General features: G+C 38.2%; 1 protein-coding gene across 4 annotated transcripts; it reads right to left on the reverse strand.

Annotated features, from left to right (window-relative positions):
• Nucleotides 1-7959: 7959 nt before the first annotated feature.
• clmn.L (calmin (calponin-like, transmembrane) L homeolog) lies at nt 7960-77347 on the reverse strand. 4 transcript variants are annotated; one of them, XM_018230464.2, is made up of 13 exons: nt 76909-77347; nt 34267-34328; nt 20542-20637; nt 19585-19668; nt 17362-17454; nt 16749-16939; nt 15767-15960; nt 13621-13703; nt 10862-12184; nt 10055-10152; nt 9511-9571; nt 9326-9387; nt 7960-8633 (listed from the first exon to the last, which is right to left on the reverse strand). In XM_018230464.2, exons 1-13 carry the CDS (start codon nt 76988-76990, stop codon nt 8450-8452), a joined length of 2613 nt encoding a protein of 870 aa, XP_018085953.1. In that variant the 5' UTR covers nt 76991-77347; the 3' UTR covers nt 7960-8449. The 4 variants fall into 4 exon arrangements, with proteins under 4 accessions (XP_018085953.1, XP_018085952.1, XP_041428958.1 ...); XM_018230463.2 differs by having other exon boundaries at nt 10055-10215; nt 76909-77346; XM_041573024.1 differs by lacking the exon at nt 76909-77347 and adding an exon at nt 57720-57798 and having other exon boundaries at nt 10055-10215.
• Between the last annotated feature and the right edge of the window lie 35822 nt (nt 77348-113169).

The following is a 113169-nucleotide window of genomic DNA, read 5'->3' on the forward strand; positions in this document are numbered from 1 at the left end:
CCGTTATTAAATCTGATGGTGTCTGACCAACTTTGTTTTCCCATTGAAATACATTGACTGTTTGATGTAGATTCATGAACAAAGTACACCATCCAACTTTATCTGCAGGCCTGGATTTGTGGAAAGGCCACCAGGATTTTAGGGGGCGGCATGCTGCCCAACCACACCCACATTAGTTCAAAAACACTGGGGATACAATCATTTTTTTTAAATTTCCCATTGCTTCAGTCCCGTTGATGAAAATTTGCATGAATAAAAAGGAGGGTACAGGGGTGATGAACGGCAGTGGGCCTAGGGGTGCCTGGTATGTAAATCCGGCCTTGTTTATCTGACTTTACATTCTATCTATAGGGGGATCAGATTTCATAGGATCCTACAAATCTTGTGGTGTTGCATGCAGTTGTATGGCAAGATCAGATAAAATCTGACTCCCAAAATCTCATCTAAATATATGCCTATACAGGTAGTTTTACCCTATTAGGCATATGAGTAGAAGCAACTGCTGTACTACACATGCCCATAGTAGGGTTCCCGCTACCCCCTAGCTCCCCTGCTGGACTTGTTCAGCAAGTATCTGGCATCAGAGAGGAAGATTTTTTTTCCCCTACAAAATATTTATCATATGGGCACCAAAGGAGTGGTCCTAAATCTGCAACTTTAGGCACATGCCCTGCATTAACTGCATTGTAAATACAGCTCTGGGTTACTTGTGTTATTGTAGAGTTCCTGTTAGTTAATATTTTAATAGCAAGTGCATAATGAACGCTTATTTCTATTTGTGATACAGAGGGCTTCTTAATGGACTGGTTTTTGTTTCAAAGGACCAATAGTAGAATGTGACTTTACTTTCAGTTACAGATTTTGCCCTGTTTAGTACAGGAATGAACAAATATCTATATACATATTAAGGATGCACTAGATCCACTATTTTGGGATTTGGACAAATGCAAACCTTTATTTACATATGCATAAGCTACATTAAATTAACTTATGTTGAAAAAGTTGGTATAATGCCCCAAGCACAGGTCATACCCTTTAAAAGTGGCTAAAATACAATTAAAAAACAGAAAAATTAAACGTTAATTTATAGAGTCAAACTTAGAAACACTAAAACTAAAAGTGGCAATGCAGAACAGTATGCACCACCAGGAATGTGCATATGTGTGGAAATAGATCTACTCATGTATAGATCATGGACCTGTGTCACCCTGGTACAGCACCCATCTACAAGTGCAATTAGCCAAAGCTACAGTGCCTGCCTCATCAGAAGCATTTAAGTGGGCCACGATTACTTAGCACAAGCTAAACTGGTTTGGACCTCTTTGTATGTAAAACCAAGATCATAACTCTTGCCAATGATCCTAAAAGGAACAGTACCACTTAAAAAAAGAAAGCGTTTTAAAGTGATTACAATATAATTTACTGTTGTGCTGCCATGATAAAACTGGTGTGTTTGCTTCAGAAACTCTACAATACTTATATAAACAAGCTGCTGTGTAGCCATGGGGGCAGCCATTCAAAGTTGAAAAAGTAGAAAAGGTATAGGATACATAGCACATAACGGATAAGCTTTGTAGTATACAGTGGGGATTTTCTGTTATCTACTGTGTATCCTGTGCCTAAATGGCTGCCCCCATGGCTACACAGTAGCTTGTTTATATAAAAAATTGTATAGCTTCTGAAGCAAACATACAGTACGAGTTTTACCAGTGCAGTGCACCAGTACATTATATTGTCATTCCTTTAATGCACTCTAATTTTTTGGTGTTACTGTTCCTTTAAAGACATTTATTCACGTGTTATGGACGAGATTTAATTTGAGATGCAATTCAATTCATAAAAAAATTATGTCACGGTTTATCACGTGAAAACTCTATTTAAGTCTATGGGAAAAAACTGGTAGTGTAGGAGAAATGTTTTTTCTCCTCGAATTTAATCTCGTCCATGAGTTTCTACAAGATAAACCATGATATAACTGTCTCTCATTGGATGAAATCTGGCCCATTGTATCAAAGTAGTATTCATATTCACATTTCTCAGATAACACAGTTTATGTTTTTTAATGTGACACTGACACTAAAAAACTACTTCTTAAAATATGAATGTACATTAAAAGTTACTTATAGGTCATGTTGATAGTTTTTTGCAGAGAGGTTTGTTTTTGTAAGGAATTGTTAGTTGAAGTTTCTAAACCTGTCCAATGCTAACGGACTCCTGCTGCACAAATATGGCAGCCCCCTCATACAGGAACATGGGGCATCAGACAGGTAATGTCAAAGCTTTGTGCAAATACTTTATGGCAAATAAGTAGCTTTCAAAGGCAATATGATGATAGATGTAAAAAAAGAGTTTAATTTCTGTTATCAGTATCTCTTTAAAGCAGAGATGTCCTCCTCTTGTTTCTTTGTTTCTTTAATGCTTAGCATTTAAATAACATGTACAATGTAGTTTCTGTAAAAAAAAAACAAGCATTTTCAATATACAGTATCTACCTGGGCAGAGAAGGCTAAATGGATCTTTAGTTTCTTGCTTTCTGCATTAGCCAGGGGATTGCAGACCCCTTGTTGTGTAAGTGGAATGACATAGACAGCATGGGGGAAGGGCAAGCATACCTCCCAACATTTTGGAAATAGAAAAAGAGACAAAGAATTGCAGAGCTGTGACATATTCTGGCCATATCCATTTTACAAAATTTGGCAGGTTATGGAACATTTGAAAACATTTCTGGAGGTTTTAGGGTCAGGTATTATGTGTTATTACAGTTTTGCTAATGAAAGTGAAATGTCCTTTAAGCTGCAAGTCTCAGTTCCCCAAGAGACCTGTTTATCTTAAATAGGTACAATTGTTTCTTTACTTATCTTAAATTGTTACAAATGTATCTATGTGCACCTGCCATTATTCTGGGCTCTCTGTCAAAAGCCAATTAAGTTTTAGAAACATTGTATCTTTTTGTGGCTGTTCAGTGCATGAAATTAAAGAGGAAGTCGGGACATTTCAGTAACAATGGACTGCGGTTGAGCTGTCAAAATCAGGACTGTCCCACAAAAAACAGTTGGGAGATATGGAGCAAGCACCGACTACATGGGAGATTTTGATCAGAATTTGTGGTTCAGACTGTGTAATACAACACACAATTTGGGTATGTGCCTTAAGGTGGCCATACACGGATAGATCCGCTCGTTTGGCGATGTCGCCAAACGAGCGGATCTCCCTCCGATATGCCCACCTTGAGGTGGGCAATATCGGGCTGATCCGATCGTGGGCCCTAGGGCCCAACGATCGGATCCTTCACGTTCGCAAACGGCCGGTCGGATCGCGGGACCGCATCAACGAACAGATGCGGCCGCGATCCGACGGGATTTTTAACCCCATCCGATCGAGAACTGGCCGACTTTCGGCCAGATCTCGATCGGGGAAGCCCGTCGGGGGCCCCCATACACGGGCCAATAAGCTGCCGACTCGGTCTGTTGGCAGCTTTTATCGGCCCGTGTATGGCTACCTTTAGACAGAATATTGCATTATTTTATTTGTAGATTACTCCAGAACAGGAGTTGCTATTTTACAGTATTATCCCCAGCATTCTTAGGTTCTTTCTGGCTAAGCAACTGTTAATCCTATATGAAAAATTATGGAGCAGTGTTTTTTTTAAAAAATCACGAGTCAAAGTCATACTGTTATTTATTAAAATAATCAAGTGAATTAGCTTTTATTTTTAATAACAAGATATACCAATGATTTATATTTACAAAGGATTTCATACGTCATCTCATTGTTAGTGCATTGCTTGATTCTGCGATCATTGTGGAAAAATAACATTTACGTAGAGTGCAAATACAGCTAGTCATTTTGGAAGTCCATCATCCATTAGAATCCATTAGTATATTCATCCTTCTTGAATATACTGAGCACCAGTCTGGTTCTTAAATAGGCAAACCTTAAAATTACAAAAGGCAGTCACAAAAATACAAGTTTCTATGAAAAATTACACTTTTTCTCTATTGTGCTGTTCTTGTGTGGCAGGGGCTGATAGACTTAGCAAGAAACAAATAAGGGATCCTATACCTGTATTTCTTTTTTGTTTTTTAAAAACCAGTACAAATATAGGTCATCATTTTATTTATACTGAGCCAAGAGAGAGACGGAGTACTTTTATACAGTTCTAGACGCTCTGGCACAATATGATTTAACAGATGTTACTGAACAAAGGACACCAATCTTCTATTTAAGTACAAAAAAACGGCACTGTACACAGCTCTCATGGATTACCTAACCCCTAAAAATGTTTTAATAAATATATTTTGCACAAATATTCTAAAATTAAGTTCTCTTTACATAAGCAGTAAGTACCGTCAGCTATGTGCTTTTCAACCATGCGAGATCACGCTAAATCCATAAAATTGTTATACACCTAATAAGCTCAAAGATACACATTTTCACAATCCTTGTGTTCTTAGATGAAGCACATTTTATACATTATAGCAGTGGTCCCCAACCAGTAGCTCGCGAGCAACATGTTGCTCTCCAACCCCTTGGATGTTGCTCCCAGTGGCCTCAAAGCTGGAGCTTATTTTTGAATTCCAGGCTTGGAGGCAAGTTTTGGTTGAATAAAAACCAGGTATACAGCCAAACAGAGCTTCCTGTAGGCTACCAGTTCACATAGGGGCTACCAAACAGCCAATCACAGCCCTTATTTGACATCCCCATGGACTTTCTCATGCTTGTGTTGCTCTCCAACTCTTTTTACATTTAAATGTGGCTCACGAGTAAAAAAGGTTGGGGACCCCTGCATTATAGACAGGCCACCCCTGAGGGAGAAAATTAAGAAAATTCTGCAATGCATTCATACTTGTTAGATCCACATCAGCTCGCAAATAAGTTTCTGTTATTGTCAAGCTTTTTATAAATATTTAAAACATTTGCAGAGAAAAGTACCATGGCTGTAAACAGACCTATTATTTAGGATTATCATTAGAGGGACAATAAAACATGAAAGTGTTTAATTAATATGCATTTCAATATTATACAGTGTTGTTGTGCCACTGTAAAAACAGTTTGCTTTAGAAATTTTACTTTTTATATAAATAAGCTCCTAAGTAACCCTAAAGGTATCCATTGAGTGTCCTGTATGACTTTAATACCAATGTCAGCTCAACCCAACAATGTAGAATACAATAGTTTTAATACATAAATGTGTTAAATAATAATAATAATGAAAACACATGTGAATCATGGCTCTGTGCACATTAAAGGAGCCAAACATGGCTAGATATCGGAAGTTTGGCTGTATTTGGCCCAAGTATGTAGCATTATGGTATTTTAGTAGCTGGTTTGACTAACTATCCTGCAATCTCATTGAATTGCAGTTGGTCTGCCCTAATTTTTTTCAATGCAAAAGAATTGCAACAGATAAAATCCTAAAAATGTATATAGAGTATTTTAAACGTTTGAGGTTACTGGTCCCCAGAACATTGACCTCCTTCTGTCTTTACTATACATCTGGTGTGCAAAAAGGAAATAGTGTTTTACAGCAAAAATTTTAGCGTGCTGGGACTAATAAATTTTAAATTCCTAGAGCTCTAAAAATAAGAACTTTCACAGTTTGGTTTGGCTTTTGAAAATGGTGCAGGCATAAGCACCTGCATGAGCTGCAGCAACTTAGAGCGGCATTGTTGAACTTTTTCCACAACGTGGACAGTGTCAAACTTGGCTGTCAGGACAGCCCCCCCGACCCAAACCCAATCCCAACCAGCAATATTGTTGCTTCCCCTGCTGCCCACCCTCTCCAGATTGCAGTAAAGTAAGTTTAAGGTGTATGTCCCTGGGGGGCTGGCAGTGGGTGGGTAAGAAACAATGCGAGTGGCAGGGGACAGATGGGGTGTGAGGGCCCCTGGAGTAGTAGCCCTGGTGGGCCTCTAGTACTATTGGTGTATTTGTTGTCTTACAAAAATAAAAGAAGTGGACATAAAAAAAATCTTTTAAGGGATGCATTCCAAAATCAGCAGCAATGCCCCTTCTTTTGCTCATGCCTTCACTTTTAAGTCCCAAACATGCCTTGTCACTGAGCGGTAGAATGTAAACACTTATTTAGTACCAGATCTACAAGTTATTTGATTCTAGTACCCTGCAGTTTGAATATTGCTTTAATGGTTGTGGTCAGTGGTAAGTAGCAGTGGATAAAACGTTCATGCTTAACATGCACTAACTTGAGAGTAGCCACATGTACTCCACGGGAACATGTGCTTTTTGTATTTAAACACAATTTTAGAGAAGCTCCTGGAGGGCACATGATTATTGTGATAGATGTGGAAGAAAGTGCCCCAAAGCCAGCCACTTAAAGGAGAACTACAGCCTAACTAAAGAAATAGGCTAGAAATGTTGTACATTATATTTTGGGTTTCTGTACCAGCCCCAGGCAACCACAGCCCTTTAGCAGTAAAGATCTGTGTCTCCAAAGATGCTCCAGTAACTCCCCATCTTCTTTTCTGCTGAGAACTACAGCCTAACTAAAGAAATAGGCTAGAAATGTTGTACATTATATTTTGGGTTTCTGTACGAGCCCCAGGCAACCACAGCACTTTAGTGGTAAAGATCTGTGTCTCCAAAGATGCTCCAGTAACTCCCCATCTTCTTTTCTGCTGATTCACTTGACATGCTCTGTGCTGCTGTCAGTTATTGATCTTAGGGATCAACTCAAAATATACAGCACACATAGAATAGAAATGTTGCAATACAAGGCTGATTAGTAATCAATACATAGATAATTACTACATGGCAGCACAGAAACCAGTGCAACTAGCATCGGATATTAATAATCTGCCATGTAGCATCATCTTATATTACAGGCAAAACCTCATTTTCTGCTTGATAATTTGCGGCAACCCCTAAGCTTAACTTCTCAACAGCTGCTCAGAGCCCACTGAGCATGTGAGTGTCACAGACACTTTCCAAGATGGTCCCTGTGACAGTTTAGAAATCCTGGATCATTGCTGCTATTGACAAGCTGAAACTTTAGGAAGGTGCGATAAGGTCATTATATAAAATATGGCATTTTTAGCCATATTAATTTTTAGGGGTTAGTTCTCCTTTAACAAGACTACACAGGGCCCATGCACAAAAAATCTTCAGAGGGGCCCGGCGTCCTGCACACATAGTAAATCTGGCACTCACAGGAAGGACCCCTTCCCTGCATGTGTGCATGCCCGCTGCGAAAAAGCATGATTTTACAGGGAGCAATACCGACTTTAGAGGAAGCAGATATGGTGGTCCGGGCCCCCCTCGATCACAAGGTCTGCTTCCTCTATAATTACGCCACTGCCCAAAGCAGATGTAACTACCACATATATCTACTTAATTAAACATAGAACAAGAAAAATGCAACTGTGGGATTTGAATCTTGCAGTTTTATCAGCCAAAGAAAACAGTTACAGGTAGACTGCAGGCACATGTGCAGTTAAAGCGGCTTCTGTAACTAGCCCCAACTGCACATGCACCTGCAGGCTCTGTGTCGGTGTGTACAGACCCGAAGAGGATACTAATGGACAGAGGATGGTGCACTCAGGATTCCCAACTGGAGCGCTAATATAGGTACTACACTGTAAGGGGAGGGAGAGGTAAAGGGGCGGATCAAGGGGGCTGTTATATCCCGGGGGAGGTTAGTTCTTCTTTAAGAGGCTTTAGGAAAGTAAGGGCTATGTGCAAGACTCCCTGTCACATGGGTGCTGAATGAGCCCATGGCTATTTGGGAATCTATGTTCCATTTGACTCCATTTTATGAGCTTTCTTTTTTGTTGTTTTATTTATCATTACTATTGGTACTGAATTATTCGCCTGTGTTTTGTCTACAGAAATGTGACCCCCCCACCCTCATATTTTGAGATTCATTACATATGTGGTCTATCAATTTGTGTATGCAGTAGTATAGTATGGTGTCATCATTTTTATACTATTTGTAAGACAAACAAGTAAATACTGCTATCAGAGTTCAGAACAGATTGATTACTGTTGGTGGATATAACAATTTCTATTAAGTGAGCCAGTATGAGACATGCCATATGTTTGCTAGCTTGATTATAGTAACATTATGATGTGTGTGAAGCATTTACTTCTAAGGTTATTGTCTGTATTCAGACAACCCTGCACTGAAAAAGCAAGCTGACCATATGTTAATAACTCCAAAAAGTTACAGGTAATTATGGCAGATATAGCCATGAGTCATGGTTTAAATGGCGGTTTTAATATAAAATCAACTTAGGTTTTGTAACTGTATGTAACCCAGTAGTTTGTGTACATAAAGGCACAAACTAACATAAACATTCATTTTGTAATATCTCCCTACTGAGAATTGCGTATCCACATGAAAACCAGCACATTTAATTTATTGCTAGAGAAAAGTCTGCAGCTATATTTGTCACATATGCAACTGCTGGAGATCTTAAACCACTGAACAGTCTTACTTATTGTTTGCAAAAAATGTAACTTTTCTCATGTCCAGTTCAGGAAGAATCAGTATGCAGTACAAAAACAGCCAGAGCAGAATGGTAGTGTAGATGTTCAGAAATGGTTTAGACGAAGGCGCATCTGCAGACCGAGCTGAGGCTTTTTCAGCCAGACATGTGTCTGCAATTTTCTTGCAACTAAAAGGAAAGAAAAAAAGTATGGTAAAGCTCCCCTACTGGAGTTATAAGCAGTACAGTTCATTGTAGTACCCAATCTATTCTTATCGTGCAATAAAAACATCAGCATCTTCCAACAATGACGACACCTATCGCTTACTAGGATTCCCTAAAGGTGGCCATAGACGCACAGATAATATCGTACGAAACGAATTTTCGTCCGATATTCGTTGTGTGTATGGTGGAAAAAGAGCCGACCGATATCGGCAGAAGACTTGGATATCGGTCGGCTTGTCGATCGGACTGGACGGAAAATTTTGATCGGGTGCCTTTGAAGGGACCCAAACATCGGCCATTGTTAGTGCTGAATCGTCAGATACAGGTAGAATTCTATTGTTTATTCCCGTATATCTACCTGTATATCTGACGATTCAGCTCTACACGTGTGTATTGAAACGAACGATCTTTCTTGGAAAGATCTTTTCCAAGAAAGATCGTAATTGTTACGTCTATGGCCACCTTTAGTGTCTCTAGCCTCAAACACTTTTTGCTCAGTACATGTACATAAGAGTACATTGATCCTTTTTATCTAATGATCTAATTCGTCTGAAGAATTCCTACAGTCACACAGTCTAATATGTGTGTGTTCGAGAAAGAATTTTCGAAGGAAATTTGAATTACTTTTCCGCATTTGGCTATCATGATAAACTCACCTTATATTTTCCTGTTGTTCTTTATTCTTCTTGGGGGTTGGATCCAGCAAGGTTCCTAAATTCTAACATAAGTAAAAGGTAATGTTTAATCATTTTGGGTTGAAGTGGTCCTTATATAAATTTGCTTCAAGTAGCCTCATCTACCATATTTTTTCTGCAATACTTAAAATAATCACAGTACTAACCTTCTCACCCGAAACACAATCTTTTCGTCTATGACATACAGATGTATCATTCTCAATTTCTCTGCAAGAATCAGGGAAAATTGTATTGAAGGTATTGAATTTATGGAACAAAGTTTTTAAATTGACTCTAACACACATTCTGTGAATGTAAGGAATGTAGTTTATGTCATCATAGAATAGAAGACTATATAAAACATTAGCATTATTTTTATACAAGTACATTGTTCTTTACAAAAACATCCTTTTTTTAATATTATGTGCAATTGGGTAATTCTAAATAGTAAATTGCCATTTTAAAAAAGGGCTGCCTCATCATATAATTCACGGTGCACACAAACAAAGCCGTGGGTTAAGTATTCATTTTTGGGGTATAGTTTTTCTTTAATGCTTTCTATTTAATAAAAAAAAACTCAGCATTATAAAACACATGTTTCAAATACTGTAAACTACATAGTTAGAAAGTACTTTTCTGTGTTTCCATATAAATAAATGGCATATAAGAAATCAGTTGGTGTATGCAGCTGCCCAGAATTCTATACTTTACCTAGGAGGGCCAATTACTTTGTGGTTTTCTTCCTTTAGCTTAAGCTTTGTGGCATCCAGTTTATCCTCTATTTGCAGAAAATCTTCTTCAAGCTCTGCCTTTTGGGAAGAAAGCTTCATGAAACTTTTCACGTCTTTCTCTGCTGCTTCTTTTTGTCCTCCCTGAAGTTAGCCAATGACATCATTACATAAATTTACATGAATTGGGAAGTTACAGTCTACCAAAGAACAGAGCATTTTATATGTTGTATAAACACAGAGACCAGGCCTAACCTTTCCTTGCCTTGTCAAACACCTCCCCTAAATTAACAAGCTTGAACAGTCCAGAAGGTTCATATACACTTAAAATATTCACACGATAGTAATGTTCATCATTACCATAGACAAAAAAAAATCACAAAATACACTTGCTCCACTGTAGTAACTTACAAAAAAATAAAGCATGTTTTTGCTTCCTCCATTAACAAAGAATAGTCACTCAATCTTTTCTTCCCAGCACCATAGTACTTGCCCAACCCTGGTACATTAGATGCCTCTTCCTCCAACTCTGTTCCTTACTTTTAGTATATTGCAGTCTACTCCTTTCTTCTACCAACAGCTGCTTTGGTACATTCCTGACAATTGATTAATGCATTCCTCCCCACTTAGGTGCTTATCAGCCCTGTGCTTCTCCCACCTAAGGTTAATACTACATCTCCGATTATATCTTCCTCCTAGCACTTCAAGCACAGGAGCAAATGACAAGCAATAGAACCTACTATGTAGCCCTAACCACTTTAAATCTTTTCCTTTTACAAAATAGTCATACCCCTCTGCTTTGAGTGTCCTCTGTGTGACTTGGTTCCATTGCAGAATTTCTGGTCTGTATTTGTGATGGTTTTTGGGCAGAAGACTCATTTGATGCTCTTAAATTTGTGATTTTCGACAGTTCTGAGGTGATATGTGAGTGACTAAGATCATGTGCTCCATCCACAAACCCTGAATTAAACTCGTTGTTACATGTCTGCATGTAGTCCTGATTATAAGATTCTATTACATCATGATCATTTTCCTGGGGAAAACTAGATGTTATAGTGCTACTTATGGGTGCCCCAGGTGAGTTTTCAGCAAAGGCATGCAAAACCTCTACAATAGGGACACTGTAATGAGGATAATAAAAAAGATTATGAGGAATAACTGAAATCATAGATGAATCTGCTTTGTCAATAGTGTCTGGTTCTTCTTGTTTTTCTGTTGGAAGACTTTGTTCATTTGTGTCTGCAATTGAATCTACCGAGTGTCCTTCATTTATGGATTTGCCTTTTCCTTTGTCAGCAACTGCACTATATGATTTGAAAACTGTCATCTGCTTGGAATAGTTACTTCTTGTGGCATTTTTTGGATGAGCTAGATAATGTGGAACATATTTACATGCATCTTCTACATTATTGTTGTGCTCAGGGGATAAAACATTGCCATTAGTGGATACTTCTGATGTACCTTCTACAGGAGCCTTCCCCTGATATGTTTCTGTATCTGAATATGTATTTTTTGATTCTTTGGACAATGAAGTGGGTTCCTTATCAGTAGCTGTACAAACATCTATAGAAGAAAATGGGTCTAAGTCAATGTTATTGACTATTTTAAAGCTATTATTCGTAATAGTTTTGTATAGTTTATCTGAGGCAAAAACAGGGCAATTCTCATTTGAAGAAGAAAGATTTTTAGCATGGCTTCCATTTAAGACCAAAGATGGTTGAATAAAATTGTCTTCAGTGGTTACATCAATGCCACTAAATTCTTCTGAAGGACTTTCCATGGAGGAATCTGAATGATCTGAGGGATTCACTTCCTGTCCCAAAATACTGTAGCTTTCTCTTGTACTGACTCCCTTTGAGCTCGGGTTATGCTCACTCATTGACTGAGACCAATCATTTATTTTCCTTTGAGAATCAGAATGAAAATATTCAGCAATTAACTCTTCAGGATAATGATATCTCTCTGGATGAGTAACCGGTGAATGGATTTCACTCTGAATGTCAGATTCTTCATTCAGAGTGATAATCTTGCTTTCCTCCTCTGCTGGCCCATCTTTATAGTGTACAAATGTAGATTCCACCGGAAGAGAATCCAGACGGTCACAGAAATCTTCCTGAAATATATGCAACATTTATTAGTGATTGATTGCAAACAAATATCGAAATACTGACTAAAAAATATCTACAGTTGGGTCTATCGTTGTTGGGTTTAATGTTTAAACGATTTTAAACATGGACTGGAAGCTTAGCCTTAGGTTGTAGGTAGAATGGCTAATACTAAGCAAATTTTTAATAGGCCTTCATTTTTTCTTTTTATAGTTTTTGAATGATTTGCCTTCTTCTTCTGACTTTCCAGCTTTCAAATGGTGGTCACTGACCCCATCTAAAAATAAATGCTCTGTAAGGCTAAATTTTTCTACTACTCATCTTTCTATGCAGGCCATCTCCTATTCATTTTCTCCACTTCAATGGGGTATATTGACGTGGAGACAATGGGGTATAGCGAGTACCACTAAGAGGCAGGACACAACACTTAAGAAAACTTGGCTCCTCCTCCTCCACTGGTTATACCCCCAGCAGGCGGAGCCTAACTCAGTTTTAGTTGTGTCCTCAGGAGGTTAGGTCATAGGTTTTTTGTCTGGTCAGTTATCTGATTCCATGGGGATGTTTGGGACTTTTACATTGAGTAAAGGATCTTTACTCCCTACATCATGGGATTCTGTCTCTGGGGTCTCATGTGTTTAACCTGACCATCCAGCCATATTCATATCTTCCTTTCCTATACAGGAGGAAGTTGGGCTGGCTGGGAGACAAGAAGAGAGCCCCTGTTTCCCGTGCAGGTAAGTCTTCTACTGGGGGTGTGGGCCTCTCTCTCTCCCTTTTGCCCTAAGGCTACAAGGCTAAGCTGGCATCTGCAGAACAGCTGTGCAAAGCAGCTACATGGACTTCTGTCCACTCATTTTCCAAATTTTACCACTTCGATAACTTTGCGGCTTCTGACACTCATTTCGGCAGAAAGGTGCTTCAAGCCCTGGTGGTGCCTTCCACATAGTCCTCATTCCATAGCTGTCCCCCGGGATTCTAGGGGACAGCTATGGTACGTCCCCATTGTCCGTGTCCCCCAAGATGACGTGGAGAAAAGGAGATTTTGTGTACTCACCGTTAAATCTCTTTCTCTTCAGTCACTTGGGGGAGACAGGGCTTCCCCTGCTGGGGGTATAACCAGTGGAGGAGGAGCCAAGTTTTCTTTAGTGTTGTGTCCTGCCTCCTAGTGGTACTCGCTATACCCCATTGTCCCTGTGTCCCCCAAGTGACTGAAGAGAAAGAGATTTAACGGTGAGTACACAAAATCTCCTTTTCCAGTCTATCATTCAAATTAATGCATGGTATCTAGGGTAATATGAACCCTAGCAACCAGATTGCTGAAATTGCAAATTGGAGAGCTGCTGATTAAAACGCTAAATAACTCAAAAGTTTGGAATCTATCTACAGTTCTCCAATATAACTTATGGTAATTCTATACATATAATAAAGGAAATAAGATACTTACTGCATCAAGTTCTGGAAAGTGCTCCAGAAACTGGGTGACATATGTCATAATAGATTGCTCATCAGGTGAATCAACCATTACATCTGCAGCAGAAAACACAGGCTATAGCGAATGTAACTGAAAGTCTTTCAGAAAGTTTCTATATATGCTGACATTTATATTGCATTCATTGCAGCATTAATGCAGGAAAACCAGAACAAACATGACTCAACTGATAAAAACCAAAAGCACTTATAGACAAATTTGGCTGTTATTCTTCTCCGAGTCATTAATAAGCCCTCTCAAATCCACATTCTGACATTCAAATTATACTGGCATTTAGGGCAATGGCACACAAGGGACATATTTTTAAAGCTGTGTAAAATATTTTAAGCCAAAAAAGGGTGTAACATTTGTTGTAAAATAAACGGCATAAAGCTCAGTTGTCCCTACTCATAAATTAACACCATGGGGCCTATTTATTAAACTTGAAGTTTTTTCTGGTCATGTTTTTAAAGGGAAAACTCAAAATTTTAGATATTTTTTATACCCCAAAGCTTCTAAAAATCCAAATCCGAAATCCAGCTAAAACCTGTCGAGGTCATTCAGAAGTCAATGACAGATGTCCCTGAAGATGTTTCTTGACATCACTAGTTTTTGTACAATAATACGCAAAATGACGACAACTCAAAAAAATCAAGCGATTTGTGCGTCAAATTATTGCATGATTTAGTCGAGACTTTTTCCACACCAACTTTTTTGAGCTGATTTTTTGATAAATTTGTGGGAGTTAAGGTGGCCATACATGGGCCGATAAAAGCTGCCGACAGACCGAGTCGGCAGCTTATTGGTCCGTGTATGGGGCACCCCGACGGGCTTCCCCGATCAAGATCTGCCTAACTCGGATGGGACTAAAAATCCCGTCTGTTCGTTGATGAGGTCCCGTGATCCGACCGCCCGTTACCATTTGTTAGGATCCGATCGTTGAGCCCTAGGGATCACGATTGGATCAGCCCGATATTGCCCACCTCAAGGTGGGCATATCGGGGAGAGATCCGCTCATTTGGCGACATCACCAAACAAGCGGATCTCCCCGTGTATGGCCACTTTTAGGTCGACTTTGTTTTAATAAAAAATCAGACAAATTTGAGTTATAGTAAATACTCCTCAGTTGTAATCACTGAAACAATCCACTACAAAGAGGATTTTACACTTGACTAATTCTTTAAATGACTACAATTATTTTACGCCATTCTTAACCTGGCACAATCCATTGAATTTGATGGAGAAAATTCAGGATAGAAATTTCTGGCATGAGAAAAAGGTTTAAAACTCGGTAAAAATTGGCAGCACTGAACACTAGTTTTTATGTGGGTTTTCCCAAGCTAACATTTCTTTTTAGTCCATAATTTAACACTCAAGTGCGCATTCATGTAGCATAATTACACAGCTTTAATACAAGCAATCTTACAGAGCATAGCATGGCATTAAAGTGGCTGTGTATGGTGCTTTTGAATGCTTTTTTTAAACACCTTTATGAATATGCCCAAAGTGTTTTATAACAATAAAGAACTGGCTATGGAAATTTCTAAATTCCATTCATCATGCAAGATTTTAGCAGGATCTTAAGTCATTCTTACATTCTGTGCAATGTCTTTCATGACTTTTTATTTTGCCAACTTACTTGCATTTCATACCCTCTTCTCCATTAGATTGGAAGCTCTAATAAGCAGGTCCTGCTTTACTTGTATCTGAGAGTTTTTCTATTTTCTTTCTTTTCATCTGTTTGTTTGGACTATGCATCCTTATGTTGACAGCACTCCATAATATGTGGTTTTTTACACATGCTTGTTAATAATAATGTTAATAAAAAACCTTGTAAATTAGATCTCTGTGTATTTTATTTTCTTGTGGGGCCTCCCTGACTTTCTATGGGACCTTATAGCAGCCCCTCTGGCATTTGCCAGAACCCACAGATTGCCAGTCTGGGCCTGGTGCCAAGAGAGGGTTACATTTATTATTTAATATTTTCATAGGTCCAGAAACAATGGATCTATGGGACATGGCCTACCCATAATTCAGAGCTTTCTGGATAATGTATTTCTGGATATCATATACCTGTACCCATATTCTAGAAATGTTAAATTATATTTGCATTAGAACGTACCCTCTGGTTCCAAAAGTCTTGGGACACTGAGCTGTTCTTGGGCAATTCTAAAGGCATCTTCCAAGTTCTCCCTTGCCGATTTATCAAGGGCTTGCTTTATGTCCACAAGCCTGGAGTCTATTGCTTTAATTAGTGCCAAAAAAGCAAGGCCACTTTTCCAGCTGCTAGCAAAATCCTGCACTGCAACGCCATACCTTTTAACAGGGAGGAAGAGAAAAGGAGATGCAGCAGTCACACAGATTAGTAAAAAATCTACAATTGCAGGTTGTCTTACACTAGTTACAAGGCAGTAGTTTAAATCACAGATTAGAAGATTAATATACAATAATATAGATACACATTACAAAATAATTGTAGTACACATCTAAACTGCGGATTTATCCACTTTCAAGTTTGGACCACCAACACCAGAAAGTCTATAACTTTCACACTAAAGAGAGGCAAATTGTTTAACCCTTAAGTGTCTTAGATCATAAAATCTGTATAATTCATAATATTTACCATAGTGCCAGCACCACAGATTTAATGCTTCTTGGTCTATGCTGCTCTATGTGTTTGATGGCAAACTTGCACAGCAAGATCAAAGTCCATTGGCATTCGTTTCAGAGTATCATTTTATACTATTTATTTGCTAAAATGGCAACACGTGCATATGTTCATTTTTAAGTGCTTAAGATATCTTTATTCTTCTCTGTTTACTTATTTGCAATTCATGTTTTAGCTGCTTTAGTTGCCTTAATCTGTTGTGTATACCAGAAGGTTTTAATCGTTTCCCCCCTCATTCAGGCTGCACATATTTAGGTCTTAGTCTCTGCAGTTAGGTTTATGGAGCCAATATTGAAGAGAAAATCAAACAACACTATTTATGCCTTCATAAGAAATTGAACAGAATGACAAAACCTGTAAAATCATGTGGTAAATGTTTGGCCTTGATTGTGAAGACCATGTTGAGATGAAAGCAGACATAGTGCTGTGGTCTTACTTTCTTGTCCTTTGCTGAACCCAGTTCAGAAGAGCTTTGATGGCTTTACGCTGGTCCTTAATTGAAACAGACAAGCTTTTCTCTGTACTGGGAGTGCTGGAGTGAGACGAGTCAGAATCAAGCCCGCTGGGCAGCGAGGACAAGCTGGACGACGATGACATTCTGTTGAGATTGCCTGTGAGTTCTTTAATCTGCAAAGAGGAAATGAAGACATTATGTCAGGCTATTTTACTGAAATTGGAAAGTCCTAATGTTGTACTGTAGTGACAGCTCCATTCATTCAAAGACAGATATTTCTTTAAAAAAAAATCTATGCTTAATCTGAATATGTTTATTTTACTTCTACCTCAGTAGATCTCAATAGATGTCTAAGACACTCCTGTTATTCTTTTTAATGCACCAATGTATGCTTCTCTTTGTGCATTTCATTTCTCCTTTCTAAGACCTTTGCTTGCATTTTGCATTGCATTTGCATTACTAGCTACTATTACCTTTTGTCTCGTGAAATCCTGCAAGTACTTTATAATGCTGTCTGACATTTTCCTTTTGTGAAATATGCTTATTATTATTACTGCTGCTATCTTAACACGGATGTTTATTAATACATGTTTACCTGCAAGAACAAGATTATGTTCCAAATTAGACCAAGGACCAAAGAGGGATTTCCATCAGCTATCTCTGCAGCATCAATGCTAACCAGTTTTACCTGAAATATTTAAAGAAATGGTATTATGTGCTCCTTAAAGGCATTCAGGCTGAACTAAAATTAAAGGACTTTAATATTCAAGCAAAACAAATCATCAGTTTGTCTTTAAAAGGATACTGTCTTGGGAAAACATGTTTTTCTCAAAATGCACAAGTTAATAGTCCTGCTCCAGCAAACTTCTGCACTGAAATCCATTTTTATTATATTTAATTTTTAAATCTGACATGGGGCTACATATATTGTCAGTTTCCCAGGAGCCCTAATCATGTGACTTGTGCTCTGATAAACTTCAGTCACTCTTTACTGCTGTACTGCAAATTTGAGTGATATCACCCCTCCCTCCCCCCAACAGCCTAATAACAGAACTATGGGAAGGTAACCGAAAGAAGCTCCCTAACCCACGATATCAGCTCCCTGGTAGATATAAGAACAGCACTCAATAGTTAAAATCCGGGTCCCATTAAGACATCTTCAGTTACATTGAGTAGGAGAAACAATAGCCTGACAGAAAGCAGTTACATTTTTGCCTGGCAAAATGACCCGAGATAGCTGCCTACACACAAATATTACAACTAAAAAAAATACACTTATTGGTTCAAAAATGACATTATATATGGTAGAGTGAATTATTTGCAGTGTATAGTCCAAATTTGATTCGAATTTGAAAAAAATTTGCAAATTCGAATATTGAAATTTATCATGTGCTGTCTCTTTAAAAATTTGACTTCGACCATTCGCCATCTAAAACCTGCCGAATTGCTGTTTTAGCCTATGGGGGACCTCCTAGAATCTATTTGGAGTCAATTGGTGGACTTTGAAAAATCAAAGTTTTTTTGGGGAAAAACTTTGATTCGAATTCGATCTAATGTACTATTCCTTCGATTCATACAATTCAAATTCGGCCGAATACGGACATATTCGATTGAAAACTGACCTTTTCGACCAAAAAAAACTTTCGGTTAGTCTTCTTGAATTCGAATTTCAAAGTTTTTTCAATTGGAAATTTTACCCTTGATAAATATGCCCCAAACTATCAACTATGCAGTTAGTACTATGTTTCCAGTGCACAGTAGCTTGTTGACCAAATATTTTTCCCAAATTTTACCCAACATGGCCTAAAACGACCGATTTTAGCGAAGTCCGACCAATCCTTCGAAATTATCGTGCGGTTAGTGGGATTCGAACGATCGAACATCTTACGATTTTTCGGCCGACATCTGTCAGGAAATTGACCATTCGCCATCTAAAACCTGCCGAATTGCTGTTTTAGCCTATGGGGGACCTCCTAGAATCTATTTGGAGTCAATTGGTGGACTTTGAAAAATCAAAGTTTTTTTGGGGAAAAACTTTGATTCGAATTCGATCTAATGTACTATTCCTTCGATTCATACAATTCAAATTCGGCCGAATACGGACATATTCGATTGAAAACTGACCTTTTCGACCAAAAAAAACTTTCGGTTAGTCTTCTTGAATTCGAATTGCAAAGTTTTTTCAATTGGAAATTTTACCCTTGATAAATATGCCCCAAACTATCAACTATGCAGTTAGTACTATGTTTCCAGTGCACAGTAGCTTGTTGACCAAATATTTTTCCCAAATTTTACCCAACATGGCCTAAAACGACCGATTTTAGCGAAGTCCGACCAATCCTTCGAAATTATCGTGCGGTTAGTGGGATTCGAACGATCGAACATCTTACGATTTTTCGGCCGACATCTGTCAGGAAATTGAACGACCAGGTTAAAAAATCTTTGTCGGTCCCAGTGCAATCTATCTATGTTTGCAGGGCCAAGCAGGCAGCTACCCTCTTTTTTCCTGGCAAATTGGTCTTTTTAGTTGATGGACAATTCGTACTGTTCCGAGATAATTGTGGTCTCACGATGACGATTGGATCTTTTAAAAATCTCAACATCTATGGCCATCTTAAAAGCCCCTAATCTGTAAAGCTGATGATCAGATAGCAGAGAAGCAAGGAATATTGCATCACGTATACTTTATCTCACTCTGTACATCCAACTTGTACAATAAAACTGCTTATGGCTCTTAACGTACCTGAAATCTGTCAGCCATGACAGAGAATGCAATATAATTGTCTTGCTAGTGTATAAAAGCACTTAAGATACTTACATTGCTGTCTTCCAAAAACTTTAATGCTTTCGCAATGTTATTCAGTCGGAAAATGCGATGAGAAGATGGCTTGTGTACCTGGAGCTGAAACAGGGGGCATTTGATTTAAACTGATCACTGGGCAGAATTGAAATGAATTTGTATAACAAATGATGCAGGTAAGTCAGAAGAGCTGTCTCTGAGATATGCAGTGAATGTGCAATTGAAAGAAATTGAAAGAAATATGATGTCAAAAGGTGCATTAATTCACCAAACCCTATTGAGTTTTTGCAAAGTACAACTTTTTGCAGTGTCTTTATACATCAGAACACTGAGGGGCACATTTACTTAGCTCGAGTGAAGGATTAGAAGAAAAAATATTTTGAATTTCAAAGTATTTTTTTGGCTACTTCAACCATCGAATTGGCTTCTTCGACGTTCGACTTTGACTACGAATCGAGGGTTAATTAACGCTCGATATTCGACCAATAGTAAATGTGCCCCTTACTGTAACACATCAGTTTTTACAAGTGAGACTACAAGGGCCCATTCACACATCGAAAATCACATGAAAACAGCTCCACATTTGATATGATTATTAGTTATTTAACGCTGTGCAAGATACTGACCATGGATTAATCATGTTTTGCAGGCATGCGGAATATGAAACATACTGTAACTCCACATCCAAAGGCAACTTTTATCTGACACATTAAAAAAGGCACTTGTACTTTTCATATTTTCTAAATGCATTTCACTTTTCTAAATGCATTATCCCAGAGATTTCCGCCCCTGGTCCTTGCTGATCTGCAACTGCTAGTATCGCTTAACAGCCTTCACATATTTCTTCTTTGAGAAAAATCTCAGCAGTGCATTTATTATACTGAGCAATTTTTTTTCATTAACGTGTAACCAATCCAAATAAACCAAGGTAAAGAACATCATTAAATAAACCACAGCCCTGCTGCAAACACTCACCAGACTCTGGCCGGTCAGGACTTCCAGTAGCGCCATTAGGATTTTCCCATCTTGGATATCAATAAATAAATCTTTGACTTCAATAGGAGGATTGCACTGTTGAGAAGAAGAGAGGGATAATAGCTAAAAAAAATAAAGCCTGTAAAAGTTCATAGTTATCGTATGCTTTTCTGTATCCCTGTGTATTATTCACTGGATTTTGCCAACCCCAGATTTCATAAAAATAGTAACTGCTCACGTTAGAAAAGGAACACAGGTTAAGAGATAACAATATAAAGATTATAAATAACAACACAGAGGGCTTTAGATGAGGTCTGCTTTCGTAGATATAGTGGTGCTACTTGTCATCAAAGCAAGAAAAGTAAATAAAGAATAAAGCACACCAGTAACTGCAGATGGACACTAACATGACCTTCAATAACATGCAAGTCAGTTGGCACACTACACACAATTAGCCCAGAACGTAACAGGTATGGGATCCAATATCCAGAGACCTGTTATTCAGAAAGTTCTGACTAACAGGAAGCCCATCTTCCATAGATGCCATTTTAATCAAGTAATTAAATTTTTAAAAATAATTTCATTTTGAAACTAACTAGGATATAGATCTGATCCTTATTGAAGGAAAAACAATCCAAATGAATTTAATTAATGTTTAAATGTTTTTTTTTTGTAGATTTAACGTATGGTGATCCACATTACGGACAGACCCATTATGGAAAACCCCAGGCAGCGTCAGACTCAGGGGCCCCCCATACCATCCCCCGGGATAACCAGCCGTAAAGTCCTCTCTGCTGCCAAACCCCCACGCGCTTTTACCTGTTTTCGGCGCGTCAGTGTGACTGGGGTCAAGGAGGAAGGTAAGGAGAGGGAGTGCAGGGAGCTGGCCTGGGCTGACCCAAAGCATTCTGGATAACAGGTCCCATCCCTGTACCTGGTTAACGCAGGGCTCACATGCTCCTTAGTACATTAGTGTAAAGCATTACAATAAGTGCATGTAAACACAAGCACAGTGTGTCTTATTATGGGTCCAATACTATTTATATTGTAGTCACTAACATTCATAAACTAGGTTAACTGTATGCTTTCTTGCTTTCCATTTTCATTCTAATCTGCCTATTAGGGATAGAGTTGCCTATGGTGGTATACACCCTCTATCCATATGTCATAGGCCTAAATCATGGATACAAAGAGGGTTAGGAATTACTGAAAAAAAGTGTATTTAGGGCGAATTGACAAGGCAAAACTGTCTATGACCTGAGTGGATTAGGGTGGGGTATTATATGTTCCAATTTATCTCAGCAGGTAATGCTGCAAGGTATACTTTTAATTCATGCTTATACCTATCCACACATGTATATAAAGCAGGGCCTTGCTATCCATAATTTATATATTACCTTTGAATATAGGGAAGTGATAATATTTGACTGCATATTTAATCTCCCTAGCTTCTACAATAGTGCTACCAAACTTGCCCGCCATAGTGTATGATAACTTACTATCTGAAGTTCTCATGTCACATGGGCATAAAGGACATAGAGCTACAAGCTCAAATATTTATAAATCAAATATATATAATTACTTTCACTTTCCATTCAGCACATCCTAGATGTCGCTGCTCTCCCCACATTCCCCGTCTCTCTTGGAGATGAACATCAGGTCCCCCATTCTGGTGCACAAACAAGATTCTGAGATGATACAAGGCTTGTCTTAATAACAGTGTCCACAAAATGGCTCCTGACAGCTTGCTATAATTATGAATTCCCAGACTGAAGGAAACAAGATTCAAATAATTTATATAGTGTAATTAAAGTTCTCTTGACTAACGTAATTTGCAATAATTTTTTTGGGTGACAGGTCCCCTTTAAACAAGATTGATCAGTATCTAGTGCAGCAGGGGTGTCCAAACTTTTTGCAATGAGGGCCAGGGTGAAAATGTGTGGGGGCCGACCATTCAGTCTGACATTCTTTGAACAATTAACATCATTTAACTCATTTAAACAAGGAATCGCCTAGCTGTGGCAGTAATATTTGGGCACAATAGTGAAATGATCTGCCACTTGGTCTATACTGATGCCTGTGTGCTGAAGGTGTTAGCAATAGACACGTACTGGCATGAAGTTTACTGTATTGGCACCTTCAGCCCTGGAGTATGTGAAGCAGTGCATCACTACGTGCCAGTACGTGTCTATTGCTAACACCTTCAGCACACAGGCAGCAGTATAGACCTAGTGGCAGATCATTTCACTAATGTGCCCAAATATTACTGCTACGGCTAGGCGATTCCTGATTGCACTGTGCTGGCGGGCCGCATTATTATTAATTTCATGATGGAGGCTGAGGGCCAGTGTAAGTATTTGAAGACCGGACGCTTTTGGCCCCCGGGCCACACTTTGGACATGCCTAATCTAGTGGCTCTGCAAGGATTGTTACAAAATATTGCCATCTATCAACAAAATAAAACTGAAATTTCATCCCAATTAAAATTCACACAGTTACAAGGGATCTACTATCTGGAATGAATGGGACCTGTGGTTTTCCAGATAAGAGACCTTTTTGTAATTTAGAACCCTGTACCTTAAGTCTGCTAAAAATCATTTAAAGGGGTGTATGACCTTTAAAGGGATACCGTCATGGGAAAAAAATTTTTTTTCAAAATGAATCAGTTAAAAGTGCTGCTCCAGCAGGATTCTGCACTGAAATCCATTTCTCAAAAGAGCAAACAGATTTTTTTAAATTCAATTTTTAAATCTGATATGGGGCTAGACATTTTGTCAATTTCCAAGCTGCCCCTGGTCATGTGACTTGTGCCTGCACTTTAGGAGAGAAATGCTTTCAGGCAGGCTGCTGTTTTTCCTTCTCAATGTAACTGAATTTGTCTCAGTGGGACATGAGTTTTTACTATTGAGTGTTGTTCTTAGATCTACTAGGCAGCTGTTATCTTGTGTTAGGGAGATGTTATCTGGTTACCTTCCCATTGTTCTGTTGTTTGGCTGCTAGGGGGAGGGAAGGGAGGGGGTAGATATCAATCCAACTTGCAGTACAGCAGTAAAGAGTGATTGAAGTTTATCAGAGCACAAGTCACATGACCAGGGGCAGCTGGGAAATTGACAAAATGTCTAGCCCCATGTCAAATTTCAAAATGGAATATAAAAAAATCTACCGTATTTGCTCTTTTGAGAAATGGATTTCAGTGCAGAATTCTGCTGGAGCAGCACTATTAACTGATTCATTTTGAAAAAAAATTTTTCCCCATGACAGTATCCCTTTAAAGTAAATTTTATTATGTTATAGAAAGACCAGTTCTAAGCAATTTTTCAATTGGTTTTCATTATTTTTTTTTTTTATAGTTTTATAGTTATTTGCCTTTTTCTTCTGACTCTTTGCAGCTTTCAAATGGGCGTCACTGACTCCCTTCTAAAAAATCAAATGCTCGGTAAGGCTACAAATGTATTGTTATTGTTACTTTTTATTACTGATCCTTCTATTCAGGCCCTCTCATATTTATATTCCAGTCTCTTATTCAAATCAATGCATGGTTGCTAGGGGAATTTGGAGATTAGTTACCAGATTGCTTAAGATGCAAATTTGAAGAGCTGCTGAATAAAAAGCTAAATAACTCAAAAACCTTCAATAATAAAAAATTAAAATTGCAAATTGTCTCAAAATATCACTCTCTACATCATACTAAAAGTTATCTCAAAGGTAACCACTTTAAACATTTTAATAAAACCCAATAGGAGTGTGTGGCCACCGTTTTGAGTTCATGCAGCTTAGTTAAGTAAAAGGTACTGTTTTATGGTAACAGAGAAATAACATTTAAAAATTAAATTTTCTTAAAATGGACTCTAGGGGAGATGACCTTCCCATAATTCTGGTTCTAGTAATTCTAGTTTCCTGGTAATGGGTTTCCGAATAAGAGACCCCTGTACAATGAACCTAAGGTTTTAGGGTAGGCCTACACAGGCGTTTTTGGCGCGATCCGACACGCTACACAAAAACGCAGGCGTCAAGTCGGATGTGATGGAAATAAGGTAAGATATACAAATGTTGGACAATATCGCAGCGTTGATCCGACGCGACTGTCGGATGCAGATACAGCGCTGCAACACCATTCGACAATGCTATTGCTTAACTTATTTCCGTTGCATCGAATTGCGCAGAAAACGCCCGTGTAGTCCTTCCCTAAGTCACACCTCGGCATATATAAGTGGAAGGAAAAAAAAATTCTAATGCAAAAGAAAAAATGGAGTTCACATATTATGTCACGTTATTGTGCTATCATTAAACGTCTGCAAAAAACAAAATCCTCCTCTTTTACTTGCAGAATAACCAAGCCCAGAAGCACGCTATACACAAATTTTTGCAAGCATTAAAAGAACCTACAGTCATCAAAATAAAAAAAGAATCGACTTTTGTGGAAAGTACTGCCGTTTGGAGAAACTATGCAAAAAAAACTACTTTTTAAAAAGTCTTTGTGTAATGAAGTAAATTGTAATTCTAAGCAAGTTTCCAATATAAGTTGCACATCAATTAGCATTTTCTGTTGTTTGGGAGTTAAATGTAAATGCAATTGCTAATTAAAAGCAGTTATCTGTGGACTGTTTGTATTCCATGCACTAGTGGCTAATTAAAAAACCTGGAGAAGAAATTACTTAAAACCAAAAACATTTAATTCACGTATATTGAAATGTTGCTTATAATTACATTTTGTCTCCTTACAGGAAAACTGTTTTTTGAGTAGAGAACCCTTTAAGCATATATGTTAAGGGTTAATGTACCAATTTTTTTTACAGTGTTCTGTTGTTTATTGCCATACAGCCAGACAACAAGGGGTTCGTTTTATTTTTCATATTTTACCATTTAACCAGAAACAAACTCGTCCTAACTCCCATCCACAAAATTGGCTAATATACTAAACAAAAAAGACCTAATATATCACTGGATATTAGTTTACAAGTTTAGAATTTCTAAGAAGTGTCTTGCCACACTCTATATTTGTGTAATCCTTTGTTTAGATGAAGAGTCACCTTCAAGGCTTATATAGGTATGGGGTCTGGGGTTTTCTGGATAACAGATCTTTCTGTGATTTGGATTACGTAAACATTAAATAAACACAATAGGCTTGTTCTGCTTCCAATAAGGATTAATTATATCTTAGTTTGGATCAAGTACAAGCTACTGTTTTATTATTACAAAGAACAATAAAATCATGGATTATTTGGATAAAATGGAGTCTGGAGATGGGCTTTCCATAATTTGGAGCTTTCTGGATAATGGGTTTCTGGATAAGTGGTCCCATACCTGTACGGTTTTATTAATACAGAGGAAAAAAATTAAAAAATGTATCCAAAAATTTGGATTATTTGTATAAAATGGAGTCTATGGAGGATGGCCTTTCCGAAATTCAGAGCTTTCTGGATAACGGATTTTTGGATAATAGATCCCATACCCCTAGTTCATTATAATATAAGGTATATAATAAGGTAATGCCAAATATCCACTGGATGCCCTAGCCTATAAAAACAATTACATCCCGTACACAAAAAAAGAAAAGCTTTACTGTTAAATCTGTAAGGTTTTCCACAAGATTCTTCTAGAAATTGCTTTCTGTCAAAGTCAGACACAAACTGCACTGCTCCTGTGTTTTGGCCCCCATGTCGTATGATGTAAATAAAGATAACATATGACTCCATGTAAGTAGGAATGTCAGAATTCTCACATGTGGCAGGCTCTGCTCTGTCAAAGTACAACATTCCAGAGTAGTCTTTCATCAATCATTGAGCATTGCCTTGCCTTCCATAATGTTCAGTGGCACTAATCCAAAGAATCTATCATGTACCCTGACCCAGCAGCCTTAATATGGAGGGAGGTGCTGTCGGGGAGACATGTGGCCCTGGAGCACTGATGCAAGCCAGAAGTACAAACCTTGCTTTGCCTAAAAGACACAAAGCACAATCCTGCCTCTCATTTATTCCATTGACCTGGGAAGTCTCATTCAAAGCAGCAGATCATGTTTGGAAATACTTCCCCACATGAGAATTCACAGCTGCAACATAAACCAGTAACGAGTAGGAAAGCAAACAGGCTATGTAACTTATTGACTTAAAAACGCCACTTTATAATGCAAAGGTACCAAACTGTTTTTTGTTTTTTTTTGTCAGGAAGCTTTTTATTCTTTACCAAAAGGTAGTCTTCCTTCACATATATAAGATGTTTTTTTAATTTTCATTCCTGTTAGTTTTAGGAGACATACTGTATAGCTTAATTAAAAACCCTCCTAATCTTGTTGACAGTAATAAATAAAGAGTCAGATTCAATACAGTGAGAAATAATTTTTTCCCTGAATTGGATCTGGCTCGATATATGGTCTGGTTTTACTAAACTTTTTTTGCTAAAAATTAATACAACCTTTAAAAAATGGCCCCTTTATTACAGCTCCCTATAGATCTGCTATGATCCCTTCCCCTGTTTCAAATGAGGGGTGGGTGTGTCCTAACAGTCCCTGACAGATGCACAGTAAGAGGGGGATAGCCAATCATAGCCCTGCAGTCACATAAGCAAAGACAGGCTTCAGTTTCCTATCAGGTCAGCCTAGCTGCTGATTGGTACAGCAGTATACTGAGTGCCGCTGGCTCCTCTGCACAGCCTGGGAAAGAAAGGAGCACAAAGTGGAACAGATGGGTGGGAATAGTAGGGTTTTGGAAAAAATTTCCATAATTAACCAGAAAAATACCTTTTTAAACACATTCCTTCTATATTTTAAAGCATATAATGCACTGACACGTTCTTGTTTTTCACACAATATGTCTTCTTTAATAGTACAGATATGGGACCTGGAGTTTTCTGGATAAAAGATTTTGCCATAATTTGGATCACCATTTTAAGTTGACTAAAATAATATAACTATTAAATAAACTCAATATACTTGTTTTGCCTCCTGTAAGGATTATTATATTTTAGTTGGATCAATAACAAGGTACTGTTTTATTATTAAAGAGAAAAATGAAATCATTCATAAAAAATTTAAATGATTTGATTAAAATGGAGTCTATGGAACTTCTTGTAATTTGGAGCTTTTTTAATAACAGGTTTCCAGATAAAGTATCCTATACCTGTATATATAATGGAAAAATATCCCTCTGGTGGTATACCTAAAAAATCTAAATTTTTAACCTATGGGTTAACCTATGAGTTAACCTATGGGTTACCCTATGGGCTATTTAGGGTGGGTCTCCATGATCTCCTACTTTAAAAAATAGTCAATATTAAGGGCAGATTTATGAAAAATTGGTTTAAAAATATGTGCCGGTATCTTGAAACCTAGTCAGGATTTATTAAAGAAAAAAAAACACAGAAACTTGCCTAGTAAAAGATAGTAAGTTTCTACAGAAGTCATCGGGAATTGCCTCTAACAACTTTAATTATTTGCCTTGTTTATTAAAACATTAAGATTTTCAGCCTCGATGTAATAGAATAGAACAATGTTTCTCACTTGTGTGCAAGAAAATAAACCTTTTTTCAGTTGGGCTTATATGGTGCAAAAACATTATCAGAACTTCCAAAACGATATATGAATGTATTTATGTTAACACAGAAAAGACACCATAATAGTAAAGCTGGCCACAGACGCAAAGATCCAATTGTACGAATCAACTTACGATCAGACTTCCCCATCTCCCGACCTGCCACTTACCATTCCGATCAAATAAAGTAGTAAAAGAACAGATCAGCCGATGTTCTGCCCCTGACAGCAATCGTATGAAAGTTATGTCCGACAAAAGCTGGTGACAGTCTCCCTCTGAAAATCGTACGATCGGCAATACACGCATAGATATTATCGGCAGCCGACAGAAATCTTTTAACCTGTCCGATCAACCAAGCGACAGATCTCCGCCGGACGAAAAATGTCGGGACTCTCCACACACGGTCCGATCTTTGCGTCTATGGCCAGCTTTAGTCTCTGGCTCATAGAAACCATTTCCCAACACTTGCTTGTTCACTTTGTTTTGAAGTGATAGATTCTGGGACTTGGGAGCACATTTATTAAACCTCAATTTTTTCTGGTCGAGGTTTGAAAAAAAAATTTAATTTTTAAAAGCTGTTAAAAATCCTAAAAATAGTCAATGGCAGATGTCCCTGAAGTTTTTTCTTGACATCATGATCTGCACTGGATAATCTATAAAATTCGGGGTTTTTGGCCGATAATCCGAAAAAAGTAGAGTTTGATTAAAAAAAAACTCGATAAAATTGAGTTTTTGGAGTGTCAATCGTATTTTATTGTGAAGTTTTGCCGTTCCAATTTTTTCGAGAAAAATTATTGATGAATGTGTTAAAATCGTAGAAGTAACTTTGATCAGATTTGTTTCCTTAAAAAAAGAGATTAATTTGAGTTTTAGTAAATGTGCCCCTTAAAGTTCCTCTGTTCTCTGTAGTGGGTGGTGCCCAGATTTACTGTAAAGTAGAAGGACTTTAACTCCCATAATCCATCACTTCATAATTGAACAAGGATTGGAAGGGGTTAGATCAGTCTGTGAACCAAAGTGTGGTGGGGGGAATTGCCCACTTCAGCAGAACCAGATTATTATGCTTTTCTTTCAATCACAATGCTACGCAATATGTTGGCGCTATATAAATACATGTTAATAATAATAAATCTGTCGAATGAGGTATACCGCTGTAAAAAAAGTACATTTTTATTTGTTTTTGGAAGTTCAGAAAGTGTTTATGCATAATCCCAACTGAATGACCTCATGTCATATAGAGAGATATATTTTAACTTTAATTAAAATTTGAATGACAAACAATAAAATCGTCTACTTATCGTTACATTTATGGGGTGCAAACAATCACAACATTTACAATTGTTATCATCCCAATAGGTTTTAAAATTTTAGTCATGAAATGATGAAATCGATCAGTGGATGGGACAATTAAATTAATGATTGTTAAACAAATGTTCACTGTGCATGGCTTTATTTTGAATGGTTGGCTTAAATGTGTAAGTAAACATAGGAACAAATAGCTGTCAGTTAATATAGTAAATGTATGATCTTGCAGCCAACATGACTAAAGATACTACAAAAGTCTCTTCACATATTGTTAACCATCGATGGATGAATCATGTGTTAAAACAATCATTTTCAGGGAGTAGATGTAGGACCAGCTTTATTGTGCCTGTAGAAAGGAATTGAAACTGGAGGTCCACTGAGGTTGTGACTGAACTGAATAAATGACTATTTCATGTAAATATGTTTACATTACCAGGTGCCACATAATAATTGCAGGTAAAGTTGCTGTACCGTGTTAGCCAGCAAAAATGTTACAGGGCAACCCTTTTGAAATAAAAATTAACAAAAGTGGTATAAAGGTCTTTGACCCACATTATCTTGTACCTTATCTGCTTGTCTCTTGCAGATCCCCTCGTAAATGACTTTGACACCTTACACATTGATTGATATTCCTTTTTGTTGGTCATTGACCTATGAGCTGAATGTTGTAAATATACCAGAGAACACCACAGCTTCATTGTAATCAGCTTGAAAGCTTGCTATGATTATATAAGGCAGGGGTCCCCAACCTTTTTTACTCATGAGCCACATTCAAATGTAAAAAAGAGTTGGGGAGCAACACAAACATGGAGTGCCAAATAATAGCTGTAATTGGTTATTTGGTAGCCCCTATGTGGACTGGCAGCTACAGGAGACTCTACTTGGCACTATACTTAGTTTTTATACAATAAAACTTGCCTCCAAGCCTGGAATTCAAAAATAATCACCTGCTTTGAGGCCACTGAGAGCAACATCCAAGGGGTTGGGGAGCAACATGTTACTCACGAGCTACTGGTTGGGGATCACCGATATAAGGTATCACCTTTATACCACTTTTGTTATTTTTTATTTCAAAAGGGTTGCTCTGTAACAGGTGCCACATATAAAGCCATTTCTAGAGTGAGACTATGATATATTCTGCTCTCACAAGCCATTTGTGCATTATACACAAGTTATACACAAGACGAGCAATTTTTGTGTCAATTCTGTACTTCCTTTTTCCAGAACCCCTGCTTTTTAATGAATGGAGGAATAAATGTATCATGGCTCATTAACAATGGTAACCCGATTTACATAAATGATTGGAGGCACGCTCAGTTTTTGTCCTTATGTGCCAGTTTAATTCTGAACTAATGAGGACGAGGAATGCTAAATACTATATTAGTTAATACCAGTCCTAAACAAGGAGAGTGTATGAAGGAAAGATATTTGGGACTGAACCCACAATTTATCACATTTTATAATGTATTGATTGAACTGTTTGAATGCCATGCATACATTAAATGCTATTGGAAAGCTATTTGCATGAATAAAAATACCTATGAGGCACGGCATGATTTGCATCTGTTTCCTACACTATACACTTTTGTATTCATTGAACAAATGCCATTATCAAATAGAATATAGTAACATTCCATATTACTATCCTAATGTAAATAAAGCAAGTGACTTGCATTGGTATGCCATAAATAGTACGTTATGTACAGCTTTTGTAAAAACACACATGTAGATAAAATCTTTTCTAGGCTTTCCCAGCAATTGTCATAGAGAGCAAGAGAAGAGGTGTAATGAGAACTGAATGCCAGTGGAAACGCTCTGGGCAAACATTCCAGGTGCACCTCCTGAGGGATACCTATATTAACTAATTGGATATTCTCATTTCTGCATTTAGCTGTAACCAGAAGCAGATAAGTTAATAAGCCCATGGTTGCCCAGTTGCAACTGGGGAACAAAGTAATTCCTGCTTATAACTAAGGGATGCAATACACAGCAGTTTCATTAAGACTCAAGATAAGGCAGAGCTGATCATTGCTGTTTTCCAGACAAACAATGATTGCACCAGCTCGGGGATCTTTTCTTTCCAGCGATACCTTTAGTAGACTTGGGCTTGAGCATGCACAGGATACCTTGCATAGGTACCGGCTTGCACAGTATTGTAACATTTACAACTTGTCTAATAAAATATAGCCACCAATCAGCAGGCAGCATTTCCTGTTCAGCTGCTCGAAAAACAAACATCTCATTGGTTGCTATGGGTTACTCCATTTATTTCATAAAAGGTTTGACCTTTTATCCAGAAATCGAATTGTCCTCATAATTACGACTATAATTATATCATATTGTTTTTATCCAACAGCAGGATCTGCTTACTATTTAATCCAATTGTTAAGCACATAAAAGATGCTGCTATTTCTAGGTTAGACTATGATCTCCCATACACACTAGTGAAATACCTTAATAGACCATATATTTTAAGCCAGACAAGGTGAACAAGTCCAGGTGAAAGCAACAGGCAATAGGAAGCACAGCAGTCAAGGGGGAGCAATGGTGATATAATTCAATTGACATTTTTTAAATACTGTATATTGTGTAACATAACTCAATGGAGGTAGTACTGGAGATTACTAGCATTTGGCACACTGATTTCTATTAAAGGTTTAGAAAACAGAATTCATGTTTTATGGACTAATTTAAACTGACCTAATTTGATATAATCATGTTTAGGGTTTAATATATGGACTCCCATGAAAAGTTAAAAGGATCAATGAATAGTGTCAGTGGCTGTATTCACCTTCAACAGGGTAATTCCAATATCAGGGTCCCTTCTGTCCTATCTGGGGCAGCAGATATGATGCCACCCTATATACCTTACCACTGTAAGTTTGGACTAGGGTGAGGGGGGCAAATAGTTAGTGCAGAAGGGGCAATAATATGCTGTATTACACAAATCTCTCATTTAAAAAAAAAAATGGAAAATTTTCTCTTACGTTTATTAGGGGGTGTTTTTTTTTCCCTACCCCAAGTGCTTCCTAAGGCAACCTTCTCATCTTGCTTCATGGTTTTATATAAGCAGTATCCAAATGTTAGTATGTTGAAACATTATGGAGGCTAACAAGCACAGGTTTATTACATCTCAAATGAATTTACACAGAGTATTGCTGCACTTTGCATCTTGCTCTGGGATATTAGGCAGAGTGGCAAACAAAGAGCTCTGCTGAAGCTCTGCTCTGCTGCCACTTCCTAATTTGATGCACAGATTAGACATGATAGGGGGCTCTCATGTGCCTCTTCTTATGCATGCAATGCTGTTAAACACAGGCAGCACAGTATTCATGGGAGAAGCACAGGTCGGTGCGCTTCATTCTGGAGCACAAAAGTTGCTTCTAAGATTTGTGGGCAGGATGTGCATCATGGCCTATAGATGAGCCCTACTAAATTTTGAGCTGTATTCAAGAAGATGTACTGCCTGCTTTTTGTGGTCTGTGCAATAAACTAGTGTTTATAAGTTGAGCCCGTTCCCTGTTGCAGTGTTTGTTAGTGGTATTGCCATATCTATATATTTTGGGCTGTTTATTTTTCTATTTTAAACTGTACAGTGTAATGTTGTTCCATCCATCTATCCATGTAAGTATGTTAAATGTTAATTTTAATATGCATTAGCAGCTTAGCACTAACCCTGCACTGGGTTATCACATACAGCACAATGAGTGGAATGGAAAACAAACCTTATTTATACGTTCTTCAATAACCTACAGTTTTAGTAGGGTAATTAGAAAGAGTGAAAAAAAGAAATTTGCTATACTAAACGTGTTACACTAAAGCTATACAGCACCTGTGAAATGATCAATCAAAGTGCTGTAATTTAGGCATATATTACCTAATGTTAGTTTGTGCAATTTCATGCGTGAGTATATTTTATTATAGGATTAGTGTTGCTTGGTATGTTAAATGGGCCTATTATATTTTCTGTCATTTTAGCAGCAAAAAGAATATCTGCTGGTTCATGGATAACCCCAGGGTAAATTTTCTCACAATTCCTCTAAGTGATTTGGCTTGACAGTTAAACTGAACACACAGACATTAGCAGGCAGAGCTTTGGTAGAGGGTGTTTATTTTTTTTCCTTTGTGGAAGCAAAAAAGGAGAGAAAAAACACTTCCAGACAAACCGGCCCTTGTGCCTGCAATGTTCCTAAGACTTCATGGGGCTGGTATGAGAGAATAAACATAGACCAGAAGGTTTCTGTATGATCTAATTATTGTTAGCGTGCTAATATCTTTTTCAGATGCCAAATACTTGTAAAACTCTTGACAGCCGTCAGCCACAGTTATCCGTGGGTGCAAAGATCAATCCGCCGAGGCTCTTGTACTGTTGTCATAGCGGCTTTAACTGAGATCCAACAGTAGGAAATAGATGTACTTGGCTTACAAAAGCCACTGAAAGCTTCAGAAGTTCTTGTCATACATATTCCACTTGCGCACAAGGAAAAAAGAAATATCTGAGAGTGGTAATAAGCTTTCATTTACTCTGGTCACTGCCATAGAAGTGTAAATCTACATTGATAATGGTGTGAAAGCAAAGCAGAAATTAATACTAAAAGTCCAAACTTCTTGGGCAATGAAACAAAATAATGCAAGAATAAATGCATTTAAGAGAATAATGCAAATTATAGGTGCACATCCATATTGGTGCCATAATATTAACTGAAGTTCCTTTTGTTGAACAATTGAAGGGGAGAAGAGATGCAAATATGCAAAATAGCCTCAGTGAATATGCAGACTGAGGAGTAGAAGTGTGTAAGTTCTTTGGAACCAGTCTGATTTGGTAGGACTGTACCACTGTCCCAGTTTCTCACCAGGCAAGCAGGGAAAGGCAGTGGTTTGGCAGTTACTTTACCTTTTCCAAATGGAGGTTTATCCACCGGGTGAAGGTTCTCTTCTGCACATTTTCTCTTTCAACTGCAAAGAAAAACAAAGTATGAGACTGTTTTAATTTTAAAAAATTAGATAAATTCAACTTTTAGTAAATACCCCCCCTAATTGTTATGTAGAAAGTTTACAGTTTACAGTTAATTTTCACTTGTTATTATTTGGGATTTTTGAGTTTTTTAGCTTTATTAAGCAGCTCTGCAGTTTGCAGTTTTAGCAATTTTAGTAATGTGATTGCTTGGGTCCAAATTAGCATAGCAACCATGCACTGATTTAAATAGGAGACTAAAATATGAATAGGGGAGGGTCTGAATAGAAACACGAGTAAGAAAGAGGAGCAATAACAATAAACTGTAACCTTACAGAACATTTGTTTTTAGATGGGGTCAGTGACCCCCATTTGAGAGCAGGTAAAAGTCAGGAGAAGAAGGCAAATAATTCAAAAACTATAAAAAAGAACAAAGAAAAAACCATTCTATAACATACGAAAATTAACTTAAAGGTGAACCACCCCTTTAAGTCCTTGCAGTAACAAAGTTAATATTACAGCACCACGGAAGCTATTACAAAAGGCAACACAGACTGTGCTGTAATTCTTTTTTTCAAGTCACCTGAGGTGATGAATAGAAGCTTTCTAAGGTTCAATAAAACAGGTTCACTGTACATCCAAGCTTTTCATTAAGCCATTATGTCTTCACCTCTGTAGAGTAACATATGCATGTATGCCAAATCAGTAATCATGCATTCTACTGTACAGAGCACAAGGGTGATAGGCTTCCTGCTCCTTGTACAATGTGCTATGTTTCTACACATATCTTCAGCTATTCCATTGGGCACTGTAAAAAGAGCAGAGCTTGGGAACTAAATGTATTCCATAGGTCTGCTTTCTGCTAATGAGGCTGACTTGTCATCACCACAAAGCATATTTATTTCCTCTAATAACCAAATGCTCATTTACATTGCCCTTTTTGCTTTTATTCCAAGTTAGCCATTGCCAACAACTGCAAACTGTGCATATTACCAAAATACTAACTGGTTTATGTGGCTGTAAGCACTGTATATATACAGAAGCGTCACTAGAGGGGGACTGGCCCTGGTGCGTGACGCACAGCCGGGCCCCGCCCCCCCTCCGAACGGCCGCATTTGTCAGCGGCACGCGGTCTGCCGGGGGCCCTGAGGGGGTGCGGGCCCTGGCCCGCTCGCACCCCCTGCTCCCCCGGTAGTTCTTCCACTGTATATATATATGTCCCTCTTTTGACAGCTCAACCCGCAGTCCTGCTTTGGAACTGGAAAGTCCCAATTTCTCTTCACTGAGCAACCAAAAAAGATACAATGTTTCTAACTTAATTGCTCTTGGCAGAGAGCCCAGAATAGATACTTAATATACATTTGTAACAGTTTTATGCCCCTGGGAAAAGTTAGACTCACAGCTTAAAGGGCAGTTTACCTTCATTAATAAAACTGTAATAAAACATAAAAACTACAGGAAATGTGTTCAAACTTTCATAACCTGGCACATTTTGTAAAATGGGCATGGTAATTAGGGGGTGTGTCCACAAAAGGGGCGTGGTCAAAAAATCTGGCACACTTCGCGTGGCAAATTTTTTCGTCCATCTTTCCATTTTCAGAGTGTTGGAACGTATGCTAAAATAACGGATGATATCACTGAGCAAAGTTTATAAGAATATATTTTACAGGATATTCACGGCTCTTGTTTATTATGTAAATATAGGAAATATTTACAGTTTAGCCATGGCTGCTGTGTGCTGTACCAATATAAATTCATACAGTAGCACAGATAAAATGTTCTTGCTTTACTAACTCTGTAGTCTGTAATGATGGGCAGAAAATGAATATAAAACCTTTGCATTTATGGTAGTTATAATGTAATTTGCGCTTGCATATGCTTTGATCTGCGCTCTGCAGAGATTCAGTAGGAGATGGGGATATTTCCTGCCTCCCTCATCATCTTTCCTACTTCCACATATCCCTTGGCTACTTTAAGAAGCCAGTGATCATAGTCACTGGGAGGTGCCTAACAAACGGAATATTTTTTGTTCATTATAGCTATTGTTTGCATTAATATGAATACTGCATTAATATTAAAATACAGTTTGGGCTACTAACTAAGAAAATAAACAAACGTATCAAAAGAAAAACCCTACTGAAAAAATAAAGTGTGGGTAAGTTTTAGGAAAAATTTAATTGTTTAAAGATAAATTTCAGCAGAAAATCATTAGCAACAGTCATACTCATGTATAAAACTGTGTGTGTGTGTAAAGCATATATAAGTCTATTGGCTGCTGGAGGGCACAGCTACAAGGAAAAATCCAAATACACACTAATTACTGATTTACAATTATTTTAAAGCTCTTATGTTCTGTGACTTACAGATATGTGGAGAATCACAGAAGGCATTGTGAAAAATGGAATCCTAGGTGGAGCTGACTTGTTCCACTGGTATATGTAGTTAGTGCCAGCAGTACAGAGAACAAGAAAAAGCAAGTAACAGAAACTTACTGATTTCACAACCACGTTTACAGTTAAAATTGAAATCTGGTTGAAGTTTCCCTTAATTTAAATGCAGTCATGTTTTTGTGTCTGATACATAGATTTCAAATAACTAGTCAAACCTTGAGTATATTGCTGAGCTACCAACTGTTAGCAGAACAATATTAACTGTAACAAGGTTGACATCTGGTACTTAAATAGTCTCAAAGGCTTGCAAATTAACCTTGGTCAATAGAAGGTGTAACATAATACATCACTTGTTCCTCTTACGACTAAGATACTACTACTCCTCGCTGAAAACTGATTGTACTCCTCATTCTGCGCCTTTTGCAGTAAATTACAGGCTAAAGACAAGGGTGTGGGACTTTCAAAGGAAAGGGATCTCCCCAGGCTACTTATAAAGCCTTTTATGTAACATTGGGGTTCAAAAAAAGGACACCTAAAATGATACAATAAAGAAATATGTTAGAAATAAGAATGAAATATGTAGATTATATTGCAATATGTATATCCCACATGCCTGTGCTGAAGGCTGAGTGGTTTATAAAGACCATGGAATTTCAATGTGATTTCATTTACAGTAAGAATACAGTATTAACCGACATGGCACGTTCAGAAAAAGTAATGAACATTATTTATAATATGAGTCTACATTTGGTAAAATATCAGCCTGTACTGCCATAGTTCCATAAAGGTTGGGGGAACGTTGTACCCTATAAATGAAGGTAGGGGTTTTTGCTGGCAAATAATAGCTATGCTTAATAAAACCAGTAGATGGCGATGTTATTGTTCTAGGAAAACATTTGAGTTCACCTCAGCTGTAGAAAATATGGCAGCTTCCACAAATGTACATGAAAGCATATAAGCAAAAAAAAAGTTGTTTGCAGACACAATTATACAGAGACTGTTTCACGTTTCAGAAACTCAAATTTTATTAACCATTAATGTAAGCTAAGTTATTTTCATGTAGGGGGGTGATTTCCATCTAACTATAATCTGTCCACTGACAAAACGTGTTGCCTTGCATATAGTTTATGGCATCAGTGATTTCGCATTTACACCCCAACTGCTATTTAAACCACTTTGTCATAGGTATGTACTGGGTTTGAAATCCAGCCTGCTTTATAATGAATGGACACTAGAAATCTCAGGTGGCACCAGGACAGGATAAGATTCCATGCCAATTTTATAACCCCCACCTCTGTAAAACCTGTCAGGTATTTACTGATGCAAATGAGTTGGCATATGGGTGAATGGCAGCAATATATGGCAGCAATATATAACAAGAATGATCTTGTTTAACCATTTAACTACCACAAATTGTATAATTTATGAACTGGGCAGTAAATCTTCAGATCTTAAAGGAAAACTATACCCCAAACAATGTAGGTCTCTATAAAAAATATATTGCATAAAACAGCTCAAATATTAAATATTATTAGTATGTGCCATTGGGTAATCCTAAATAGAGCCATGAGCCACTTAACAGGCAAAGTTTTTAGTTTTGCGTTCACACTTTTTCCTGTGACAGCTGCATTATGTCTGGTCAGGTAATCTCTGAGGCAATACAGAGAATATCACAACATGGGGACTCAAGGGAAAATATATACAAAGGCAATATTTACTGATATCTACATTCCAGTTTGGTAAGATTCTTTACAAGGCCACTTAATATGATTTCATATCTAATATGATAACTATCTGTTGTGTAAGCATTCATTTCCAGGGTATAATTTTCCTTTAATTTATACAATTTGTAGCAGTTGCACGAATAGTGGAGGTTGAGAATGACAGACAAAGGCAGGCTAACTGCTAATTAGATTTTTATTGTACATCCACACAACATGTTGACACATATGAGAAGGGACCTTGATGTCAGAAACATGTTGTGTGGATGCACAATAAAAATCTAATTAGCAGTTATTCTGTCCTGCTCTGTGGTTCCCAACCTCTGCTATCTATAAGGATATACTTTATTGGGTGTCAATAGGGAACTACAGCTATGAGACCTTTCACAGAAGCACTAACTAATTTGTGTTACTTCTGTATTTCATTTCCCCTCAATCCCTTAGCTCTACATAACACGCAAAGCAGACATACTGTATAGCCATGTTACCCTAGAATTGCTCCTTTCTCAGTGGCCCTCCGTCAACATTTCAGAATCCTCCTTTATCTTGTGCCTGCCAGTAAATGATACCTGCTGATTGGTTGCTGTAGGCAATTAGACCTTATATTCTTTTTTCAAGGGGGTGGTTTTGCACACTCACACAAATTGTACTTACACATTTTGTTCATTTCAGTGTTTTATAGCACAGTGTGACAACTGCTAACACTAATCAAAATGTGTAATTACATTTTTATTTCTGTGATTATATTGCATTTTTGTCAATTTTATTGCATTTTCATCTTCACATTTCGGTTGATTGCTTAGTTTGCCTGTAAAACAATCCCTGCTTAGCAAGACTACTTGAAATCGAACTGAGACCACTAATCTCACTGTTCATATTGGACATATGCAGAAGAAAACCCCAGCATTACTATTTATTTATGCTTTATTTTGCAACCTAGGACTCGTGGAAGATAAGATTATCTAAAGTGTAAGCTTTGTGGGAATTTTCAGAAATGTCATAAATAAAACCTCTAGCTGCAATTCTTTGCGTTTTTTTGAGTAAACCTATTTAGCCATTTTGAATTAATCAGAATGTGTACTTTCTAAAAATATATGATTTCTGTGGTCAACTTGCTGTTAGTGGCCTGTTTGGACTTGCAATATAAAATATGCTTATTTTTAGCATGGTGCTATGAAAATTCAGTATTGCTCTTCTTTGGGGGTTATGTAATAAAAGGCACTAATTTTGCCCAAGAGCAGTAACCCATAGCAACCAATCAGAATGTAGAATTTGCTGGTCATCTGTTTAATAGCAAATATCCTTTGGGTTGCTATGGGTTACTTGCATATTATTATTAACATGTATTTATATAGGGTTTGCGTTTTCATTTATACATGGCAAGAAGGGTTTGCTATAACGCTCTCGAAACATGAGGAATTTCCACATCATTTCTACTTTTACTTTAATCAATCCTTATTTGGATTAAAGGTATGAAGATCCAAATTACGGAAATATCCGTTACCCAGAAAACCCAAAGTCTCGAGGTTCCTGGATAACAGGTCACACCTGTAGTTCCTGATATGTGAAAATCATAAATCAAACAATGTAACATGAGCCAGTGAAAACCTCATTGATAAACATAAGAAAGTATTATGATTATGACTAGTCATAAAAGGAGAATGACAACATAAAAGTTTTCCCCAGAAAAAGCCTCTTAAAGGACCAGTAACATAATTTAAAATTCGTTAGTATAGAACGAAAAAAAAACACAAAGGCATATTAAAATTTTAAGTCTTTATTGAGAAATAACTTACCGAAACTCTGCTTGCGTGCCTCTTCAGAAAAGTCGATCTAGCGATCCATCCTGCGGCGCTCGATTTCTCCTCTCTGCTTTCCTTATAAGAGATAGCCAGAGAGGAGAAATCGAGCGTCGCATGATGGATTGTCACCTTATATGAAGAGTATCGCAAGCGCAGTTCAGTAAGTTATTTCTTAATAAAGACTTAGCGATTTAAAAGTTTAATATGTCTTTGTTTTTTTTTCGTTCTATACTAACAATTTTTAAAAAAAAAAAAAAAATTGAAGTTACTGATCCTTTAAGTCAGAGTACAACAGTTTCAAAATTCTGATGGCAATCAAGTGTATTAGTCATTGGCAGTGAAAGCGTTAAATCAGCATCTGTGGATCTTAAGCTCATTCCCCAATACTGTGTTTACTTTTTAGGCAGGGACACACAGTATTCAGCCATATAAAGGGAAATGTAAAGCCAGTAAAGTGCGCTCTAGGTTTCTGGAATGTGGAGCTTGCCAGCCTATATTACAAATAAATAAACTTGCAAATCACGCAGGTTAAAAAAGCTTTAACCTAAGTTCCCATTAAACTGCGCCAGATCCTTTCTCATGAGCGGGAAGCGGGGTGTATTCTGTTAGATAAGCTGGCAATCTGGCAAACCATAGTAAGGACAACAACACAGTGAGATGTTGACACAAGGCAATTCTAACAATGGAAGTATTCATTACATCGTACAGGGACACTGACAGTGTTTATTAACTGCCCAAACTGCCTGGTTCCAACAGCAAAAGCCAGTGACCTTGTCCACGTTTTTATAACAACATTTACTCTCTGAAGTATTATTTTGTAAGATTATATACATTTGTTTTTATCCTTATCAACCCTTTCATAATAGGGTTATTCTATGCAGTGTTTTGGTGGCATATGTCACATGGGACACTTGCTGCGGTCAATTTAACAACCCCCTGAAATCAATGGGATGAGCTACGAGTTGTCCTGCAGAGCAATCACTGTCTCACAGTATTAAATGATGCCTTTAGTTCAATTGTCTTACAGATCACCTTCAATGTACATGGGAGTTTCTCTGAAAGTCACAACTTGTTCTTTTAAAGGACAAGAAAGGTTTCATACACTGCACAGCTGTCAACTCCCCTGTATTTGTCAACAGTTACCTGGTTTAGGCCCCCTCCATCACTCTCTCTCGCCATTATAGCTAATTCACCAGGTTTTTACAGGTTCTCTGACAAATTCCATGCACACATGCTCAGTAGGCATTCAGTGACGACAACTTGAGCATGTGCACACAAATTCTCCAAAGAACCTGTAAAACCCAGGGGAATTAGGTATGATGGGAGATCAGGGTGAAGGGGCCAAAACTGAGTAACTGCTAACAAAATTGGTGGTGTAGAAGTGTAGGCAATGCTGGAAACATTGAGCAGCTCCTGCATAGTGATGCCATTTCTGCCAATGGCCATGCAACACATGCATGCATGATTTTCCCCAGTGTGGTGGGAAAACACTCCCTGCCGGGTCACCTTCCAAACATTTTTTTAGTTCAGTTGTTTTCAGATTGTTCACTATAAGCAAATACTTTTTTCAATTGCTTTCCATCTTTTATTTTTTACGGGTTTCCCAAAATTGAAGTTTAAAGGGATACTGTCATGGGAAAAACATTTTTTTTCTCAAAATGAATCAATTAATAGTGCTGCTCCAGCAGAATTCTGCACTGAAATCCATTTCTCAAAAGAGCAAACAGGTGTTTTTATATTCAATTTTGAAATCTGACATGGGGCTAGACATATTGTCAATTTCCCAGCTGCCCCAAGTCATGTGACTTGTACTCTGATAAACTTCAATCACTCTTTACTGCTGTACTGCAAGTTAGAGTGATATCATCCCCCTCCCTTTTTCCCCCCAGCAGCCAAACCAAAGAACAATGGGAAGGTAACCAGATAACAGCTCCTTAACACAAGATAACAGCTGGGAAATTGACAATATGTCTAGCCCCAGGTCAGATTTCAAAATTGAATATAACAAAATCTGTTTGCTCTTTTGAAAAATGGATTTCAGTGCAGAATTCAACTGGAGCAGCACTATTAACTGATGTGTTTTGAAAAAAAAACACGTTTTCCCATTACAGTATCCCTTTAATGTCTTCATAAGTATGCCCCCAAATGCTGACAGTAGATTTGGTGTTTTTAATGTGTATGCAAGTGTTACATTTGTGCCATACTGATTGCTTTGAAGCAAAACTTGTTCCCACATCACAGCTGAGATATTCTCATGCTCTTTGGCAAACTCCAGATGTGCTTTCTCATAGTTTATTTTAAGTGATAATGTATTTTGTGAAACTATGCAATACAGTGTAGTATTATGCCAAGCTTGTCACATGGCTGACCCTCTACCTAAAGTGGTATGGGGGTGGTGGCATCATGCTGCGGGGCTGCTTTTCATTAGTTGAGATAGGATATCTTGTTAAAGGAACAGTAACTCCAAAAAATTAAATTGTTTTAAAGGAATGACAATACAGGGTATAATGTATGTTACATAAGATGCTGTGTAGCCATGGGGGCAGCAATTCAAGCACACAATACGTGGTATTGTGAAATTCTGAAGAATATCATTGTATACTTTAGAGATTATCTGTTATCAGTTACATAACCTGTGCTTTTTCTCCTTTTTTCAACATTGAATGGCTGCCCCCATGGCCACATAGCTGCTTGTTTTATAAACTGTAGTAGAATTTCTGAAGCAAACACACCAATTGTACCAGTACAGTGCAATTAGTACATTATATATCTACATCACTTTAATACACATTCGTTTTTTGGGATTACTATTCCTTTAAAACAGACTTTGCAAGAAGACAGCAGCAATAATCAGATGTCTTTTTGCAAAGTCTGTAAAGTTGGGTTGTATCCCTGTGAACAGCTGAGCACCAGATAATTATTGGAATTCTTTCAAATGGATGTGCAAAATACAGGGACATAATGGAAGAAAACTTGTTTAAGTCTGCTATGATTTGTTTTTCTTTACATTTTTTTTAACATAAAATGGGGTCAAATGTCAAAGAATTCGAGTTTCAGTAGTTTGAGAATATCACAGAGAAGGAAATGTCAGTGTAAAGTATGTTATTCGGGACAATTCGAGAATTGGCCATGGGTCTTAGCACATTTAACATCCAGCTAAAGGATAGCGAGAGCAAGATTTGGAAATATAAGGAATTACTTAAAGTGGTCACTGTTGTCTTTGTATGTAGGGGTGAAGCAGTATAAACATGGACCCTAAGTAGAACAACGCTGCTTTAATTTTACTACTGGTAAGCATTTACTGGAAAATAAACTGAGACACATTCCTACCTAAAGTTTAAAAATTGCACATTTTCTCTTTAATGCAGAAACAGGTTCTCTAAAAAGCTTAAGTACCCTCCTTGTTTGTTTAACAAAGGATTTTCTGCAGAGGCCTCCTTCTTTTCAACATACAGTACATTAAATCAGCTACAGCCATTGAAGCTCCTTCATTCTAACCTCACAATAAACCAGCTGTGCATGATGGCATCCCAATACCTTTCTGCACCAGCAGCAACCCCTTTGTTCATTGTTGTAACTGTTAGCCTCCTAATTGTGAACCACTGTTACAGAGTTGATGGAACAAGTACTGAACAAAACCCTATTGTCTCCTCCTAATGACACTGGTGGCAACCAAGAACAACATCACTATAGAGCTCCTTAATGAGTTTTCAGAGACAAAAAGCATACTTATTTACAGGCGACTGCTCATCTGATGTGTGGAGAATATGTTTTTTTTATCGACGTGTTTACTTGGCAGTAGCATTGTTTGGCTCTGTTTTTTTTTTTTTGCAGATTATTTGTTTAAACTAATCATACACGCACAAACACAAACATAGCCACCAATGTAATATGATCATATGTGACATTATAGCTAATGCAGGCAAATTGCACTTATATACACATATGTATGCATATATGTTTTAGGTGACTCATCTTATAAAGCAGACTTGTTTTGGTTCAAGTCTTTATTAAGGGGCCCCCTTAGCTCAAAACAATATATGAAATATGAATTTTTTAGCTATAGTTTTAAAAATATGTAGAATGGCCAATAAGTAGTCACATCCAATGGCCCTTTATTTGACATTCATGCTACATTTTAGAAGAGCAAAAGACATTGTCCCCAAATGTCTCTCTAACTTGCCTCAATGCTGAGACCCCCTGCCCCCTGCTAATTCTGCTTCATAGTGTGTTTAAAAATCTTCACCTCTTTATTTTCAGTACATCATATCCAGCTATTCTGTCCTCATTAGGAACTTTTTCAATGATAATAAAATGCCATTTCAACAAACTTTAAATAACCGTTTTCATTTAAATAAACAAATCAGTGCTTAGTATCCAAATCAATCAATTAAGTAATTTTTAAATCTGTGACCATCTTTCTCAGTGTAAAATATATTAAAATTTCAATCCAGTTAATATTATATAATCATCATTAATATCATAAATTAGTGTATGAAATACATAAACCTGTAATATAAATGAGTGCATAAATTATGTGAACTAGTATATATATATATATATATATATATATATATATATATATACACATATATATATATATATATATATATATATATATATATATATATAGTATATATATATATACTGTATCCATAAATCTCAGCAGAACAGTTTATCAGCTGGGTTCATTTAAATGTATTGCATCAATATGTTGGATTTCAGATGTTTCACTTTAGGGCAAGCATTAGGTAAGCAAATGGGGTAAAAGGTTCTCTATAGTCAACAGAGCACCCAGAATGAAGGAGATGGAAAGCTTTGTAAGTATATCTATAAATGCAATGTTACTGCAATGTCTTATTTGAGTAAATCTCTGATTGTGTAGGTCAACACAATACAAAGATTTCAACAGCAAACACATTTACAATCTGTAAAACAAAAATGAAACAATGTTGTTAACTTTGTATGGTACTGGAAAGTCATTTTAGAGAGTGATATCCTTTTGGTGGATACAGAGATGAAGCATGTTTATATTATAAAGAGGTATTTATATACTATAATGTGGTTATGACCATTATCAGTCTGTAAAACCTGCAAACAACTATAATCCAACCACAACCTGCTCATTAACTAGGCAAAATGCACCAGTTTCCCATTGCAAAGAATCAATAATTATATTTTAAAACAAGGTTTCTCTGGGAGACTTCACTGTCACAATTTAGATATTATGTTGAAAACTAAGTTTAGTAGCAAATGAACAGACACTCATCCCAACACTGCAGAAGTGTAAGGAGTGTGTTGGATGAAAGTACCATATTTAAAGAATAGCATCAATGCCATCCAAGCCCATGTGCACTTGTTCTTGCATTGCTATATGAGCCCTTATAGGTTGGCTACATATTAGATTTGGAAATCTTTGTAGAAGTTTTTTCATTCATTTTCAGGAGAATGGTTTTAGTGCTTTTATTACTTATACAAGCAACATTAAATTTCAGTATACTCAGTTCACTCATTAGAAAAATAAATTAAGACAATCCTTTTCCAGGCTTCATGTATTTTCAGCCACTGCATTTGTAATCTTCCCCAGTCAGTCTGAAACTTCCTAATCCTAATGTGTCTGCTTCAGCAGTTGTGGATTTGCAAAGCATGCCATAATGACCCTCATCTGTCTGTATCTGTTGTGGTTCAGAATGATATATCTAAAATCCAATATTTCTGTAAACTCCTCTCCATCTATCTCAGCTTTAGTCTCCTTCTCACAACCCTGTCTTAGTTTTACAGTTGTATCTCTTCCCTCTAAAGACTAAATCCTAATTCTCAGTGGCATTTAAGTGAGAGATGCAGATGAATGTCATCTCAAAGATTTGTGCCAGGCAATTCAGGTATTCATAATATTTTATATTGTTAGTAAATTTGCACAACTGCATGCAAGATGTCCTCCAGGCAAAGTGTGAGTGTTTCAGTTGGGCCATGGGTGTATATTGTATACATTAAAGTGAAAAAGAAACCTAATAATTTATTATTATCATCCTATTATTCATATAGTGCCAGCATAATCTTCAGTGTTGTACAGAGATTGTACAGTTATGGAACCTGTTATCCAGAATGCTTGGGACCTGGGGTTTTCCAGATAAGGAATCTTTCTGTAATTTGGATCTCCATAACTTAAGTCTCCTAAAAAATAATTTAAGCATTAATTAAGCCCAAAAGGATTGCTTTGCCTTCAATAATGATAAATTATATCTTAGTTCGAATCAAGTACGAAGTACTGTTTGTTTTATTACCATTCTAAGGTCCCTATTATGTTTACACACACTATGGTCTATTTCAGTGATCCCCAACCAGTAGCTCGTGAGCAACATGTTGCTCTCCAACCTCTTGGATGTTGCTCTCTGGGACCTCGAAGCAGGGGCTTATTTTTGAATTCCAGGCTTGGAAGAGAGTTTTAATTGCATAAAAATTAAGTATAGTGTCAAGTAGAGCCTCTTGTATGCTGCCAGTCCACATAGGGGCTACCAAATAGCCAATCACAGCCCTTATTTGTTACCCCAAGGGACTTTTTCATGCTTGTGTTGCTCACCAAATCTATTTATGATAGAATGTGGCTCACGTGTAAAAAAGGTTGGGGACCCCTGGTCTATTTTATCAGAAGTCAGTTAGCCTGCCTGCATCTTTTAAGAATGTGGGAGGAAACCTAGTCAAGCATAGGAAGCACATACAAACTCCTTGCAGATAGTGCCCGGAATCCTGTTCAGTGGCAGGGCCCTAACGTGGCACCACAGCCGCTGAATAGTTCAGTTAAGACACAATAATTGCTGGACTGTGAGGGAGGCAGTTCAAGAGACATGTCCATAGAAAGCTTCTACTGGCATCCTTGTAGGCTCACCAATCAATCAAGACCATAATGAGCAAGATACAGTACATTGCCTTAATTGTACAGATGTCATGTCACAGAAATAAAGAGTGATCAAATGCTGGCTTCCTTTAGCTTTTAATCACCAAGTAAATGTTGCCTTATGTGCACAATATTGTGATTTGTCTTTAATTGCCATAAGTACACTTATTGGCAATTGTTTGAAGGAAGGCTTTCATTTACTTAAAATAAAGCTTTAGGGTAGAGGTGCAATGGCTAAATCTGCATTACTTATTTGTTTAGCTACAATAAACTACTTTAATCTGAGTAGGTGTAAATGATCGTGGCATTTCCCAACAAAATAACAACGGCAACAACTCACTGCCAAAGAATGTCAGTCACCCATACATGTAGCATGCAGATTGGTATTTATGTATAAACAGCACACACGGAAGAACTAGATAATTTACATTTTTTTTCCTCCCTCACAGAGAATGACATTTAATCATTGCTCTGAAGTGAAACAGAATGGAACCTCCCATGAATACTATGAGTATTTAGATACATGGGTATTATTTTGTAGCACAAGTATATGTTTGAAATGTTTGAAACCTGGGTTTTTCTGGATAAGGGGCCTTTCTGTAATTTAAATCTGCATACCTTAATTCTGCTAAAACTCTTGTATACATTAAATAAAATACATAAAATAGTATTGATTTGCCATCAATAACGATTGATTATATCTTAGCTGGGATCAAGTAGAAAGTACTGTTTTATTAATACAGAGAAAAAGGAAATCGTTTTTGAAAATTATAATTATTTGCTTAAATTGGCTATGTGGTAGATGTCCTTTCTGTAATTCTAAACTTTCTGGATAAGGGATTCCATACCCATATAAACAACAACAACACATTTACAAACCATTTAAAGTTAAAAAAAGAATGTGTGAAACCCCACTTATAGGAAATATGCTCCATTTTTATTTTGTAAGCATCCTATCCCTTCAAGTATTTTACTGGGATTGTAAGAGACATGGGGGCAAATTTACTAAAGGGCGACGTGACTAACGCTGGCGAAAATTTCCAGTCTGATGTCATTTCGGAATTTCACAGATTTACTAATGGTCGCTGGCGTAATTTCGCTAGTGAAGGAGATAGACTATAGCAGTTCTACGCTCCCTAACGCCAGGTGAATTTGCGCTCTGGTGAATGGACGTAACTACACAAATTCACAAAGATGCGGATTTTACTGAACGTTAGCTCTTGCGGAAGACTTGCCTTCACCACCTCAGACCAGGCGCAGTGCAATAGAGTAGATAGGACTTCCTAAAAAATAGTTGAACATTTTTCTAAGTCCAAAAAAACGCTACCGTCTTTTCCTTTTTCAGGGTGATAGGCTGCAAAAGAGGGTACATATTTTTGGGGTAACTGGCTTCCCCCCTACATTTCCTAACATATGGAACATAAACTATACACTGGGCTCATGTGTAGGGCAATATAACAACTCTATTTTCTTTTATTAAGGTTTCCCGGGCTTGTGTAGTGTAATGTATTTGCTGCAACATATACATCCATTGAAATTTAACTTCCCGCCATATGCAAATTAGGCAACACTAGCGCAACTTCACTTGGTGCAGTAACGCTAGCGCAATTTCGCCAGTGTTCAGCACCCTGGACGCAACTTCAGATTTTAATGAATTAGTGTTGTCCTGGCGAATCTACGCCCGGTGAAGTGTTGTGCTGTGAGCGAAGCCGTCGCTGGCGAATTTTCGGAGGTTAGTAAATTTGCCCCATGGCCTCAGATTCTGAGTTTCTACAAACATATGCAAATTTAGAAGACATTAGCATTCTATGTGAACTTCTAGGCACTAGTTCCTTTACACTGAGCTGTTAAAATCTTCCGAGGGAATGAAGGAGGAGCACACATTTGTACAATAAAAAAAAAACAACTCTCTTGTGATAATACACCATTCTCCAAGACATAGATGTAATATGCTTATTGTTAGTGACACAAGAGACCCTTTGCTTATTAAAGGGAAACTGTAGGTATACTACCTGACAAAGAGTAATACAGCCTTAGCAATCAAAAGACCAGATCTCAGTCTTTCCATTATAAGGCTAATGCCAAACACAGAAGAAATAATGCAGATGAGACACATAGCTATCCTACAAATGCTCCCAATGAATTAAAATAGAGAGAGACTTCATGTGTTACCAGTGATAAGAAAGAGTTCCTTACACATACTGTAGCCTAAGATTTGAAAATGAATTAACAATGTTACAATGAAGGACAAAGCGACATGTATCTAGTTTTTGTTGTTTCTCGTATGCTGTATTCTGTTGTAACAAAAAAACTGTAGTATAATCTCTAAAAGTAATTTGTGCCTGTCTTCTGTTTTGCTATTGTTGTACAGCATATCTAAGTAGGGGTGTCTTATGAGCACCTGGGCATTTTCCATTGCAGTGTTTTTCATCTTCTTTTTAAATATGCAGAAAGGAAAAATATGTGATTATTAATAGACTTGGCTTTTCTTAATGTCCTTCTTATCTCTCTCTCTCTCTCTCTCTCTCTCTCTCTCTCTCTCTATATATATTACAAGAATCAGAAATAACATATCCTTATAAGATATTAGAAACTACGTTGAAGTTACTGATCTGTATTAAAACATGCCATGAGTTTGTACTACTCACACACCCACTTGCAGGGGTGCTAATTTAGTGACAATGGACAAAGATTGCAGATGATTTGTCTGAACTGAAACATGTATCTGTCCATGTACCATATTTGTGCCAATCCTAATAAATCTGCATTTAAGTATATATCAAGCTTTTAAGGGGGTTATTTATTAAAGGTCGAATTTTAGAGTTTTTTTATACCTCGAATGAACTCACCATTTGAATAGCTTCTAATTTAAAATAAAACCGGAATGGGAAAAACTCAAATCAATAAATTTGATAAATTCAAGATTTTTTTTTTAACACGAAACTGTGAATTTTAACCAAAAAAAATTAACTAGAAGGAAAAAACAACTCAAAACGTAATAAATCTTCCCCTAACTGTTCTGGAAGGCTAACCAATGGTTTTTGTTTCTTCTAGAATCCTACACATACAGGATTAATTAATAAAGGTATTTAGGCTGTAAGTACACGGAAAGTTGTTTAATTTTAGATGCAAAGAGACTTGCATAGCACCATGTGATATGTAGCAAGTAGGTAGTTGTTGGATTCACTATAACCATATGGTATATCAAATATCTAATGTTAATCCAGAGCAGAGAATTATTCTTAATTTTAACTTCATGTGGGTAAAGAAACCTTTGTCCGAATGTTCATTTCCCTGATTGCAGTACATACCAGCTTACCAATATGTGAGTAATTTGCTGCTGTGAATAATATTTTCAACAGCATAACAAAGGCCATCAGTGCATAAAGTAAAATTACATAATGCTCTGGAACTATGTGGTTAAACAGGTTTGTGTATTTATAAATATTATATTTAAAGCAATGAGCAGAAGGGAATCAAACTCTTTAGCAATATATCACTGCTGGAAGTGATTTTATATCCTTACACTTTACAGTTCACATATCAATATGCAGCTTTTGTAGAATGAAACAAACAGAATATACAACAAAATAAAAATATATATATAATAATACTCTGTAACATTAATAATAATACTGAAATATTTGTTCGAATAAAAAGAACAGCCATTTCAAATGGTAACTAATTAGCGAGCTTAGCTCTGTGATTGCCAAACCTCTTTACTTAATTTTTCAGGATTCATTGAGATCTGGCATAGTGCCGAGAGACTGGCGAATTGCTAATGTGGTGCCCTTATTCAAAAAAGGATCCCGTTCTCAGCCTCAAAACTATAGGCCAATTAGTCTGACGTCAGTGGTAGGAAAGCTTTTCGAAGGGTTAATAAAGGATAAGATACTGGACTTCATAGCAAATCATAATACTATGAGTTTGTGTCAGCATGGTTTTATGCGTAATAGATCTTGCCAGACTAACTTAATTTCTTTTTATGAGAATGTAAGTAGAGACCTCGATTCTGGGATGGCAGTGGATGTGATTTACTTAGACTTTGCTAAAGCATTTGACACAGTGCCACACAAAAGGTTACTGGTTAAATTAAGGAATGTTGGCCTGGAACATAGTATTTGTACCTGGATAGAGAACTGGCTAAAAGATAGACTACAAAGAGTGGTAGTAAATGGAACATTTTCTAATTGGACCAGTGTTGTTAGTGGAGTACCACAGGGCTCTGTACTAGGTCCCTTGCTTTTCAACTTGTTTATTAATGACCTGGAGGTGGGCATTGAAAGTACTGTTTCTATTTTTGCAGATGATACTAAATTGTGCAGAACTATAGGTTCCATGCAGGATGCTGCCACTTTGCAGAGTGATTTGTCTAAACTGGAAAACTGGGCAGCAAACTGGAAAATGAGGTTCAATGTTGATAAATGCAAGGTTATGCACTTTGGCAAAAATAATATAAATGCAAGTTATACACTTAATGGCAGTGTGTTGGGAGTTTCCTTAAATGAGAAGGATCTAGGGGTCTTTGTAGATAACACGTTGTCTAATTCTGGGCAGTGTCATTCTGTGGCTACTAAAGCAAATAAAGTTCTGTCTTGCATAAAAAAGGGCATTAACTCAAGGTATGAAAACATAATTATGCCTCTTTATAGGTCCCTGGTAAGGCCTCATCTGGAATATACAGTTCAGTTTTGGACTCCAGTCCTTAAGAGGGATATAAATGAGCTGGAGAGAGTGCAGAGACGTGCAACTAAATTGGTTAGAGGGACGGAAGACTTCAATTATGAGGGTAGACTGTCAAGGTTGGGGTTGTTTTCTCTGAAAAAAAGGCGCTTGCGAGAGGACATGATTACACTTTACAAGTACATTAGAGGACATTATAGACAAATGGCAGGGGACCTTTTTACCCATAAAGAAGATCACCGTACCAGAGGCCACCCCTTTAGAAGAAAAGAACTTTCATTTGAAGCAACGTAGGGGGTTCTTCACAGTCAGGACAGTGAGGTTGTGGAATGCACTGCTGGGTGATGTTGTGATGGCTGATTCAGTTAATGCCTTTAAGAATGGCTTGGATGATTTTTTGGACAGACATAATATCAAAGGCTATTCTGATACTAAGCTCTATAGTTAGTATAGGTATGGGTATATAGAATTTAATTAAAAGTAGGGATGGGTGTATGTATGGATGCTGGGTTTTCATTTGGAGGGGTTGAACTTGATGGACTTTGTCTTTTTTCAACCCAATTTAACTATGTAACTATGTAACTACTACTAGGAAAAGTAATACTGTTAGTGAGATCAACTTCGCTCTTCATTCCTTGATTGTGCTATCTTACAGTGTGGTTACTGTAAAACACAGCTGAATATTACTCTATCCCCTCCTTTTTAGCTTTCTGGACTGTCATAATTTCCTCTATGCTCCTATCTCACCACCAGCTGACTTTATTGTTATGGCCCTACTGAGTGATCAAACAGATACCAAAGCAAATGAAGATTGTTCTAAGTAGCCATACACGGGCTGCCCATCTGTGTAACATTGCACTCTGCTCATTTATTGCCTAACTGGCAACTTGCTGGCCCCTAGGAACATCTTAACAAGTAAATCCTAGATATATGGCCTAAAGCTGGCCATAGACGTAAAGATACAGTCATACGAATCCTCAAATTTTCGGATCATGTGTGGAGCGTCCCGACATTTTTCGTGCCATGGTGATCGGTCATTTAGTCGATTGGACAGGTTAAAATATTTATATCAACTACCAATAAGATCTTTGCATGTGTTGCCTATCTGACAATATCTATGGGGGGCTGTCACTACTATTTGTCGGACATAACTTTTGTATAATTGATGTCTGTGATTTTAATGGCCAGAACATCGTCTGATTTGTTCTTTTTACTTCTTCATTTAATCTGAATGGTTAATGGTAGGTTGGGAGATTGCAACATCCAATAATTTGCCGGACATAAGGATTTATCTGTATGTCTATGGCCAGCAGAAGAGAAACATGCCTAGGGCACAGTAGTGGGGGGTGCCAGGCACGTACCTCTTCCATCACTTACCCCTCCTCTCACTGCCGACACTTCTTGTAGCACCCCTGCTCTTGCCACGTTCTTGTGCACTCGAGCGGTCACACGTGCATGTGGTGGGTGCAAGGTGGTCAGTCGAGTTGCCTAGGGTGCCCAGCCGGCTTGGTCCATCCCTGACAAAACCACACCAGATAAACTGATTTAGGTACTCCAGGTCTAAAGCTGGCTGATACTAGCAGGGGCTTAATCAAACTTGTTAGCTTATTGATCTGGCCTACTTAACTAACATTTGATCAGGAAATAAGGAAAATCTCGAGGGAGGATCAAAGTAGATTGTGGATGAAGTTCTGGATGACTATAAGTCATGTTAGGCAGTTGTTTATTTAGGAGTGTACAGCATTCTACCTTGCTTATTGGAACAAGTACCATGGCAAAAACTTTCTTGGGGATTTTATTTGCTTCTAACTGTACCAGAATATGCAGGAATGGCATTTAATGTAATCTAAATGTTTAGTTCCATGCTGACATTGCCTAACTGCTTAATTAGGAACCTTTGACCCTTCAGGTTTAGCTGAAATCCTGTCTTGAAGGAATACTAGGCAAAATCTTTTTTAGGCTATCTTTGCTGGGTGCATCATCCAGCATCCCCCCCAACTAACTCCACTCCAGCCCCTTCCACATTAATGCCCCCGAAACCCCCGAATTGCCAAATCCGCCCCTATAACCCCAAATTGCCAAATCCAGCATTGTTCAATATGTAAGGAAGGTATACTCTCTGAAAGTATATAAATATCATATCACTATACTGTCCACACTCTTAGGGGCCCATTCACTAAGTTCGAGTGATGGAATAGAGGAAAAATAGTTCGAATTCCGAATGTTTTTTTTGGCTACTTCGACCATCGAATTGGCTACTTCGACCTTCGACTACGACCTTCGAATCGAACGATTCTAACTAAAAATCGTTCGACTATTCGATAGTCGAAGTACTGTCTCTTTAAAAATTTCTTCGACCCCCTAGTTCACCACCTAAAACCTACCGAGGCCAATGTTAGCCTATGGGGAAGGTCCCCATAGGCTTGCTAACAATTTTCTGATCGAAGGATACTCCTTCGATCGATGGATTAAAATCCCTAGAATCATTTGATTTGAAGGATTTAATAGTTTGATCGAACGATTATTCCTTCGATCGTTCGATCAAACGAATTGCGCAAAATCCTTCGACTTCGATATTCGAAGTCGAAGGATTTTAATTCGGCAGTTGAATATCGAGGGTTAATTAACCCTCGATATTCGACCCTTGATACATCTGCCCCTTAGTCATTTAGCTTCAGACTGAAACCTGTCCATTAACAAGTACGTAGGGAACTGTAATTTTGAGGAATGTAATTAAACATGATGGATCTTGTCAAACTGACCTTTTAAAAGGGTGTTTTTTTCTCAGCATTAAGATCACAGACTTTATAGTTTTGGATGCCTTAGGTTGCCATATATCACATAGTACAATTACTGGGAATTCACAAAAGTGGTGGAGCTGAAGAGCATCTGGGATATCATTCCAAGAATTCTCACCCAAATTACATATTCTGATATATGTTTCTGGAGGGGAACTCGACTCAGGAAAAATAATACTTGTATATTCTACCATGAAGAAGGTGTTGAGAATATGGATAAGAATTGGCCAATCCATAATAGTGCTAATTGTCTAATGCCTTACATTTATCATTTGGCTGCACATTCTGTTTGCTTTGGGAGAGTGCCTTTACATAGTTCAGCAGCAGCTGGAGACAGAAGCTCATCTTGGTAAATCCCATGGCTTTGGATTGAACACATGGCCACCTGGCACCCTAGGATTTGTCAAGTTCTGATTATGATTTTCACATTAAAGAAATACTGATATCATAAATATTATCTATCATAGCATTGTCTTTGAATGCTATTTATAATTTTGCCAAAAAAGTATTTGCCTGATGCTTTTACATTACCTTTCTTACTACCCTGTTCCGCTATGAGGGGCTGCCATATTTGTGCAGCAGGAGTCCTTTAGCATTAGAAACTCTAACTGACAGGTTAAGAAGGGACAGTTAGGTTGGCAAAACAGTCAGGTTTAGGAGCTTCACTGATGCCATAAAACACGACTTTGTTTAGACTTTACTAAAGGGGAGCAAATTAGCATTTTCTCTATTGTTGAACTGTCATTTCTCCAATAATGCCCACGCCACAGAATGGACACCCCCTAGGCTAAAAGATGAGGAGAGATAAGGCCTCCAAAAACGAGAGGGAGAAGCTAGCTAGATTTTATAATTGCAATACTCAACCAGTTGTTTTATTTTTAGAGCAGACATATTTAACCACGATAAGGGATTATATCTACAAGCTGTCCACACCCAGATACCCACACCCACACAAGTTTCATTCTGGTTTCCACAGTGATCTCAAGCCAGCCCAGCAATTCAACTAGTGCCAGTGTATGTGTTTGACAGGCCACCACAGTGGGTGCAAAGAATCAGCAGTAAGAGACACTTTATTTACTGTATATTGCTTTTAGACTGGCTAACATAGTTATAGACTGAGATCAGCTTAGACAAGCAAGCTGACAGCTGAAAATGAGACAGATGCTCACACTAAAGGACTTGTCCATACTAATATTTGGTATAGATCAGAAAACTTGCGTGATTCTATGATAAGAAGAACAAATTCTAGCAAAGTGATAGGCAGCTAATCTCAAAAACCCATTATTCGCCTATAATTAAAGGAATTGTTCAGTGTAAAATTAAAACGTGGGTAAATAGATAGGCTGTGTAATATAAAAAATGTTTCTAATATAGCAAGTTAGTCAAAAATGTAATGTATAAAGGCTGGAGTGACTGGATGTCTAATATAATAGCCATAACAATACTCTCTTGGTTTCCACTGATTGGTTACCAGGCAGTAATCAATCAGTGACTTGAGGGAGAGTCACATGGGTCATAACTGTTGCTTTTGAATCTGAGCTGAATGCTAAGGATCAATTGCAAACTCACTAAACAGTTATGTCCCATGTAGCCCCCCTTCAAGTCGCTGACTAACTCAGAGTTATAGAGCTGAAAAGCAGGAAGTAGTGTTCTGGTTATTATGTTAGACATCCAGTCACTCCAGCCTTTATACATTACATTTTGGCTAACTAACTATATTAGAAACATTTTTTATTTTGTACAGCCTATCTATTTACCTCGTTTTAATTTTTATACTGAACTGTTCCTTTAAGAAATAAGGCGTATCAATGATTTAATGTGCAAGATTGTGGCAAACTTTTGTAATAACACAATGAATAGTATTATTTATACAAAGACATTGAGTTATCAAGCTATTACTTTTTACCCTATAAAGGAAATGCTAAACCTACAAAATAATAGCATACACAGCATCTGAATAAGTGTTCAAAGCACTGCATTCACAACAGCAATACACAAGTGTAAGCTGTAGAGCTAATATTTGCATAGGTTTCTGAAGGTGGTTGTTGCATCTTGCTTTATTTATGTATCTTTGATCATTATCATTATTACTGCAACTAGCTATATCTCAACTACAACTCTCTGACAGCCTGCTGCTGCTGTCCCCCCCCCTATATAAATCCCACCAGAACATATTAAAACAACACTTATGCATCAATCTCCCACTGTGCTCAGCTTCAGAACACAACAGAAATAATTGCACTATTACACATCAACACAGGAAAATATTTCCTGGGATCTGATGGTATGTGTTTGTCACATTAGGAAATTCAGAAATACCATTTACAAATAATCTTTGGGTCCACAGCAAATTGACTTTTTTTTATTGTGGAAAAATAATTATAAAACTGCAAACCCCAGTGATTATAAAACAATATTAAACATTAATGGAAATTAGTGGTGAGCATCTTGACAATGAGTTTTTTCTTATACGCATTTGGCTGGGGCTAATGCATTGAGCTGCCACACAAACACACAACAAATGCTCCTTATCCTGAGAGACTGAATAAATATTTAATAGCATGCAAATGGCAAAAAAAACTGTGATCTGAACACAGAAAATTAAATGCAATTTTTCATCCAAGTAAATGACAAAACATACAGCGAAGGCAAAGGTAGTGACTTCATGAGCTAAAGAATATTCTGATGTGTTTATTTAAAGCTTATATTTATTTATAACTCTTCTCAGTCACCCATCTCAGTAGAAAAATGCCTAAAGATGCAGCAGCTATCCATCTATGTGGATCTCTTTTGTCACCTACAGACATGCATTTGTAGCAACATGTTGGAAAAAGTAAGATACACTGACTGCACCTCATGTTGTGGAATTTTGCAGATACGGCCTATTATTATAAATCACTCTATTATTACATTGTTTTTAGCCATGGTGCATCTTGCATCAGTCTAATACTAAGTCACTAAGCAATGTTAGGATCTCACTAGATGATTGTAGCCTCTGCTGTCGCTTCTATTTACTTGTTCTGTAGAATAATTGGCCTAATCTCTATAAATCTGGGTACATCATGTTGATATGAAACATTTACAAAATTAAGAAATTTCCATACCCAATCGCCATTTCCTGTAATCCATTGCAAGGCAGGGAGAGCACGATACTTCCCTTCCACAGGACAGATGTGATTGAATTTAAGGTGTGCTTTCTTTTATCTAGATTTCACCTGTACTCATAATGTGCTACTGCAGAAGCCCAGCCCATGCTCTGTGCTGTATGTGAGCATATAATCATAGATTTTACAGGCAGGGTTATCCACACCCTGCAATGCATGAAACGTGTATCTACACAATTAGCTGCCATGTGCTTTCAACACAACCCAAAGTATTTACACATCCGGATTAATTATTAGGCGAAGGAGTGACAAATCAACAGCCTGAATTTCCTCTATGAACATTATGAACTAATGTTACTAGGGCAACTCCCAGGATCCTGGTAATCTATAAAAGGCACAATATTTCTGGCACAGACAATGTGTTATGTAACAGCAATTAGTGCAATTGGGACAACATCAGAGAAGCGATTAACCCATATACTGCCAGGGGCAATCCATTATCTCACAGTCCACAGCCAAAGCAGGCAAATAGAATGTAAAATGCAAGCCTGTGTTATTATTTTTTACTTTCTAATGGAAAAACATTCTTAAGCAGAGGAAAACTGCTACTAACCTTTCAACAGCTGACAACGCAACAAAAAAGTGAAACTTTTGTTTCATTGTATTTTCCCTTTCAATGTGAGCATTGAGTTCCATTAAATTATGGAAATAATTTGTTTATAAAAGATACATAAGAGGCAAATGTACTGAATCAGTTAATTTCTTCAGTATATACAATCCAATACAATCCAATTAGTGTTTGGCATAGGATATGGTACATAAAAGTTTACTCAAAATAAATATGAACAAGGGACCAGGGCCAGATGGAATACAATAAATACATGTACTTTGAGTTCTTAGTTCAATCTTAGCCAGGCCTCTACTTCTGATTTTCTCAGATTCACTTTCATCTGATATAATACCTATGGATTGGAGGAAAGCTGATATAATTACAATATTTAAAAAGGGATTACGATCTCAACCTGGCACTTATAGGCCAGTAAGTTTGACATCTTTGGCGGGCAAGTTATTTGAAGGGTTGCTAAATTATGTCCTGGTGAATGGCATTATGAGAAGCAATTGGCATGGTATTATGAATGACAGGTCATGTTAGACAAATTTGTTTTTTACGATGAGGTTAGTAAGATGCTGGATAGTTGGGGTAGGTAGTAACCTATTGGAGTTTGCCACAGTATACATTGCCCGACAAATGATTGCTTTCTAAACTAAGGTCTGTTGTTCATGGATAGGAAACTGGCTAAAGGTCTCCATAAAAATACAGTTTACTAAAGCCTTACAAAGAACTTCTGTCTTGTATGAGGCCACAAAGCAAGCGCAAACACACACACGGGCTAAAGCATGTCTTTTAGTTCCATACTACTTCAGGTTGAAGGTAGATTGTGCACTGTTTCCTGTCAGGTGATCAGCGGATGACAAAGATCATCACAAAAAGCTAAAGATGTGAAAGGGCAATATTTATTAATATGTATATATCAATTTGGTACAATTCTTTGATCGCTCGCTTATTATAATATGAATTATCAGTTGGTTCAGCATTTGTTCTGAGGATATAGTTTTCTTTTCCAATCTTCTGTAGCCTCACATTTCAGTTTGTCTACAGCATTCAGTGGCAAATTAACCTCTAAAAGGCCCTTGTCACACAGCAGGTTAACATGCAGAAGTGTGTAAACACAGCCTGGGTTTGATTACATTGTATTCCCACAATCCTTGACAGGGGACAGCCAGAATGTGACCTGCATAACACACTGTGTGACTAAACACTCCAATGGGGAATTTATTAGCAGCAGCAGCAGGTACGCTTCGGTCCACGCCACTGCTCGTGATAAATGGCATTATGCCCTGTAAGTTCCTTATTGTTCAGCCTTTCGTGAATCTAAATGAAGGGCTGTGTTTTCCTTCTATTTGTAAATGATTTTCAAAAGTAATGTCAGAATAAATTAGTTTACACAGTCACACTGTAGATCGGACATCAAAAATGTTTCCCTTAAAGGAAAACTATACCCCCAAAATGAATACTTAAGCAACAGATAGTTTACATCAAATTGAATGACATATTAAAGAATCTTACCAAACTGGATTATATATTTACATAAATATTGCCCTTTTACATCTCTTGCCTTGAACCACCATTTCGTGACTCTATCTGTGCTGCCTCAGAGATCACCTGACCAGAAATACTACAACACTAACTGTAACAGGAAGAAGTGAGGAAGCAAAAGGCAGAACTCTGTCTGTTAATTGGCTCATGTGACCTTACATGTGGTTTGTATGTGTACACAGTGAATCGTACGATCTCAGGGGGCGGCCGTTATTTTTTAAAATGGCAATTTTCTATTTATGATTACCCAATGGCACATACTACTAAAAAAGTATATTATTATGATAATGGTTCATTTACATGAAGCAGGGTTTTACACATGAGCTGTTTTACTCAGTATCTTTTAATAGAGACCTACATTGTTTGGGGGGTATAGTTTTCCTTTAAAGGGACATACCTCCCAACATTTTGGAAATAGAAAGAGGGACAAAAGATTTGCAGCGTGGATCGCGGTGAAATGTTTTGACCATGCCCATTTTTGTGTTCACATCCCAATTAACCAAAATTTGGCAGGTTATGAAAGTTTGAACACATTTTATGTGTTGTTACAGTTTTGCTAATGAAGGTGAATTGCCCTTTAAGCTGCTATTCTCAGTTTCCCCAAGAGACTTCCTTATCTTAAATTGTTACAATTGCTTCTTTGCTTATCTTAAATTGTAAAAGTATTGAAGTGCACCTTCCATGTATTCTGGGCTCTCTGCCAAAAGCTCATTAAGTTAGAAACTGTATCTTTTTCTGGCTGTTCAGTGCAGGAGATAAAAGAGAAAGTCGGGACATTTCAGTAACAATCCAGGACTGTGAGTTAAGCCGTCAAAATCGTGGTTTTTTAATTATTTCATTTTTTGTTCATCAGATCTCCGTTTTGGTAATTTGCCAGCTATCTATTGTAGTTAGGGTTCAAATGAGAGACTGATATATGAATAGAAGAGCACCTGAATAGAAATTGTAGCCTCAAATTTTTCCCTACTTGAGTCAGTGGCCCCCATTTGAAAGCTGTTAAGAGACAGAAGTAGGCAAATACTTCAGAAACTATCGAAAATAAACAATGAAGACCAATTGAAAAGTTGCTTAGAATTGGCCATATTAATGTGACCATATCCATGTATACTGGCAGATTGTAAGATCTCCTGAGCAGGACCATGTACAAATCTGACCCTGACTTCATCCATTTGCTAGCCCTTACTATTTACCTTCGTAAAGCAATGTGAGATGGACTTGCACTTTAAATATGAACTATAATAATGACATTAATGCAACAGGAAACATTCTACAGTGACGGAATTCAACACACACCATCACCCACATAATCACGGCTGATCATAGGTTCCCAGCAGTAACAGAGCACTCTTGAGAACAATTATTACTATATTTATGGACGACGGCAGTCAGCTCTGCTATAATGGCCCTCCGTTCAGCAAAATGTTAAGCAGGACTTGTCTGCTGATGCAGGTTGCTATGGTGATAGTATTTAAAGGGAAAAATAAAGGAAGTATAAACACAGCATGAAAAAAGATCCAACATTTTAACCCTTATGGTACATGATGATACTTCAAATACTTTAAGTGACCTCACAATCACAGCAAACCACAAACATGCTGAGGCCACAGGTGGTAAACAGAACAATTCATTAACACTTTTCATGCCACATGCTGTAGACTTCACAGTGCCAGCATAAAGGACCATCAGGATGATGGTGTTAGTGGTTTTTTATTTGATCTACACTGCTATGTGTTTACAGGAAACATAAGGGCATGCAAAGGGTTATTAAAGTAAATGTAAGATGATATTTCAGAAAGGTCTATTTCCTTATTTCAATCTAGGTAAAATATGGCTGCAAAAACTGGGACAAATCAGCAGCAACATATCATTTGTACATTCCTCTTATCATGCCCTAATATCATTTGTACATTCCTCTTATCATGCCCTACTACAGAGTGACTGATGGTGGCTGATGGCTGATGGTAACAAGGATACATTATAATCAAGATCAGTGACGTAGCTACAATACAGCAGGCTTTGGGGGAGTTATGACCATGGGGTCTGCTGTTCTGCTGTATAGTAGTCCCCGCTCCCAATATACAGACTATGTACAAATTAGAGAGGCTAAGTTCAGTGGAAGATTATTAGGATGTGAGGCCCCTAGGTTCCTATTAATCAGGGTCACGGGGAACCTGGGGACACAAGGGGCCCATGTTCTAGCTTTTTTCAATTATTATTTTTTATTTTTAAATTCTTATCTGCACTGCTGGGTTGAGGTCCTTGGATGGGTGCACAGTCGGAACCTGCTGGCAGATGATTAGGCAGCCAGACAATGCAAAGTGCATGCGCCTGAGCTCTCTAACACGCATCAGGTTTGGTATGTGCTAGTAATGTTACTGAACCCTGAACCTGAACCTGATGCTTCTTAGAGAGCTCGGGCAAACGCCACGCACATGTCTTGCTTTGTCTGGCTGCCTAATCTTCTCCCAGCAGGTACAGACCATGCACTAATCTGACTGGAACTAGGCCCAGCAGCACAGATTCAAATACATTTTTTAAAAGAAAAAAAGAAAAAAAATAATTTAAAAAACTTGATGGGCCCCTAATCACTCAGGCTATAGCCTAGGGTAATCTATTCTTGAATTCACCCCTGGCTAAAGCTGGCCATAGATGCAAAGATCCGTTCGTATGAATCATTGTACAATAGAATTTCCCCATCTCCCGACCTGCCACTTACCATTCCGATCAAATAAAGTACAAAAGAACAGATCAGACAATGTTCTGCCCCTGACAGCAATCGTACGAAAGTTATGTCCGACAAAAGCTAGTGACAGTCTCCCTCTGAAAATCGTACAATCGGCAATACATGCAGAGATATTATCGACAGCCGACAGAAATCTTTTAACCTGTCCGATTGACCAAACGACGATCTCCATCGGACAAAAAATGTCGGATCTTTGCGTCAGTGCCGGGCCAAGTCAGCCAGGCGCCCAAGGCAACCCGGCCGACTACATCGCCCCTTGCTTGATAAAGGGCCCGGGTGGCCCGAAACTTTGCCCTGTTTGAAATGTTTTGATACAATATATTCACGTTTGTGCTGCTGATAACTGCTTTGACTACATCGCCCCTTCTGAAGTGCATGCATGCGCAGAAGAGCGCACATTTATAGGAAGTGCCGATTGCTCTCACAGGCAGGGAAAGAAGTGTAAGGTGGCAAAAGAGGTATGGTGCCTGGCGCCCCTCCACATTTGCGCCCTAGGCACGTGCCTCTTCTGCCTACCCCTAGTTCTGGCCCTGCTTTGCGTCTATGGCCAGCTTAAGTTGATAAAGGGTATTGAAGGTCTCAATTATGAAGGAAAGGATGACCAAAGTGGAATCGTACCCATTAGAGATAAGGCACTTTAAGAACCAGGAAATTGTTATTCAGTGGGGGTTCCGATCTGGACCGCAAACCCCATTGAATAGAAAAACGAATTGTAGATCCCAGGCAGGCGTGATAATAGACCCTGTACTTGTGTGTTTTTTAGCAAAGAGCAGCACCAGCCCAAAGCCCAAAATTAGTGCACTGGGGGGTGCATCACTTGGACTTACAAGTGAATAACTTTTCCTTTGGGGGGGATATTAATAATTATACTTTATTTATATAAGACCAACAAATGTTACACAGATATTTAGAGGGGATTGCACATTATTCACAACAGTATATGCCACCAGTGAAGCTTACAATCAGTCCGTAGCACATTTACACAAGCTTGGGTCATTTTCATCAGAAAAGCCAGATAACTTGCCTATAAATAGCATGGGAGAAAACTAGCATACATGGGAGAAAACTATGTAAACACGTCGAACATATAGTGTACAATCTACTTGCAGATAGGATTGAGCAAACAACCCAGAGCTGCAAGGCTAATGACGAAGCAATCGTGCCGAGATGTAATCACCATGTATAAATATGGAAGTTTTTTCTTTCTGAGACAAATTACAGACAGCTTTAGTTTGATTGTTTTCCCTCATTTTCTGAATTAGTTAGACGATAGGTTGGATTTACTATCTTTTTTTAAACTCAACATCTATAAAATTATACCAAGTAGATGTTTAGTACACATTTCTGTGCATATTTTCCATTTTGCAGTGATTTAGAATGTATTTAGTGCGTGTAAATATAAAATGTATATATATGAGACTATGCCCAATTATTATTTTTGGACCTTTGTATATCAATTATCTTGAATAAAATAAAGCAGAATCAGTATAAAGGCAAAATAACTGTGTTGTATGCATGACCTAAAATAAGCAGCATCTCATGTCCTTTATCATCATGGTTCCTATGCTGCCCATTAGAAATGTGGTTGTTGTCAGGCCATATTTTTGATTACATCAAACCACTGCACGATTTGAAGTCTTGCAGTAAAAGAAGAAATCATAATTTGATCTCTCAACCCCATGTCGCCACTTTATTATTATTGTTATTATTATTGTTGTTGTTGTTGTTGCTGTTATTAGAGTTGATTTTTTAAAAAGAGAACCTTAGTTGATCAATGATCCCTATCGGAAGGGAGGCTAGACTCTGACAGAGTGGGGTTGTCCCATGGTCAACTGATTGAGGCAAATCAGTTGGATATCTTCTCATCCAATCAAATACTATGCAGTTTGGCTATATAAACATGTCATTACTGGGACATTCATTCATGGTGGAAGCTGACTATCTATATATTTCCAAAACAAACATTTTAGTACTCTAATAAATACATCCAATTGTCATTTATACTTACCCTTTAATATCTAAAAATCAGACCCCTTTTCTGCTTGGCAGTTAAGACACAAGTATCATGGCAATATCAACATATCTTATACTATTAGCATAAGAAAAAAAATAGTCATGACAATGCCTCATGTATATATAAACATATCATGCTTTGCAGGAGTGAAACGGGATTTTTTCATTTGGAGATATTTCTTTTTTTGTTGTTTTTGTCTTTTGAACACTTGGAAAGTGAATGCTTTTCTTGCTGTGCCAGTAATGCAAGGTCACCTTCCATAGACAGAAAAAAAGAAACAGGTGCTCGTGATCTGATTTTATATTTTTACTTTCACATAAGAGCACAAAGACTGTATTTCCACTTGTATTTTACATAAAAACCTGGAGAAAACACACACTGTAAAATAGACAAGCTATAGTTTTCCTTTAAAGGACATTTTACAGAAAGGAGAATATGGTTCCCCACCATTTCTTAGAGATGTTACAATTAAAATAACAATTAATATATATAATAAATATATAATAAAATAAAAATAATATCTATTTGAATGGTTGGGGAGAAGCACCCGGGACTCTGTTTAAATATATAAAATAACATATATATATATCTATATAGATATATATATATATATATATATATATATATATATATATAATTGTATTTATATAGTGTTACTTGTATATGCACATTTTTGCTATCAAGTTATATTACAGTTATTGGGACCTGTTATCCAGAATGCTAATGACTTGGGGTTTTCCAGATAAGAGGTGTTTCTATAATTTAGATCTCTATACCTTAAGTCTACAAAAAAAATCACTTAAACATTAATTCAACCCAATAGGACTGTTTTGGCTTCAGTAAGAATTAATTATAAGTCAGTTGGGATCAAGTACAAGGTAATGTTTTATTACAAAGAAAAATAAAATATTTTTTTTACATTTTGAATTATTTGATTCAAATGAAGTCTATGGTTGATGGCCATTCCATAATTCAGAGCTTTCTGGATAACAGGTTTCCAGATAACGGGTCCTATACCTGTACTAATAAAACAAATATTGCAAAAAAGTAAAAATATCAAAACACAGATTTACAAACATTGCCATGTGCTAGGAGAGAAGGAACAAGGTTCCTACCCCAAAAATGGGTGGGTAACAAAAAGGCACATCTAGGAGGCTAATAAATGCTACTATATGATGATTCTTGCGGACTGTTTAACAAAAGTAGCACAACCTGAGAAATAATAAATTGAGATGGTTTATAACAAGACCAGAATTCTAATGAGATGTCAAGCCAAACATGGTACAAAACCACTGGGGATGCATATTTAAAATATTTATTTGCTTTTACAGATAGCTTTCTTCAAACGGATTCATCATTGAATATTCACACAAAACAGTCTGGTTCAACACATCACTCAACCAACAGTAATTTTACTGTATCACTAAACCCAGTTTACTAATCTTTCACTGACCAAGCCACAGATATAAAAAACCTGATTATATCTTGGTAAAATGTGAAACAATATTAATTTAATGTCCAACATATACAGTGATGGCACTACACAACTTGCATATACAAGCATACAATTTGGTTACAATTTGATTGTGCTATTGGCAATATTAAACTTTCAAGCTGAATCAGCATTACCTTCACAGAAGCTTGAGATTTTGTCCTTGCCTCTAAATATCTGTATTTCTATTATACAAATATAAAGGGAATTTAATAGTCTAGTGGATTTATAAATAGAATATTTCTACTGACATGCAAATTCAAGAAAGAACTCACAATGACACAATTGTACATCTGCCTAAAAATAGGTAACACTGCAAGGGCAAGTTATTGACATTTTGTAACATGCGTTTCTATATGTATTCATTTGGCCCAAAGTACACAGGATATGTATTTGATAGGTCTGTAAATGATAAATCAAATGTCCTTTGATCCCTTTCCCAGACTGCATAAACCAATAATATACCTCCTTAACCCAGCACCAGAGTTAATATTGCTAAATCTGCGACAAGACAGATAAACAATGGAATGGTTACTATGAAAAGCACAAATGAATCACTAAGAAAAACTGGTTCACTTAGTAGCTACAGGCATCTATATTACTATATATATCATCATTTATTTATATAGCACCGATTTATATCAGGGATATAAATTGCAGACTAAAATGAATAAGACACCAACTTTACCTAAATTGTGCTCAAAAATGTAACCACCACTCAGAAGAAAAGGCTTTAAATGGTGTATAGTAATACAGGTTGGTATACCAAAAACAATGTGCCTACTATTGTACAACATACAAATATTAGAACCATTAAGAACCATGTTGTTCCATATAAATCAGAGCATTCCAGGGAGACATTTAGGGGGCAGACTTTTCAAAGTGTGAGATTAGAGCTCACCACAGAAAAACTCACCCACTTTCTATTCATCCATATGGGATTTATAGAATCGTATTTATCAATGCGTAAATGTTAGATTTCACCGTTTCATAGATATGACTCTAAACGAAAAAAATTAGCAGATCTTATAGTATATTGTCACCTTAATACCAAGAGACTCTGATGTTGCTTGCATCTGCCCTACTTTGAGATGCACCAATAAGGGTGCAATTTGCACCCCTATTGGTGCATTGCAGGCAAGTTGTAGACATGCTACAATTCTGGGAATTCTATTATAATAATGATTTAAATCCAAATTTTGAACAGCACTTTGCACTCTATTAGTAATGTAGCCACTTTGTTTACATCAGAGCTGTCCAACTGGAGGCCCATGTGGGGTGTATTTTGGCATCCAATGGATTTTTATGGTCTGCTCAAAGGCTCCATAGACTTTACTGTATAACATCATTATTTTAAATTAATTAGGCCTCAAACATGCTGCATGAGAAATAATCGTCCCACTACATGATAAGGACAGCATTGGTTTACAGAGAGAAAATTGCACAGTGCAAGTATTATACTGCTTTTTTTCTCTTATAAAATCAGTACAGTGATTAGAAATGCTAGCTAGACTTTAAATAGTATAAGGGCACCTGTATATAGGTGGCATTTCAGAGTGAAATTAATATAAAGAAAATCTGCAGTGCTTTCTTTGTAACCATGGAACAGGAAGGGATTGTAAGCTGGACTGTATCATCACTGTATCCGGACAATAGTTTGGGTATATGAGAATTTTAAGGAAATATGCATTATCCTTTTTTTAGTAGCCCATCAGAAACATTTTTTATGCTGCATTGAAATTTAGCTTAATTTAGCTCTTTAAAAAAAAAAAAGATTTTGTTTCCTTTTTAGTTTGCAGAATTTTAGATCACAACACTATTTAACACCATCTCAGAAGCCAAACAACCTGCCCCTTAATTACCACCACATCCTTCAAATTACCTTCAGCAGCCAAGGGACTATAATTGCATGTTTATATCAGCTCTGTTTTGTGACAGACACAAATAAGAATCCATAAATTTCATTGCAGACAACTGAGTACTGTATATTCATATATATATATATATATATATATATATATATATATATATATATATATATATATATATATATAAATATATATATATAAATATATATATATATATATATATATATATATATATATATATATATATATATATATATATATATATATATAAGCTATGAGTGGGTGTTTTTTTTTCTAACCCCTAGAAATGAATACACCTTATAGTGACCTGGGTACACTGATGACATGGCTTTGCTCTTTGTATATCTGTGCTTGTTCCAGAATGCAACTTTCTCCATACAAATCTGGAGAACAACTTACATCAATTTGACATTGGTGGAAGTTTTTTGGAGTTATTAATTCCAATTTGCTGGAGTTAATAACTTCAGATTCAGAACGAGTTAAACTTGCAAATTAACTTACTCCAACTTTTTGCCATAAAAAATGTTTTGCACTGGAAGAGAGTGGAGCAAAAATAATACATCTGAGTTCAGACAATTGTGAACTTGGCGCTTGGAGCAGAGTTCAGCGTCGACAACACAGTTCTGCGTGCATGCACAGAAAGCGCAGGAGCTAATACTCATTATGTGTTTATCTACTGAGAATCAGCCCAGTGTGCCCTTGGCCTAATTGCTTTTACACATAAGAAGTTCTTAATGTGTTACTGTGCAGTGGCTTTTTTATGTGTTTGACTTTATGGGAAAGCATGCCTTAAAAGACCCTATTTAATCCTATAATGACAGTACCTACAGCACTGAACTGCCAATGCAGGTGAGACAATATATGTAGCATCTCACCTGTGTTCAGCCGTTTATTGTGGTGCTGTCGATACTAGACAATAGCAAAGCATCAGCTCTATTTACATATCATGTAAAACAAAAAAACGTACCCCACGGGAAGACATGTAAAAACTACTATGTATAAGAGCCCTAACTCTTGAAGAACATGAATTGTTTGTGAAACATGTTTATTAATCAGTCACTACAGTTTCTGTGTATTTTTAGTTGTACCAGTTCCCCTTTAACACATGGTTTGCTGTAAAGTTGAATTTATAGAAACATACCACATTGCACACAAAGAATAATTATACCATTTTACCATGAGTCGATATCAGACCCAAAGGCAAAAGATTATTACCCCAGCGCAGTCTCAGTGACTCAAGCAGAAGAGGTAAACTAGTATAGTCCCTGTGAGTTTCAGATCCAACCACAAATGTTTATTATATCAGTGTATTCTCAGTGAATTCTAGACCCAAAAATACATCAGTCATGCTGAGTTTGTTATGGAGAGATTTGCCAAAGTATAAATCGTCCTTGATTCACTGTGTCTGTAAAATGAAATTATGAGCATGAACCTGCAGTGTATCTCCAATAATTTACAATGGAGGAATGAATAAACAATAGGAAAGAGAAAAATGAAGCTAATATTGAATATGTTTACACAGCTGCCATACGTATGGAAATATTATTTTATAACCTATGCCGTGGCTAAGCACATAGTATACAAATGGTTGAGCTATCAGGAGCTGCTTGGACGTGATGTGCCTGTTCAATGCATTTTTGATTCTAGACTTAATATTTAACTTGGAATCTGCATTAATAACTGTACTGACCACAGGCACTGCTTTAATCTTCCTAGCCAGGAAAAAAATGAACCTTTGTAATTCCAAAATATAAGCTGTAATGTGGTGAGTAGAAATCCAACCATGAGTTCTATTTTTCTACAAAGGGAAGTTCATGGGGAGGCCCGCCTTTTGCAAAGTCCTACCACAGTGGTACTATGGTGCAAAACAAGAACTTCTCCAAACATTTAAAAAAGATTTTTTTAAAAAATGCTTCCTTCATAAATGAATTCTGGGTTCAGTGCAGATGCATTGATGGGCACAGGGAGAGAGAGACAGCATAGATAAAACACACTACTGTGTATGCCCAAGCTGATGTCATTGCTTTGCATAGTGCAAGTAATTGGATGGAAATGTATGCATATAAATAATGGAAATGACCGAGCATGTGCAGAAGCTATTACCTTTTACATTCAGAAAGCCCAACCTGGAGGATCGGGTAGGCACTTAGTTAAATGATTTATAATAATAAAAGACCTATCATTTTTTAAAAGAATTATATTGGGTAAAATTTTGGCAGGACTTTGCCAAAGGTGGAAATCCCCTTTAATTCAAGTGGCTGGGTGCTAGGAGAAAAAAATGACTCTAGAAACTAAAAAGTACTTGGAATATAAACTAGGGAACTGTGTAAAAAAATTATTTAAATCAATACAGAAGCAATACAACAGAAGAAGTTAAAATGAAAAAATACTGTCTACACTACAGTAAAAAGCAAAAGAAGAATGTATATATACAGTATAATCTCTTAAAAATATGGGTCTACCTGATCCTCCAGGTTGGTTTATCCCTCTTGGGGAGGGGATCTCTGACCCCCTTTTCCACTATTCACACAAAGAGAGGGGCGCTAAATTGTTCATTTGCATATGTTGCCAGCCAGTCAGGTTAACATTACATGACGACAGCCCAGACGTGAGCAGTAGCACTTAGGGGCTGATTCATTAAGGGTCGAATATCGAGGGTTAAATAACCCTCGATATTCGACTAGGAATTGAAATCCTTCGACTTCGAATATCGAAGTTGAAGGATTTAGCGCAAATACTGATTCGAAGGATTTTAATCCAACGATCGAAGGAATATCCTTCGATCAAAAAAACTTAGGAAAGCCTATGGGGACCTTCCCCATAGGCTAACATTGACTTCGGTAGCTTTTAGCTGCCGAACTAGGAGGTCGAAGTTTTTTTTAAAGAGACAGTACTTCGACTATCGAATGGTTGAATAGTTGAACGATTTTTAGTTCGAATCCTTCGATTCGAAGTCGTAGTTGTAGTCGAAGGTCGAAGTAGCCCATTCGATGGTCGAAGTAGCCCAAAAAATACTTCGAAATTCGAAGTTTTTTTACTTCAAATCCTTCACTCGAATTTAGTGAATCGGCCCCTTAATGTCTCTTTTTAAACTGACTCTCTGCCTGCCAGCCATAGCTGCATCTGCACTGAACCAAGAACTGGGTAAATCACTTATCATTATTTTACTAAGGAGGCATTTATTTTTGACATTTGTATTGTATTTGTATTGTATTTATTTTGCAAAGTTCTAACAATGTGGTAGGACTTTGCAAAAGGTGGACATCCCCTTTGAAGACTGGAAGAAAAGGCATACATATATATAAATATATAGAAATACTTTAGAGTGTGGCTGCTTAACGATTTGCATACTTGAAAATGAATTGTCCCATTTCAGGAGGATGCATGGGGTGCAGACAGGCCCACATTTGTGGGAAGGCCACTAAAGCCCATCTCTGTGTCATGCATCCTAGGAGTGGAAGGGGTATGAACAGAATCTATCGATATTAAGGAAGAGATCCGCTCATTTGGCGAGGTTACCAAACGAGCAGATCTCTCCCCGATATGCAGCTTATATTGGCACGTGTATGACCATCTTAAGTCTATTATCATGTGGGAGTCTCATGTCTCTATCCATCTATTAAGAGCCATGGAATTAACACATTAAAGCAATTTAATATGACTTCATTTTTATCCTAAAAACAAAGTAGTTATATTATTCATGTGTTACCTATGGACATTCAGCCTGCAATGAAGTTTTATTATAGGCTGCACTGAGCAGCAAACCAGCACATCTATAGGATGACAGCGCACCTGTATGAATAAACAGGAAAGCCAGTGAGGCATATACTGCCTACACAGCAATGTCACCAAATATCTTTTTGTTACCAAAACAGAATTTAAAAATTGTATTTGTTATTATTTAGTCTGCAAAGAGGAAGAATCTGCACACAAGATCAGCGACAACCCGTTCCTTGAGCTAAGATGTCTGCAGCACCATGACAAAAACATGCCTCTTAACAGAGAGCTCTATTAGGAATGGCACCATGTTAGCTATTCACAACATGCCCATCCTATTTATTTTGCCAGCAAAGCAGGAAGAATTATTTGAAAATGTTGACTTTTTTTTTTTTCTCTCCTCAAATTTTGTTTTCTGTTCCTTCCTCCAGCTTTGTCTTGCTTTATCTCCATAATCCCCATGGTGCAGGTCACAGGCTTCCTGAATGTATCTCGGAAGGGCCAGACATTCTCAGCCTCAGGGTAGGTTATGTGCTGCCCTGCCCCAGGATTTGTAGCTTCATTTCTCTGAATACTCTCTGCTGTGCAAGTTGCTGGTTTATATACTGTATATGTATAATAAAAAAACCAAGCTTTTGAATCATGTTTATTATGAAAAATATATGACCTCTCTCCAAAATGTTATCATAAGAGATATACCTCTGGAATCTGCAAAGCAAAGTGGATGGCAGGTTCCACATATTTTTAACAAAATATCAACAAATATTTTAGTGCAAATTTCATTTAAATTAAATTGAAATACAGACCATGCATCTTGCACTGATATATATCAGTGCAAGGCATGGTCTGCATTTCGATTAAATTGAAATGAAATTTGCACTAGAATATTTGTTGATATTTTGTTTAAAAAAAAGTTAATATATATTAACAATACCTACTTCACTGTACACATATACTGTATATGCAACATATATATGTCCGTGTGTGTGATACAGCCAGTGGTATCCAAACTGTCAGCTCAAAATACTGGAAGGAAGGGCAGCCTGAAGACCAGCCAGAATGAAAGTTGGGGGTGAATGCTTATTTGCTGTCTGGGATATCCCTGCAACTACAGGAGTGAGACAGTTATTTGTAAATGTAATTGCTATTGAAAGCAGTAGCTGTCTATCTGTTTATATTGTGTTCATTAGTGGTTCTAACCTAAACAATGTAGCAAAAGCCAGTTGATTAACAGGCCTAGAGGAGAACTGCTTCATTGTTTCAAGAGTCAAAGCCATAGACTAGAAAGGGATAAACAAGCAATTACATTTAAAAATAGCATTTAAACCATTTTTCATTATACAAAAACCTGGAGGGTTTGAGGAGCCTTCTGGCTTGTAAAGACTTCGAAACATTGCCAACCGACCTCTTGTCTTCGGGTTGCTACATCGATTGTCTTTACTGCCAACTGTACTGCATAAGGCTAAAAACACATTAGCACTTTATAAGTGTACTAGAATAAGAAATTCTTTTGCCAGCAGCAGCAGTTATAGCATTTATATTTCACTTGTCACTTCAAGTCTCCTATTTGTTCTGATTGACTGGGCAAAGGAATGACACTAGAAAGTGAGTTCTGCAGCTCAGCCATAATAATAATAATGTCTATTTATACCTTTTTATTTGGTTCAGCAAGATTTTCTTGACCTAATTACAAAGATATCAACAACTCCAGTGGGTATCTGGGGCAGGCTGATGTGTGCAGTCCACCTATGGGTCAGGCATTATAGCATTGATCGAGATGCCCACATATCATATATTCATTTACATGAGGGGTCTCCTGTAGTGTGTCTTCTGTAGACAAACTTATCGGCTCTGTCCCAGTACAATTGCTTGTGTGCATTAATGCACATTTATGTCTATATAACAACACTCGAGTATAAAGTTTAGGTTATGTACATAATAGGCATTTAGCCCAGGAGTTTTGGTGCAGGATTTTACAGTGCATTTAATAATAAAGTATGATATATTACAGGACAATGTAGTTGATGTTGTTGTGAACCTGATAACAGGTGCACAAAGCTACCAAAATCCTACCCTTGAGACATTATTTGTTAATGCAACAATGTGGGAGGCAACTGTTGCCTGCATCAGCAAAAGAAAAGATGTAAGTCATAATACTGTTTATAGTAGTCCAGATAATTCAGATTCCCCCACTCTCCATCAGTGCCATTAGTGTTCGAAAAATGCAAAAATATGAAACTGCACAGTTTTGTATTTGATCAATCTGCCTCATAGAGTTCCAATATGAAACTGACTCAGGTTTAAGAGATTAAAGCTTTGAACACAAGGAGTCACTTTCAGGAGAGACAAACAACCTGCTAACATGTTTATTCAAGGTGGAGGTGGAGTTATAATGGAGCAAAGTCATTATTCACTATCTTTTCCAACAACTGTTCAGTAAATAGTTTTATCTAGGAAATATCTATGGTTTTAATTATTTATTGCACTAAACAGGGCAACATTCTACTTCCTGTGCAACAATGAGCACAAGTCAAAATAAATCAACAATTCTTTGTAAACAAACCCCTAATTTTGCTTAGTTGCAGCCTTTCTTAGGTTGTGAAATAAGAATTAGCTTCAGAGGCCAAGTGGACTACTACTTTGTTTTTATTCTGCTGGAAGAACAGGAAACAGAATGTGAATTTACTTTCAGTTTCAGATTTTGCCTTGTAAAAAATTTTTTTTCATAATAAAAAAAATATGCATGCAAGCAGGACCGCCATCAGAAATCGCAGGGCCCCATACAACAAAATTTCCTGGGCCCCCTGGCCTGAGCCCCCTGCAAGCCCCACCTACAGGTCCGCCCCGCCCACCACACAGTAAAAAAAATATATATATATTGGTGGCTAGGGTTCCCACATGTTAATAAAAAGATATTGGTGGTCAGGGCCCCCCATAAAAAACATTTGTGGCCAGGCCCCCCCATTAAAACATATTGGTGGCTAGGACCCATAGAAGCAGATATCAACCCTAAAAATTGGTTTAGCTCTATATCAAATGATGGTTCACGATTAAGTTCTTAGAAAGTTATAGAATGGCTAATTCTAAGCAACTTTTCAATTGGGTTTAATTTTTTCTTTTTTATTGTTTTTTAATTATTTGCCTTCTTCTTCTGACTCTCTCCAGCTTTCAAACAAGGGGTCACTGACCCCATCTAAAAAACAAATGCTCTGCACGGCTACAAAGGTATTGGTAATGCTACTTTTTATTACAGGTATGGGATCTATTATCCAGAAACCCATTATCCAGAAAGCTCCAAATTATGGAAAGGCTGTCTCCCATAGACTCCATTTTATCCAAATTTTTAAAAAATGATTTTCTTTTTCTCTGTAATAATAAAACAGTAACTTGTATTTGCTCCAAACTAAGATATAATTAATCATTATTGGAAGCAAAACCATCCTATTGAGTTTATTTAATGTTTAAATTGTATTCTTACTAGAATTAAGGTATGAAGATCCAAATTATGGAAAGTCCCCAGCATTTTGGTTAACAGGTGCCATATCTGTACACATCTTTCTATCCAGGCCCTTCCCTATTCATATTCCAATCTCTTATTTAAAACAGTGCAAGGTTGCTAGGGTAATTTGGGCCCTAGCAACCAGATTGCTGAAATTACAAACTGGAGAGCTGCTGAATAAAAAGCTAAATAACTCAGAAACCAAAAATATTAAAAAAAATGTTATTTAATTTTAGTTGCAACATGTCTCGGAATATCACTTGCTACATCATACTAAAAGTTCATTTTAAGGTGAACAACCCCTATAACAAGATAATTAATGAAGACTGTCTCTCTGTGAACCAGTGCGCATAGTAATGCAAGAGGTAAGGGAAGGAGCTCACCTGTGGAATGTTAAGTATAGAAGGTCTAGTACACTACATTACAGGTATAGTAACTGTAGTGCTTGTAGTTGTAATTTAACCACAATCCACCATAGGCAATTTTGCCCCAGGACTCCAATCATCATTCCTCTATTTACTACTGTGATAATCTGTCCTGCTACGCCATACATAGTACTGGTGTGCTGAGCATTCACACTGAGAAATGATCAGGTTAACTTATAACTTATATTACTAGTTTAACTTATGATAAATAAAAATATGTTGAGGTGTTCCCACTCATATCCAACAAATATGCTTGGCTATTTTGGAAATCTGGTGGCAGCTAAGGAGATTGGTAAATGCAGGCCAGGGATGCTTAACCTAAGATAAGGTACTTAAAATAGGTCACGTTTTCTGCAGGGTCTACATGGCCCTCTATAATAATAGTATATTTTTTTGTACCATAGAAAATAGTCATTGGTATGACACATGCAACTCGTTCTAAACCAATGTTTATGCCATTAATATTAATATAGTTTGTGTTGGAATGACAATCAAATGAGAAGCAAGTGTTGCTGTGCTAAATACAAGTGGGATCCATTCAGTCAGGAAGATGCTGAGGGCTCAGGTTATTATTGTGATACAAATGATGCTGGTTGTGTGCTGGTTATGTGCTGGTCATATGTACATTCCACATACCAGGGACAGGTTCTAGGGGTTAAAGAGAAGACTTGAGTGCTGTTGTCATTATACATGAATGATAATTATGGAATCCTCTGATATGAGTCCCTTGACCGATTCACAGGCAAGAATCAGTTGCCACAAGGAGTGTAACAGCTGGCAACAAGCAGTCCTGGGTACAAAGAGTTAACTGTCTGTGCCAAGGGAATTTCACTTCATTTTCATTATTAGTCAGAGGCTCAACCATCCGTCTTCCCAACTGAGTCCACTCACCAATACAGCACTATAATCTCAGCTGCTGCAGAACCTCTTGGCATGCTGAAGTCTTGCAGGCACGTAGCAACACACACACACACACACACATACAGAGCTCTCTCCTATAGATCTACTTCCCACGAACTGCCCTTAGACCGGGGATGTTTTCATTCCCATGTGCAGCCCAATCCGCCCCCTCCCTACAATCACTTGTTCAGCAGGCAAAGTGCAATGTGCATGATGCCGGGGATGGGATGGTTAACAGCCGCTCCGCTCAAAGCGTTAAAGCCCAAGCCAACAAGCAAAAATACTTAAACACTGCGGACAGCTATGGGCGTGACCCCTTCATCCCTGCACTGGGCACGCGTGGGGCACTTACCTTGCAGGTTTTGTACCCGGATGTCACTGATCTGCCCTATGAGCTCCTCCCGCTGAAACCAGTCCCACTCGTGGCCGGCCATTGGTGGGGCGCTGGGGCACAGAGGCAGCCCCGAAACAAATCGCAGCCACAGTCCGGGTAAGTTGGCGGAGGAAGTGTTGAAACCTGATCAGAGAGACCAATGGCTCCTCCTCCTGCTCGCAGGGGACTTGGCTCGGGCTGGGGAGGAGGGCACCTTCCACGTGTTCTGCCACTCTCCCTCCTCTGCTGCCGGAGGCGATGGTGCTGCTGTGGTTACGTGGGGTTATCGTGTCCTCGGGTGTATCTGCTCTTCTCTCTACATCTGTAGCACCAGCACCTCTGCGACTGCTGCCATACTCCCACCTGCGCACTGACACCTGTTCCCAATCCCTGGCACATTCCTCTCCCGCGTCCCCGACCCCGTGCCACATTGTTTTTGGATTAAATGATGCGCCAATGGCTGTTCTGTATATACTGCCCACACCTGCATCCACTAATCCCTTCCCCGCCCGACACACACGGAACCCTGGCACCTACTCCCCCACCCACCTACTGACCTGTCCTCGCACCCACATTCCTGAATCATTCCTGCTCATCTCACCTGAATTACCTGCAAATCCTTACACTGAGACGGGCAGCGTCGGACTGGGACACCAGGGGCCCACCAAGTAACCTTGGACCAGGGCCCACTCTCAGTACTATTATTATTCCTCTCCTCACTCAGGAGATAAATATCTGGAGAGATTTCTGGAGATGTTGCCCATAGCAACCAATCAGATCTTTGCTTTTATTTTCTAACTTATAGGTGTCTGTTTTTAATTGCTGATTGGTTGCCATGGGCAACATCTCCAGAAATATCTCCAGATATTTATCTCCAATGTTAGTAAACATGCCCCTCAATCTCTATTCTCCTAGTCTCTTTTCTTTACATACTATAATACTATAATCTATTATTCCATCTATTAAGACATTAGTTCTCATTGAAATAGGGAATGGCCATGAAATAGGCCAAATGTCTAGCAGCATGAGGGCCACTGACACCTGGGCCCACCGGGACTTTTCCTGGTATCCCTGTGGGCCAGTCCGACGCTGGAGACAGGTCACTCACAAACAGTGTCAGACTGGGATGCCAGGGGCCCACCAGAAAACCTTAGACTGCTGGTCCACTTTCCAAACTATTATTCCTCTTCTCCTCACTTAACATCTTTATTATTTATATTCTATTCTTCCATTATTAAGCCTCTTTTTTCCCATAAAGAATTAGGGAATGACCATGGAATAGGCCAAATGTTTAGAAGCAAGAGGGCCCACTGACACCTGGGCCCACCTGGAATTTTCCATGTATGCCGGGGGGGCCAGTCCAACACTGCCCACAAGAGTCAAGCCCCTGTGTTGTGTGAGACACCTGCATCTTAAAATTAAATATAAAAAAGTCTGTTTGCCCTTTAAAACACCTATTGGGATGAGGACTGCATTGGCTCATTGATGTGATCCTCATCCAACAGCCTGCATTGCTGTCTATTATCATCTGGTCATGTTGGGCAACAATCTGCATGTTTGGCAAGGTTCTTAAAGGGGAACTATAGCGAAAATGAAAATTTTATATAAGCTTCAGCATACTGAAATAAGAAACTTATATGTAAGTACAATCAATTAAAAATTCTGAATAGTTTCTGAAATAATCACTATTATCTTCTATTATCACTATACCTCTCTCAGCATCTCTTTCTCCTTATTCTCTCTCTTTATTCAGGAGTTGGGTGTCAGATATTCATTGACAGATTCAATAAATCTTAGGGCTAGTCCACACGGGGAGATAGCGACGCGTTTGCGGTCGCGGCGACAAAGCGCCGCGACAGTCGCCGCGACCGGCGCAGGCGACAGTTTTGTATGGGCGCCTATGTAAAAACGCCTGTGCTAACCACACGAGGCGATGCGCTTTTCAACAGTCGCCTGAAAAAGCCTGGCGAGGCATTTTCAGGCGACTGTTGAAAAGCGCATCGCCTCGTGTGGTTAGCACAGGCGTTTTTACATAGGCGCCCATACAAAACTGTCGCCTGCGCCGGTCGCGGCGACTGTCGCGGCGATTTGTTGCCGCGACCGCAAACGCGTCGCTATCTCCCCGTGCGGACTAGCCCTTATAGGGGGGGGTTCCTTTCCTAGCAAATGAATTAGAGCTCCCTCAAATAGATTATTCCAGTGCAAACAAAATCTAACAAAATAACTGCCTTTTGCACAAATTCTGCATGTAGAGAGACAGTATTTGGTGATTTTAATAGAGTGCGCTCTAATACATCTTCTAGGCAAAAGGAGCCCCCTATAAGATATATTGGAACTTCTAACAAGAAGAGAGAATGAAGAGAAACAGATGCTGAGAAAGGGATAGTGAACATAAACTTGATTATTTCAGAAACAGTATAGAATTTTTAATTGGTTGTATTTAGAAAGTTTCTTATTTCAGTATTCTGAAGGTTATATTACATTTTTATTTTTGTGAAAGTTCCCCTTTAAGATGTAATACCCCCAGATATTTATACAATTTTGTACAGTGTGGGCCTGTACAGTTTCAGGTTGTCCAGTTTTCCAGTGTTCTCAATGATCTGAGTTGGGCTTCCAAAGCTCTAAGGAGGATGGCTCACACTTGAAACAAGGATCATATTCTGGTCAAAAGTTGCTTGCTTTGAATCAAGTAGTGTGCATCTAGATTTCATGTAATATTATTCCAAGTGTTTAAATTCCTGTAGTCAGAAAAATCATAGTAATCAAAATGCCTGAAGCCTCTTGCAGTCATTGCCTGTTTTGTTCTCCTGGAATCACAGTGTCTATGGCACCCTGCTTACAGAGCAAGTGTCTCTAGTGAACCCAGATGTCTGTGACTGATTCATATCTTGCACAAAATCAAATGAAAAATTATGGCACACATAAAATCACATATCAACCAAGCCACAGGCCTTTTGTGTGAGAACTAACATCCGATTGATTTCTATTGGTTTCCAGACGTGAAGCAAATGTCTAATATTGTATAACACCCCCAGATTCTATTACAGGTATCATTTAGGACATTTTATATTAATTTTGTTACAGTTGCAAGATCCCAGTTATAGCACTTGCTCATGTGCACAGTTGTTTTATCTGTGTCTAAATGGAAGACTGTGCATCTGCATTTTAATACAGACAAATATAAGGTAATGGGACATATTCCTTAGAGAGTTGCTTTAACCACATTGGTCTCATTCTTTCCTGGCCTATATATTTGAGATAACCAGTTTGAGAAGAGCTTACATCAGAGATACTGAGTGATATGCTAGCATTTTAATCAAGGAAAGAAAAAAAGGTATATGTACAGTATTGCATCTGTTATCCAGAAGCCCGTTATCCAGAAAGCTCTGAATTACAGAAAGGCTGTCTTCCATAGACTCCATTTTAATAATAAAACAGTACATTTTACTTGATCCAATCTAAGGTATATTTAATTCTGTTGGAAGCAAAAATCAGACTATTGGGTTTCTTTAATGTTTACATGATTTTCTAGTAGACTTAAGGTATGAAGATCCAAATTACAGAACGATCGGTTATCCGGAAAACCCCAGATCCCACATATATGTGTTCGTACACCTTCCAGCATATTTCCTGTAGCCTGTAATATGTAAGGTATTTAATCAGTTATTTAAAGGGGGATTATCATTGGCTATAAGAGTCTATGTAGTTTGGAAAAAAATAATTACTCTTGGCCGTCTGATCAATGCGAATCCCCAGTGTCCGGTGAAAGAGGAATCGGCGACCTCGTAATCAATGTGGAAGAAAAGTAATTCATCTGCACAACTTGGATAATGCTGGCACCGAAAACCCTTGTTGTTTATTGATCCCGCAATAAAATAGCAAAGGTTTTCCCTGCCAGCATTACCCAAGTTGTGCCGGTGAATTACTTTTCTTCTATGTAGTTTGAGACAGAAAGGGAAAACTGAAAATGTTTTTTTTTTCTAAATGAGATTCAAGACAGATGTAATCTTTAATATGCGGCAGACCATGTATTTGAAATGTAGTGATCTGCAAGTGCCAACATATAATTTGAACACTTGACATGTGTAATAATAGTGTAATTGAATCTCACTAGTCAAGGGGAGGAGTAAATAAACCCAAACTCAAAGCAGAGTTCTCTAGAAGTAAAATAATGCTAAAGGCAAAAGGGGTGTTATCTCTATTGCATTGAAGCTGTTAGAGAGGTGGCTGAAACCACTCCTGTGGCCCTGCCCTGTCGCTAGTGGTAAGGACAGGGACACTGGGGACTTTTGCTGGATTTTTTTGTCATCCTTCACATGGTTTAGACTGCAGCCAGGCTGAGAGACAGAATGCTTACAGAATAAGCGTTGGAACACTCTTACTAAGGGGAGCACTTTGTGTTCTGCACTATTTCCCCATTTCTTTCATTAGGGGACATTTCCGTCACTTTCCCCCCAGTCAGTTCCACATAAGACCCCACTTGCATCAAAAGGTGCTCTTTGTACTTCTGCAAACAGAAAGTTGAGACCCGAACAGGCCTAAGATAAACTGAACTGTTCGGGTCAAAACCAAACGGGTGGTCTTCTCCAGTGTTGGGTCAAGTTGTACTTGCACCCAAGGCCCAATGTCCTGCCTTCCAGTCACCCCTCCCCCACACGCTGGTGGTCCATCCTGTCCACACAAACCACCCCTCCTCCTGTCCAAGCACCAATCACTTTCAACCCACCTCTCTGCCAGTCCCCCACTAGTTGTTCACATGCTCATGTCCCCTGCTCCAGCGACTAATTTACTGACCTCCTCTATGTTGTCCTCCCCATGAGGCTCCATCCAAGGAATCCACTCTGCCTACCCCTAATTGCCTTTATTTCCCCCAAACTATTTCTTTAAATGGTACAATATTATTTTTTGGTTTAGATAGGAGTATACAAATAATACCTTATATCTTCTAATTTTCCATTCTTGCAAAACCCAGTATTCCAGATAAATTGAGTATGCACCATACTATCATGTCACAGTTAATCCTATTTCACCCACAATATTCTCCACCTCATTTTGTCTCTTTCTCTCATGCAATACAAGCTATATTCTGTATATTCATGTCAGGAGCATTACCACTTTCAACTGTTCATTGTATCTCAACATATTTTACAGTCACCTCTCAGTAATGTCAGTGCAACATCCTTTGCTCAAATAAAGTTCCGTACAGTGCAGTAATATGATTATGTTCAGCTTCCCTGTCATTCAGCAGTATCTGATCAGGGTTCATAAGGTATCATCAAATTTAGTCATAGGTCAGTGGTCACACATTCCATGTCTATAATGGATTATTATTTTTGGAATTAAACTGGCTGCTGTTTACTGACACTTTTTTCTCTTTTCATTACTTACCAGTGTATGTGGGAAATCATTATTTTGGAATTATTTTACGGGATTATAAACTGCTTCCTGTCAGTTGCTCAGGTTTCCAGGCCCACCCCTTACTAAACCTGATTCTAGCTTTGTATCTCCTCCAGCTGATCTCATTCACTCCCTCTAATCCCCCATTCTCAAAAATTCCAGCCTTTATAGGCTTATTATATATTTTCTTATAAATTGCATCTTTAAATTGAAAGTTATTATTGGTCAGTGGTATAACTAATAGGCTTTATAACAGCACATTCTTAAGATGGCCATAGACGCAAAGATCCGATCGTACGAATCGTGGATTCGTACGATTTTCGGACCATGTGTGGAGAGTCCCGACATTTTTCGTCCATCGGAGATCGGTCGTTGGTCGAACGGACAGGTTAGAAAATTTCTGTCGCCTGCCGATAATATCTCTGCGTGTATTGCCGATCGTACGATTTTCAGAGGGAGACTGTCACTAGTGTTGTCAGACATAAGTATCGTACGATTGCTGTCAGGGGCAGAGCATTGGGTGATCTGTTCTTATTTGATCGGAATGGTAAGACTTTGATCTGAATGGTTAGTGGAGGGTCGGGAGATGGGGAAGTCCGATCGTACGTTGATTCGTACGATCGGATCTTTGCGTCTCTGGCCAGCTTAAGGGTCCCCTTCTACAAAATATGGGGATAAATTGCATATATATATAGATGTTGCACATTAGTTACAACGTCCACTTTCCTTCCTATACGCCTGCCTCCCTAATGAGAAATTCACTTGTTGTCCCATCTCTCACAATTATTTTTTTCACTGTAAAACACTGTGATGACTGTCGTTATATCATGGCAAACCCTGAAGATCTCAACAAACTAGGAACCTTAGTGTGAGGGCACACTGGCCGTATGGCCCACCTCTGTCTAACTGCGTTTTATAGGCAATTAGAAGAAGTGGATCTGTTCCTATACACTTTCGTGTGTAGCTGCACTGACAGGCAACCAGTTGACCTGAGTGCAGCTTCACAGATTGGAGCGAAACTCACCCCCAAAAGATGATGGCGGATTAATAGAATGTGCCCAAATATACAACAATTAATCAGGGTTATGGGAGCACCTTGAGACACAATTGGCCCATAATTAGCTTTTTTTCAACATATTTACTTTTATATTAATTTTTATCTGCTCTGCTGGGTCAGGTCGGATATGGTAGGGTGCATAGTACCAGCTGGGAAAAGGTTAGGCAGCCAGACAAGGCAAGGTGCATCTCCATTTTGGTGTAATAGAGTTCCTTTAATTTGCTTTAGTTTCTTTAAAGGAAGTAGCATACTGAACATATTTCTTACAGTGACTTTTCTGTTGTCTCTTGGTTTCCCATGACCCACTGGCAAAACTGGGATGCAATCTCAGTCAGTTACTAAATATAAACTAAAACTGAACTGGAGAATGCAGATAGATTTCCAGCAAATATTTTTCCCATCTTATTAAGGCTTTCTTGACAGTCTGAAACTGACACATTTATTAAAGAATTTCATTCTTTGATCAGTGCAGGGGTGATTCTGAGGCAGGAGCAGCCTGAGGCCTGCAATGCCGCCCTCTCTTAAATGCTCTTAAAGGTACCAAGAGCGTTTTTTTTGCTGCCCCTGGTAACCTGAGTTCTTCAACTTGCCTTATTGGCGCAGCATTCCTGGAGTGGTGTGTACTTTCAGAAGAATGCTTTGAATGACATTCTGTTTAAGTGCTCTTACTCACGCGCGTTTTTACCTGCGCTCCACTGCGTTCCATTTTTCGGCGTTCAGCCGCAGGGGAGCGCAGGAATAGACGCATTTCATTATTTCAAATGGGGCTGTACTCACACAGGCGCATGTAGGCGCCGAACGCAGGTTGAGACGCAACATGCTGCATTTTTCCTGCGTTTGGCGCCTACACGCGCCTGTGTGAGTACAGCCCCATTTGAAATAATGAAATGCGTCTATTCCTGCGCTTTTGGGGTGTTAGACCACAGCTGCCCTTATGGGGTGTTAGACCACAGCTGAGCTCTAACACCCTCATCATAATCATTAAAGGGCAAGTCAACCCCAAAATAAAAATGTTCCTAACAAAAGAAAACATCATTCTAAGCAACTTTCCAATATACATGTATGTAAAAAAAAAAATCAGTGTTTTTAGTTAGTTGTAAAAACAATTGCTATTGAAAGCAGCATTTACTTAACTCCTGCTTGTTACTTTTTTAAACAATGTTTCAAAAGTCGTAGTTCTCCAGCAAAGACAGGTCTGTTAATCAGCTGCCTTGTCTTACATTCTATCAACAGTCTGAGCCACCAGGGCAGAGAAAAGAAAGGGACAAACACTGCTTTCAATAGCACTACATATACATATAACTTAAAATCAATAGAACATTTGTAATTAATGTATAATGCAATGTTGCTTGGAATTATGTTTTCTTTTATTAGGCAAAAATAATGTTTTGGGTTGACATACATTCCCTTTAAGCCAATGCAATTAGAAGTGACCGCACACCTTACATACCCTGGTGTCTTCTCTTGGTGCTGATAGAAGATACAGCAACCTCCAATGCAACTTTGAAGAAATTCACTGGCACACAAGACATGCATTTGCAGGGCAAGCCCTTGCAGTTTTAATAATGCAGTGGTGCAATGTTTCAGGGACACACCCCTTTGTCAAGCATAGGGAATGTGTGGTGCAGACAACATTTGAAGAGTGCTCACTTAGGAACAATTTAGCATACATTTAAAAAAGTTAAATTATAGTCCAATGCAACATGTCAGCAAGTTAAGTCGAAAGTTTCATATCCCTTGTAGTGAAAATTGGAAACAATTACCTAAAGGAAGAAATACAAAATAATAATAACAAAACTGGCAAAAAAGTAACAAAAATAACTAGTTTCCATATCATAGTATCGAAATACAAGTTAGCCCTACGTATTAAGGGAAGGAAAAAGGAAGAGTTACCTGACAAGTCTTGTGTGTAAGTGAATTTCTTCAAACATTCCCTTTAAGCTCCCAGAAATGAACATACATTGCATTAAAATGATCTCAACCTAACAGAGGATTAATGAGTTGGTTATAAATAATTTTTAGTTAAAAAATATTAGAATACAGAGTAAAAAAACATCTGTCATCCTAACTAGTGTTAATTTAAAGGATGATACATGTACAGTAATACATGCTTTATAATTATGTCGTTGTTAAATAGTTTAATATATTGGTCTCTTACTTCAAAGATAGGGAACTAGGGAACTGTAGAGAAAGCAGCTAGGGAATTTTCCAGATCATTCTGGGTCATAAATGTATATGCCGAAGCATTTGATATGTATATATTTCTCAGACATGTTCCACCATATGAGCTGTAGGGCCTACAGCAGTGTATCAAGCACATCCTGCAATGTCTGAGTGAATTAACCTACATAATCAGGGATAGACCTTCAGACTGTAAAGACTAAGGAGCAGGCACTTTCCCTCCTGTATCTGTCAGGATTTCTATGTAATCTCTATGTTTCATGCACGTGCCCTTATATTGTCCAGTGTTGCTACAGATATTGGCACTTGTTAATAATACTAGCAGGGCCAAAAATGAGCAGTCAAATGAAGTAATCAGTCTGCAGCTTTTAGCTTGTCCCAAAACTGTTGACTATTGAAGGGTGCTGAGAGCAACTAGACTACTGCAGATTGAGTAAAAACTATAAATATTTTTAGTCTTATAGCCACTATCCCTTCCTAGAGGCTGTTATCACCAATCCTAGTACAAACATAAGGAGACAAAAGGATCTGGATAGGAGAAACAAGAAGCTGGTCTAATGATGATCACAAATAGTGTGTTGCTGTGTATGCAACAAAAACTATATTTTATGCAACTGCCCTCCAAAAAAGATTTCACCCTGTGCAGGTGCTTCCCCTCCATACCCCTAGTTCTGATCAGTCTACTGATACCTACAGTCCATTCCCAGACAACATTATCGCATATGCTACAGGCATCTCACACATCTTTCTTCTTATTCCTATTATTCCCTTTGTACCATCATAACCTTCTACAGTGTCAGTCCCTACCAGGAGGGCATTACTGCTACACACATCATCTATTTCTCTAGGTTTACTATCCCACATACCAAATGCAGGGCCTTCCATGTTTAATATGTGGTATTCCACATCCACAGTGCCTTCCAAAAGTGCTCCTGTTATAGGCTTGAATATCAGGTATCCCACAACCTACGATTTCTTGCATATATAATTACAGTGTATAATTACAGTGGAACCTCTATTTTATATCCCATGATTTTAAGTTTTCCCTCATTTTATATTGTTGTTTTGTGGTCCCACCTATATATTATCCATAATATATTTCCCTGATTTTACATTTTCCTGGATTTTACACCATTTTTTTCTGGTCCCCTGAAAAAATGTAAAATGAGAAACTGTATTCCCTCAGCTATTATTATTATTATAGGTGCTGCTGTGTACCTTGTACATTTAACAGGTAAATGCATGATACAATATACAGCTTTCCTACTGGAATCAGGGTTTTAAAAGCCCCGCAGGACAGCACTGATAAGAAATTGTATTGATGAAAATACAGTGAAATAATACTAGTGAGTCCTGCATGATTTTCTACAATGGGCAATCTTGTAATGTACTAGTTAGTTGAAACCTTTGGTGACTGCGGGTACACACAGATGCACAGGACACCCCTGTGGATTCCAGTGTTCACCGACTCCCTTTTGGGGCACCAGGCTTTCAGATGCGGATCCAACAAGAAGCAGTGCAAATGCTAAAAAGTCCAAAAGAAGGTACCAGCAAGGATTAGGCAAAACTTAATCGAAGGTCAGGCAAAGGATCAAGGCAGGCAGTAGGAATTGAAGTCAAGTCGGGCAAAAACCAGAAATTCAAACACAACTTTGGCAGGATCAGTAAACTGAAGCCAGCTTGGGCACTTTCAAAATGGAGATTTGGCTTTTTAAAAGAGATTTGGCGCCAAAGTTCAAAATCCGTGCCAATTGATGTGCAAAACGTGAGCATCCTGACGCTCAGCTACAAACGCCAGCGAAATGAAGCTGGTGTCCATTTAAGGCTCGTGACGTCAGCGCCGGAACATCGGAAAATCTCCCGGCGCATCTTACACATCTGCTGTGTATGTGGAATGTTTTATATTTGCATAACTTGTTGGTTGTCTGCACACTGGAATAACTAAACCTGCAATGTCTCTTTAACTTGATGAAACACTGACATTCTGGCCTAGTAAAAATGTTCCAGACCATAGACTATTGAAGTAATCTCTCTGGAAATCAGCAAAGAGCTTTGCAGCTAATTGAATTAGAGCAGGGGTGTCCAAACTACGGCCCGCGGGCCAAATGCGGCCCGCGATCCAATTTTAATTGGCCCGCAGCAAAAAGCAGAAGAGGAGCCGAAGTCACAGCAGCACGTCGCAGTGATTTTTTAAACATTCTGTCACTCCCCCTCCCTCCCAGAAACCAGGCATGAAAAAAAGCTACACTGCTAAAAAAAAACCCGTTCTATCCTCTGGCTCAACTCCCCCTTCAATAGTTTTACAACTACGGTCTCCGTTACATACCAGCTGCCAGCTCCCCCCTCCCTGCCAGAAACTAAAGGTGGACTCCGACTGTGACTTACATTTCCTGCTGCCGCACATTCATTTCTATGTGATCACTGAGAGACGCGAGTGTTGAATGTGCTGCAGCTTGATCCTGCTTATCAGCGATCACATGTGGCAGGAGGGAAGTAAGTTACAGTTGGAGTCCACCTTTAGTTTCTGGCAGGGAGGGGGAGCTCCAGAGGGAGTGCTTGTGTGCAAAGGAGGAGACAGAGTTTTAAGCTTTTTTTTCATGCCTGTTTCTGAGAGGGAGGGGGAGTTACAGGTGAGTGTCTAACTGAGAAAGAATAAACAATTGAAATAAAAGTTATTATAGACTACAGAGGCTGGATGTGGGGGTGGGTAAGGGCTGTCTATGGGGACAGAAGAAGATCAGTGCAGTAGGGCACTAACATACCATAATGGCTTCACATTTAATTTTGCCTGGATCCAGCAGCTTCATGAATATATACTTAATGGTTCGAATCAAACAATGTCAGGCTGATTGGTCGGCCCCCACACATTTTCATCTCACCAAATCTGGCCCCCGTTGTAAAAAGTTTGGACACCCCTGAATTAGAGGAATGTTATATTTAAAAATAAAGGAAGTTATCCAGCTATATAACCTAGTTTTACCCATTTGGTAGAAGAAAATCTTTTATCGGATTCATTTTAGATGCAGAGCCACCATTATAAATCATGGGCCCCCACTAGTTAGCAGACCCCCCCTCCTTTACCTTTCTGTAGGCCTGGACCAACTGGGATCTACTGACAGTGGGTTAAAGGGGGGTGTGCAGTCAAAATGATTTAGAAAGAACAGAACATATCATATTTTGTGTAAAAAGAGCAGCATGACCCAAAGGTAACAATATAGAGCAATTTATATGAACTGTTCTACTCCTTATTGCCCATAATGAACATAGTTGGAAGCTTATTTCTCTAGCAGATCACTGATTTACCAACACACCCCAAGGAAGAGTTAAACAGAGCAGCAAAGCAGAGATCAAAGTTGTGTTATATGAAGCATACTTTACATGACTCTGAGATTGTTGGCTAATCTGCCCATAAGCCGATTAAGGTGATTATTTTACTCCAAACCCAGTCTAACTTTGAATGGAAACAGAGTTAAATTTTATTAAAGTAATACACACAATACATAAAAGAAACAGCTATAGTTAGTCGTAGAAAGATTAGAATATGCTTTTATATGCTGATACTGCTCTTGTACCCTTGAAACTGCACAGAGACCTTTTTAATTAGAATCAAAGCCCAACAAAAGATTAAGCTGAAAATGATGTATAATTAAAGAAGAAACGCCCAGCATAAGCATTAAACAAGAAATGATATACCCTGCACGTGTTTTCTACTGTTCCAGCACAAAGAAATGCTGTATGTCAATAGTGATCACTTATCACTATGCCAATATTCAAAAGGTTCCAACTCAAAAAATTGCATTCAAAATGTATCAGTGCTAAAAAGACAACTAGTAAAATAAAAATGTGAACACTCCTATAGTGGAGTCCTTCAATCACAAGTCAATTGTGTTTTTCAAAAAGAGCAATGGAATAGCCCTGAGAAATGTAGTTCAAAACTGTAAAAGTGCAAGGATCAATCCAAGACCATATGACACCATAACCATAATAATGAGTTTTTGTCCTAACTAATTACCATCTATTACCATCAAGCATTTATACAATAGATGTCATTACCAAATAAAGTAGCAGTGCAACCAAATCACTCTGTAAATTGGTTAAATAGAGCACCTAGAAAAACATTCAATGAATTGAGAAATCCTCTTTTGATACTCTATGCGCTTTCTGTGCCCAGACACGGGCAAATTTACTAAGCTGCGAAAATTCACCAGCAACGGCTTTGCAGGCAGTGCAACACTTCGCCAGGCCAAATTTCGCTCAGACAACGCTAATTCACTAACATGCGAAGATGCGTCCAGGGCACCGAACGCTAGCGAAGTTGTGCTAGTGTTAATTCGGCAAGCAGAGTGAAGTTGCGCTAGCGTTGGCTAATTTGCATGTGGCGGGAAGTTAAAGTTGAATGGATGTATATGTTGCAGCAAATACATCACATTACACAAGCCCAGGGAAGTTTAATAATGTGCCCTACACATGAGCCCAGTGTATAGTTTGTGTGCCATATGTTAGGGAATGTAGGGGGGAAGCCGGTTACCCCCAAAAAAATGTATGCTCTTTTGCAGCCTATCACCCTGAAAAAAAGGAAAAGACCCCAGCGTTTTCTTGGGACTTGGAAAAATTTTCAAATAAATTTTGAGGTCCTAACTACTCTATTGCACTTCGCCTGGTCTGAGGTGGCGATGCAAGTCTGGCGCAAGAGGTAAGGTTCAGTAAAATCCGCATCTTAGTGAATTTGTGCAGTTCCGTCCCTTCGCCTGAGCGCAACTACGCCTGGTGATTTAATGCGAATGAGTGCCAGCGTCAGTCTCTTTCATTAGCGAAGTTACGCCTGCGACCAAAATGACGTCACGCTGGTGAAATTTCACCAGCGTTAGTCACTTTGCCCTTTAATAAATTTGCCCCATTGACTGTGTGTGTATTGCCTTGATTAAAGTAACAGTGTATTCTACACAATCAGTATTCAGGTAATGCAATCGTGTGCAGTGGAAAATGAATAAATATTTGTAAATAAAATCAAGCAATGTGCTGAAGCAGAGGCAAAGTGTGCTTATATCAGAGAGGATCCATACCCCACCGTTTTCTCCATAGCTTCTTATCTTTCTTTTTATCTACCGATGCTGTCTCCCTATGCCCAATGGCTATGAACAGGATCATTATCTATTGGCTTATATTGGAGAATAGTGAATTAGGGAGCAAGGCAAAAATGATAAGCTTTTTCAGGTAAGCTGAAAGCAAGTTTTAGCTGTAGAACAAATCTAATTTTAAACCCAAATCAATAAATCATGAAGAACTGTGCATAACCTTTACAAATCTGCATTGCAAGAAGAACACAGCAACCTTTCCAGCATCCTGACTTACAAATCAGACAGAAAACAAAAAAAGACTGAAGTGTTTTCAAATGGTTAGAAAGCAGTGCCCTTAATAGAACAACATGTTTGCCTTTCCAAATGTTGCGTCGTAGCTACTGTCTGGTCCAGAGGTGGCCGTAGTTGCAGGGTTCCTCTGTGTCAGTTGTGTTGGTTGGATTTGGAATAGGAAGCAGGAAAAAGTTGCACCAAGTGCAAATATACAGAAGGGCAAGGAGCACATTTTTACCCAAGCACCTTTAATGAATGGGGTTTTACTTGCAACTGACTGCAGGGAAATTCACACAACTGTAACTGCTCTTGTGGTCAAAGATGAACCCATAACATTGCAATGCTTGTTCTGTGCAGGTTTGCTTCTAATGTACATCTTTAATCTGCTATTGATCCTTACAGGCAGTGCTGTCCAATTGGCGACCTGCTACCCCCCTTGTGTGGCCCCCCACGGTAAAATCTGCCTGCTGAGTCTGCTTACCATGTGTAACTTGTGTAAACTTTAAAAGGTATCAGTACAGATATTAACTGGCCCCTGCATTATTTACACCTCAAATTCAGACTATAACATCTTGCATTGTTCACACATGTAATCCCCCCTGCATTGCTTACACCTATAACACCTCTATTGGTCATAACCTAAAGCCCTGTACTCTTAAAGGAACAGTTTAGTGTGAAAATAAAAACTGGGTAAATAGATAGGCTGTGTAAAATGTTTCTAATATAGTTAGTTAGGCAAAAATGTAATATATACAGGCTGGAGTGACTGGATGCGCAACATAATAGCTAGAACACTACTTCCTGCTTTTCAGCTCTATAACTCTGAACTAGTGAGCAACTTGAAGGGGGGCCACATGGTACATATCTGTTCAGTGAGTTTGCAATTGATCCTCAGCATTCAGCTCAGATTCAAAAGCAACAGATATGACCCATGTGCCCCCCCACCTCAAGTCTCTGATTGGTTACTGCCTAGTAAGCAGGGTAACCAGTCAGTGTAAACCAAGAGAGCTGAAAAATAGGAAGTAGTGTTCTGGTTATTATGTTACGCATCCAGTCACTCCAGCCTTTATACATTACATTTTTGCCTAACTAACTATATTAGAAACATTTTTTATTTTGCACAGCCTATCTATTTACTCAGTTTTTTATTTTTACACTGAACAATTCCTTTAACACTTCAGACCCAGATTGAATCTGCCCACATAACTCACCTGTTCACACACTGCTGAAGGGACATCAGCTCTGTGTCACTGTATGTAGCACATCTTAGATTGGTCCTGATAGCTTTCCCTGTCTCCTGCTTTGTTCTGCCTTCCCTATGCTCCCTGTGTGTGCCATACTCTGCCTGGCCTATCTACATGTGTGTGCCATACTCTACCTGCCCTATGCTCCCTGTGTGTGCCCTACTTTGCCTGCCCTATGCTCCCTGTGTGTGCCATACTCTGCCTGCACTATGCTCCCTGTGTGTGCCATACTTTGCCTATGTGTGCCCTGCTCTGCCTGTGTGTGCCATACTCTGCCCATGTGTGCCCTGCTCTGTCTGTGTGTGCCATACTCTGCCCATGTGTGCCCTGCTCTGCCTGTGGAACATAAGCCAGGTAGGGGTTTGTTCTGGGGGTTTAGCTTTTGAAAATTGTTGTTAGGGGATCCTAAGGTGTTCATTAATGTGCTGGGGGTGTTGTGTTATCCATAGGGGAGGATAAGGTATATGGATTTAAGGGTATGTCTTAATAAGACTTAAATTTTTCCCATTGAGTTATGAGTGATATATCTGTAGTGAGCACCAATCATTTGGGTTTTTGGTGTGCTACCAACATTAATGTGGATATGGTCTTTAAAAACAGGGAGTGGCAGAGAAATTCTGGCCCTTGGTACTACAGAAGTTGGACAGCACTGCCTATGGGCATTTACACATTAGTTCAGGTATCATACTAAACACAGGTCTGGAGGACTGAGATTCAAAATAGGCCCTAACTTTTCAAGTACACAGAGGCCCAAACAGCCTCTACCAGCCCACTAAATAGTGAACGTCTATCTATGACATCTTACAGCAGCCTCTCTGGTGTTTGCCAGAACCCATAGATTGCCAGACAGAGCCAGCATAAATCTCTCCTTTGGTAACTCCCAGCATCCTCAGTCTGCCAGCCTCAAATGTTAGGGGGTAGTTTGCTTTTTATTATTTTTTTTTTTTTTGTATATTCTTTATTTAAAGAAGTAGGCATTTTACAATAAAGAAAAATTCAAAAAGCAAGAAAATGAATCCTGTACAATCATCATACAAAATGTGTCCAGCCATTTACATAGAAAACGTGAGGTTTTTCTCAGAAACACATTATCACAGTATCAAATTATGGCATACCAAGATTCGTGTCAAATGCTTGATATGTTTCCCAAAAATAGTACTTGTTTGCTAATATCTCATATACTTTGATGCTTACTATAACAGAATTATATGATTAAACAGGTACGCTCGAAAGGATTCGACAATATTCAGAAATTATAAAATAGGCAAAAGATAATAAAATAAAAAATAAAAAATAAGGAAAGGACAGAGGAAAGTGAAAGAGTGCTCAGCCGTTCTACAACAGAATCTTCCTGTGACAACAATTTTAGATATTGCCCATATACAATCCAAATTATTGAAACTATGAATGCGCTCCTAGCCCAGGGTTGTTCCCTCCTTGGGTACAGACTCCATGAACATTACCCAAGCTGACCAGGTCTTCGTAAACCCCTCTTGCTTCCCAGAAGTATAGCTTAAAAGTTCCTCGTTTGCTTTTTATTTTGATATTCAAACTGAAGGCTCCCAGTAAAAGGTGAATCTGCAGTCTACAATGGTATCGCCCAGTGTGGCTCCTTTAACATTGGCATCCAAACTTGGAGTATTTATTTATACTGGCCCTTTGCTGAGCATGGGTGTAAAATCCAGTGCACTACAACTGTTTGCAGGCTGTGAATGCTGGGAGCTGTCATTCAGCAGCAATTATCAGGCCACAAACTGTACCTCTGCGGTTTAGATCCTATTGATTTTAACTCACCACTGCTGTAGATAAACTGCTTCGACTTCTTATTTGTTGTGTTGTTGGGTAATAGCTGAAAGTCTATCCTCCTCAGATCTTAAATAGCTTACAGTTGTAGTTTAATGGAATCTTTTTTTTTCATGACATGACTTTCCAGTGTCACTTCTCACCTGTGCTAACATAATATCCCTTTTAAAAGGAACCTTATTCGCAAAACCGTATTCGCTGCCTGTCATATGAAAGAGCGCATTGTAGCACTCACAGGTATATAAGTAAAAATTATACTAACTTGAAATATTTTCAGCCTAAGGTAGCTCCTAAAGGGTCCCAGTGTGTTCCAGTCCTGTGTATGGTACTGTATCAATACATGCTTTATATTACTTGCTTTCCAAAAAGGAAGTGATTTCGCTTCTTGTCACCCGATAGTTTAGTTTGTACCTTGCAGCAGATCATAAAATCATCCATTTGGGTTCGAACATTTACATTGCAGTAACATTCAAATTGATCTAAAGGATTACATGTACATAAAACATGTTATTGTTAGGTGCAAGGAATTATTCCCAAACATTTATACTTATACAGAGAATATCAGTGTAATCCCTACCTTAATAATATTCATAGCGTGGGGCAATAAATATGTCATGTCTAACTCATGTAGCAGAATATTGAATTTAATGCACAATCTGGCCCTTTGCAGTCCCTAGCCTTCCAGCCTTTTCTGTGGGTCTTATTGATAGGGAACAATGCACAATTGCAGTGTTTATTGTAATGGCTGAATCATACAAAACCTTGATTCAGGGCTAAGCGAGCAGCAGCTAAATGTTTCTAAAATGTCATGTAAATTTTATGAGCCATCATTGTTTGTACATTTGTCCCATGCTGGGTTGCCAAGCAAAAAGCCCACACAATTATTTTGTGCTAAGTCTTCTAGATTACTGCTGTTTTGCACAAAGGGATACTTACTGTAAATTGTGTTGCCTAAAGGAATAGTCAGCGTGTCATGACTGTGTTGATGTTGCTGCACTACAACTCCCAGGATCCCTAGCGCCGGGAAATAAAAGGTTTAAAATGATACCATTGGTATGATACATTTTATGATATATTCATATACACATTAGCTTCTATGTCATAAGACTGTAGTAACTATCTAAAGTAAATATATTATTTGTTTTTTTAGATGGGGTCAATGAGAGGCTTTGTCCCTGGATTGCAGTTTCTTTGTTTGCCTTGTTAATTATAAAAATAACAAAATATCCTTAAAATAAGAAGCAAAAAGTATATGTTCAGCACAAGCCTTATTGAACAAGGGGGTGTATTGCCCTTTTAAGGCTTATGAGATGTAAGTCTGATGCCTAAATTATGTCTTTACACCAACCTTTCACCCTTTGCCCAGTCGTATTCAGCCTCCTAGCCTTGAACGAACATTAATTGTTAATTAAAAATAGAATTCAGCAAGAGTGCCCTATAATTAGCAAAGGTGCCTGATTTATTAATGCATAATAAAATATGCCTCCTAGAATTAGCCTGATTTAGTATGCCGTCCTTAAACTGAAACCCCTCTTCCCAGTAGGGCCATTTAAGGGCTATTTTCATGTAATGATCAGTACAGCAATTGCACTGAACTTGATTGTGAATGTTTTTACACTTAAAAACCCTGCTAATGCCAAGTACTGAATTAAATATACAGTATATGAAATAATGAATCATGTCTGCTAGGTAAAAGAACAAATCTCTTGTTGTTGGTTTAGACATCAGTCACTATGGCTACATGCCTTCATCTCCTGACCAGACCAGTTCTTAATTAATTGACAAGTAAAAAATTCCAGTGCAACAAGATGAGGTGAGCAGCGTATTGACTACCAGTAAGTGATTTGTAAACAAGGCCAACACAGTGAAACCATGAGAGTTACTGCTGTCTGGATTAATATGTCAATAAAGGGTGGGAAGCTGCTCTAGTTCAACTTGGCTCAGGAAAAGAAAGGACTACTGATTTTATCTCAAATATAGGCTTTGTATTTTTAAACTCCTTTAATAGGCTGCCCCCTTGTGGGCGTACAGAATTTGTGCATCACATACAACTAGAATAACACAATTTCTTCCTTTGTCTCATATAGAATAATATTTTGTGAGTGGCAGGTAACATCCAGAACTCACTTCCGTGAGCCTACAGCATTGGGGTGTGGTGGGGTGGGGGGTAATATACGATATATACATTTAACAGCAACTTCAAAGGGATTGCTCCAAACCAGACTTTAATTGTAATACAGGCACAAGCTCAGCCTTATGCATTTCATGCTGTACCTAGCACTTTATCATAGGCCATGTGTTAGGTACATCATGTAACATGTACCTATTACATCTATTCATAAATTATAATTTGGCCCAGAGTGGAAGTTAGTGCTACTATTATATACGGGCACTGTTACATTTTTGGCCAAGTTGGCATACTGTTAAAGTGTAACTTACAGCAATTGGTAGTGATGCTGCATCTAAATTGTGGCATCCCATGCCTTTCTCAGACCCCACTGCAGGTAGAGCAAACCTCCCACAGTCACGGGGTCTGCTGTATTGTAATATTGCCACTATATTGATTGGAATCTGCTTTGCTCCAGGCCCTGCCTTCATAAAGCTGGCTTTGTCATTATACTGCTGTATCTGAGGCTCTTAGCTCCTGGGGATCTGCTTGAACTGCATATGCCAAATTTAGGAGGATTCATAAACCAGCTCTGTCTAGCAGTGTGTCTGTGCAGTAACAGTGACAATTCCTGAGCAGACAACGCCATAGATCAATATATTTTTTATTTTATAGCTTGGGTATAACCCAAATTCATTTCAGTTCTAACACGCTTGGTAATGGCCAAAACAAGGACCTGTGTGTGCATAGCCTTGGGAATTAAAAAGCCATCATGGTAATAAGAACAGGAAGTCAGCAGTGCAAGGAAATTGTCCTATATACTGAGATCTACTTGTATAAGCAATGGGCAATTTCTCCATTTACACTGACCAGAGGTTTCCCATCTCCATCCTGCCTTAAAACCATCCATGACATTAGGACCTCAGTGTAACATGATATCCCATTAGCCATGTTTTTGGTGAGTCTCAAATGTAATGCAGCAACAGCAGGGTTAAATGTCCCCATTATCCATCCCCTGGCCCTGTGTGCTTAGGTTACTCGGGGTTTGGTCCCGCTGAGTATCATTCACAGATGTACATTCACACTTTATCCCATTAGTATTGTCACCTTTTACAGGTTGATCCCACAGGTACTGTAAATATTTTAGTGCAGCCAAGATGACTTCCCCTGGAACTTTACTGTGTGGTTGCTTTATGTAGGCTGGCGGTTATTACTCCCTTCCCCTTTTCCTGTGCATTTTATTGCAATGTGTCCTGTGTTACCAGACCAGATTAGCTGGGCCATATATGATGTCTTTGTTAGAAGTTTAGTTCTGCCTTTAGCTCCCTAGTGACAACATACATGTTTTATTAGCGCCAGTGCTGCCTCCCCAGCTTTTGTGCTCTGTGTTTGCTTTTCTCAGGGAGTAAGCCTTTAGCCTTTCCATATCCCATTTGCTTCATACTGGATTTTATTACCCAAGGCCTGAGCCCCTTGGGCTTCTGGCTATTTGTTCTGAGAGTTTTATTGGATTTCCTATAAATAAGTTTGCCTTTGGGGGTCCCGTTCATGTTTTATTGAGCATTTGCGTCTACTATATATTTAAATGCTAAGAGGTTAATGTTTCATTTTTTAGGGGAATGTGGCCATGGCAATGGAAGTCCTCTTCGATTTTGGGACATATTATATTTGTCTGAGCTATACCTTCAGTAACTCTTGCCTTTTTTAAGGTTTTGCCACAGAGTAGCTTAGAGTAGTTTTCAGGGGTCCGGAAAAAAATGGTGTATAATCCAGGGAAATGTAAAATCAGGGAAATGTATTATGCATAATATATAGGTGGGACCACAAAACAACAATGTAAAATGAGGGGAAACTTAAAATCAGGGGATGTAAAATGAGGGTTTTACTGTATTACAATTGAGAGGTACCCTGTTTTCCCATCACACCTGCTAGCTGCTCTGCATGCACTGGGTCAGGATGGGAGGAAATATTAAATACTCAGTGTGTGAACCCTAGTATGATACTTCATCCTTATTGTTTATTAGCAGGGATGCACCAAATCCAGGATTTGGGCAAATTCCAGTACTTGCAAGTTGCAAGTTTTGGATTTGACCAACTTCTTATAGTTTAACTAAGTTGATTTTTTTTTGTATTTGCATTTCTTTTATTAAAGAAAAAAAAGACATAATGCAATTTACAGAAATGGCGGAGATTGGACATCCCAGTCCGCTTGAGCAAGAAAAGAAAAATTCACATTTTTCACCTATTCCTGAGGAGAAAATACAGACATTGTTTTCGCCTTCCTAATCTGTATGCGACCTTGATAAATGATGCTTATGAAATAAAGCACTAAAAGAAAAAAAAATAAGTGAAAAGTCATGTGATAATAAAGACCTGTCCTACTGAAGGCTAAACATGTCTATTCAAATGATGTAATTTTGTTTTATGTTACTCAGTTCTATAGATGTAAATTAGGATTAAGGTTTGGTATGTGGCATTTGTTGAGGATTTGTGCATGGGTTTCATTCTACATTAAAAAATAGTCAAGTTAAATGTATTGTCCTTAGTGCATGTGTTGAGTTAATGTGAAAGGGAACTTAGATTATAAGCTGCATTGGAGCAGGGACTGATTTGCATGAGCAACAATCTCTGTAAAGCACCTCATAACCTATTGGGTTGATGTAAATAATAATAATAATACAAAAAGTATAGATTTGGTGAACTTCCAGTTATTTCTGTTTAAAATGAAGATTTTGTTTTTTAAATAAACCTTGGGAACAGGTCACATTGAGAGATATAGGGCTAATTTGTGGTTAGACATTTACCAGTGCAAACAAAAATGTAAGACAATATACTCCATAACAGAACTTCTATTCTGTGCAAATGTATTGGATAATAAAATAAAATGAGAAGGAATCCTGCTTCCAGGTTTTTTGTATAGGGAATAAGAGTCAATATGAGAGGGGAACTGCTCAGCATTGTTCAGTTTTGTATCACAGTGCTTCCATATGGAGTTGTACATACCAAGAAATGTACCATTCAAGGTAGAAATGACAGAATAAAAGTAACCATCAGCATAAAAGAGTTTTACTTTCTCAAGTGGTTTAGTTTTGAGATGTCAGCAGCTCCCACACAGACCAAACGTCCATGAATTCAGTTTTGATTTACATTGAGGCTATTCCAAACTGATTATTATTGTTTATTCTCCTTTTAACCTCAGTTGAATAGTGGGGCGTTGGGGATTTACATTTTGCTGCTAAATGTAGGTTTTTATTGGCATGGTCTTTAACTTCAATGGTCTAGTTCATTATTAAGTTGAGCTTTGGTAAAGTGACATACATAAAATATGTTAACACATGGTAGTTTCATCTCTAAATGGTATAATGGGATCTGAAAGCATCGCCAGCTCAAAACAATATCCACATTAAGATGCATTTATTATATTTTCTATATATATTTCTTTGAGAATTTTTTTCTCTGGTATAAACATTTTTGGTAATGAGGTGAGGTATTTTTAACTGTTTATTAGCGTTCAAGTTGTGTCTAAGGCTCTTTTAGCTCAGATGTAGCGAGAATAATTGATAATGGCATTAAAGTGATACTGACACTAAAACAACTACTCTTCTAAATATAAATGTAATTTAAATGTTACCTATAGCTCATGTTGACTGTTTGTCACTGATAGGGCTGCTTTTGTAAGTAATTGTTACTTGAAGTTCCTAATCCTTACCAACCTGACTGTCCCTTCTTAACCTATCAGTTAGAATTTCTACTGCTGCTCAAATATATCAGCCCCTTATAGAGGAACCTGGGTGACCAGATAGGTAATGTACAAGCATTGGACAAAAACTTTTATTGCAAAATTATATATAGCATGCAAAGACAATGTTATGATACGTGTAAAAAAGGTTTAATTTTTGGTGTAAGTATCTCTTTAAGATCTGATTTCTTGCTGCAGATTGCAACCACTGACTCAACCCTCAAAGAGCAGAAAAATCAGCAGCTCCAGGCTGCCTGTAAATCGAGAGTTCCCTTGCATCACTGGGGCTCATTTATCAACACTGGGCAAATTTGCCTTTGGTCATTAACCCATGGCAACCAATAAAATCGTTGTATTCATTCTTCTACCTGCAGCTGCCTAAAAAAAAGCCAATCACTATTGGTTGCTATGGGATACTGCCCATGTGCAAATTTACCCATTGTTGATAAATGAGCCCCAATGTATGCTTACATGTAATTCACCAATACATTTTCTGGAAAGCATTGGTTTTAACTTGCACTTTATACATTATAACAATGGATCAATGGATAATTATAGGAAATGTTTTTGATGCAATAAACATTTCTAGTGCATTTCACACAAGGAAGTATTGGTGCCAATAAACTGCTTTTTTTCTGGGGAGAAAAATAATGACTATTTTTTCCACATTTATAGTGAATGTGCCCCAAAGAGTTCATATTTGTTACTTTTTTAATAGTACTATAGCAGTGCTATAACTATCAATCTCTAGTGTCACAGAGCTATACTCATGTAATTGTGTTACTATTGTGAGATCATTATCATTAGACATTAAAGGTTCACCTTAAACTTAATTTTTTAGTATAGTTTAGAACGGCTGATTCTAAGCTAATTTTTTATCTGCCTTGTTTAGAGTTTTTTTTTTATTATTTGCCTTCTTCTTCTGACTCTTTCCAGCTCTCTTTTTTTATTACTCATCTTTCTTTTCAGACCCTCTTCTATTCATATTGCAGTCTCTTATTCAAAGCAATGCATGGTTGCTAGGGTAATTGGACCCTAGCAATGCAGAGTTCTTTCTCCAGTTCAGCGCATGATGACAAGAGAAGAATAAACTTGACAATACTATATATTGAAATCGCCTTTTCTTTAAATCATTTGCCCATTGCCTCTGCTTGGACTTTTCCATTAGCTAAGAGCTGAGGTCATTATCTTTCCAGTGTGATTTTAATTGAGAAGCCAAGTTATGGGAAAAGCCTGGAGGTCTGTAATGGACTAATGCAAATCAGCTATGTTTAACATACTGCTGGCACCAAGAAAACAATACAGGCAATCACAGTCCATCAAAACAGCCCCAGCTCTACAAGTACCAGTTTCTAGTTTAATTTCCAGACCCACCACCCTTTCTTCCAAGCTAAACAATTTACATGAGTGATTTTAGGTACCAAAACATCTGCTTAGCTTCATCTTTGATATGCCTTCCATGCAGTGTAAACTTACGTATATACCCTAAATGCTTTACATATGTTTATCCTGTTGCCTGGGATATTTCTTGCGTGCAAAGTCCTTTATTTCTCAAATGTGACAATCGAAAAATATTTGTATGTTCAGTTTGGGGTCACAGATTGTTGCTCCGTGCGCTTCTCTTCCCTTCTCTGGATTTGGGATATTCTATCCAGCAGTATGGTACATAAACAAATGGGTTTCACGCATGAAAGTGGGAGAATTTGCCATCCATCCATTCATGCATAATCGTATTTACTTTCCTTTGGAGTTAGCGGTTACAGACAAACAGTGTGGATTTTGCCAACAATATCATTCATTATAAACATGGCAGTCAAAATGCACTTTCTCCAGATTCTGTATACTAAACTCTAATTTGTCATGTATGCAAACCCTTAGTTTGTATGTTCGCTGCCAAGAGAATTGTTTTTTCTAATCCTCTAAAAAGCCAAAGGTTCAGCGCCGGTTGTTTAATAGTACTTGCTGGCACCTTTCATACTGTCAGACAAATAAAGCTTTAAGCCCTCCAAGCTCTTGCTTGTTTTTGGATACTGCCAGTTTCAGTTTATAAAAGCATGGGGGCCAGGGGTCTCACATAATGGAGCTAAATGATTAAATGCTTGAAATATAATAAAGCAGTAAGTTTCTTTCATTCACATTGCTTATTGTGCAGTGCAGTTACATCAGTGTGGTAGTTTGGGTGGAAGGACCAATGCAAATAGTTGTCTATGGAACGAAGATAAACAGAAGCTAATGTGCAAATATGGCCCGATCCCACTTGTTTCACCCCAAAAACAATTGCCACACGTTTATTTATTCCATATGCCCAAGGCTTAAACATTGACCCCTTTTTAAAAGTGGGATTTATGCTCAATGGTTAAATACCCAGATTTTAACCCCAGGCCTTGATCCCAGTACTTAGTGCAGCCAATGTATTTACACTCCAATGTGTAGTAATCACAGCTGATTTATACATACATGTACCCCCATTTGTATAACTTACAAGATCAATTATTGACAAAGGCCCAAATATATCTGGTCAATAAATTATCCATATTAGTATGCATTTAAATGACTTGGTTTATTATCAAAAACATGCCAAATTCTGAAAATGAATTTAAAGGGGATACACTCAAAACTGTTGTTCTTTCTAATATACATAAAATAAACATTTTCAGTGCATTTAATGTAACTTGTAGATGGCATTTCTGTTCTCTGGACTCTTGAAACAATATAAAAGGTCAGTCAGTTCTCCTCCAGGTTTGATAATCAGCTAGCTGTTTCTACATTGTTTTGAGAGTCAGAAACAGATAGATAGATAGAGAATATAAATTCTAATTTCTAGCAGCACCTAAAAGATCGAACTATAAATAGCCTGTGTGTGTCTCCCATGCACAACTGTGATCACCATGATCTGATCCAACAATGCAGATGCAATTCAGAACTGGCTTAAAGAACAACAAAACAAATGAATAGCAAGGGTGAACTACATTTAAACTTATGAATTTACATCTAGGCAGTATTGGAAAGAGTCAGAATTTCTAGATGGCTTGTAGTCACAACAGTCTTGGTGCTATCAGCACAGCATCACCCAGGGTGGGGGTGAAGTCCAGCCAATAGAAATTTGTGGAGAGTGCCTACTCTCCTATTTACTTAGAGAAGCCCAAACTGTGGGTGTGGGTCAGATTTAGACTGAACACATTTGCTGATCTGGATAGTTGTGGAACCTTTGTTGAATTACTAACATTTTCATATTGTATGTCTTTATCCTTGTTATGAGCTTAGGGGGGCCATGTCGGACTGGGGTGTCAGGGGCTCACCAGAAAACCTTAGACTTCAGGTCGACTCTCCTAACTTACCAAGTGAAAGCTCCCTGTTCCCGGCCCAAACTATTTTTTTCTTCACTTCTCACTGTCCTGGTAGGCCAGTCCAACACTGAGGGTGCCCCAGAAATAACAAGGGTCTTGAACCAAAAGGGGAATTGTGCAAAGTGTGAAAAACATGGGGGCGTGCACCTATTTCCTGCCTAATGTCATTTTTAGCTAAATATCTCCTAGAAATTGCAGCCCGTATTTTCAATCAGCTGTACAGAGAGGAAATATAACTCTAATTCCCTAAGGCCAGTGGCTATGTTCCAACTTTTTCTGCTTGAGTGCAACCGACATCCCTCTTATTTTCTATTGGTTTATTATCCAGATGTCCCTTGTGACTGTGGTTCTCTTCCATACTGCATCCTGTTGTTTAGGAGCACTTCACAAGGAGAAGCTATTTAACCGACCGTACCTAATCCTTTCATTGCTAACTCAATTTCACTCATTAATGATTATTTCTCAGACACAGCTACATTTCTTGCAGATGTCCCAGTTTTGGAGAATGTGCCATTACGTAGATTCTGTGGGGGTCGTTATTAAACATGGGGCAGAATGAAGAGCAGCCCTGGAGGAGGCGACTCCTCTTCTAACTCTATGTAACCCACATAAGGTCATTTCCAGTGAGCAAGGGGTCAATCTCAATTTTATTCTGCTGGAATGAGTGATAGCTAATCTGTGGCTAAACTACAACTCCCAGCACCCTTGAACAGCCTGCAGGCAACATAAGCAGCTTGGCAAGAAAAACTGAGGCTAAATCCCATACTGTACTGCCTACTCACCCATCCATTCGGTAATAACTCCAGACAGAAATGATATGGGCGGCTTTTAGTGGATTTCGCTGAACATTTCAGACACTGAGTTACAAATTCTTTGTTTATTTTAAACAAATATGTCCATCAAGGTATATTTAATGAAAAGATTAGCCGGGATTTTGTTTGCTTGTCTAGTAAAACACATGGAACACTGAGCAGCATTGTAATTCGTACCAGATGTTGCGGGCGCGCTGCTCTGCAATACTGTCCTGTGTCTCGCTGTCTCTGCATCTGCACGGGGACGCTTGGAACAATTTATTAACTGAAGGTCCACTCTGGGAGTAGTACACAGAGGTCCATAGCCAGTTTAATGCATCCCTGATAACATCTGGTAGGGTCATTTAATGAAGAGGATTAGGACGCAATCCTTGGTAATACCACGAATGATGTAGTAAAACCGGATGAGGCAACGGTAGAATCTGCTCTTGGAATGAAGTTGATCAATTTTCTGAAGGCGGCAAATGCTTTTACAAAAGAGAAATGAATAACCACACATTGATTCATTTCTGAATTCATTAACATATTTATTCTTTGTCCTTGGGACCGATTTTCCATATCTTCAATCCCTTTAGATCACTGACCCCCAGTAGTACATTATATGAAAGAACATATAACAACTGTAAATATGCATGGTAAACAGGAAATATGTATCTTTTATTTAACATTTAAATTTAACAACAATAATGTGAGGTCATAACATACTATTTGTTCACAGATAATTAATTCCTTGTATACTGTATGTCTGATCATACTGAATGCCCCAACAGAGCTTCTCCATCAGACAGTTGTGAATTACCAGCTCTGCACTTGTACCTTCCAGACGCCTTCTCTTCAACAGCTATTCCATGGACGCACCAAGTTATATACAGTACATTCTCATATATAATGGGTTATGGGGCAAAATAAATGGTTTCCTAATTCTGCACTCATGCCCTCACTAAGAAGCCTGCCCCAGTACACAGTGTCCTATTGCATACACCTACCTTGGCAAATTGGAACAGTTAAAATCTGAAAGTCAAAGGATCAAATTCACTAAAGGGCGAATTTTCGACAGGCACCGATTCGCCACTCCGCGCCACTTCGCCAGTGCATTTTAGTGCACTATGCTAATACACTAAAATGTGAAGTTGTGTCTCAGCAGCCGAATTATGGCAAATTTTTGCTAGTGTTACTTCGGCTTAGCGAGCATTTCATAGCGAATTTTCGCTAGCGTTCATTTCTGCCTAGCGACATTTCGCTAGCACTCTTACACTTATGTTATTTTGAATAGGGCGGGTATCAAAAAGTCTTTATTAGTAATGTTGGTGCAAATGCTTGAAGTGGCCACTTTTTCAAACAAATGTCCAATGAGCCATAATAAAGACAGAAGAGATCCTCTAATGCCCTAGACATAAGCCCACCCTTATATAAATGTGGCATGCCCCTCAAGTTAGTTTAAAAAAAATGTTCATATGTAAATCTTTAATAGTTCAGACTTTTGAAGGCAATCCCACTTTAAAAAAATAGAAGTTGCCAGTGTTTTTTACAACTTTAATGCATTTCCGACATACAGGACATGATGTCACTGACATAAGATCGAGGAAGATGAAGCTTCGTTTTATCAGTTCGCCCTGGTCTGAGGTGGCGAAGTCAACACCGGTGAAACAGGTAGCGTTCAGTAAAATTCGCATCGTATTGAATTTGCAGAGTAACGACCGTCCGTCAGAGTGGAAAAGTCGCCTGGCGATAGGGTGCAAACGAACGCTAGCTATGGTCTCGTTCACTATCGAATTGTCCTCTACGCCTGTTAGTGATTGGTGATGTCCTTGCGGATAGGATTTATGGCGAAATGTCGCTAGCTTCAGCACTTTAGTGAATCTGCCCCAAAGTGTTAAGGGGATGTGAGTTGTGCTTGGGCCAAATCAGGAATGTGACTGTACAGAGCATGTTCACTGGGTGTTTACAACTGGATGCTTGGGAGATAATAGCACATTGCTTGATACATAAGGTCATTTATTATTGCCCAGGATGAAAGTGCAAGATCAACAAGTGGCACAAAATTACACTTGCAATGGTTGGACCCAATTTAAAATCTAGTGCAACAGTGTTGTCTGCAAGGAAGCAACACAGGGATCTCTTACTCCTTGAGGTCTCCTCAGCCTGTGTATCTAAATGACAAAGACACCCATGTGCTGTCCACCAGCTGCCCCTGTAAATAAAGTGCTGTTGAATGGAGGCAGAGCTGTATTTAGAGCAATGTGCTGCTCTTTGCACTTCATTATGCACAGTAACGCTCACTTATAAACAGAATTTGTGTTAATTCCTCCATTAGTACTAGTAAGTCTGTTACCCTCATTGAATTCAATAACAATATACATTGCACAAAACTCAGCACAGTTGCTAGAGGGAAATGGCACAGCTCATTATTCACGTGGATAGTTTTTTTAGGGGTGCATTTGTGTAAGAGCAAACTTTCACTTTCAATCATTGATAAATCTGCCCCTAAAAAGCCACCAAAGCGACCGTGGTGTGTTTTGTTTTCTCCCTTTGATAAATGTGAAAAATACAATTAATTTCACTAAACTTTATGAATAGTAACTGATATCTGTAGCCTGAGTCCGAAGGGATATAAACAATATAAAAAGGTGAGGTTTTGTAGCTGTACAATATCTCAGGCCCCATTAGCTAATGAGTCAGACTTCTGCCTGTGAGAGTCTCCAGGGTACAAGTTGGTAAAGTAGATGGTGTGTGAGAAGAAGAAATACTGTACTCTCAAAACTAAGGTCACATTTCTTTCAGCTTAAATGGGCTGTTCACCTTTAAATTAACTTTTAACATGGTGTAGAGCAGGGGTCCCCAACCTTTTTCATCCGTGCGCAACATTCAGATGTAAAAAGAGTCGGGGAGCAACACAAGCATGAAACAAGTTCCTGGGGGTGCAAAATAAGGGCTCTGATTGGCTATTGATGGCCCCTTTGTGGACTGGCAGCCTGCAAGAGGTACATCTGGTTTTTATGCAACCAAAACTTGCCTCCAAGCCAGGAATTTTAAAATAAGCAGCTGATTTGAGGCCACTGAGAGCAATGTCCAAGGGGTTGGGGAGCAACATGTTGCTCTCGAGCTACTGGCCGGGGATCACTGGTGTACAGAGTGATATTCTGAGACAATTTGCAATTGGGTTTCATTTTTAATAATTTAGCTTTTTATTCAGCAGCTCTCAAGTTTGGAATTTCAGCAATCTGGTTGCTAGGGTCCAAATTACCCTAGTAATCCTGTATTGATTTACATGAATTGGTCTGATACAGCCCATGCAAGAATTGGCACCAATTGTGCAAATCAAAATCTCTCAAGTACACTTTGGAAATTCACTGTGAGAATTATTGTCTGTACAGCAAAGTCTATGCAGCAAAAAACTGACCCCGATCAGATGACCATTAATTAAATCTCTAGCTAATAATGCTTTAAAACCTTGTGCTTTCAGAGCTCAGAAAAGGCAAGAATGTATTATCTTTTTGTTTTTTTGCTTTTGCTGTTTAAATCTCCTAACTGCATCATTTGTAAACATATCGCCAGGCTTCAGGGTTGTTATACAATGGGGCTTACTCCTCTGACTCCTTTTCTAATGAAATAGGTGCAATCACTGCTGGAATAAAGTAGCTAGTCCCATATGGATAACAGTATGGCTTTTAATACTAACCCTACTTTTTAACCCTACCAATCTCAAATTGCCTTAATGAAACTACCTATGCTTAGCCAATCATTGAGCAGCAGTAAAGTGTCCATTTGCTTGGAAGATAGGACTATGGAAATCCAGAAATATAAAGTGATAAAAGTGTGATCTCTGCTGTATAAATATCTCTATTCATTAAAATGCCTTTATGAAGTCATTGGCTGTGTTAAGGAATGAAGGCATACACAGTGTGCTGGTCACGCTTCCTTTTCTTGTCTGAAACTCAAAGAGACAGCCAGTCATATCTGGGGCCTTGCACACGGCACCTAATATGTTTGAATAACAGTGGGTTTCTTTATGTAACACTGATTTACGATAAAATGCACAATATGAACCCACTGCAGTCTATAGGTGTGACAGATATGGTTATTATAACTGTATAGCCCTTTGCTCTGCCAAGCTCCTTGATTAAATTACGCTGTGATTGCTGAGTAATTCAGAGGGGCACCTCTGACCTCTGCAGCGACGGCAGGTTTAAAAGGATCATTTACTGGTCTCTTGGCTATGAAACCGGTGCAGCACAACAAGGAGCACTAGAAGGGACAAAGGTTATTCTTAATTGAATATATTTTAATAAATCTAGCACTGTATTTAAAGTTTTTTTTGCATAGTTGACTGTTAGACCCTGTCAGAACTTAGAGACATAGAGCTGAATGCATATACTATGCATCCAATAAGAAACTTGGTGTTTTATATAGCAGACGTGGATAAGTAGTGTGCACTTTTCACATATTCAGGAGGCAAGATATGTCAGGAGGTGAAGAATCATCCTACCACCTCAAAACAAGTACAACCTGGGCCAGGGTAACTGGGAATACAATGGTTTCTCAAGTGGATTCCGGCTTGTATGTTCTATAATGTAGATTTCAGTCTTTGCCAGTATAAAGGATTCCCAGTGGGTTTCCGTATATACTCGAGTATAAGCCGACTTTTTCAGCCCCCAAAATATGCTGAAAAACTCTACCTCGACTTATACTCGGGTCAAGTGCAAAAACGGTCGCCGGCACCTAAGAATAGTCGCCGATGTCCAAGAATAGTCGTCGGCGTCCAAGAATAGTCGCCGGCGTCCAAGAATGGTCGCCGGCACTTCCAATGGGAGCAGAAACCCTCAAATCTTACCAGAAGCTGCTGCATTTCTCACCCTAGGCTTATACTCGAGTCAATAAGCTTTCCCAGTTTTTGGAGGTAAAATTAGGTACCTCGGCTTATACTCGGGACGGCTTATACTCGAGTATATATGGTACTTTGCATTTGTGGCCAAATATTCCCTTTGCCAATATAGAACCTCCCCCCTTAGATTCAGCATTGGATTGACTTTAACTTTGTTCATGGTACAGAACAGCGCTCCCATTTCCATTCTTCTCATCATGGACTTCATCATATCCACCTAAGTGTATAGATCCATACTAAGTTATATGTGTATTTTACAATTGGTTCTGTGAGTAGTATATGAATTAGGTGATTGCAGTACAGACTGAGGTATTTGCTATCAACGTTCATAGAATGCCAAGGTTTACATTGTACATTATTAACCTTTAGCCCAGTGATTCAGACTTTTTTTTTATCAAAGCCCAGCTCTGAGATCTAAGATTTGTTGATGATGATGTTTAGTTAATAATGGTATAGATCTGTTAAAAAAAACATTGCTCTATCAGCCATTCAACCAAAGTCTCAGGAATATCTAGGACAGCAACTATCACCCCAAATATCACCCTGATCTTGTAGTTGGGTTTCCCTGAGTATTAACCCTACATTCTTTCAGAATCATACCATAAGGGTAGGGGCACACGGGGAGATTAGTCGCCCGCGATTTTTATAACGGAAGTTCCTGCGATAAGATTGTCTTTGTGCAGGAAAGATTTCACGCAACTTGTGATTCTAAGTGATTTATATCCCATAGTGCTTTGCGCTACGTTCTCCTCCCATGCAAGAGCCGGAAGTCGTTTTGGCGTTCATTCCCTCGGCGTGTTGTCTCCACATCATTACGCCAGCGTAAGAATTTACATACTATGGTGGCTTCTAATCTGTGTGGTGTGTGTGCTTGTAGGAGATTTCAGTACTCTATGTACATCCTATTTCTGACAAATCGCTCCAAAAAGGGTTTCTTTGCGTTTTGGTAAAACGAACGACTTGTCGCCAGAACTCGCTTTTAAAAATCGCGGGCGACTAATCTCCCCGTGTGCCCCTACCCTAATTGACCTTCAGCCTGGGTCTGCTCTGCCCTCTCAGATGGGACAGCCCACAGTCTTGGGATCACTGCTTTAGTCTGTATATATTATCTTTTCTCTAATCCTAAATGTAGGTCTGATGCAGAATCTCTGAGCACATGGAAGATAAGTCTTTACTAAGTGAGCATGAAGACCCCAGTATAGGCCAGTACAGTCTGGAAGTGGGCCATTGTATTCCCATTTACTTACAGTATAGTTCAAGTTCTATGTGCAAACATGATTTATTTGCGGCCCAAAGCCCTTTCTGCGTCACTAAAGTTCATTTTGAATATACATTTGTTCTGATGACTGAGTTTAACTTCCATTTTTCTGGATCTCTCGTGTCCTGTTGGTGCCCTGAGACACAGGATCACTTTTGTTTTGTGAAACTAATTTTTATTTTTTAGAATCTCATTTTAAGCAGTTCTATAATACAATGAAATCCAAGGAAGGCTAAGGTAGGGTTCTGGCAGCCAAAGGCAATAGAGGAGTCCACGCAGTTAGTTCGGTGTAGCTCTCCAGAGCTGTCACTTTATAAAAAGTTATAAAGCCCTTGTATTTCTGCAGCAGGTGCACAAATCATTAAAACACCATAATGAGCAATCACAGAATGGCAGTTAGTGAAAATAATGAGACACATGCTACAAACCCCAATCACAAAGTGATTTTATTGCAAATACACATATACATAAAATATAGAAAAACACTTACTGCACGCAGGTGACTGTTAGAGTGGGAATATGAATCCCACATCATTTTTAAAGTCACACAAATTGTTTTTAAATATACACAGAGAGAGCACACACACAAGGGAAGCATGGCTGTTACTCACACAACCCTTCATTTGGTCAACTGGAAGTGGCTTTATAATGAGAATATACAATATTTATTGTTAGAGTCCAAGGGAATTAAATGCTCAATAAAAGCATACAGTAGTTGCTCAGTGTGTTTTACACATATTGGACCTGTAGTTGCAGTTTGTGATACTGTATGAACTGAGCTGGTGGAGATGCAGTTTTACTCCTACACATATTTTACTGCAAGGGATTCTAGGAATTTTGCCAGAATAAATTACCTATCCAATACACATATGAGAATAGCCAATGTGCTTTTTATGCCTGCTGACTTGCTTTCATCTGTCAATGGGCATGGTCCATTCTAGAAGTCAAATTTAGCCTGTAGAAGTGCTTTTTAAAGGCTATACCATATACCCACCAGTTATTTTGAAGTTGTTCATATATATGGGCAAGATCGCATCCGCATTTAAGCCTATTATGAACTATTTGCTCACCCAAGTGGTGGACCAAGTTGGGTAAATCTGCTAATTTACACTGTAGGCCAACAGCTAGAGCACATAAGTGGCCTGTACAGACTAGAGATGCACTGAATCCAGGATTTGGTTCGGCATTGGGCCAGGATTCAGCCTTTTTCAGCAGTATTCGGATTTGGCCGAATCCTTCTGCCTGTCCGAATTAGGGATATGACGGAATATGCAAATTAGGGGTGGAGAGGGAAAATTGCGTGACTTTTTGTCGCAAAACAAGGAAGTAAAGAATGTTTTCCCATTCCCACCCCTTATTTGCATATGCAACTTTGGATTCGGTTCAGTATTCGGTCGATTCTTTTGTGAAGGATTCTAGGTTTTGGCCGAATCCAAAATAGTGGATTCGGTGCATCCCTAGTGCAGACATACAGTATCTTCTTCTGATGGATTTTCCACTATTTGGCAAATAGGCTCATACATGGACTGCCAAAGTGTCTGCCTATGGGAACTTTAAGGAAGCTTAGGATCTGATGGCAGTTTATAGGATATTTTTCTACTCTAAATGTTACAATAGAAACCAAAACCATATAAGCTGTGTATCTTTTATATATGCTCCTTAAAGCTGTCATCTTTTTGTCCTGCCGACATACTGTATTATTACCATTCCCTAACATGTTTGCATTTTACTAATGAACGTTCCCAATCAGCTTGGGAGATTGTCCTGACAGTTTCTTAACGACCTTGGCATGAATGTGAAATCAGGTGCATTTTATTCCTCTGCACACATGGTAATGCAATAGCACATATTAGGCATTAATCTTACACTTAGTTACCAAGTCTTCAATGTGGTAAATCAGTTCCCAGAATATTTTTTACAGTGTCTACAAAAGCGTAGTCCGGAGCTTTTTCCTTAAACGAAAAAAAAGTCTATTCCGTGGTCTTTCTGCCTCATTTATGTACATTTCCATCGTTATTTTGCTAGATTTATAGCAAGGTTGTACAGAAGGTTTTAGAAAGATCTTAGCCGTGAATTAAATGTTAAGAGGTAGGTTCCAGTGGGAGAGGTGTGTTTGTAATTTAAACGATACCTGCAGTATAACAGAAAGGCAGTAATGTGGAAGCACCCATTTTTAACACATGACCTTACTTAAGGAAATCATTTTCTATAATTCCTGAGAAACTCAGTCAGCGGTGCGGGGTTTGACTTGGCTGAGCTTTCCAAGTTGCTGAAATATGGCTTGCTAAGTTGATATGTACAATCTAGGAGTGCAAGAAAAGGCCACGGAAGACAGAACGCGTGTTTAATTTATGAATTTTGCATATGAGACAGTCTCCAATTCCCTCCCTTACCATCATACACAGAAAGATGGGAGCCTGTTCTTTAATGAACGCAAACAGAACTGACATTAAATGCTGATTATTAATATTTCATTCACCCAGATGTTGTAGGGAAAACCTCATACAGGATATCAGAGTCACTCTTGATTGCAGATGGGAATCGTGGTAACTAAGCATTTATAGATTCATTAGCTATAAACGAAAGGACTTTTAAGGTTTATGTTCTGTTTATTGATGGAAACCAATGGATATAAAACACAAATGTCTATTTAATGTGAGATACACAGAAGACAAGTAGTGCAGATCTGAAGGTTTGGCAGAATACAAGCCCAGCTCGTTTGCTCAACAGGGTGTTTATATGGGAAAAAGCATGGAAGCCAGGAAATAATTATTGGAATATAAAATCTCTTGATGAAATATATTTGGCAATCTTCATTACTTTGGTTGAAGGAAAACTGCTGGACAATGAAGAGGTTAATCATGGAATATCCCTTAATGTATTTAACAAAACAGAAGCTACAGATGGAGCAATGGTTTTCTTGAAACTGTGGGACACATGTATAATTGTTAGGAATTTCCAATACAGAACCAGCTGGCCAAGATAACATGCTGGCACATTTTCTTTATGCTACCTGGTTATTACAAAGAGAACTGCTGAATGATCCATACAATAATACTGTG

The sequence above is a fragment of the Xenopus laevis genome, chromosome 8L (assembly GCF_017654675.1).
Source record: "Xenopus laevis strain J_2021 chromosome 8L, Xenopus_laevis_v10.1, whole genome shotgun sequence".
Lineage (NCBI taxonomy): Eukaryota > Metazoa > Chordata > Amphibia > Anura > Pipidae > Xenopus > Xenopus laevis.

Excerpts from the sequence above, each read along its gene's own strand:
- clmn.L (XM_018230463.2), bottom strand. The coding sequence starts at position 76,990 with ATGGCCGGCCACGAGTGGGACTGGTTTCAGCGGGAGGAGCTCATAGGG. Across the intron at positions 13,704-15,766 it reads AAGACTTTTGGAACCAGAGG|ATGTAATGGTTGATTCACCT; the intron begins GTACGTTCTAAT and ends TTTCTGCTGCAG. Across the intron at positions 10,216-10,861 it reads AGGACACTCAAAGCAGAGGG|GGAGGACAAAAAGAAGCAGC; the intron begins GTATGACTATTT and ends GGCTAACTTCAG.